General features: G+C 38.4%; 1 protein-coding gene across 1 annotated transcript; it reads right to left on the minus strand.

Moving 5' to 3' along the window:
- Window positions 1-16,911: 16,911 nt before the first annotated feature.
- LG02H10orf67 (linkage group 02 C10orf67 homolog) lies at window positions 16,912-111,512 on the minus strand. Its single transcript, XM_074324840.1, is given in 15 exon segments — window positions 16,912-17,031; window positions 19,739-19,826; window positions 28,079-28,144; window positions 28,219-28,298; window positions 29,023-29,073; window positions 51,137-51,184; window positions 62,389-62,454; window positions 69,841-69,899; window positions 71,023-71,170; window positions 77,149-77,304; window positions 97,124-97,198; window positions 98,903-99,046; window positions 102,434-102,554; window positions 110,849-111,042; window positions 111,276-111,512. Coding segments are annotated over 15 exon segments (1,653 nt in total).
- Between the last annotated feature and the right edge of the window lie 32,667 nt (window positions 111,513-144,179).

Raw genomic sequence — 144,179 nt, forward strand, 5'->3', positions numbered from 1 at the left:
ATGATTTCAGACTTACTATTAGAAATCAGCAGACAAGGTATTTACTAACAAATGAAAGTCCTTTGTAATCTGAGAAAGATAATTAGGAAGCTTCTGTTAATGCAACTGATTAGCAAAGACTATCTTACAGAATTAATAAATGGGAATGATAACAAATTATGTTTATCCTAAGAACTCAGACACACTGTATTCCTTAAATTCTGCAATTAAAGCCAACATACAAATTACAAAATCATAATGTAATGAAATTCTGGTTTTCCTTAGTTGAAATAAGTCTCCTAAATAATTTTTTTAAAGAAAAGATGTAAATATCCTTAAAAGACTAATGACATTTCACAGGTAATGCAATTTAGAAAGAAACACTTCCATGTTTTCTTTTCCAACAATGTGCATTTTTGTAAACTGCTATAAATTGCAATTCAAAAGCACTGATCTCGCCATCCCCAATCATTTTTTATACTGATCAAATGAATGCAGATACTCCCATTTGGGAGGGGCGACATGACATTTCACTTGGCAGTTCTAAACAGGTCACAGACCTTTCACAGACCCTAAGGCAGTGGGAGGGAGCTCTTTACTAAACCGTGTAACCAAATCAAACCAATGGTTACCCCTTTTCAAAACCATTGGAATGGTTTGCACAATGCTATTCACATAGCAGCACAGAAACTGAAAGGATGGTCATCCAATGGAAATTTCTTTCCTTTTGTTTAAACTTACAGAGCTCAAAAAGTAATACTCGAAGGAAAAAAATTACATTTGCTATGATAAAAATCATTAACAATAAACGTGTGTTTTTATTGGCACCACATGGCATAGCTGTAGCCATCCATTGGTATGTATATATATGCACACGTATGTATGCATATGTCCGTCTATTTATTGGAGATGTTGCTTTGTTTGAAACCTTATGCACAAAGACACAACATGGCTGCCCTGGAGATGACCTATTGCTTTCAAGTTGCTTGAACACATCAGAATTTCCATTGTTAAGGTTGATTAATTGAAACTGATAAGTTACCATGAATAAAGATTGTTTTTCTGTTTAATGTGGTGGGCCTGATTTGGTAAATGCCTCATTCATGTAGCTTTGCAGTGCAGCATATGGGCAAGAGTCATTCAGTATCACAAACATATACAATTTATTATGCTTGTATGGGCACAACCAAAAGGCCTTTCTACTTTAATGACAAAGTTTCAATGAAAAATTCCATTTAAAGAGTCACTAGTAGTACATGAAGTGTGATTTTGTAATTTATTCTTAGAGTTTCTATCTCTGTGTTCCTATGAATAATTTAAAAGATATAATATTTAAACACAATAAGGAAAGGTGCATATATCTAAATTATACCTTAGCATTAGTCACTGGGGATGCAGCAGACTTTGTCTTAAATGTTAGCAGATGTAGGAAGAGAAAGCACTTTATTATCTGATGCTACCTTGCGTGTGTGCCATACTGTTGATAAAGTTACCACAATGATAGCTCACACTGCCCAATTTACAAAGAAATGTAATGGAGATTGGTGAATAACATGTCAACTTCCTGACATCTTTTTTCCCCTTTAATTAATTAAACCAGAAGGTAATATTTAAAAATAATTTAGGGACTATCACATGAAAACACAGTGGATTTATTAATTTTTCCATAATTTAATCATGTTTAGGTTCTTTTACCTGAAAATTGATGTCGCTTTTTAAAGATTGCACTACATAAAAACTGTCATGAATATTTACCAAGAAAGGTAAATGTTCATAATTTTTCATAATGATGTACAGAATTTTTTTTCCTTTTTTATTTAAGCTGTTCATGTAATCATCAGAATAGTAATAACAACAAAAAATGAAAGACATGCTAATGAGGTAAAGAAATGACTGTATCAAACCATCAAAGAGATAGTTACCATATTCAGCCTTTAATGTTGTATCAAATAAATTCTCTGGTCATTCATGTCCATGAAACAGTTCAAGTTCACCCAACATTTCTCAATTAAATTAGATGGGTAATCTCAGTTCAGCTCTTCTGGAGAGTAATAAACCACATTGGTCACAGCTGACCACAGCTAGTATGTGTTTCATAAAGGACTGGATGTCCATTGGAAAGCTAATCAGTGCACCGTCACTTGTAAAATTCCCTCCTGCATTTTGAAGTGATAATCTGTATCTAATTTTTAAAGAAAAATTTACTCTCCTTTCACTCTTCTGAGGCCAATTTCTTTTCTGGACCTGAATAGAGATCATTGGTGAAACAGTACCAAATAGCTTTGGTATGTGTATAACAAAAACCCACCTCTTTGTAGAACATAACAAATTATGCAATGTTCACAGATGCGTTTCACATTGTGCCTTTTGTGAGAAAATGCAGGCCCAACTCTATTCCCCATCCCTGTCTTAATGAAAGACTGGGTTCCCAATGCAATCTGTTTTAATTCTAGGGAAAAATAAATATACTTAATATGGAAGCTTCAGATAGTTGTTTTTAAAAGGAATTTCATTTGGACTTCTAGTTTATGTAATTTTCACAAGTATGAATTTGAAGTTACAGCAGCTATACAATCCTATAAGCAAGCAAAAAACTTGCATCCTAAGGATAAAATGTTAACTGCTCCTATAACCCACCTTTGACTTGGGATATTTTGCAAAAATGCTATTTTTACTTAATTTCATGCTTGATATTTATAGGTTACCAAAGAAATACAGTAATTTTTCAATGATAATTTTTAAAATGTACACACTGAAAATATTTTAAATTTTGTTTCTATATTTTGATTTTTGATTATTCTCTCCTCCCCACCCCCGCACCAAGTTTTATTGAGCTATAACTGACAAATAGCACTGTGTAAGTTTAAGGGGTACAGCAAATGACATGATTATCCCAATAAATTTAGTTAACATCCATCATCTCACATAGATACAAATAAAAAAAAACAATTTTTTCCATGTGATGAGAACTCAGTATCTACTCTCTTTTTTTTTTTTAATTTTATTTTATTAAATTTATTGGGGTGAAAATTGTTAGTAAAATTACATAGATTTCAGGTGTACAATTCTGTATTACATCATCTATAAATCCCATTGTGTGTTCATCACCCAGAGTCAGTTCTCCTTCCATCACCATATATTCGATCTCCCTTACCCTCATCTCCCACCCCTCACCCCCCATTATCTACTCTCTTAATATCTTCAAATATATAGCATTATTAACTATTGTCATCATAGTGTACATTATATTACTTATTTATCTTATAACTGGAAATTTGTACCTTTGACCACATTCATCCAGTTCCCCCATCCTCAGAGGGAAGAGGCTTCTAACAGACAACCCTGGGTAATGAGGTAGCAATTTCTGCACCAATGGTGAAGAATGCAAAGAGGCCTTCTGAGGCCCACCTTACCTGGTGGGACCTCTGGTATATCCTAGTATTAGTTTCACTGAATGTGATAGTCTTTGAATGTCAGTCTTAGAATATAAATTCTAAGCACTGAGAAGACTCTCTACATCCTTAGTGTCTAGCCCAGGGCTTTGCTTCTAGTAGATGTTCATAAAGTCCTTGGAATGAATGAATGGATGGATGGCTTAATAAGGAGAAGGTGAAACCTAAAAGGTTATGTAGTGTGGCCCCCCATGGTATCCACAGCCTTCCCCTCCCACAGTAACTCTGGTCTTGGTCATGAGACTTGGTTTGGCTAATGCGACAGGAGCACATGTGGTGCCAGCAGATACTTGGACAGTTCTTATGCATTGGAGCTTGCTCTCTTTTGCTGAGAAACCTGAGACCACTGTGAAAGCAAGACTGGGTTAGCCTGCTCAGAGATGAGAACTACCAGATCTGATTATCCCTGTCACCCCAGCAGACAGACAGCCTGAGGCCACTGGTGGCCAGCTAACCACAGAATATGAATGAGACCAGCAGGACTAGGCAGAAGACCCACCTTGGTGAAGGCTTGTAGAAAGGCAGAGAAGCATGGAATAGCATGAAATAGCAGGGAACAGCAAGTAATTTTTTTACGACTAGATTAGAGAACTCATGTAGGAGAGAGGCTAAACTGAAGAACTTGATTTTATACTGAAAACCATAGATACCTATTGAAGGATTAAACAGGGGAATAACAAAGTGTATAAAGCTGAACCAAAGAATGAAATCCTTAGTGACCCCAACACTTAATACTCAGAGCAGGGTCAGAATTGAATAACCAGGAGAGACTGAGAAAGATGCTCTGAGAAGTAGGAGAACTAGAATAGGCTGGTGTCTTGGAAGTCAAGAGAAGAGCACTTCAAGAATTAAGGAAAGCTTATTAGTAACAACATGCAAGGCTGAGGTCAAGTGAGAAAAGGCCTGGAAACTGTATTTGGCATTTGAAGGATTCTAATGACTTAGGGAACAGCAGTGTCAGCAAAATGTGAAGCCAGAAGGCAAGTGGAGTAACCTGGAGCCAGAGAAGGGAGAAAGCAGGTTCCAGTTGCTCTCTGCAGGGCTAACACAAAAGGTAAGGAGGACCACAGGGCACTTGCTTGAAAAGGAAGGGAAGAAAGAGTAAGAAAAGGAGGCGTGGATGTGTTTCTAGGAAGAGGAAACTGGGCAGGATGGGCCTCATTAGTCTGAGAACAAAGAGATTTGCTATGAGGTAAGAACCTAAGTTCCTAAGAACCTAAATTATGAGTCTCAGTGGAGTGAACTTCAGATTCAGTTTTATTTAACATTTTTTGACCATTTACTAACTGCCAGGGAAGAGGCAGGCACAGCTATACACAAGCCTTATCATATTTGATTCTTTAATACTACAATGTATTTTGAAGCTTAGAAGTAGTAGTTTTCTAATCAATCAACAGGAAATGGCTCCTGTATGGTGGGAAGTAAGTGGCAAAACTCCTTACCTTAAGATGTAATGCAAACTGGAAACATAAGGTCACTGAACTCATTTGGGCCAGTGGCTGTGTCCATTTAATGGGGATGTCATGGAAGCTCTTATATTACCATCCTGTAATTTATTAGCTCCCTAGGGCTGTTGTAACAAAGTAACATAAGCTGGATGGCTTAAAATAACACGCATTTGCTCCCTCACAGTTCTGGAGGCTGAAAGTCCCAAATCAAGGTGTTGGCAGGACCATGCTCCCTCTCAGACTCTGGGTAAAATCCTTCCTTGCTTCTTCCTGACTTCTGGTGGTGGCCATAGATCCTTGATGTTCCTTGGGTTGCAGCTGCACCATTCCCATCTCTGTCTTTGTGTCACATAGTGTTCTCCCTGTGTATCTCTGTGTCCTAATTCCCACTTCTTATAAGGACATCAGTAATATTGGAATAGGACCCACTCTAATGAGCTCATTTTAACTTGATTACATCAACAAAGACCCTATGTTACAAATAAGGTCACATTCACAGGAACTGGGGGTTAACATGTCAACATCACTTTTTGGGGGTAAGAGACACAGTTCAGCACATAACACATCCTTTTCTGGCAATGGTAACTGATTGCCTATTTCACAGATGAAACACTGGTGGAGAAGACTTTTACTATGATGCAACAGACTTTTAAAATGTTCTTTTAAAAAATGGCAGATATTTAATGCATGCTTTTGATGCATAAGATAATAACTGTAGCCACTGTTCACAATGTAAAATATTCTTAGAGTAGATCATATATGTAAGTAAGGCTGAAATCAAGTGAAAGATCTTTGGTTAAGAAACACGAAGAAAACTGGTGTGAATGCACAGGACTTTTTTGGTGGGGGAAGGAGGGAGTACAATGGCATCATGAATTCACAATTTAGTTTACCACATGGACGTGATAAATACAGTTTAAGAAGAAAAAATACAAAGACATACTGGGCAAAACAAGATAAATATTTCTCTGGTAAAGAAATGTAAAGCAATGAACCAGGATATTGGGCACTGAATTGTGTCCCCTAAAAGATGTTGAAGTCCTGGCTCTTATACCTGTGAATATGACCTGATTTGGAAATAGGGTCCTTGCAGATGATAAAGTTAAAATGAGGTCATTAAGGTGGGCCTTAATCTAATGTGTCTTTGTCCTCAGAAAAGGGGGAAATTTGTATACAGATACAGATACACACAGAGAAAACACGATGTGAAGACACGGGGAGAACATCATCGACAAGCGGAACACTCAAGGCTACCAGAAGCTTGGAGAGAGGCATAGAACCAATTCTCCCTCACAACTGTCAGAAGGAAACAACCCTGCCAACACTTTAATTTCAAAGTTCTAGCCTCCAGAGCTGTGAGACAATACATTTCTGTGGTTTAAGTCAGCCAATTTGCTGTACTTTGTTATATTAATATCAGCCATAGGAAACTAATACACAGGATGATACCACTAGCCTGTTTGGTTCCAGCTGCAGAAATGCATACTGACTTAAAGCTCCTTTTTTTGGTAACAGAGGCTAAATGTGCATCATGTTAGGTAAAGAACAAATTCACTCCTTGAAGCCAGAAGCTTGAATTAAAGGAAATTGAGGTGGTGGGAGGGAACAAAAGCAGTTTATAACACAGGGCTGTGGTTTATAGAAAGCTATGGCCTGGGAAGGCTCAAGAGTAAAAACTTACTTTGCACATAGGAAATGAGCCAAGCCACCTTATGGCTTGGGGGCTTCAATACCCTCATGTCACAGCAGAACAGGCTCCCTCAAGCTTATAAGAACTGCTTGTGAATTGAGAGTGAGGCTGGAACAAATGGAAGTAGTCACAGAACTATATTCAAGTGGAAAGAGAGAGGGAAAGAGGGAATGAGAAAAAAATGAGCCTGTAAACCAATGTTTTGATATAAATAAAATAGTAGGATGCTTGGAAAGACAACAGCAAGATAAACCATTAGAACAAGAATTCACTCCAAATAAATTTCAGTTGATGAAATAGTCTGACAAAGATTTTAAAATGTGTGTGTTTAGTATGCTCAAAGAAATAATTGATAGCATCCATTAAAAAAAATAAGTGATGATACAAAACAGAACAGAATAAAATAGAACTTGTGACTATGAAAAAAGAACTAAAAACGTCACTAAAAAGAAACATTAAAACATGGGATAGTTGGGACCAGCTAAAAAAAGACTCAGAAAGTTGAAAGGTAGTATTGAGGAATCCACCCATATGCACAATAACGAAATAAATATAAATATTAGAAAATTTCAATTAGAGGCATGGAGAAGAGACAGAGAGATGCTTCAGAAGAAAATAATGTAGAGATGTTGTATAAGCAATATCTGAAAAGATAGTAGCTGAGAAATTTCTAGAAGTAAAGGAAGATATGAATCATCAGGTGCAAATTATATTCTGAATATTAATAAAGATAAACAAACCATTGAATACATTATAATAAAACTACAGACCATTCAGAATAAAGACTAAACTACTACTACCATAAAAGCTACCATAAAGGGAACATAAAATGACCACAAATTATTGACAAATTTACAACAGACTTCATATAACCCTGTGCAGAGGCTGAAAGGTAATGATACAACAACAAAATATGAAGGAAAAAATAACCGCCAACTTAGAATTTCACATCTTACTAAACTACTACCAAAAGTGAGGTAAAAATTAAGACAAACAGAATTTACCATCAATTGACCCTCACTAAACAAATTATCAAAGTAATAATACTTTTTAACATATTTATGTACTAAAACATGCACATATATTTACACATATACACTAAAAGAAAAGAAACAGAACTTGTTGCATTCAAACCAGCAGAGGGGAAAACACAGGAATATAGAAAATATCAATCCAAAGGAAAGCATGAAAGTAAACAATAGGAAGTAGAGCAAAATATCAGAAAATACAAAAGTAAGATGGTAGAAATAAGTTTAAATTTACCAATAATTGTAGTTATTGTAAATAGAATAAATTCATCTGTTAAAAAGTAGATATTACCAGAGAGCTAAAAAGAAAAAGGTCTAGTTTTAAGTTGCTCAAAAGAGAAAAATCTAATATAGTCATAAAGAGATTAGAAATAAAAGGATGAAAAAGAGATATAGTAATGCGAATATTAATAAAAAAGAAAGCTACTATAGTGTTGTTTATATAAGACCCAAAAGAATTTAAGGCATCAAGGAATTACTAGAAATAAAGAGGAACAATGGATGCGACGATCCACGAAAAAAAAAAATTATAAGTTAGGATACATTTAATATAGCCTTGAAATATGTAAAACAAAAATTGACAGTTACTAAGAAACATTGATAAATTCTTAGACATAGTGAGACATTTTTATATTCTTTCAGAAAAATAAGAAATTAAGCATAGATTAGAAACACTAGAAAATACTCAAATTAATAAGATGACCTCATAGATACGGAAATCTGCACTCAAAACAGGAGAAAATAAAAATCATTTTCAAGGTCATATGAAATACAGAGTACTTCACAAAGGAAATCTGTACAAATTTTCAAGGATCAATGTCTTACAAATCACAATCTCTGACTTAAACGGAATTAAATTTGAAGTCATTAATTAAAAGTAAAGCAATCTCAACAAAGCATGTGTGAAAGCTCACATGTTAAAAAGGCAATCATGAAGTTAATAAAATATTTAGAACTAAGCAACAATTGAAGTACTATATGTCAAAATTTATGTGATGCAACTAAATACTTTTTAGAGTCATAACTGCATTAAAATATAGTAAAAATGAAAAGAAATGAGTAAGCTAGAGAAAAAACAGAAATTTTTTTTTAAAAATAGAAGGAAACAATAGAGAAAGTACATAAATTAAATCAGATAATCAAAAAAAGTAGAGAAAATTAACAAACAAAAAATTAGTTTTAGAAAAGACTAAAATTTATAAAATACTTTAGCAGGATGAAGAACAAACAAATGGCAAATATATAAAATAATGTTAGGGACAGAAAGGGGGACATAATTGCAGAGATTGTAGAATTCATAAGAGAATACAGTGGACAAATTTACCTCAATATATTTGAAAACCTAGATAAAATGGATTAATTATCTAGAAAAAAAATGTTGCTGAAATTGACTCAATAAAAAATAGAAAGCTAATAACCATTAAAGAAACTAAACTAGTATTCAAAAATCTCTCCTACCTTCATAAAAGACAAAGGCCATTTTGACAGGTATATTTTTTTGTATCGTCAAAGAACAGATAATGCTATTTTATACAAACTTATCCAGTCTCAAAGAAGAGGCAGAACTAGCCAATTCTTTCTATAAGTCTAATAAAACTTTTATACCCAAACTAAGATAAGGGTAGTTAAAGTGAAAAATTTATAGACGAAACTCAGAAGAAAAATCCTAAGTAAAATACTGTAAAATTAAAGTTATCTATGTCCTCAAAAAAATTAGTAAATGTAAGTATGATTCAACATGAGAAAATTAACATATTTTAACATTAGCAGATTAAAAAGAGATAAATATTAGCTCAATAGGTAGAGATAAAAATTAGCCATCAATTTGTTATAAACTCTTAGCATCTACAAATAGAAGATACCTTTACTGACTTGACAAAGAATAGCTATGACAAACCTATATCACACTTAGTGGTGACACTTTAGTAACTGTCTTATTAAGAGAGAAACAATACAAGGGTGCCATTCACTACTGCTCTATTCAGCATTATACTGACAACCCTAGCAAGTGCAATAAGAAAAGAAAAAATAAGTAGTACATAAAGATTGGAAAACACAGACTTTTAAATTATAAATGATGTAGTTGTCTAAATAAAAATGATAAGAGACTTTTCAGACAAACTATTAGAACCAATAGAGTTCAGCAAGTTTGGAATCAAGATCAAAATACAAAATACAAAATAGGGGCCGGCCCGGTGGCTCAGGTGGTTGGAGCGCCCTGCTTCTAATGCCAAACCACATGGCCAAGTGAGCTGCGCCCTCTACAGCTACGATTGTGAACAACGATTCTCCCTGGAGCTGGGCTGCCATGAGCAGCCGGAGGTGGGGGCGGCGATGGGGGTGGGGTGGGGTGGCGCGCACAAGGCTCATAATACCAGCATGGGCCAGGGAGCTGTCCTACACAACTAGACTGAGAAACAACAGCTTGAACCGAAGTGTGGGGGGGAGGCAGAAGAAGAGGGGAAAAGTACAAAATCCAACATTCAACAGTAATAATGGGAAGAGGGCTCAACACAGGGACAATGGCGCTGTCCCTCCAGCCCTTGCTCTGAAATGAAGCATTTGAAATCTTGCTCCTCGGCGTATGTTATCAGTTTGGCTCACATAAACTCTTATAAAAATTCTCTAAAAAAAGAAAGCATTCTTGTCTCATGCTTCATGGTTTGGAGAGCTCTAAGTACCAATTTGGGACATAATTAGAAATGTTCTTAGTGGCATTTATTAAATGAAACATTGTCTACGTATACTTAAAAGCATCATTAGACTGAATTAATACAAAACAGCCCATCAAATTAATAAAGTATATTATTAATGTCTATTAGTCTTGACCTTTTTTCTACTAAATGTTTATGATCTTATAAAGTCAAAGTAATTTGCCTGCTTACTTATTTCAGATTAACACCAAATTTTCAAAGCATGGATTACCTTTCATTCTCATTTTTTCCTTTTTTCAATCCCTTATCTGATGTATTGACAGAACTTCAGTTAGATAGAGAACTTCCGATTTTTGTGATTAATTCTCAAATCCATTTGGTAGAGAAAGAATCATGACTCTTTCTTATGCCATTGAGAATTCCCTGTATTTGGAAAGATATACTAAGTAATATGTGGCTGAACTTCCAGTTTTTAATTTATTCTCTAATATTATAAATCCCATGCCTCAAGTAGAAAACATCTTTAGAAATATAGGTACACCAATGTTCATTGCAGTATCATTCATGGTAGCCAAGACGTGGAAACAACCTAAGTGTGCTCTGATGGATGATTGGATAGAGAAGATATGATACATGTATACAATGGAATACTACTCAGCCATAAGAAAGGATAAAATGCTGCTATTTGCAACAACATGGATGGATCTTGAGAGTATCATGCTAAGTGAAATAAGTCAGATGGAAAAGGACAAGAACCATATGATTTCACTCATATGTGGGATATAAAACAGAAAGCAACAAACAAACAATCTCATAGACACAGACAACAGTATGATGGTTACCAGAAAGGAAGTGGGGTAGGAGGAGGTTGAGGAGGGAAAAGGGTTGGTCAAATATATTGTGATGGAAGGACACTGGACCTCCAGTGGAAAGTACACAATGCAATATACAGATGATGTATTATAGAATTTTATATCTGAAACTTATGTAATGTTATTAACCAATGTCACCCCAATAAATTTAATTTTAAAAATTCATGATTAAATGTTGAAAAATATAAAAAAGAAAATATTTTAGAATACAAGTATAAAGAACAAGGAAAATTTCTAAGAAAAGATAATTGAGAATCAGCCCAATTCTCAAAGACAAGGATGACATACATAACTTAAAAATATACCATTTGAATAATAGGTAATTGGCGACAATAAGGAAAATAGAAGAAAAACTGATGGCAGTGATATCAGTAACATTTACAGACCCTTTAATACATTATGTTTAGTAAATCAGGTTAGTCCTGGTACTTAACTCATATTTCATTGATTAATTCCTTCTTCCAACATTTTTATAGCCATCAGTTGCATGCTAAACTATGACATATATTATTTACATATACATGTAGTAATGTTATAAAATATGTATTTAGATATGAATTTTAAAAGCTTACTAAATTATATTAATTATAGTTGAAGTCTAGAAACTATATATAAAACAATGCCTAAATTTTCTTTTTATCTTTTATCTAAGTTCTAATTTCTTGTGTGACTTTTACAATATTTTTGTGTTGGAAACAAAAACAGAAGCAACTGAAATCATTTAATTAATATTTATTGCATAAGTTGGTGGAAACTACACTTGGTAAAAATATACTTTTCACATCCAAAGTTTCAAAGGGTAAAAAAAAGATTTTAAAATTATTTCAAATATATTGCAATTGTTCTACTATTCTTTAAAAGCCTTTAAAATGACCTCTTCAATGTTTCTCCCTAAAACCTCAGAGAATTAACAACACAATGTAATCTAGGTTTGAATTTGTGTTCCTCCTGTGTTTTAGATATTCATGTTTGAGCTTTCTCTTACCGACAAGCCACTTAAAGAGTCACTGTTACTTTGAGGTTTTATCTATGAGATTCATGTCTTTGGGACTCATTAAGGACATTTCCACAGATTACAATGTCAATAGCACCTAATTTCTGGACTGTGAGAAAGGTCTTCTTGAGTACATAAAATCTGTGGCAGTGCACAGTACACAATGGGCAGCTCAGATCCCAAATTTTATCACACTTAAGTAGCAAACAAATTAATAATGTTACCTGGGCTCTCTTGGGATAATTACAAGTAAAAAAAGTGCTTTGAAATTTTGCAGATAGTATTGCACCTCATTTTTTATTCCTTTCTATTAACAAAGATTTGTTTATCACTTTATCTCTTTTCCTATGTTGTATGAGTGACTCTCTGTTGTTCTCTTTAGAATTTTTTGGATTAAAACTTGCAGCATAACAAAAAGTCATTTTCAACCTGCTTAGGAAAGATATATCACCTGATATAGCATTGTTTTAAATTATATTTTTTGTTTTGTTTCACTCTTTGTGAAATATTTAATGTATATTTTAATACTAATGATGGATTTGATTCTTATGCCTGGTACAAAATTAGTTTTAAAGAACTAATGGAGCGACTACTCTTTTAAATCATTAGCCTACTGTTTAGGTTATTATGACTCTAGTGTGGCAGGTTAAAACGTAGGTTTGCCAGACTTTATTTGGGGGACCTGGGGATTATATTATCAACGGCTCAGGAAGAAAGGTAGGGATAGGGGTTAACTAGGTATGTCCCATGTGTTATCTCACTTAACCCTCATCATAAAGCTATGAGGTGGGGTCACCATCTCCATTTGATGTAGCAGAGAAAATTGAAATGAAGTCCCCCAGTGAGTAAGTCGCTGAAACTGAGATGGGAACTGAAGTTTGTATATCTCCAGAGCCTTTCTGTTACATCACATATTTTCCCATTGTGTGTTGCTGAAAATGGGACAACATGTTGTCATGCATGAGTCTTCCAGCAAGTCAATATAACTGAGTGGTGACAAGCCTGGGCTCGGGGGCCATACTCTCTGGGTTTGAATCCAGCCACTCCATTTATTTTCAGTGCAACCCTGGCAGCTTAGTAAACCCCTCTTTGTCCAACTGTCTCCTCTGTAAATTGGGGTAAGCAAAAGTGCCTACCTCATAGAGTTCTGTGAGGACAGGAGTTATAAAATGGAAAGGTGTTTAGAATCGTAGTTACGAGTATGGTAAAAAAATATGTGAATGTTCTGGGCAGCCGGTTTGCCCAGTGGTTAGAGCACAGTGCTCATAACACCAAGGTCGCCGGTTCGATTCCCACATGGGCCAGTGAGCTGCGCCCTCCACTAGATTGCAAACAATGACTTGACCTGGAGCTGAGCAGCGCCCTCCACAACTAGATTGAAAATACCAACTTGACATGGAGCTGATGGGTCTTGGGAAAACACAATGTTCCCCAATAAAAATTTTTTTAAAAATACATGAATGTTTAAATTTAAAAAAAATTATTATAGTAAAAGGCACATTGCCAGTAATCCCCTCAAAATACTCCCCCTCACTTCAAACACACATCCCATCATTCTTGCCACTGTCTGAAGCAGTTCTGGAAGTCCTCTTTCGTGAGTGTCTTTAGTTGCACTGTCATGGCTGCCTCGATGTCCTGAATCCATTCAAACTGTTTACCTTCCATGGTCATTTTGACTTTGGGGAAGAGTTAGAAGTCACACAGTGCCAGATTCGGTGAATAAGGTGGATGAGGACACACTGTAATGTTTTTATTTGACAGAAGTTGCCATACCAGAAGCGATGTGTGACACAGAGCCTTCCCCGTTGTGATAAAAATATATGGTGAATGCTGCTGCTGAGTGCCATCCAAGGGAAAAGTAGGGATCTTCAATATGGGAAGCAGTGTGTCAAACCTTAGTAACAGTGTGTTTCAACTTGTTCAACAAGTTTCAACTTGTTCAGTGCAGTCGGATATGAGCTGCAGTTGAAAGGTGCGTTTTAAAGTGTGCAGGAAATCATCCTCCATCATGACAAGGCTTCGTGTCACACATCACTTCTGGTGTACGGCATTTCTGGTATACGGCATAATGTGTCCTCATCCACCTTATTCAGCGGATCTGGCATTGTGTGACTTCTAGCTCTTCCCCAAAGTCAAAATGATTCAGGACATCGAGGCAACCACGACAGTGCAACTAAAGACATTCACAAAAGAGGACTTCCAGAACCGCTTCAGAAAGTGGCAAGAATGATGGGATAAGAGTGTTCGAAGCACGGGGGAATATTTTGAGGGGGATTAATGGCAATGTGTCTTTTACTGTAATACATATTTTTATTTAAACAGTCACTGCATTGTTTGATCACACCTCGTACATCCACTAAATGTTAGCTATACACAATTTTAATGAGTACCTTGTGATGTGAAAGTACGACTTAAGAACCTGAATCTTTGATGCAAATGAAGATGCTGTAAGAGGCAGGATAAATATTCAACAGGGTATTTAAAATATTAATATTCTATTTACATATTCTAAAATATGGAAGTCAATACACAGTGACTTTAGAAAGTTCAACTTGGCTTTTGTCACCAGATCGGTTACAGTAACTCCTCATGTTATAGAAAGTAATAAAGATATGTCTGTAAGTCAGGTACAGACTAATCATGTAACCAAATACCTCTTTAATAATGTATTTGTGAATTTATGCTTGCAAACACTAATAACGTATTAAACTATTTCTTAGAGTCCTGCAGAAGGGTACTCAACCTTCCAAAATACCTAGGAAGCTTGGAGTGACTTCTTTCAAGAAGACAATTTGGCCGTTTGAACACCTAGTATGAATACCACTCAGTAGTTATAACCATTAAAGACTGTGCTTCCTAATGAAAAGATTAATTTACTCCCCAAATTAGTAAATTTGTAATTGAACTTTGCTCCCAGTATTTATTAATTTGTTTTTATTCATTAAAAAAAGAAAACTTATTTCTAGTAAGCTTTGGATTACTAGAACCCAATTAACCAGAAACTTGTTAACTGGATTATTTCCCCACACTAACTTCAGGGGGAAGAACATGACCTGTCAAAGCTGTATCTTTGACATTTCAGGGTTATGTACAGAGGCATTTTTGGTGTGAACACTGTCCCTTATGACTCCTCTGCAAAGCAGATTCATTTTCAGAATGATGAGCTTTGTGGCATACTACACAATTATGGATCATAGAAAAGCATTTACATTCAATTTTATTAGTAAGGCAAAAAAGTAGACTAATGAAATTTAGAAGAATTTTCTGTAGACAGGGTGGAAATAACTCTACATTTTGCATTTTTAGGACTGAGGAAAAGGAGTGATGTCTGTTTCAGCTGGGGCTGCCTTATGTTCTAGGTGGTCATCAAAGTTTATTTGTACTACTTCAGATGGACCTTTGAAAAAATGGTTTGCTTGGCTGAGGAAAATCAACTTTGGATGCAAACGCCTCAACTGAATTTTTGGGAGATGAAATGCTTCTGTTAATTAAACTTCCTAATTAAAATTTCAGGCCAACTACAGATGACAAATCAATAAGCTATATTTTCATGATAAATCATGAGAGCTTCCCTTCTCCTCATACATTACGATGTTTTAGAAATAATTTGCTATATGGATTGGGATTTTCAACAACTCAACAGACCTAATCACTTATTTAAATACTGATACCTTTTGAAGGTAGTAGCTGCCTGCTGTCTGAGCCGTACTGTAATCTAAATGCAGGCCCAGGAGGCAGCCAACACTGACTGCTGAAAGATTCTTATGTACCCAGGCTGGCACTTCTGAAATAGATACTGCCAATACATAGAAGCACTACAGAAATAGCCTCTCTGCTCTCCCCTGCATGGAGGCTCAGAAGAGAGGTTCCTCTCTGCTGAAGATCGATTTAGCTTTCAAAAAGTAGGGTCCAGGATTTAAACTCATATCACACACCTCCCCCTGCATAAAGATTTTACTATAAGAGTCTACTTTTAAACATCCCCAGACATGAAAAACAGAAATTACTGACACCCTTTGGTTATCATCAATAATAATAATTCAAAGTAATAATGTCATATTTTGTTAATCCAAGTTGTTTAGTAGAGCCCAGTAATAAACTTTAAATGATGAATTTCTTTAATTTTACTTAATCATCCTGCCACTCAACACCCACAGCTATACTGCTTACAACATAGAAAATTAAGGAAAGAGGTGATAAGTAGGGTTTCTATTTTGCTTTCCAAGTTTAAATAAAAGAAGTATGGTTGTATCCCCCAAAGACTTATAGAAACTTACGGACAAAACATACTTTCAGTTTCAAAAGAGTCCAATTTGAAGTCTTGTAAGGACTGATAGGAAATAGTATGCTCGAAATAGTCATATTTTTCTTCTAATTGTTAAATTGGAAAAATAGGAATTTAACAGGAGCGTCAGGTTGGCTGGCAGTTTAACTAATAAAAATGAAACATGATTCTAACTGAGTTTCTAGTTTTGAAGTATGACTAAATTCATTTTTGATTAGCAGCGATCAATATTCAGAAATACATATCAGCATTCTTTTATTCAGCGTATCTATTAGTTTTATAAATTCTCTGAAGAAAGTCATGTGTTTACCTAGAATACCAAACACTTCAGGATAACAAAGAAAAGCAATATTATTCTAGACTAAGTGCCCTTTCATTCTGTGTATGAACCTTTTTTCCAAGAATAAAGATTGTTACCTTTTGATGAAGGCAGAAAGGAGATCTGATTGTTGTCTGTCTGTAGATTAAACCAAAAAGTTTTATTACTGAGGCTGAATAATACTGATTGATTAAATGTTTAATAAGGAAGAAAATAATCTACCTACCGAAGATGTACGACTGTTACTTCCAGAAGATGCCAAATCTGTTACTAAGTTCACTTTAGACTGCACAAATAAAGGTTTTACTTTCTGAAAGACATAAAAGGTACATACTGTGTTAGAAAAAATCCTCAATAATAATTACAAACAGGCAAATTGAGGGAGGGAGAAAGTAGTTGTTGTTTAATGGGTACAGAGTTTCTGTTTTGTAAGAAAAAAGGGATTCTGGTGATTTGTTCCACACCAATGTGAATATTCTTAATATTACTGAACTGTACACTTTAAAATGGTTAAGATGGTAAATTTTGTTATGTGCATTTTACCACAATTAAAAAAAAAGTTTTGAGTAGTCCCTTTACAAAAGAGGATCTAAGAAAGGCCAATAAGCACATGAAAAGATGCTCAACATCATTAATTATCAGGGAAATGCAAGTTAAAACTTCAGTGAGATACTACTTTAGCATAGTTAAAATTAAAAAACTGACAACATCAGATATGGAGCACTAGGAACTCAAACATTACTGGTGGGACGGTGAAATGATTCCATTGCTTTGGAATACTGGTGATTTCTTATAAAGGCAAACATACACATTCCTATGCCCCAGCCTTTCCATTCTTACCCAAGAGTTACAAAACCATATTTCCCCAAAAGACTTGTACAAGAATGATTGTAGCAGTTTTGCCCCCCAAAATAGCCCCTAACTGGAAACAGCTCAGATGTCCATCAAGGGGGGAAGAGATAAACAAATTATGGTCTATTCCATACGATAAAATACTGTGAAGCGACACAAAAAAATAATTGTTTCAGATACACACAATAACATAATGAATCTTAAAAGCACTATGCTGAGTAAAATAAGCCAGACATACAAGAATATATACTGTATGATTCCATCTGCAATAAATTTAAGAACAGGCAAACTAACCTGTACTGACAGAAATCAGAACAATGTTTGTTTGGCATGAGAATCTGGGTAAGCTACTGTCTGGAAATGGATACAAGGAGAATTTTAGGGATGGTGGAAATGTTCTACCCCTTCATTATGTGATGACTACACAGGTCAAAACTCTTCAAATGATATACTTAATATTTGTGCAGTTTACTGTATATAAAATATACCTCAATAATAAGAAATCTTTTCTTTCATAGCATATATTCAAATATGTAAAGTTTTTCCTTATTAATACCTATCTTTCTATACTGTAGCTCAGGCACTATTCTAACCTCTGGGAGTAAAACAGTTTATAAGACCAGTTCATGATGTCATGGAATTTTTAGTCTATAAAGGAAGGAGCCATATTTGCTATGTGCACTGTCTTATTTCCAAGACAGAGCATGGTGCTTGGTACATATTTGTGCTCAATAAATATTTGTGGAGTGGATGAGTGACTAGAGTGTAGGGAACCAAGGGAAAATGTTAGGGTACTCCAAACTCATTCACTTATTCATCACTCTTTCTTTCCCTCTCTCCCCTGTCTATTTTTCTTCAATATATATACTATCCACTCTTATTAGTTTCTTGAGTGTCTATGTACTGTACGGGTGTAGAGATAAGGATTCAGAGCCTGGAACCCCAGATAAGCAGTGGCACATAGATATATTCTAATCTAGATGGAGAACCACCCACCTCCTTAGGAAGATAGATTGCGTGATCATCTGAGGGCAGGGCCAAGATTTTTCTCAAGAAAAAGGCTGGATACCTGCTTGGATGGGTATCATTGTGAGATTTTAGAAGTCTGTTTTATAGAGCCCAGACAATTCAAATTTTACCAGAAAATTTTACCAGATAATCCTAAAACAAGCCTGATTTTAAGTGGCACAGCATTCTCATGGGTCCTCAAATATTTTATTTGTCCAGATGATTAGATATCTAAAATGAGGAGTACTCCACTTGAAATTGTAAGTTTCAGGTGAGAAAAGGAAAACCGGAAGGGGAAGAAAGAGACTATATATATTCCTATCTATTTAGACCAATTTGGGAACATTTCAAGGGAGTTACTTACTAAAATCCTTAGCAAGGTTCAGATTACTATCTAAATTTAGTTTAAAACTAGAATTTATTTAATGTTATCTTACCAATGTCTCTAAGTTCTTTGATCTCTTGTAGCCACATAAGTTTAGAAAGTAGTCTTTAAGTGAAAAATATATGTTGTAAATTTAAAAAGAAAGTGATTTTAGATTGTAAGCCTCTCAAAGCAAGAAACTATACTTTATACTTCTTGTGTCCTTTCCCACAAATTTGACTTGGCAACAGAACACTTAACATCGAAGCAGATGCCCAATAGCATCTATTATAACTCCAAATGGAAACATTAAGTTAACAGGTTAAAAAATAGTCTATTTTGGAATTGGACTTTATCTACAGGTGACTTCTAGTATGAAAATAAATGACATGGTATTAGAAACAGATTCTTTAATCTCCTTTTTCCCTTGGGAAGTGACTGGCTACTTGGGTCTTGAACTTTGATGTTTCCCAACATTTCATCCATGTTCACAAACGTTCATACTGACAGTTACTTCCCAGCTCGAATGAGTCACCCCTCCTCTGAAAATTTCACTTGCCTTTATTATAGCTCAACCATATTGCATTGTAACAGTTTGTTTATACATCTATATCTCACACCAGATTGAGCTGTTTGGGTTCAGGCACTCTGTCTTACGCCCTCAGTATCTAGCAGAGTGACTGCCATGTACTATCTCCAGAGCCCGTAGTGGCAGGGGTTCAATAAATGTTAACTAAGAAAGACGTGCAGATATCAAAAAGACAGATAGCATCTAAATATTATAGATACTTACAATGTAATTGAAAGATGTGTCAGCAAGCACTGCAAACTGACGGTACAATGTGTGCCTCATAAACATCTCATTTTTAAGAACATAAAAGCTGAAATAAAAGCAATCGTGAAAATAAAATGTATGAAAATCATAGGATAAAGCAAATCAGCATTATGTTCATATGGTAGGAACTAGAATTTTCAGTGTAAGAGAAAAGACAAGGAAAAATTTTAAAATATGAATATGCACTTCTTTCATTTTTAAAACCACATATTTTCCAGCCCTGAAAGGCACAGAAGCAGTGGCTATACAGTGGCAACGAGCACCAAAACTGTGGTTTTAAAAACATTTCTCCCTAAAATGAACCAGGGCATCTTTCAGAAATGACTATTTCCAGAACTAAGCCAATAAATGTACAAGATGAGCCTGGGACATTTTATTTTTAAGGGAGTCATCAAAGATTATGTCAAAAGAACACAGTAGTCAAGTTTAAAGGACCCCAATTGCCTTAAGATTGGAGAAATTAAGCATCAAAAATAATGACAATGTATTTAAGCACAAGTATACCAAAAATTTGGGAAATTCTCAGCCTATCTAGATTGCAAATGATGCTAAAATCAGGAGTTTCACTATCAGGAAAGCATGTTCTGCAGAGAAACCTAAGGGTATGGTGGACAACTTTTGCTAGCAGAGAGAAAGGAACAACAACACAAAAAATCATAGTAAATTTTTCTTTCTTATCAGATAGTTCATTATTGGTGTATAAAAGTTCAACCTATTTCTGAATATTAATTTTGTATCCTGATAATATACTGAATTTATTTATCAGTTCTAATAGTTTTTTGGTGGAATCTTTGAGGTTCCTTCTATATAGTATCATGTCATCTGCAAATAATGACAGTGTTATTTCTTCCTTTCCAATTTGGATGTCTTTTAAATATTTTTCTTGTCTGATTGCTGTGGTTAGGAGTTCCAATACGATGCAGAATAAAAGTGGTGAACGTGGGCATCCTTGTCTTGTTGTGATCCTAAGGAGAATGTTTCTAGCTTTTTTCTCGTTGAGTATGATCTTAGCTATGGGTTTGTCATTTATGGCCTTTGAAGAAGATACAAATAAATGGAAATGTATTATGTGTTAATGGAGGGGAAGAATTAGCATCGTTAATATGTCCATACTGCACAATGCAATCTATAAATTCATTGCAATCCCTAGCAAAATACCAATGGCATTTTTCACAGAACTAGACCAAATAATCCTAAAAATTTATGTGGAACCATAAAAGATGCCAAATAGCCATACCAATCTTCAGAAAGAATGAAGTTGGAGTATCATGCTACCTGATATCAAACTTAACTACAAGGCTACAGTAATCAAAACAGCACAGTACTGGTATAAAAACAGACAAATAGATCAATGGAACAGAATAGAGAGCCCAGAAATAAAACCACACCTATACGGTCATTTAATCTTTGACAAAGGAGGCAAGACAATCTATTCAATAAATGGTGTTGGGAAAACTGGACAGATACATGCAAAAAAAAAAAAAAAAAAACCATGAAACTGGATCACCTTTTTACACCATATACAAGAATAAACTCAAAATGAATTAAAGACTTAAAGTATAAGATCCAAAACCATAAAAATCCTAGAAAAAAACATAGGCAGTAAACTCTCTGACATTGCTCTTAGTAATACACTGGAGGTGCCAAAAAAATGTATACAAATAGACACTTTGGTCAATGTTGCTCAAGCAGTAGTTCACCATAATCAGAAGTGCCTGGATGCTGATGGTAACCACTTTGAGCACCTCTTGTAATTGCAGAAGTCAAACGTGACTTGTATTCATCTTTTGTTATTGGTATATATTATTACAATTTTAATAGTTTCTTCCTTTCTTAAAATGTGTATAAATGGGGTGGCCGGTAAGCTCAGTTGGTTAGAGTGCGTGCTTCAATAATAAGGTTGCTGGTTCGATTTCCACATGGGATGGTGGGCTACGCCCCCTGCAACTAAAGATTGAAAACGGCACTGGACTTGGAGCTGAGCTGTGCCCTCCACAACTAGATTGGAGGACAACAATTTGACTTGGAGCTGATGGGTCCTGGAAAAAACACACTGTTACCCTATAAAATTAAAAAACATATATGTATACATTTTTTGGCGCCCTCTGTATATTTTTTGATATGTCTCCTTGGGAAAGGGAAACAAAAGAAAAAATAAACAAATGGAACTACAGCAAACTAAAAAGTGTTTGCACAGCAAAGGAAACCATCAACAAAACGAAAAGATGTCCTACTGAATGGGAGAAGATATTTGCCAATGGTATATCTGATAAGGGGGTAATATCTAAAATTTATACAAAAACTCATACAACTAAACACCAAATAAACAAACAATCCAGTTAACAAGTGGGTAAAGGAACCTGAATGGACATTTCTCCAAAGAGGACATACAGATGGCCAACAGACATATGAAAAGATGCTCAACGTTAGTAATCATCAGAGAAATGCAAATTAAAACCACAAGGAGACATCGCCTCACACCTGTCAGAATGACCATCATCAATAAATCAACAAAAAACAAGTATTGGTGAGGATGCTGAGAAAAGAGAACTCTCATGCACTATTGATGTGATTGGAAATTGATGCAGCCACTATGGAAAATGGTATGGAGGTTCTTCAAAAAATTAAAAATAGAACTACCTTATGACCCAGCAATTCCACTTCTGGATATTTATCCAAAGAAACCCAAAACACTAATTTGAAGAGATATATGCACCACTATGTTTATTGCAGCATTATTTACAGTAGCCAAGATATAAAAGAAACCTTAGTGCCCATCAATAGACAACATAAAGAAGAGGTGGTATAGAATACAGTCAGGATGGTGGAGTGGGTGGATGCTGTGCTTGCCTCCTCTCACGACCATATCAACATTGCAACTGAACTACAGAATAATCATTGCTGAGACTTGCCTGAGGTCTGGCTGAGCTGAAGCCTTACAGCTGGGGACATGTACAGCAGGCCATGCTGAGACTGGTGGGAGTGGAGTAGATGTAGGGCAGGCTGGTCCCATACTTTCGTGTGGCCTTTAAAGGTCAGGAGGGATATCTTGGCTGCAGGGGTCCCCCTGGAAGGAGTGTGTGTGTGTGTGTATGAGGTGGGGGGGGGGTCACAGCCCCACAACAGGCTCCACAGCCCAGGGTTTCAGTGCCAGGGAGAGAAATCCCCATGGCTTCTGGCTGTGAAAATCAGTAGAGATTGTGGCTGAGTGAGACAGAGGGTGGGTGCATTCCCAGGTGCTCCTCTCAAAACACCCGTACACAGACTTGCTCACTGACAGACTCACTTGCTCTGAGATCTAGCACTGGGGAAGCAGCTCGAAAGGCTCCAGGGACATAGGGGGAAGAACTGAATTATCTGGTTCCAGGGTGAGAGCTGGAGGTGCAGATTTCTCCCAGACTGAGATGCTGGCAAAAGCCATTGTTTCTTTGTTGACCCCACTCCCTCCCAAAGTGCAGATGCAAGTGGCTGCCATCTCTGAGACTCCATCAACCTGGCCAACACAATTCATTTGCCCTGATTTCCTGAGACCCTGTACCACCCAAGTTTTGGGCACACTCAGGCAGCTTCCAGTGACTTTTCCATATAGATGGCTTGTCTTGGCTCATGGTTCAAACTATCCTGGAATTTCTTGAAAGTTTACAAAACCCAAGTTGGCGACATCTGGCTTTGGCATGTCCTGTACCTCTGGCTGAAAGGCCCCAGGCTCAGTGCTAGTGGCAGCAGGCCTTGGGTGACAGCTTTGCATCTCTTTGTGGGGCACCTCCAAGCCCAGCGCAGGTGGCAGCCAACTGAAGATTACTTTGTGGCTCATGCCAGGTGGCCCCCGCTGGGCATAGGCTGTGGCTGAACTTGTTTTGCAGGCAGAGAACCCCACTAAAGCAAACCCTGCTCTGTAGGATCAGCACCTGCACAAAACAGCTTCTCTACTGTCGTCACAGCCAGTCTTCACAACCAATCAGCTTGAGGGTCAATCCCTCCCATTGATGGGCAAACAACAACCAAGGCTTAATTACAACAGGAGGGCACATACAACCCACACAAGGGACACACCTGTAGCACCTGGCTCTGATGACCAGGAAGACTGCATTACTGGTCCCCACAAGACAAGTGCTACATAAGGCCACTATAATAAGACCGGGAGACATAGCAGCCCTACTTAATATAATACACAGAAACAAACACAGGGAGGCAGGCAGGATGGGGAGACAGAGAAATGTGTCCCAGGTGGAGGAGCGGAATGAAGCTCCAGAGAAAGAACTGAAGAGAATGGAGACAAGCAATCTACCAGACACAGAGTTCCAGACACTGGTTATGGGGATGCTCAGTAATCTCAGGGAGGGCTTTGGCAGGGAATAGGAAATATAAAAATGGAGATAGAAAGCACAAAAGAATCAGTCAGAAATAAAGAACACAATAACGGAAACGTGAAGGGATTAAGAAATACAAATTGGTAGTTAGAAAATAGTCATGGGGATGTAAAGTACAGCCTAGGGAATATAGTCAATAAAGTTGCAACAACTAGGTATAGTGCCAGGGATGTACTAAACTAATTGGGGAGATCACTGCATAAATTATATAAATTTCTAACCACTATGCTACACAACTGAAACTAATATAAAATAATGAATGTCAGCTGTAACTGAAAAACAAATTAAAATAAAATAAAATGAGTGAGGTATATTTCAGTGGAGAAAGCTTTCCAAAATAGAGTGTTAAAAAGGGCAAGTTGCAGATTAATATGTACAAGATTATTCTAACTTTTGTAAAAATATGTTATATATTGAATAATGCTGCAATGAATATGGGAGGGCAGATTTATCTTCAATATCCTATTTTCATATTCTTTGGATGTATACCCAGAAGTGGTAGTTCTATTTTTTTTTTTTAAGAACTTCCATACTGTTTTCCACAGTGGCTGAATGAGTTTATATTCCCACCAACAGTCCACAAATGTTCCCTTCTCTCCATGTACTTGCCAACACCTATTATCTCTTGTCTTTTGGATGATAGCAATTCTAACAGGTGTGATGTAATATCTCATTGTGGTTCTGATTTGCCTTTCCTTGATGATTAGTGATGTGGAGAACCTTTTTGTGTACTTGTTTGCCATCTATATGTCTTTGGGAAAAAATGCCTATTCAGTTCCTCTGCCCATTTTTTAATTGGATTGTTTGGGGATTTTTGCCTGTTTTTTTTTTTTTTTTTTTTTTTTTTTTGTTGTTTTTTGCTATTGAGTTCTGTGAGTTCTTTATATATTTTGGATATTAACCCCATATTGGACATACGATTTCCAAATTTTTTTCTCCCATTCTGTAGGTTGCCATTTAATTTTGATGATGGTTTCCTTTGCTATGCAGCTTTTTAGTTTAATGGAGTCCCATTTGTTCTTTTTTGTTTTTGTTGCCTTTGCTTTTATTATTATTATTATTATTTTTGCTTTTATTTTCAAATCCAAAAAATCATTGCAAAGACTGATGTCCAGAAGTTTTATTCCTGTGTCTTGTTCTAGAAACTTTACAGTTTCGGGTCTTAAATTTAAGACCTAATCCATTTTGAGTTGACTTTTGTGTATGGTGTAAAGATAGGGTTCCAGTTTCATTCTTTTGTGTGTGGCTGTCCAGTTTTCCCAACTCCATTTGTTAAGGAGACTTGCCTTTCCCCATGGAGTATTCTTGGCTCCTTTGTCATAAATTAATTGACCATATATACGTTTATATCTGGGTTTTCTCTTCCATTCTACTGATCTGTGTATCTGTTTTCATGCCAATACCACATTGTTTTGATTACTGTAGCTTTGTACTATAGTTGGAAATCAGGAAGCATGATGCCTCCAGCTTTGTTCTTTCTCAAGATTGCTTTGACTATTTGCAGTCTTTAGTGATTTTATACAAATTTTAGGATTACTTTCTTCTATTTCTTTGAAAACTTCCTTTGGAATTTTGATAGGGATTGCACTGAAACTATACCTGGCTTTGGGTAGAATGGACATTTAACAATATTAATTTTTTTCAATCTGTGAGCACAGAGTATCTTTCCATTTATTTGTGCCTTCTTCAATTTCATTCATCAATGTCTTATAATTTTCAATGTACAGATCTTTACCTTCTATGGTATATTTATTCCTAAGTGTTTTATTCTTTTTGATGCAATTGTAAATGGGATTGATTTTTAATTTCTCTTTCTGGTAGTTCATTTTTAGTGTATAGAAACACAACTGATTTGTTATGTATTGATTTTATATCCTGGATCAGATGGGTACATATGGATCAAGTCCTGGGGTTGAGGTAGGAGTGGCTGCATCATTGCTGCATCAGGCAAGTAGCGATTTATTCTTGGGCCGATGTGTCACACCTGAGCACCATTTGTGCTGAGAGAAATGACAATGATCACATCAGCAGCTGAGATAGGTATGCCATGCTAAGAGGAAGTACTAGCCCCTGCCCTTCTCAGCATTGCTTAAGTTTAATCTTCCTGGAAATAGAGCCAATTCAGCAGAGATGAAAAAGGGGGTTGGAGATGAAGCTCTGAATTGGACTGGAACTGAATATAAACCATGAACTGGTTGAGAAATAATTGGATTGGACTGTTTCTTTGACCGGCTAAGGTAAAGTTTTTCTTCTACTAAACAAAAATGGTTGCTCCTGATCTAAGATCTGTTATGGTGAAATGAAATTATCATTTTAACACACACAAGTCTGCTACTGTACAATTTATCTCCATACCACACCATGATGCAGCATTCTGGATATATACACTCCCTATGTTATTGCATATATCACCTTGAATTAACACCTGGTGATGCAACCAAACCAGAGACATAATGCACCATGTCCCAACATTATGTTCCCGTCAGTCTTGATTAAATGAGAAAACACATAGAAAGTATGTAATAATACTTCCTGCTGTTCTAAATAATTACGTATCAACATAAATCTGCAGAGAAACAATAAATACAATTGTCAACATCTTGGTTAACAGCAAATCAATTAGAAGAAAAACTGAGACATTCTTGTAAATGGTCATTGAGTACAGGATGAATCCCATAGGGTCAGATACAAGCGAAATCTTAAAGATGAAAGTGAACCCCACAGAAATAAATAAGGGAAAGACATTCTACTCAGTTTCAGAGATAGACCCAAATCCATGTGTGGGAAAATGAAATTCAGTGTGTGTTTAAGTTTTCCTGTGATCTCAGTCTCTTGTTTCACCAATATCTACATGCTAGCCTTATAATAACTGTGTCAGGTAGTCAAGGCAAGTATTGATAGGCACATGTTTTCAGAGCAGAGTAGTTATCAGCACAGATGTGAAATGCAAGCCAGAGTGGAAAGCAGAACATTTTACCACCAGAAGGAGATCCTCCACCCACTGTCTGGTGGTATTTCTGGTACGTGGATGCTCGATATGCCACCTGGAATTTTTTTTCAGTGCAATGTATACAGCAATGTGTAGAATTTTATACGTGCACACATACATAGTGCATGCTCATGAAATGCAGTGCAAATGTGGGGCATTATCACCCCATGAAGTCATGTGGGAGCCTCAGGCTTGACCTCTGACATCAGACACTGAATCCATTCTGCCTTGATGCTTGACTGTGAGAAAATCTTGCAAAGAAACTTCCAACACATGATAAAGAAGAACATCTGGGGGAAATTATGGCAGGAACTAAAAAAATAGAATATAGAGTTTTCATGCTAACATTTTAGGACAAGGAAAAAAATAGGCATTTTCTCTACTTAGCATTGCTTTTAACCTTTTCAGAATTTTGTGGTGTCACTTTCTCCATTTTTAAAAAGACAAAGATGACATAGGGAAGAGAAATTAACATTATTATGTAAATGAAAAATAAATCTGAGAATTAAGGAGTTGGTGTTGTTTTGTCTGGAAAAGGGAAGAGGATCTAGTATATAAAGCAGGTTTACAAAGAAGATATAGGGCAGTTAAATTCCACTATGTGAAAATGAGCAGGAATATTGCCCGATATGGAGGAATCCCTATGGAGGAAGATGACTATATAAGACTGATTAAACCAGGTATCAAGAAAGATTCTCTGTCCTGTTGATCCTTTAAAGTTGAAACACTGAGATTGGGAATGAAACAGTTTTTCATTATTTTTTGTTTGAAGTGACTTTGACTACTTTTCTACTTTAGGCCAATTATTTTGCATTTCTTGTTAAAAGTGTATGAGGGTATTTCATATTAATTAATATATACAGAAAAATTCCTCCCCATTTCCTTAAAAGATTAGTCACATTTTTATAAATAGAATTTGTATATATCACCACACTATACCTGTTCTTGAGAATAAGGAATTTCCTTTCCCAGTTTTTGCTTATCCATTCTGATTCCTTCCTAGACCTGTAATAAATTTATAGATGGTTAACTATTGAATGAGCTACGAATGAACAGTTATAAATCATCATTTCCAGTACCTTTCTCTCTTCTTTCTCTCATTCTCTAACTTAATCTTTAATGTTTCTATTTGCTCCTCCAAAACACGTATGTCTTCAATCTTTCAATAGAAAATAAATCACAAAGTTAATTACGTGAACAGTACACCCTGTTTCTTCTTAAATCTGAAACGTTATTTCAAATACATGGCATGCACATTCTAACTACTATCAAAAATAATTTGAAGGAACAATGAGTTACATTTACTGGTAAGTTCCCATAAATTGGAAGAATTTAAGATCCCACGTCTCCATTTCCTGTAAATGATTCACTTAAAAGCAGCCAGTCCTAGACAATTACAAAGCAACCAAATTTATCTTCATCATCCCTCCCCCTACCGGGTATCCCTTTTTCTAAACCTTGTTTTCCCTCTCTTATTGTGACCTCTCCAGCTCTTCATCATTGGCAGCAGCTGCCCCCAGTTAGTCTATTTCCTCTTTCTATCAAAACTGTTCTCAGGAAAGGATCTGAGCAACCCAAACACATTAGAGCTTTATGTTATTTCTCAGTGTTGTTTATATTTTTAAAGGGGGAAGGGGATTTTTTAGCAAACAGAATGAATCTCTAAGAGTGGAACTGTAGGCATTTCATGAATAAGAGATATTTCTTTGAGTGCAGTAGGAATGTACCCCAGAATCATACTTTTGAGGCAATCAGGTCCTCTCTCTTCATAAGACTAATTCTCAGTGTAGCTTTCCAAGTCATTGTTACTTTCTAAGAACAGCCAGCATCAATATAAACAATAATTAGGTTAATAATAATGGTCATATTAGTCATTATTATACCTTAGCCTCTGGCATTTTCACCTTCTCTTCATCATGCATTACAGGCCTAACCTGCCAAGAAAATAAACCAAGATAAGTACAACATTTCAAATTAATGCATAAAGATGTGTTTTTCTGCCGTTTACAAAAAGACCACTAAGACTCAAAATATGCCAAACATAGTCCCACAGGGATCTTCTCTGCCTTATCTAATTTACAAGACTCAATGTTTATACATTGCATTTGCAACTGAAAAATTACAGGGCAACTTTCTTACTTTTTAAAATATATTGCTCTGTAGTTATATATTGGTCAAATTTTACCATCATACTGTTTTAAAATGAAGTGGGCTGTTTCTATCCTGTGAAGCTACAAGTTTAAAAATACTTTTACTTTGATAAGGGATCAAACTGGTGGCATGAGGTGAGTCTCTGTAAAGCTCCCCTGGAATTTATAACTACTCAAACAATAATAACTTCACAAAGGACTCCCTGCACAGCAGAGAGACAAGACGAAGAGGTCTACTACTAAATTCAGCTAAAGGTTGGTGAATCGTGCGAGCTGGGGAGGAGGGAAGGGAGAAGTGTGGAGACAGCTGCGCAGGCGCAGGATGCAGACCTAGCTCAGTGCTCCGAGCTCGCAGCTTCCCGGAGCTACCACAGCTGCAGGAGAGGGAAGAACTCGGACTGCTAGGGCTCCGCTTATGGCCCACAGGGCTGAAGGGGCAGCATATAACATGGCTGAACCCAACGCTCACGGCAGAGACCTCGGAGAAAAGACTGAGGGAAGAAGGCTGAAAATGGTGGTTTAAGCCCTCACTGCCACAGAGAATGGAAGCCTTAGGCACTGAGACTAGCCGCCCCCTCCCTACCCTCCCAGAGCTCGCCCCACCCCCACCTGCCCAGTGCTAGAAGCAGAACAGTAGCAGTGTCAGATCCAAAGAACAGAATATTTGCTGTTCTGAGAACTGTGGCCCACAGACACAAATTCGCAGCCCAACTAGTTCCGGCAAAGGGGAGGGAGCTGTGGAAGCAGGACCGGCTGTGGTGGTGGTCACTGCCATTGCTCTGGGCCACCTCTCACAACTCACCCCGCCCCTGGCCCCACCTATCTGGGCGGATCCCTGCAGGAGTAAACAGACTGCTGAAACATACAGGCTCTGAATCTGGTGCAGGAAGAGCTTTGGAACATCAAAAGCTCTCCGCATACCCACACAGACACTGCGCCCTGTGACCCAGGTGAACTATTAACAGAGGAGAAGCCCATCTCCCAGGGAATCCCCCCATTGTGTGAGAAGCTGGAATAGTGCAGAAAAAACATAGCACTACTGTGTGAGATAGAAAAAAAAAGGCTGCAGTCGGAGAGAAAATAAAACATTCTACCAACAAGTACTGGAAAACAAAAGAAAGACCTCTTCCTATCAACCTGTTGCAGAAGCCACTCCTGTAGATGTCTAGGAAGAGAAATAATAAATCAGAAATTGCCATGAATAACCAAGCCAACAGGATAGCTCAGAAAGAAAGTGAAACGTCTCCAGAAAAGGAACTTAAAGATATGGAAATATGTGACTTAAATGACAGAGAATTCAAGATTGCAGTTCTGAAAAAACTCAACGAGATGCAAGAAAACACAGAAAGGCAGTTTAATGAACTCAGAAACACAATCAAAGAACAACATGAGCATTTTATGAAAGAGATTGAAATTTTTAAAAAGAACCAAATAGAATTTCTGGAGATTAAGAACTCAATAGAAGAAATTAAGAATGAAATAACCAGCTTAGGTAGTAGAATTGACCAGATGGAGGAAAGAATCAGTGACATCAAAGATAGAAACCTGAAAATTACACAGATGGAAGAAGAAAGAGACTTGAGACTTAAAAGAAATGAAAGAACTCTACAAGAACTTTCAGACTCCATCAGAAAGAGCAATATAAGAATAATGGGCATACCAGAAGGAAAAGAAAGAGAGAAGGAAACAGAGAATATATTCAAACAAATTGTTGATGAGAACTTCCCAAACTTGTGGACAGAACTGGATCCTTGAATCCAAGAAGCAAATAGAACACCTAATTACCTCAATCCCACCAGGCCTTCTCCAAGGCACATTGTATTGAAGCTGTCTAAAATCAATGACAAAGAAAGAATCCTCAAGGAAGCCAGGGAAAAGAAGACCGTAACCTACAAAGGAAAGCCCATTAGATTATCATCAGATTTTTCAGCAGAAACTCTATACAAGCCAGGAGGGAGTGGAACCAAATATCCAAACTACTGAAACAGAGAAATTATGAGCCAAGAATAATATATCCAGCAAAGACACCCTTTAGATATGAAGGAGAAATAAAGACCTTTCTAGACATACAGAAGCTGAGGGGATTTTCTAACATACAACCTTCACTACAAGAAATACTAAAGGAGGCTATTCGACCACCATCAACAAGGACAATTTGTGGCAACCAAAGCATAAAAAGGGGGAGAGTAAAGGCCTGAACCAGAATATGGGAATGGAGAAAGTAAGTGTGCTGAAGAAAATGGAATATTCTAAATATCAAACTTTCTTTATATAAACTTAAGGGTAACCACTCAAAAAAAAATCCTGAACTGAAATATATACTGTAATAAAAGAAGAAACAGAGGGAAACATCATAGAATACCACCGCACAGAAATAATAGACAACAACAAAAAGGCAAAGAAACAATGGAGACACAGTCTTACCAGAAAACTAAAGATAGAATGACAGGAAATCCTCACATATCAATAATCACCCTAATGTAAATGGACTGAACTCACCAATAAAAGGCACAGAGTAGCAGATTGGATTAGAAAACTAAACCCAACCATATGCTGTCTCTGAGAGACACATCTCAGCTACAAGGATAAGCATAGACTCAAAGTGAAAGGGTAGAAATTGACACTCCAAACAAATGGTACCCAGAGAAAATCAGGTGTAGCCATAATGATATCAGATGAAACAGACTTCAGGGTGAAAAAGATAACAAGAGACAAAGATGGACATCTCATAATGGTGAAGGGGACTATACAACAAGAAGACATAACAGTCATCAATATTTATGCACCCAATCAGGGAGCACCGAAATACACCAAGCAACTACTAACAGAACTAAAGGGAGAAATTGACCAAAACACAATTATACTAGGGGACTTAAATACATCATTGACAGCTATGGATAGATCATCCAAACAGAAAATAAATAACGAAATAGCAGCCCTAAATGACACATTAGATGAAATGGACATAATTGACATATATAGAGCACTTCATCCTAAAACATCAGACTATACATTCTTTTCTAGTGTACATGGAACATTCTCAAGGATAGACCATATATTGGGACATAAAATCAGCCTCAACAAATTTAAGAAGATTGAAATCATACCATGCATATTCTCTGATCACAAGGCTTTGAAATTGGATATCAACTGCAAAAAGAAAGCAAGAAAAAACACAAATACATGGAGATTAAACAACATACTTTTAAAGAACGACTGGGTCAAAGAACAAATTAGAGGAGAGATCAAAAGATGCATAGAAACAAATGACAATGAAAATACATCCTACCAAAATTCTTGGGATGCAGCGAAAGCAGTTTTAAGAGGGAAGTTTATATCATTACAGGCCTATCTCAAGAAACAAGAAAACTCCCAAATAAATAACCTCATGTTACACCTTAAAGAACTAGAAAAAGAAGAACAAGTGAAACCCAAGGTCAGCAGAAGAAAGGAAATAACAAAAATCAGAGCAGAACTAAATGAAAGAGAGAACAAAAGACAATAGAAAAAATTAATGTGACAAAGAGCTGGTTCTTTGAAAAGATTAACAAAATTGACAAACCCTTGGCTAGACTTACTAAGATAAAAAGAGAAGACACTAATTAACAAAATCAGAAATGAAAAAGGGAAGTTATCACGGACACCACAGAAATACAAAGGATCATCCAAGAATACTATGAAGGACTATATGCCACCAAAGTCAAAAACTGAGAAGAAATGGACAAGTTCTTAGAAACATAGCCTTCCAAGGCTGAGCCATGAAGAACTGGAAAATCTAAACAGACCGATCACCAGTAATGAAATTGAATCGGTCATCCAAAACCTTCCCAAAAGCAAAAGCCCGGGACCAGATGGCTTCATTAGTGAATTCTACCAAACCTTCAAAGAGGATCTAATACCAATCCTGCTCAAACTCTTCCAAAAAATTGAACAAGAGACAGTGCTCCGTAACTCATTTTATGAGACCAACATTACCCTGATACCAAAACCTGGTAAGGATAACACAAAAAAAGAAAACTACAGACCAATATCTCTGATGAATACAGATGCAAAAATCCTAAACAAAATTCTAGCAAACTAAATACACCAATGCATTAAAAAGATTATTCATCACAACCAAGTGGGATTCATCCCCGGGGCACAAGGATGGTTCAACATCTGCAAATCCATCAATGTGATACATCACATAAACAAAATAAAGGACAAAAATCATATGATTATATCAATTGATGCAGAAAAAGCATTTGACAAGATACAACATCCATTTATAATTAAAACACTTAATAAAATAGGTGTAGAAGGAAAACACCTTAACATAATAAAGGCCATATATGACAAGCCCTCAGCTAATCTCATAATTAACGGTGAAAAACTGAAGCCCTTTGCTCTACTACGTTCAGGAACACGACAGGGCTGCCCCCTATCACCTCTGCTTTTCAACATAGTGTTGGAAGTCCTTGCCAGAGCACTCAGGCAAGAGAAAGAAATAAAAGGCATCCAAATTGAGAATGAAGAAGTTAAATTATCACTCTTTGCAGATGACATGATGCTATATATAGAAAACCCTAAAGACTCCACCAAAAAGCTATTAGAAACAATCCACGAATGCAGTGAAGTTGCCGGCTACAAAATCAACATACAAAAATCCATTGCATTCCTATATAGTAACAATGAAATCTCAGAAAAAGAAATACAAAACAACAATTCCTTTTGCAATTGCAGCAAAAAGAATAAAATACCTAGAAATAAACTTAACCAAGGATGTGAAAGACCTATATGCTGAAAACTATAAGACATTTTTGAAAGAAATTGAAGAAGACACAAAGAAATGGAAAGACATTCCGTGCTCATGGATTGGAAGAATCAACATAGTTAAAATGGCCATATAACCCAAAGCAATATACAGATTTAATGCAATCCCCATCAAAATCCCAATGGCATTTTTTAAAGAAATAGAACAAAACATCATCAGATGTGTGTGGAACCGCAAAAGACCCCAAATAGCCAAAGCAATCTTAAGAAAAAAGAACAATACTGGAGGTATCACATTCCCTGACTTTAACTTGTACTACAGGGCTACAATAATCAAAACAGCATGGTATTGGCAGAGAAACAGACACATAGACCAATGGAATAGAATTGAGAACTCAGAAATAAAACCACATAAATATGGACGGATAATTTTTGACAAAGAAGCTAAAAACATACAGTGGAGGAAAGACAGCCTCTTCAATAAATGGTGCTGGGAGAATTGGATAGCCACGTGCAAAAGAATGAAACTGGACTGCTATCTGTCACCATGTACCAAAATTAATTCAAAATGGATCAAAGACTTAAGCATAAGACCTGACACAATAAACTGCATAGAAGAAAACCCACAGGTACTAAACTTATGGACCTTGGGTTCAAAGAGTATTTTATGAATTTGACTCCAAAGGCAATGGAAATAAAAGCTAAAATAAATGAATGGGACTATATGAAACTTAAAAGCTTCTGCACAGCAAAAGAAACCATCAACAAAATAAAGAGGCAACCAACTGAATGGGAGAAGATTTTTGCAAACAGTGCCTCCGATAAGCGGCTAATATCCAAAATATACAAGGAACTTATGAAACTCAACAACAAAAAAACAAACAACCCAATTGAAAAGTGGGCAGAGGACCTGAAGAGACATTTCTCCAAAGAGGACATACAAATGGCAAATAGACATATGAAAAAATGCTCAACATCACCAATCATCAGAGAAATGCAAATCAAAACCACAATGAAATATCACCTCACATCAGTTAGAATGGCTATCATCAACAAGGCAAATAGTAACAAGTGTTGGAGAGGCTGTGGAGAAAAAGGAACCCTCATACACTGTTGGTGGGAATGCAGATTGGTGCAGCTGCTATGGAAGGCAGTGTGGAGGTTCCTCAAAAACTTACGAATAGATTACCATATGACCCAGCAATCCCTCCCCTGGGTATCTGCCCAAAAAATCTGAAAACATTTACACATAAAGACATGTGTGCTCCAATGTTCACTGCAACTTTGTTTACGGTGGCCAAGACATGGAAACAACCAAAATGTCCTTTGATAGATGAATGGATAAAGAAGTTGTGGTATATATACACAATGGAATATTATTTGGCGGTAAGAAAAGATGATATAGGAACATTTGTGACAACATGGATGGATCTTGAGAGTATGATGCTAAGCGAAATAAGTCAGACAGAAAAAGCAGAGAACCATATAATTTCACTGATATGTGGTATATAAACCAAAAACAACAAAAGAACAAGACAAATGAGAAACAAAAACTCATAGACACAGACAATAGTTCAGTGGTTACCAGAGGGTAAAGGGAGTGGGGGGTGGGAGATGAGGGTAAAGGGGGATCAAATATATGGTGATAGAAGGAGAACTGACTCTGGGTGGTGAACACACAATGGGATTTATAGATGATGTAATACAGAATTGTACACCTGAAAACTATGTAATTTTACTAACAATTGTCACCCCAATAAATTAAAAAAAATACTTTTATTTTAAATGATATTCAAGGTAAATTTTAACTACTATGCCTCTCTGATGATGAGGAGAGCAGATGGCACTGAGAAAGTAAACTGAGTATAAAAATCTGCTTGGTTAGCTATTGCTATATTCCTACACAGTAGACATAAAAGGTGCTCCTTCTTACCACCACTATGCTCTCTAGTGGGTTCTATGACCCAAAAGGCCTTTGATTTGTTGGGCATCTTCGTGGGGTGGGCTCTGCCAAGGAGGTCTGAAGCTAGGTCTGGGAGTATGAGTCAGAGGATTCTGCAGAATAAAATGAAATTGAGTTCCCCCAAGCAATCATAAGTGAGGGCTGAGAAGAGAGATGCAGAAGGAGGGAATGGCCAGTCAAGACAACAAGGCTGGAGGTGCCAGAGTGAGGTAAAGTCGTAGCTGACCAGTGGCCAGGAGTGATGTCCAATATTCAATTTGAAATGGCATCTTGATGATGTAAACTGTCCCTGTCACTTAACCTTCTTCAACCTCCTCAAACTTACAAATGCAAAGGTGTCATGTGAGTGGGTGTTTTTAGAAATGCAGAACTAGATTGAATTCAATATCTGACCAAAGAAAATGTGAACTGGGATGGGAAATAGAGCACAATGAGACTCAGAAACTGATTTAGTTCAGTAGAAGAAGGAGCCCAGACACAGTGTCAACCACCAGAAGATGCCATGGGCATCAGCAGAAACCATGGGACATGCTCCAGGCTGCCACAAAGCACAAAATGTGGGTTTGAGCCAATTTTACTTATATCGGAAAGGGCAAGAGAAAATCCAGTTGACATCAGTTACCATAAATAAAAATAACAATATTTGTTATAACAGCCATAACAACTATAATTTATTGAGTGCTTACTCTGTGCCAGGTTCTTTACCTATATTACTATTTATTTCTATATACTAACTTATTGACTTCTTCATTCATATTACTTTATATTTTTAATGAGATAATACATGCACAATATTTAAAAAATTATCTGCAAACAGTATACATGAATATAAAACTCACTTTTCAGAATTTAAGGGATTTTTGTGTGTGTGATTTTGTTTTTTATTTGTTCTCGTTGTTATCATTATAAATAAATAATAGCCTTTATTGATTTGGGCTCTCCACACATAAAGATTAAGATTTTAGAGCACTCACACACTACTTTCCACCTTTTCTCTCTCCCCCTCACATACCCAATATTTTATTTGCAAATGTTTAGCTTTTATCATGGTTGCCTTTATTGTGATTTCAATATATGTAAACATCTATATCCTGATTTATTAACTCCCCGCTGTGAAAGATGGGAAGTTGATTTTTTTTATTTTTTCCAACATCTTAGCTCCCCCACCTTCCCAGTGTTTATAAGGAATGTTATTTTTACTCTGTTGATGTCTGTAGGAGCGTTCTCTCATTATAATTAAGTCCTCCATGCTTTATCTACACATTGACTCTGAAAACTGAAATCTAATAAATAACACTAACAATGTGTTTATGTAAATATTATTTACTATGGGAACAAGTATTGTAACTATTCATAAAGAAGAAAATATAAACCAGTTAACTAAACTTTGTCACTGAAAGAAGTCTCTGCCAAATATTAAATGTTTCAACTTTTAATTTTTTTCTAGCTCCCCTCACTTCCAAGTCATAACTAGTTTCTCCTTTTTATTGTGTCCATATCATCTTGCATAGCTTTATTATGTTTTTCCATATTCAATTGAGACTTCAGCTGGATATAAGAATTAGGGTTCAAACATTTTTTTTTTCCTTTTGAACACTTTGCAACCATTGTTCCCGATGAGAAAATTAATGTTTCCTTTTTTGTTCCATTATAAAAATTTTTTTTCTTTTTAATTCTTAGAGACCTAAAATTTTACCAAGATGTACATACTGTTTTCATCAATTCTAAGAGATATACTCCCTATCCCATCAGCATTTTAACATCTTTGAAATTGAGATGTCTTACAATTGGTGTGTATGTCATAATTTAATTGGCAGCAGTTTTTCCTTGCTAGTGGTACATAAAATAATGGTGTTTCTTACAACCAGGGGCATCTGAAATTTGACAAAATACAGTAGATGTTCATTTCTTATTAATCCTGTTTAACACTTGGTGGCCTTTCCATCTGAGTATTAGAGCTTTCCCCCCATTGCTCATGGAGATTTTTGTTCTGTTTCTTTTATTACTGTCTTACTTCCACTGTTATCTATTTTGCTTTCTGAAAATTCTATTAGAAAGGTATTAGACCTCTTCAATCTATCCTCCATAGTTTAACTTTTCTCATAATTTCTGTTTACCATTTTCCACTGTTCTAAGAAACTTTATTTCACTTTATCTTCCAGATTATCAATTAGCTCTTCAGCTGTGTCAATTTTATTACTCAGCCTGCCCATTGCCATCTTTTTTTTTTTTTTTTAAAACGTTACTTACAAGAAATTGTTCTTTTCTTCAGACTTCCTTTTTCATAGCAGCTTACCCTCGCTTAGTGGAGAAGATTCTCTTGAATGTTCCCCCCAAAATATTTATTTTGAAAATGTCTCTTAAGGTCTTGTCTTTTTCCTGAATTAAGTGTTTCTATCAGGGCCAATGGCTTTCTTTGTTCTTTTACTCACTAAATATTTGCTAAATTCCTATTATGTACCAGGAGACATTCTAAGCACTCAAGATACAACAGAAAAAAAACCGGGCTAAAATAGAGGAGATATATTTGAGAGAAATTATGAAAGGTAGAATTTAGGGCACTTTTTGAATGAGAAGAGAACTGCCTATAATTTCTTATTTGGGCAACCTAATACAGAATGATACCATTCACTATGATAAGAAAAAATAATAGAAATAGGGACAATTTTGTAGGCTAGTTTTCTTTGTTTTTTGTTTGTCTGTTTTTTAATAAGGAAGAATTTGGTAAATGCAGATTCAGACACTGAGTTTGAGGTACCCATGGCACATTCAAAGGAAGACATATAATAGGCAACTGGGACAAAGGCCTGGAATTTGAGAGTGGGGTCAATTCTGGACATATAATTCAGAGTCATCAGTACATTAGTTGAAACTAAAGACTTGAATAAGGCCATTCACGAAATTTATAGAAATAGAAAAGCATAAGGTAGGGGTAGAAGCTTGTACACAGGCATGGCTGATCTGTAATTCTGATTTATCCCTGGCTGATGAGAGAATTCTCAGGACCAACTTAATCCTGAATGTGGGCTCTAATCTATTACTCTTACTTAGTTCTCTAAACTATAACTTCTATTCCATCAGTCCACACAGTCTTGGAGAGCCCTTTGGTGGTCCAAGAACCACCCAAATAATTGTTTCCTCAGTTGCCTACAAAATGTCTCAAACTTCTTAGCAGAAACTGCCACCTACCCCTCCCAGCATAGTGACTGGCTGTCATGCAGCATCTCTGGTCCTGCTCCCTGCACAAGAACGCAGGACATGGTGAGGCCAAAAAGGAACACCCACGGAGCCATGGATAGGGGATTCATACCACTATATTCTCACTGGCGGCTGGGTTGGAGACACAGGAAGCAAGGAGCCACATGATCTGCAGCCTGCCATCCTCTTCTCTGACAACAAACCAACCCTTTGCTAACTGCAATCCATGCTTGCTAGCTCAGCCACAGCAGTTATATTAGTGGCCAATGGGTAACTGGTTACAGCTGATGGCCAACTAGTTACAGCTGATGGCCATCTACACCCGAGCCAGCACCTTTCCACATGAGACAGAGAGCCTGGAAATTGCTCTCTGGGACTCTGTCCCTACACTTGGTCTTCCCAAGGCTCACATGACAGGAAGCTAGCTAAAAAGAAAGCCTAGGCACAACACCACCAATTTAACAAAAACAATGAAAAGTTGTTGTTATCATGGCTTCAAAACAGTTGGGGTCACCAAGGTGACTGCAGGCATGCACTTTTTAGGATCCTGCCACCCATTTGTTCTCAAACAAAGGTCACAAGCTCCTCGGAACTGCCTCTCTGGCCAGGGCACAAGGAATACAGAGTGAGTTCTGTGCTATTTGGTTAACAATGGACCAAGGACATCATTGAAGTAAGGGCCCCAAGCTTTGGAGGGCACTTGCCAGTATGCTAACTGGAAAAAAGTAGCCTGAATTAAAAAAGTTAATCCATAGAAAGTTAGAAAAACAAATTGGTAAAACAAAATAAGTTTCCATATAGATAGACATTTATATTTATGTCACTACATCCAAAGTCATGCTAGTAATTGAAAATTTATAAAAAAGACTGTTTAAATTCACATACAGTAAAAAAATTAATTCTAATTTTTAAGTCTCCCTTTTCCTGACTCTCCCATAGTGATTGACTCTGTAATAACTAGAGATAAGACTGTGCTGAAGCATATCTTCTGTAAAGCAAATAATTATTCAATTTCTCCAAAAGACAATACTCTTACAATGACAAAGATAGTGTTTTTTTTTCGTTTTTTGTGTGTTTTTTTAAAGCACTACATGTAGACTAGAGTGTTTGCTCTCCAGTTTGAGTTGAACTTTCAACTTTGCTTCAGCACGTTATATTGAATCCTGGCTATGTCCACATTAAACTGTCATTTTGTTTTGTCAGCTGCTGACATTCCAGTTTCTCTGGAATACACATGCTGGTCTTTATGTGGCTACTTCATTGACAGGTGTAAATATTGGACTGCTAAACAATAGATAGAGGTGAAAATGAATGGTAATATTAAGATAAAATTAGATAACTTCCTAAGTAGGAAAATGTAAATTAAGTAATTATAGGATAATAAAAAATTGTGATTAGAAATAATTTCTTATATTTCACATTTTCTTTTGAATTTGTATGTATATTTATAACTAAAAATTCATAAAATTAAGAAATAAAGTTCATTTATAACAGAAGTTATAATGCTTAAATATGCTTCCCATTTTTAAGCACTTAAAAGATGTTAAAAAAACCAACATTTAATAAATATAATCTAAATTAGGAATCGACAGCCAAGGTTTGTAATAGCAAAAGTGCAGTTATGTTTATTAACTGCCATAAGAGCAACCACATTCCTTATTGTCTTCTTTCTCTTTTTTCTTGTCATTGAAGGAATTATTACATTCTTTCATTTCTCCTAATTTTCACAAACATACCTCTTCTGAAACTTTGCTCATTCTTTCTGGGCTTAATGCCTCCTTGCCTCTTTCTCCTTTAAACTGTCAACTATATTATTATCAAAACAAGCTTTCTAACGCATTATGAGGAAAGATGATCTTCTGTCCATAAAAATTCATTAATCTTGACTTTTAAAATTAACAAGTTTTTCTTTTTACCCTCTAAGCAAACAACTCTTTTTGAACACCAGTAACATGCTAGTGGGGGGTGGAGGGTGGGAGGACGGAGTGACAAAACCACATGAAGAGAGGAGAACCAGCCTAATGTGCCTATAATTTGGAGAGGAGACTTGAGAATTAAGAACATTGAGACTGAAATATGAGACTGTATGCAATCAAGCACTAATCATTGTGTAGGCCAAAAGTCAAGACAAAACATTTATCTACATATAGCACTAGGGAATTTGCTTTTAACAAAATCATTAAGCTAGGAAATTCTTCCAAAAATAGGGTAAGACTTTCCTCATCGGCTGGGCCCCAAGGATGCTACTCCCCATCTGCCCAGGGCCTCCGAAGCGTCTTGGCCGATGACTGGACTATGAAGCCCTGCAGAGTCCAGGCTGATCCAGGCCACATACAAATCTCAAGCACGTCTCCTCAGAGGCCTGGAAGCCCACGGAAGTCTCTGTGGCTTGGCCTCTTCACCTGGCTCCAGAGCATCCTAGACTTCATGTTCACGGCAGGAAGTCAGGGATGGAGAAGCAGCATACACATCTTCTATCAAACTGCCCAATCTAAAAAAATGTGTAATCAAAATTCTTCCTCGATGGAAATGTTTCTATTAAAGATGATGAAGCTATTGATTTCAGGAAGGCACTAGTAAATTTATAGAAAGTGGTTAAAAAAATTGTGCTACTTTTGTAGAGTGAAATACTGCACATAATTGATTTTATATATGTTCAGTGACATTGAACAATATTTCCTATATCTGGTGTGTGCATAGCTGCATAAAGATTGTCTGAAAGGATGGTCACAGGGGTTTTCAATGATTATCGCTGGGGGGGGGGCAGGATTCTTCTTTACTTTTTTCTTTTGACATTTCTTTATTGAGCAAATTTTGTATAAGTATGAGTCTGTTTTATAAAAGAATTTCAGAATTCTGTCTCCTGCATAGGATGCAAACAATGCCTCTCCCACACTAACAACAAGAAAAATCCAGATACACTAAAAAGTGGCAATTTTTCTTGAACCCATCAGAGAACTGAAGTCACAACCAGGTAACCAGAATTCCAAAGAGGAGTGAATGCCTCCACGGAGAGATGTGACACATGAACAGCCTCACCTACAGCAGAAGCAGCACAAGCTGTTGAAACACAAGCAGGTAAGAAAAACAAACTAACATACAAAGAACTGCTGAAGGCAAGTAGGGGTTAGCAGAGCAGTCTAAAGTAGCTGGGGGCACATGTGAAAGGGGAATTCACACTCACAGCTCCCCCCACCCCGGTAAATGCTCATAGATGCTCATGAGAAAAACTAAGGGCAGTGCAGGAGACTTATTAAGGTGCAGGCTTGGGGAGAGGATCAGCTTCTGCTAAGTGAAAAGTACCTTTCCCTTCTATCCTAGGAAGAAAAGTTTTATGCCCCTGGGAGATGGGAAGCAAACGCTCCGGCCAATCAGACTCAAAAAAGGTGATCAGGGGAAAAGTGTTAGATACCAAGCCCTACCCACTTCTCCAAGGGCTGGGGTGGGCAGCAAAGCTCTTGCTCACAGAGCATAGATGAAGACATATTATGGCAAGGGGAAAATAAAATAAACATTCTCTTCCCCTGAGTGAGGGGTCGGTAATTGTCTTGGGCCTTAGAGACTGTACTATACCAAGTGGAGTTTCGTACTTTGCAGGAGGGACAGGAAACACCTGGCCAAGGTCAACTTCAGATACAAGGTAGAGGTAGACTGCCACAGGGAGGAGGGGCAGAAATCCTGAGAAAGACCACCTTGGAGAGCGAGGCACACAGCACTTCCCAAAGACTGAATTTGGATTAGAACCATCTCTGCCGTCAGTTATGAATGACTAAACAATAGCATTCTATTACCGAGGGAGGGATAGATGTAGAAACAGAGACCTACTCTGTGGCACAGGTGGACAGGTTCTGCTGAAAATTGAGGGTGGAGCACCACATAGAGAAAGTGCTCTGTTAGTCTCACTCCCAGTCGAAGTACATCTATCACAAAAGGAATATCAAGGCTGTGGTCCACTAAGGAACCATAGCAACAACCAAACTCAACTCAAATCACCTCTGGTCCTATTGGCTCAACCCCTTAGAGTACCAGTCTGATATAAGAAGAGGCATGTCATTTCTATGTACATTTACTTCCATCTCTACTAGTCTACACATGGTATCTGGCAAAAATTATGACACAGACAAAAGGGCAAGGAGAAGAGAACCTACTGTCAGGAGTCTAAGCAATCAACAGAGCCAGGTTCAAAGATGACCCAAATCTTGAAGCTATCAGATGGGGACTTTAAAATTACCATAATTAAAATGTTAAAGAACCTAGGACAAAAGGTAAACAACATACATGATACAGAATAGATAGGGAATTTCAGCATAGAGATAGAAAAATTTTAGAGTCAAATGGAAATACTGGAAATGAAAAAGACAACATTAAAGATGAAGAATGTCTTTGATCAACTCATCACTAGATTCAATACAGCTGAAGAAAACAATCAGTGAATTTTTTTTTAATTTTTATTTTATTTTATTAGTTTCAGGTGCACAAGACAAAGCAAAACTTAGACGTTTATCATTTATATCCCTCACACTGTGTGAACCCCCCTCCCCCCATCCACTATCCCTCTGTACATTCCCCAAATTAATTTTCAAACCCCCATGACCATCTTGTGGTTACCGACTGTTTTTCAAAACCTCTCACCTTCCCCTTATCCCCACCCCCCCCGCCCCTCTAGCAACCCTCAGTTTTTCCTCCATGTTTCCAAAACTGTCTCTGAACAATCAGTGAATTTTAAGGTAGATAAAAATAAATCCCCCAAACTGAAACACATAGAGAAAAAAGTAGTCCAAAATTCATGAGCAGGACATATGGAAAGAGATTAGGGCAAAAGAGATAATTGATGACAATGGTCAAAGCTAATAAAAGACATCAAATTCCAGAAGCTCAATGGGGGGAGGGAAGGATAGGGAGCAGAGAGAGAGAGAGAGAGAGAGAGAGAGAGAGAGAGAGAGAGAATACACACCAAAAGACACACTATAGTCTAACTGTTGAAAAGCAAAGACAAACTCTTGAAGGCATTCCAAAGTAAAAGACATATTCTAGAAAAACAAAGTTAAAATTCACAGCAGTCTTTTTGTCAGAAACCGTGCAAGACAAAACAAAAGCTGAGACAATTCATTGCCAGCAGACATGCACTATTAAGAACTGAAAAAAACAACAACAGTGTTTCAGGAAGAGGGAATGAATATACCAGACAGAAATTTAGATCTACATAAAAAAATAAAAGCTCCAGAAATGGTATAAATGAAAGTGTCAAATGCAAATCTCAGCGTGACAAATTATATCAGTTTTTGTCACATATCTATCTTAAACTTTAAAATTTTTGAAGGATACATGTGATGAATTCCAAAGAACTGTACTTTTGATGGAAACACTGGAAAACATTTTCCAAAGCCATTTGAAGTAAGATGAACGAACAGATACTTGTGTATGAGTTTCATAGTGCATTTAAGAAACACTTTCTTTACTGCTGAGACTAAGCTATTTGGTGCGAGATTTCCAAAGATTCCTACAAACTGCAATGACTTCTCATTGATCTCTTATCAACCAGCTGCTTGGGTGCTTGAGTCTGAAATCTTTTTTTGTTGTTGTTGCTTTCCTAATACTTACTCTCCTAGCTCTTCCAATAGCTATATAAGAATCTAAAACTGTTTATTGAAATCTTTCTAACAGTAACATAAATAATTACCTTTAAAAATATGCTTGTGCCTTATTTAATGTAAACCAGATGGAAACGCTATATTATCTTAATTACAATCCACTTGCATATTCTCAGCTAGAGAAACAGACCACCAGAATTACAATCTAGGTTGCTTAGACACATATGCTTAGGAAATATGGAAAGAGATTAGAGCAAAAGAGATATTGACGACAATGGTCAAAGCTAATAAAAGACATTAAATTCCAGAAGCTCAATGGGTGGGGGGGGGGAAGTATAGGGAGGAGAGAGAGAGAGAGAGAGAGAGAGAGAGAGAGAAAATACACAATGGGGGGAGGGAAGTATAGGGAGCAGAGAGAGAGAGAGAAATTATGTCCACTAATTCTGGTGGTATGAAATCAAATATACTTTCAGCCATTAGATTAACTGGACTCCATAACACTTCATGGCATTGGTTGTAGGTAAGTTGTTTTTCTATTCCTGATATTTGCATATACTCATATATTCAACAAAGGAATGGATACCACATTGAGATTGGTGAAGGAGACCCTCGAGCTATTTTCAAGATTTTTAAAAGCCTAAATAAAAGTGTAACTTGTAACTTGATTAACTAACAAAACTTCAGAACTCTTTGGATGTGGCTAGCATTAAATCAATTCAGTGAGATATCACTAGTTATCTAAGTTTGATCAGATATGCAAGTTAGGAGTAATAAGTAATAGATGAATACATATGGGAAAACAATTTTTCTTTAAAAGTTGAGGTTTTCGTGAAGAATAAGCAGAGATTATATTGAGGAAAAGAAAACAAAGGGGTATCAAATGAAGAAAACTACCACCTTCCAGGAAAATGCATTCCTAAAAAAAAACACTGATATGTGTTGTAACATATAAGCTTATCCCCAGAATTTGAGGAGAAAGCTGGAGAGACTAGGCCTGAACAGATCAGGGCTGGAGAAACTGCCAAGCTTCTCCCTTTAAAGCTGGATCCAACGAGAGTGGCTAATAGTCCAGTGCTAGTGTCCAAAGGCTGTAGCAACCTCAGGCTTGATTCTGGCCTTGAGCATTAATATCGAAGCAATTCTATAATAGAACTCATAGCACTAAGCAGCAGAATTGACATATGCCATAATGACAATTAGGATGAGTGACAGCATGTCAAATTGTTCAGTCTTCTGGGGGTAAGATGCAAAACTGGGCAGTGTCAGGACTCTGGCCAAATGACCTGGTGTTCAAGACTGGCCTTGACTCCCAGTGGGAACGGAAAGATACCCACAGCTGAAACCCAGACAGAGAGAATAGAGCAACACCGTACCATGAGGGGTAAGATGGCTGCTCTGTGTGCTCCTGAATGTCAAGGGTGACCCTTGTGTTATCACCAAGGTGATAATATATGTGGTCAGGATCTAGCATCTGCCCCCAGGACTGAGAGCATCTACGGAAGAACAGAAATTGATACAAATCTCTAACTTATCTTTTCCTGATTTCCACGGTAATATCTTAGGTCCTTAAGTTAAATTATATTAAACTATCATAAACTTTACAAATAAAATAATTGTCTGCCAACAAAACAAACAAGAAGAGACAAAACATAAAACCCCTCAAGTGATTTTAACAAACAACATTTTTCATCTGTGCAACAAGTATTAAATATTATTTTCAGTAAAATATTTTCAGTTCCAAATATACTGAAAGTATTTATTTAATTTGCCATCAAACTACTCAGAATAAAAAAATGTAGAAAGTGAAAGCCACCTTTCAGTTGAATTTTAAATATAACTCATATTTTCAATTTTTAATTTCAATTCTCTGGGAGCAGAATCTAAAGATGAATTCATTTTAGGGGTCAATGAAAATTTTGATTTTAAAATAAAACAAGTAATTGCAGTGTGTGATTTCAATTATCTCTACATTTTAGTTATTCGTATTCTGAGATGAAGATCCAGTATAAGGGAAATTCTTTTGTGTCAATGTAATCTATCAAAATATGGTAAATATTCTTTGACAACCGCTGAAGACCATGCACATGCCCAGACTTGTCCTATCTCTGTATTACAGCCCCACCCGGGATGGCCAGATCAACAATGAGAAAAATGCTGGCTTTCCCGCAATGCTCTGCCAGCTTTATCAAACCAAGCCAAGGGGAAAAAAAAGATTGAAATAATCAACAGATTATATTATTTTCTTTTCTGGTGGCATTTAAACTTTACATGCAATTTAATCAAATAAATGGCTGTAGAGGAGAGGAATGGGAAATTTCAGAAGGAAATTTTTCTTTCACCCAAATAGACTATAATACTATATACCTATAATAGTAATCCTATATGCTATAATAATAATTTTTTTAAAAAAACTTACAAGCTTGCAGGATAACTATGGTCATAATTGCAAAACTATCACAAAGAAATTTCACCTAACAATGTCAAATGAATAATGTTCTTGAGTTTTTATTAATGTCTTCTGTGATGTACAAATTGCTTTGTATTGCGTGCACTTTAAGAATGGGAACACGGATGACTTCGTCCCATATCCCACTTCCCACATAGAGGGTTCCTGATGCTTTCTGCAGATCTAAGCACGCACCATATGTTCCATCAGCATAGGCCAGGTTACCCCGTGGAAGCTCAGAAATCTTCCAGGGAAAGCATTCACTGGGTGCAACCTTAATTAACGAATTACCCTGGCTGGGGGTGGGGGAGGGGGAACCTGAGAATCCAATTTAACCTTGTTATGTGCAATCTTAGTATTTGAAATGTTTTACAGATATCAAAAAATAAACTTTACACAAAAATACTGTACAAATATACATTTTATGTTGTGAAATCGTTCATAAGTAGAAATCAGACAGCAATGTTCCTATCGCGTTTTTCAGACTGGCTAAACACTCATTTTATCACTGTGTACTCCACTGTGTGAAGCATGTGTGCTGTTCCCACCAAATGACACAGATTTCAAAAAATAAGTATGATTAATTGGATAAGTTAAATGACTGATGTAAAAGTTCCTGCAGCCAGCTCTCCGTTTGGTCATTTACACGTGGTAAGTATTAGAAAACCCTTTCAAGTCAATTTTTAAGAAGTCCAGCACCCTCAATATAATAAAATATGTGAAAGAGAGAAACAGAAAAATTATAACCAGAGTGCATATACATAGAGATAATCTCCAATGAAGAACAGACCACATGGGAAGGTGAGATAAGGGAGCATTTATAATAACAGGATTATTATTAACAATGAAAGTGTATATGCTAGTAATAACGGTGACCTAGAAAACTACATTATACTTTAAAATCAAGTCAATTAAATATAAAGATGTAAACACCAGCTTATGTCATCTCCTCCCTCTGCCCTCACCGGTCCAATTTTTACTTATCGTTATACATTAACTTCAGAGTCTCTCTGGCTGACAAAATGTACTGTTATGCTTTAGAAACAGCAAGATAAGCATCATTACAGTCAGAAGGAAAAAGAACTGTTACACTAAAAGAAAATCTTGTTGAAATGATACCTTCTCAGAGATCCTGTCTGCCTTTGTCTCTCCTTTGTTGTGCATTTTCCATGGGTGAGAACAGGCAGTGTTTCTGCCCCTCGGGGCTGTGATTTTGGAAGCTCAATTTCGATCTATAAATTGAGGACACTGGAGTTTCTAATCTGGAATTGTAGGATTTAGTTGTAGCCGTGGGCTAGCTGGAGAGACAGGGGCAGCTCCCCACTGCTGCTGCTATGTCGGGCTGGGAGGCCCCTCGCTCTGTCTCAACCACTAACCCTGCTCTGTAACCCTGGCCATGTTCATCTCAGACCCTCGGACCACAGAACCTGCCACTTAACCTGGTTTTATGGCACCTGTTGGAGGCTTTTGGAACAGGACACCAGCTCGGCCAGACTTGCTAAGTCCAAGGCTTGGACTAGAGCCCCTCACCCAGTATGGCTGGTGTCCTGCCTGGGTCAGCAGGCAGCACTGCATACTCTGGCCAGTGTTTTTTGTTTTTTGTTCTTTTGGGGGTGAGGGTGGGGGTTGGGAGATTAAAAAAAGAATAAAAACCTTCCCAAGACCTGGATTCTAAACCCAGGGTTCTTACTTCTAGAACTCAGGCACTGGACAGTCACGTGCCAAATTTCCTCCCAAATGTCATTCTCCTTCTTGAGAAATTACATTGGTTTCCAGTTGTCTATACTTCCTAACTTTCTGCAAAGTGGAAATGCTTTTCGAGGAGAGTGCTTTTTCTCAACTCCTGGAGAAAGACTTCCACTAATATAACACCCTCGCTTCTCTGCACCTGCGCTCTCATTCTTCCTCTGGGTGCGGGCACTGAGCCATCTGTCTGGTGCATCAGTATGACAGGGCTGTATCTTTCCTTGTCCCCTTTTGGAGTAAGGAGGACAAAGGAAGTATGGTCCTGTTCTGCTTCTCCATAACGTGAGTGTACAGAGGTAGATTCCACCCCCTCTGGGAGAAGGAGAAAGAGAATGGAAACATGTGGAAACAAGACAAAAGAGCATGCAAAAATCAAAATGTGCAAATAGAGACGCTCTTTCTATGAAGTGCTATGCATTGGTTAGATGTGTCACTAATGGGCGTCTAGGCTTTCTATGAATCAACAGGGAAAAGGAGCTTTGATTAGTTACACAACTCACAGCACCCACAGGAAAGAGCAATTGCTCAGAGAAATATGACTATTCCCATAACTAAGGGCAGAAGAAAGTTTCCCAGAGGACCATTACAGGGAGGTATCATGCAATGCCGTGAGCACTGTGTCAGCAAAACCCACACAACAAGCCAACGTTGAACTGAATATCACAGAGCTACTTCTTGACATGCCCTCTTTGTAGACCCATAGTTGCATTGTAGGTCCAGCAAAAGCAATTCTGATTGTTTGGGGTGGGTGAAAAGGGGTAGGGAGAGTAATAGCAGATAATTCCTGCCTGAGAGTCTCTGATAGTGTGAGTTCATCCAGGTGCCAATTTAGAATACTATGAGCAAATGTATATACAGATATACATGGTATACCTGTGTGTCCTTCAGGGAATCTTCAGTAAGCTTCTGATAGCTATTAGGCCGTAATGAGTTTGAAATTCTACACCCTAGAAAGTGCTCGGAATGTGGCTTCTCCACCTCACTAATTTAGTAGAGATCCACTAAGGCTTAGTGACTAAACTAAAGTAAACCACCAAGCTGGAGGTAATGGTGGCATCCTCTTGGACAAGTTAAGGGACCTTACAAGGACACACTGGTGCCGAGAAGAGCAGCCAGAGCTCCCTGCCCAGATGCATGCAGAGAATAGAGAGAATCACATGTGTTGACACAGTTGATCTCGCTGATGCTGGACATGAGGTGTGACATGCAGTGTCAATACTGCTAACAGAACAGGGTCCCTGTGCAGACGAAAGTGTCACAGGGCATGGGTATGTGAGCAGTTCTTACCACAGGGAGCTCTTGCTTTAAAGATTTTCCTGGAGTCTTATCTCTTGTGGTCTTAAGAGACGCTGTACTGATGGAGATAGAAGGTTGCCTCGAAGCAGTTCCAGTCCTGGATAGAATCCCAGGTTGTGGGGGCATCAAAGTATCCTCTTTCCCCTTGACTGGTTTTGGGCTCTGTCACACAAAAAGAACCAACCTTGTTATTCTCACTTCATTCTTCAGATTCGTGTCCCTTTCTTTTCCTTCCTTGCCCTCCGTGAGTTGGAGTTGCAGATTTAAAGTTTACAGTCCCAAAGGGCCTGGACCTGTTCTGGCTCCCAATCCCACCATCCCCCCGGCTTGACTTAATTTGTCAGTTGGGCTTTTTTTCCCCACTCCTCTCACTGCTGATAGAGCACTAAGGAAACCATACCATCAGATGAATGTTTTCTGGAAGGACCTGTTGAGGTAGGGTCCTTGTGGAGTAGGGTGAGGTGGTAACTTGAGGTTTGTATCTTATTTGTAAGAATACAGAGAAATAGAAGGTAGGAGTGATGGGACAGGAATCCTGGGACAAGGCACTGGGACTAAGGATCAATACATGGAGATGACACCTTTCATTCCCCTTATTTATGCCAGGCTTGCTTTCTTGTCTGCTTACTCCTTCACTCTCTCCTTCTCCCTGCTCTTAGCCATCAGTTTCCTGGTCTCCCATTCATGCTTCTTGCATCACTGTTAGGTATTTCCTCTTTTAAACTCAAGTGTTGGAAAGTGAAAAGCCTCCGTGTGCTACGTATAGATCCTTCAACCCTAACGCCCAAACAAGAGAAGCACAGAATAAAAGAAAAAGAAAGAAAGAACTTAAAGCAAACCTTGATGCTTACTTACACTGTCAAGCTTTTTTCTCATTTCCATTTCCTCTTTGTGCTTATTAACCTGCGAAATTGAAGGCTTATGTCATTTGTTATCATTTGCAAAGATTAAAAAGGAGAATTTTCCATAAAGTTCCCTTAAGCAATAAAAGAGTAGCATTTTAAACCATTTGACTGCCAAAACTATTGTGTGAATACATGTTATAATGTTGAATATGAATTAGAAGAGAACATAAATTTGTACCCAGAAAAAAAGCATTTAAAAATAAGTAAACAGAAATAGATAAAACTGTAAATATTTAGTCATTAGCATTTGTTCATAGCTTTAAGCCTAATAGAGATTATAGAGAAATATGCATGGCTTGCTAATGTGATAGTTTGTTTCATGTTATTATAATAGCTATAAATCCCAGGCCTTATAAGATTTTTTAAAAGAAATTTCAGATTATTTAATAGTCAAACTTTAATAATGTAATGAATGAAATTTTAATTTAAAAAGTCAATTTCCAGGCAAAAAAGACATTTTATCAAAAATACATATATTTAAAAAAATGAGATATAATTGATGTATAACACTGTATTAATTCCAGGTGTACAACATAATGATTTAATATTTGTATATAATGCAAAATGATCACCACAAAAAGTCTAGCTAATATCCATCACAGTTACAATTTGTTTCTTGTTTTTTTTAAGATCTACTCTCTTAGCAACTTTCAGATGTGTAATACAGTATTGTCATCTTGCTGTACTTTACATCCCTATGACTTATTTAGCTTGTAACTGGAAGTTCATATCTTTGACCACCTTCACCCATTTCGCCCACCCCTCACACCCCACCTCTGGCAACCACCAATCTTTTCTCTGTATTTATGAGTTTGGTTTTGTTTCAGATTCCACCTAAAGTGAGGTATAACAGTTATTTGTCTTTCTCTGTCTGACTTATTTCACTTTGTATAATTTCTTCAAAGTCCATCCATGTTGTCACAAATGGCAAAAAATATATTATTAATGCATGTTTCAATAATATTAAGATTTTTAATAATATGAATTTATAAGTAATGCCAGTGATTCTAAATCTGGCTAATCTTATTACAAAATTAAACAATGATGGGAAATACGTCTAACTAGTCATCTCATTGGTATCTGAACATCAACTCTGATGTATTTTCAAAAATATGTCTCACTTACTGATAGATTAGAATTCAATAGAACACAGGTCTGTCTCATGAAATCTTGGGATCTGGGAGGATAGTAACTGATGCCCATGAAGGATTATACTTAGGTGGTCTTAGTGGGTTTAAACTCAAGGCTAATGTTATAATTAACCTCCATTATAATGGTTTACAATTAATTTTCTCAAACTTTAATTAAAAGTAATATTTTTTCCACTCCACTATAAAAAATTACTAGAAGCATTAAATAAATCATCCCTCATCACTAAAAAAATATGCATTGAGTGCATACTGTATGTCAGACACTATCTAGGTGCTGAGTGTACAGTGATAAGCAAAATAGACAATGAAGTAAGACTTATACTGGTGGTCAGGATAAAACACCCCTGAGGAAGTAACATTTTAGCTGAGATCAAAACAATGAAAGGGCGTAACCATATGATAAGTGGGAAGAAGTAGGGGCAGGAGGAATATGGGAAATCTCTACACCTTCCCCTTGATTTTGCTGTGAACATAAAACTGCTCTAAAAAATAAAGTCTATTTTTCAAAAAGTGGAAATAAGAGCATTGCAAGCAGAACAAAGAGCATATATCATGACCCCAGAAGAGGGAAGAGCTAGGAGGGTGTGCTAAGACCAAGGAGCAAGTGCAAAGTTTGGATTTTATATTAAATGCAATAGGATATCATGGAATAATTTTAAGTGTGGTGGGGGTGGCATGATAATATTTATATTATGAAGACATCATTTGGGGGGAGTTATGCTTCTGGTCATGGTCAAGTAGCTTCTATCAAGCCAACCCTTCCACAGATGACAACTACAAACTTTGGAAAAATATTTTTAAAAACTATCTGAGGACAATGGAAGGAGATCAAAAGCAGACAGATTTTGGAGGGCAGTCAGCACTTCAAAGAGCGGAACAACATAGGATGAATTTCCCATTTTTATGGCTTTTAACCTGACAGCAGTGCCCAGTCTGTGCTAGGCAGAGAACCTAAAACTATGCTGGAAAACCTTCAGCATTTCAGAACTGCTGGGGACAGAGTTCAGGGCAACCATAGCCAGTGAAAGTGATGCAAGGAAACCCCAAGGAGATCCAGATGGGGAGCCTGAGATTCTGTGAATACACTCTGCCCAAATCTCTGGCTGGTGCCTGAACCAAGCTTACAGCCAAGCTAAGGCTCAAAGACTGAACTGAGATTTAAGCTGCCACCCACTGCAGGGGAGACAGAGCTTGCAGCTGGAGCCCAATCAAATTAATTACCTGTTTCGAAAAAACAATGCATAACATTCATAAGCCCATAAAATCCAAAAATACTCAACATAAAAGTATATAAGAATATGTGACCTAGTCTTGAGTTAAAAGACTATTAATAGACTGACACTGAGATGACAGCTCAAAGATAGTAAAATAAGATCTCTAAAGTGCTGAAAGAAAGAAACACTATTTTTTAAAAAAAGAAACACTATTAACTCAGAATTCCATACTGAAGGAAAATATCTTTCAATATCAAAGGCAAAAGAAAGATATTTTCAGATAAAGAAAAAATAGAGGGATTACATCAGCAGCAGACCTGGCCTACAAGAAAAGTGAAAGGAAGCTCTTCAGACTGAAAGAAAATGATCCTACATAGAAACTGCAATATTTAGAAAGAAATACTGATATGTGGTATATAAACCAAAAACAAGAACAAGACAAACAAGTGAGAAACAAAAACTCATAGACAAAGACAACAGTTTAGTGATTACCAGAGGGTAAGGGGGGTGGGGGGTGGGAGATGAGGGTAATGGGGATCAAATATATGGTGATGGAAGGAGCACTGATTCTGGGTGATGAACACACAATGGTATTTATAGATGATGTAATACAGAATTGTACACCTGAAAACTATGTAATTTTACTAACAATTGTCACCCCAATAAATTTTTAAAAATGTTAATATAAAAAAAAAAGAAATAAAAAGCATCAGAAGTGGTAAGTATATGACTATTTTGCCTAATTTCTTTCAAATACATAAGACTGTTTAAAGCAAGAATTTTAATCTTGATGTAAATATAATACATAGGACAACTCTAACTTTAAGAATGGAGCAATAAATCTGTATTAACAAACTGATATACTTTCAAGGTTTTGTACATTTTTCATAAAATTGCCCAGCATTAACTCTAAGTGGATTGTAAAAAGTTAAGGATACAAATTATAATTGTTAGAGCAACCACTAAAAGATAGGCAAAAGGCCAAAATAATAATAGAAAAATTAAAACAGAATTCTAAAATATATTTTAAAAGGCAAAAAAAAAAAAAAGGAACAGAGAAACAAACAAACAAATAACCCAGAGGGGACATATAGAAAACAAACAGTGAAATGGTAGACCTAAATTCAACCCTATTAATAATAACATTGAATGTTGATGGACTAAACAATCTAGTTAAAATGCAGAAATAACCAGAATGTATAAAACAGCAAGACCCAACTATTTATTGTCTATAACAGCAGCACTTTAAATATAAATATACAGAGACATTGAAAATAAGTGCATTGAAAAAGATATGCAATGCAAAATGTAAGAAGGCTGAAGGGGCTACATTTATACCTAATATGCACAGTAGATTTCAGAATTAAAGAATTGCTAGAGATAAAGAGGGACATTTTATAATGATAAAAGGATCAATTCACAGGAAGACAGAAGAATCATAAATGTAAATGTGCCTAAAAACAGAGCCTTAAAATACATGAAATAAAAAATGGCAAAATTATATAGAGAAAAAATTAACACCTCTTCTTAGCAATTGATAGAAATAGACAAAAAAATTAGACATATAGGTTACCTGAAAAACACTATGACTACCTTAATCTAATTGATAACACCCAATAACTGCAGAATACAAATTATTTTCAAGTATATACAGTATAGTCCCATGATAGACTATATATTGTTTGGCCATATAATAACTGTCAATAAATTTTAAAAGAATAAAATCATACAGAGAATGTTCTCTGATCACAATAGAATTAAATGAAATAAATAACAAAAATACATCTAGAACATTCACTAATATTTATAAATTAAACAAAACAGTTATAAATCACAAGGAAAATCAGAATTTAGAAAATACTCCAAACTGAATGAAAATACAGGATATCAAAATTTGTGTGATACACGTGATAGTGCTGAAAAAGAAATTAATAGCTTACAGTGCTCATATTAAAAATAATAAAAAGTCTGAAATCAATAACCAGATTAAGGTTACACACTAAGAAAGTAGAAAAAAAAAAGCAAAGTAAACAAAAAGTAATTAGAAGGGGAAACAGGATAAATATCAGAGCAGATATCAATGAAATAAAAAATAGTGAAAGTACGGCCAAAACTAATTTTTTAAATTAATTTCAGGTATACAAAACAACATAATGATTAGACATTTATATATCTCTCAATGTGATAACACCAATAAGTCTATTACCCATCTGACACTGTAGTTATTAGAATATTATTGACTATATTCCCTATGCTGTACTATACATTCTTGAGACTATTCTTTTTAAATTATAGTTGACATGCAATATTGCTTTATATTAGTTCCAGGTGTACAGCATAGTGTTTAGAAATTTATTTAACTTATGAAATGATCCCACAATAAGTCTAATACCCATCTGACATTATACATAGTTTTTACAGTATTATTCTTCTTCTCCATACTATACTTTACATCCCTGTGAGTCTTATTACTACCAATTTGTACTTCTTAATCCCCTCACCTTTCTTACCCAGTACCCCAAACTCCCTCCCATCTAGTAACCATCAGTTTATTTTATGTATCTATGGTTCTGTTTCTGTTTTCTTTGTTCATTTGTGTTGTCCTTTAGATTCCACATATAAGTGACATCATATGGTATTTCTCTTTCTCTGTCTTATTTTACTTAATAATACCCCCTGTGTCTATCTATGTTGTCACAAATGGTAACATTTCATTCTTTTTTATCGCCAAGTACTACTGTATTATATATATGTACCACCTCTTCTTTGTCTATTGATGGGCACTAAGGTTGATTCCATAGCTTGGCTATTGTAAACAACACTACAATGAACATAAGGGTCCATATATCTTTTTGAATTAGTGTATTGGATTTCTTTGGATAAATACCCAGGAGTGGAATTGCTGGGTCATAAGGTAGTTCTATTTTTAATGTTTTGAGGAACCTCCATACTGTTTTCCATAGCAGCTGCACCAGTTTGCAATTCTATCAACAATGCACAAGAGTTCTGTTTTCAGGCTGGCCTGGTGGCTCAGGCAGTTGGAGCTCCATGCTCCTAACTCCGAAGGCTGCCGGTTCGATTCCCACATGGGCCAGTGGGCTCTCAAACACAAGGTTGCCAGTTCAATTCCTCGAGTCCTGCAAGGGATGGTGGACAGCGTCCCCTGCAACTAAAATTGAACATGGTACCTTGAGCTGAGCTGCCGCTGTGCTCCTAGATGGCTTAGTTGGTTGGAGTCCTCTCAACCACAAGGTTGCCGGTTTGACTCCCACAAGGGATGGTGGGCTGAGCCCCCTGCAACTAGCAACGGCAACTGGACCTGGAGCTGAGCTGCGCCCTCCACGACTAAGATTGAAAGGACAACAACTGGACTTGGGAAAAAGTCCTGGAAGTACACACTGTTCCCCAATAAAGTCCTGTTCCCCTTCCCCAATAAAAAATTTTAAAAAAAAATAGAGTTCTGTTTTCTCAGCATTCTCACCAACACTTGTTGTTTGTTGATTTATTGACGATAGCCATTCTGACAGGTGTGAGGTGATATCTCATTGTGGCTTTTATTTGCATTTCTCTGATGATTAATGATGTTGAGCATCTTTTCATGTGTCTATTGGCCATCTGCATGTCCTCTTTGGAGAAATGTCTATTCAGGTCCTTTGCCCAAAATTAATTTCTTGAAAAGATCAGCAAAATTGATAACCCCCCAACTAGACTGATCAAGAACATAATTTACAAAAATCAGGAATGAAAGAGGGTTTATTATTTCAGATCCTAAAGATATCAGAAGGATAATAAGAGAATATTATGGAAAACCTCATAGCAACAAATTCATAATTAAATCAATGGAGAAATTGAATAGTACAACCTAACAAAACTGATGTAAAATGAAATAGAAAATATGAATAGCTCTGTAGCTATTAAAGAAAATAAATCCATTATTAAAAAGCTTTTCATGAAGAAAACTCTAGGCCCAGATAGTTTCAGTGGTGAAATCTATCAAACACTTAAGAAAGAAATAACATCAGTCTTTTTAATAAACCACTGAAACATTAATAGATAATTTTCCTAACAATTGTCAAAATTAGTTCTACTAACTTTTACTCCAACCACCACATGAAAGTTCCCATTTCTTCACAACTTTGCCAACACTCAGTATTGTAAGACTTAATTTTTTTTAACCAATCTGGTGTGGGTGATAATATTTCTTTATGGCTTTGATTTGTGTCACTGAATATTAATGAGGTTAGATATATTTTTCTACATTCCTCATCTGAATTACTACTTGTCAACTCTGCCTATTTTTCTATTGGATTGGATGTCTTTTACTAAATTGATTTTTGGGAGGTATTTATATTTTTTTGGATACACAGACTTTGTCAACTTTGAGACTTGTGAAGTCATGACTAAAATCAAGATAATGAACATATCTGCCACTCCCAAAAGTTTCCGTATGCCGCTTTGTAAGACAACCTCCCACACTCTCCTATCCCATCACCAGGCAACCACTGATCTGCTTGCTGTCAGTAAATATTAGTTTGCATTTTCAAGAATGTCAAATAAATTGGACTGTACAAATGTATTTTGTATTGTGTCTGGCTTCTTTCACTCAACATAATCATTTTGAAATTCATCCCTGTTGCTGTGTATAGGAATAATCCATTCCTTTTACTGCTGAACAGTATTCTCCTGGGTAGATAAAACTTATTCATCCATTCATCTAGTAATAGACATTAGGGCTGTTTCTAGCTTTTGTATTTTTATAAATAAAACTGGTGTGAACATTTATGTGCAAGTCTTTGATGAAGGAAACTGAATAAGACATAAATGGAAAAATACCATGTTCATGGATTGGAGTAATTAATGTTGTTAAAATGTCCATACTGCTCAAAGCCATTTTTAGTAGAGTGTATGTAGATCTACTGTAATCCTTATCAAGAGTCCAATGGCACCTTTTACAGAAGTAGAAAGAAAATACTAAACTTTACATGGAACCATAAAAGACCCCCCAAAGCCAAATCAATCTTGAGCAAGAACAGCAAAGTAGGATATCAAACCATATTATAAAGCCATAGTAAACAAAACAGTATGGAACTAGCATAAAAGCCGACATATAGACCAATGTAACAGAATAAAAACCTATAAATATAAGCATATATGGTCAACTAATAATACCTGACAAGGCAGCCAAGAATAGTTAATGGAGAAAAGACAGTCTCTTGAATAAATGGTGCTGGGAAAACTGGATATTCACATGTAAAAGAGTAAAATTACACTCTATCTTGCACCACTCATGAGATGAACTCAAAATGAATCAAAGACCTGAAACCATAAAACTCCTAGAAGAAAACATAGGGGAAAGCTTCTTGACTGGGTCTTATCAATGATTTTTTCTTCTTTTTTTTTGGATATGATATCTAAAGCTCACGTAACAAAATAAAAAACAAGTGGGAGTACATCAAACTAAAAAGCTTCTACACAGCAAAAGAAACAACAAAATGAAAAGGCAGCCTACTGAATAGGAGAAAATGTTTGAAAATCTTGGCATGAGAAAGGTGTGTGCATAAATGGTCGCAAAGGAACTCACTGCTGAACAAAAGCAAAGGAAGTCGAAGTTTGCCAAGACCTTTTCGAGAGGCAAGACAATGTTTTGGGCAGTGTTATCACTGGTGATGAAACATGGGTGCACCAATACGACCCTGCAACAAAGTATCAAAATGCATAATGGAAGTCAGCCAATTCTCTATGACCAAAAAAGTTTCGTTAGTCCAAATCAAAAGTCAAAACGATGTTGCCAACCTTTTTTATTATCAGAGGGATTATTCATTTTGAATTTGTACCAACTGAACAAAAGTTAACCAAGTTTACTATTTGGAAGTGCTGAAAAGGCTGCCTGAAAAAGTTAGATAAAAATGACCTGAACTTTTCACCAACGATTCATGGCTCTTGCATCACGACAATGCACCAGCTCACATGCACTGTCTGTGAGGGAGTTTTTAGCCAGTAAACAAATAACTGCATTGGAACACCCTCCCTACTCACCTGATATGGCCCCCAATGACTTCTTTTTTTACTGGAAGATAAAGGAAATATTGAAAGCAACATTTTGATGACATTCAGGACCTCAAGGGTAATACGATGACAGCTCTGATGGCCTTTCCAGAAAAAGATTTCCAAAATTGCTTTGAAGGGTGAACTAGGCGCTGGCGTCAGTGCATAGCTTACCAAGGGGAGTACTTTGAAGATGACCGTAGTGATATTCAGTAATGAGTTATGTAGCACTTTTTCTATGATGAGTTTGCAAACTTAATTGTCATTACACACACACACACACAGACACACACACAATGGAGTACTATTTAGCCATAAGAAAATAAGGAAATCTTGCCATTTGGGACAATATAGATGGACCTAGAGGGTATTGGGCTAAGTGAAATAAGTCAGACAGAGGAAGACAAATACAGTATGATCTTATTTATATGTGGAATCTTAAAAAGAAGAAAAACAAAAACAAAAACCAAACAACAACAAAAAACTAACTCATAGGACAGACTGGTGGTTGCCAGAGGCAGAGGATGGGGAGGTGGGCGAAATAAGTGATGGTCAAAAGGTACAAACTTCCAGTTATAGAACAAATAAGTCCAGGAGATGTAAAGTACAGTGTGATGACTATAGTTAATAATATTGTATTGTATATTTGAAAGTTGCTAGTAGAGTAAATCTTAAAAGTTCTTATGATGAGAAACAAAATTTTGTAACTTTATGTGGTGATGTTAACTCAAGTTATCGTGATAATCATTTCACAATATATACAAATGCCAAATCATAATCATTTTGTTGCACACGTAAAATTAATACAACATTATATGGCAATTATACTTCAATTAAAAAAGAGAAATGATAAATAAGCACAGGAATCACAGGAAGATGTAAAATTATTTCACATGCTTCCTCTAAAGGCAATCTAAGGATACAACCGTTCTCTATTTCATTGCTTACCTATACGTATTGATCATGCCTTTTTACTACGGGCTCTTTGAATTAAACTAGGCTCTTAATAGGTCAGAAAATAAACTGTATTGGAAAACAGTAATAGGCAAGCATGGAACAAAAACCCTTCAGTGAGAAAGTTTTTTAAGTTTTACAAAATGACTCTGGTCACTCATCCTTCTCCCACTTCTCCATCTAGGCAAAATCACAAATCTTCATTCCTGGAAAAAAGCACTCTGGCAAGAAACAAAGGAAGCCCAAATAACCACAAAGCCAACCTCCCTCCCAGTGAATAACAGAATGCCTTGGTGGGGGGTAGGGGGCGCCAAATAGTGACCTTGCTGGGCCCAAAGGTATGCCATGGAAACCTTGGTTATAAGAAGAACCTTAAGCTTACTCTCTCCCGCCACTGAAAACGTGGACCCCCACCCCCCAAACTAGTTCTGAGGTACTGCGGCTCTTGTGCTGCCATAGGGTTTGTGATGCAAGATCTTGCTGCTTGGCAACCAGCGTGCTGCTCAACAAACTTCTAAACAACAAAATAAAACGTGATTGGTTCCCCTGTGGGCAATATAATAGCACCGGTTAACTGCTTACAGTTCAAATAAAGAGGCAAAGTGATTCAAAAACTATGGGGTCTGTTTGTTCATAGTATAGGCACAAACTTCCTGATTAAGTAGTTTAAGTTCTTCTCTAACACTGCTGATAATCTGACAATATAACATTTGCTGCCCACTCTATAAAAGCACTTTACATTTTAATGAGAATGTGCACATGTAGTTGCTTATTTTCAGAAGCAACTCCTGGACTTTGGGGTAATGACAGAAGAGGGTGGGGGTGGGGCAGAAGAGATCCACCAAGTATACTCGAATAATGGAGACGATTTTTATATGCCAGGTATTTAAAAGTAAAGGGTTCGAAATAACGTATTTGGTAATGCATGGTTTCTGTGACTAGCTAACCATCATTTTTTTTCCTTGCCTGCATTCACAAGTTGGTTTCATAGAAGGCTTTATTGTAGTCCCAGAGCATTGTTTCGCATTAATTTCTATGACAAGGAACCCAAAACACATGGTGCCGAGAGTAACAAAACAGAGTTAGGGAAACAGTCATGACTTGGCACAAAGTGTGACAAGCTGTAAAAAAGGGAATGTTTCAATATCTGAAGTGGTGTTGATTTCCTATGAACAACCTTTTCTCTTCTAAACAGTATCATATTCTTTTCAAGCACATTTAGAACGCAAGTCAAGCTGTGTTTTATTTTTGATTATAATAAACACAGTCAGTTTACTGTAACAAAGACATACTAGTGGTGATCAGTTGAAAGCCAAAGTACAACCCCATAAGCTGGGCGGGGGGTGCAGTGGGGGGAGTCTGGGGGGCCGGTAGTCAACTGATAAAATAAAAGACCAGCCGTCTGGAAACTTCTCTTAAAAGAACATAAAAAGGCAGTGTTTTCTTATGAGACTAACACAGAATGCCAAAATATCTAGCTGGGCTCTTTTTTTGTTGTCACTTATAGCAATTTGTAACTAAAAATAGCAAATCCTTCAAAATATTGGGCTCCCATATTTGTTTTTTTCATCTCCATGATAAAATTTAAAAATTCTGTACACTGCTTTAAATTGTAATACTATTTCTTACATAGACTCTTCTACATAGTAAGTATATTTGTTATAGTAATACTGAAACTATCATTTTTAAATGTTTGTAATTATGCATGCACTTAGATTATTGATAAAGGTAAAATGAATAGTTCATAAAAAACAAGTTACAAATAGTTAATAAAATTTTTGTGATTAAATTATATTCCTGAATTCAAAATTATTAGGAAATAATATAAATAAACTTACCATTTCTTGAACTAATGATTTTTCAGTTTCAAGCTCAGCCCTTAATCTGTCTCTACCCTCAGTTAACTGAAAGAGAAGGACATTACATTTTGATTAAAAAACAGACCAACTGATGGGGATGGCCTGATGGCTCAGTTGGTTCGAGCACGAGCTCTGAACAACACGGATGTTGGTTCAATTCCCACATAGGCCAGTAAGCTGCGCCCAGACAATGAGCTGTCGCTGAGCTTCCGTGGGGCAGCAGGATGGCTCAGTTGGTTAGAGCTTGAGCTCTCAACAACAAGGTTGCCGGTTCAATTCCCCCATGGGATGGTAGGCTGCGCCCCCTGCAACTAAAGACTGCAAATGGCAACTAGACCTGGAACTGAGCTGTGCCCTCTACAACTAGATTGAAGGACAACAACTTGGAGCTGATGGGCCCTGGAGAAACACACTGTCCCCCAATATTCCCCAATAAAATTTATTTAAAAACACACAAAAAAACATACCACCTGAAATTCCTCCTCAATAGAACTTAGTGAAATATATTTTGATTCTGAATGAGAAAAATGGATCTCAATATGATCAAAGAAAAAATGAAATGTCTACAGATCACCATGTAATAATAATAAATTATCATATAATTATTATATTTTTATTATATAAGCAAGCAAAATATACACAGAAAATGCCAATGTATTGACAACTTTCCTCATTTCAGCCCCCAAAAATGTGACATCAATAGGTAATAACGCAAGTCCTAGGTTATCAAAAAGAGCAATTTTGCTTTTCTCTTTATATAACCCATTTCTCTTATTTTAGTTTTTTTGTGCCATAAACATATGCTTATCAAGCCATATTCATACCAATTGAAAATAGCCATCAAAGCATATATTGCAGGGCCACTGTACTCATGACTTGCGTCAGTATTTTAAATTTGCGTGTGATATATGCATTAATAAAATTCAACCCTTGGTTTTGACATATATTCAATTCAATTAATTCATATATTTATTAATTTAATAAATATGTGTGGAACACCATTTAGATGCCAGGCATTTTGTTCAACTATAGAAGTTCAAAAATGAACTAGAATAGATCCCTTCCCCTGCAGCATCTACAGCATGATGGGAGAGCAATGTGAAAATAACAACTATAAAACATAAGAAAAAATGTTAATAAATCAAATCTTTGGGTAGTCAAAAAACGTAAGAATCCACATAACATGGCAACCATAATTATAATCAGACATGCTTATTCCTGGTGTTAACTTTACAGGGAAAGTTCCATTTGACAAGGGTTTTGAAGAATACCTTATGTAGAAATTCAACAAGCTGGAGAATGAGGAAGGCATAGAAAATGGCCAACAAAACTGCAGTGGAAAAGCATGGAGTAATGGAGGAACTGGGAAAAGTTTGATGTTATGGGATCCAGGGTGCATACACTCAGGAATGGCAGGAAGTGAGGGGGGAAGGAGATCCAGCGTGTACTGTGAGGGGCCTTGCTGACCACAATTAGGAGGGAAAGGCAGAATGACGTAACGAGAACAGCAGTTGGTTCAAATCAAAGCTCTGCTCCTTACTAGCTGTGTAGCTAAGTTAATTCTATGCTTCAAGACTTAGTTTTCTCATCTGTAAAATCCAGATCAAAAAGCCTACTGCAAAGAGTTATTGTGGGAAGAATTTGAGTAGCAAATATGAAGGTGCTTAGTCGTTCGCGGCATTTAAAAATCGCTCAGTACATCTTTGGGTGGCCTGGTTTTATACTGAAGGCAATGAGAAGCCATTGAAGGTTTTAGTTTTAGCACATTAGATTAGGATATTAGATTACTATAGCAGCAGTGTGGAAGTTAGATCTGAAAAAGAAAGCAAATGGAGACAGGAAAATGAAGAATCTATGGAAATGATGAGGGCCTCTACTAAGTCTGCAGCAGTGTTTTTACAGAGAAAGAGGATTTGAGATAAATTTGGAAGGCAAGTCGACAGGCCTAGTGACCAACTACATATGAGGTATGAAGGAGACAACAGAGAATGACCCTAGATTTGTCATTTGGTCCTCTGGACAGATGACAATTTCATTAATTTAAATGAGGAGCACAGCGCAGTCCAAATTCGAGGGGTAATGAGTTCAAGTTTTGACATTGGGTTGATGAACATGTACAGCATTCTTCAACAAATATTTTTGAAGGCTCATTGGAATATAAAGATAAGACATAATTCCTAACCTGAAGGGAGCAAATAGTCCCAGGGATGTGGGGACACTCAACGATGTCTTCCCAGTGCATGTATCATTGAAAGTGAGGATGAGGACAGAGTTGAAATTAAGGATGTGGTGTTCAGGGAAAACCTGAAGCAGAAAGGAAAGGTATAGAAGTCACTGGTAAAGATGTATGCCAGTTATGGGAGAGTCTCAGGTCAGCTGGAGAGAAAACAATAAGACCAAAGGTAAATAGAATCCTCAGAAATACTATTTCAGTGCAAGATGGAGGAGAAGCCACTGACAGACATTGCTTAGGAAGAGACGAAGAAGTGTGGGAAAAATCAGAAGCAAGCATTGCTGCAGAAGGCATCTGTGACAAGGGGTATAGTTCTGTCATGCACAGCAGAAAATTCAAGAAGGAAAAAGACTGGAAAGGATGAAGGGCAATATGAATCTCACTGTGACCTGATCAATAGGAAAAACTAGCAGCAGGGGAGTGAAGAAGGGGCTGGTTTTCTCTTAAATGATATTTGAAGAACTGTGGGCTTTGATTATGTCGGTAGGCTAGAGCGAAATTTTAAAAGCACAAGAAAAAGGCTGATGAAGAACAGTCCCAGAACAGGAAGAAGGAAGAGATGGAGTCAGGCAAATATGTGGAAGGAAGAGTGAGGGCAAAGAAGAATGTCGCCTCTTCTGATGACAAGGAGTAAAGGTAACGCTAAGTAAGCTAAGTGACAGAGTAAGAGAGTGCCAAGGAGAAAAAAAATCCAAGTATCTGCTATGTTCTCTGTGAATTACGAAATAGTGTAGAGGTGGATATGGGAATTGAGAAAAAGTAGTGAAGATTGGAAGAGCTGTAGTGGGTAGTAAGAAAAGGTGCTAATTAGATCCAAGTGGAATGATAGGCAGAGGGAGGGCACAGCTATTCTGGGTTAAAACCCCATCCTCTTGTGATGTCACCAGAAGGGAAGGATTGGATTGTCTCCAGCAGCGCAGGGCAGTACCTGAGTGGGGCTGGAGGATACTGGGGACTGGCCAGATGAACGGGGTGAAAGGTGTAGTTGAAGATGTGAGAGGTTGAACAGCAGATTTAGAGAAAGAAAAGGAATGAGAGAGGTGGAAGGAAAGGAAAATATTTTGTGTTGAGTCATCATACCTTGGTCTGAAAAGAAGTGTCACCAAGTTTCTAAAGGGTGTCAGCTACCAGGAAACATCAGGCCATTAGCCCGACCCTACCTCCCTAGATCTGTCTTCATCAGTGATGTCTCTCTCTGTTGTGTTTTTACCATCTCATTATTCTTTCCATCGATATCATTTAAAAATCCTCTAGCTTCACCTTTTAAAAAACTTCCTCCGTCAGCCCCATAACCCTTCCAAATACTCCCCTCGTCTCCCTGGCCATCCACTGCCAAATGTCTAGAGACCAACCATGCTCACTGCCTCCACTTCTGCATTCACTCTACTTCTCAACTGCTCCCACCGTTCCAGGGAAATGACTCTCATTAATATGACCAGGGTTATTTTGTTGCCAAAGCTAAACTGTCCAATCTTCCCTTTTAGCCGTTAGCACACCTGGCCTCTGGGCAGCATTTGACACACTAAAGTGATTCCTTCCTTTCTGAGACTCTTGCTTGGCTTCCGTGATACCCACTCTCCTGCTCAGCACCCTGCAACCACCTCAGTTCATTTTCATCTGCATGCTATCCAGCCTTCACTACTCTGTCTTTTATCTCTCCACTCTCCAAGCTTATCAATGACCATAGCTTTTGCTGCCTAATCATCTCTTGAATTCATCCCTCCCCTTCATCCCCAGTGTCACTACCCTCCTTCTGTTTCAGGACTTTATAGTTTCCATAGCTTATCCAAGTAAACACTTAACTAACTGGTCCGTCCTCCCTCCCCCCCCTCATTCCCTCCCTTCTTTCCTTAAACTGGTCTTTCTAGCTCCAGATTTCCCTCCCTCTCATTCGGTTTCTTTCTGAAACACAAATCCAATCCTGCCTCGATGTTCAGAGCTCCCCAGTGCACTCAGAATGTTGTTCAATCCCCTCAGCATGAAAAATAATCCTTTGCCATGTGCCCTGCTTCTCGCCACCCATTATTCTCACGTACTCAGCTAGAGCAAATCACAGGCACTTCCCTTTCACCTGTTTCTGACCCTTTCTACCTCCCCACATCCTTTCCCAAAACTCTAACCTCTCTTCTGGAAGTCAGCTCATTGTCTTTCCTCCAACCTTCCCTGACTCCTTACAACCCAAGCTGGGCGTGTGCCCATGTGCCCCGATGATAATCTGTGCCACCCTGAATACTGATGCTGGTCAGACCATGGACTGTAATCTCTCACTGCTGGCTTGTCTTCCTCCCAGAAGGAAATTTTTATTGTGGCCACATCTGGAATTAGATTAATGGGATTAAAACATAAAAACTGCTGAATCCCATAACTGATAGTGCTTAGCCCAGAAAGATGGCAAGAGGGTCCACCTCCTCAAATTTAGTCCCAATCTCAACTTGTTTTTAATTGCATCCATGGCTAACAAAGGGAACACGTGACTTACCCAGCGGCTTCTGAGCTGCCCCTTTCCATTCTTCCATTTCCTGCTTACCTCTTCCCCACACCCCAGATTTCCCCTCTTCCTGCCCCAACACAATTTCTCACCACATGGTCTCAACAGATTCCTGCCTCATACTCCAGCCATATCAAATCACAAACAGGTCCACAAACATATTTCACGCCTTATGCATTCCCACTCTGTACCCAGCTCTCCCATCCTCTTATCTACCTGGAAAATTCAGCTCTAGTGATAGGTGCAGAACAGAAGCCTTTCAGAAGCTTCCAGGTAAAGCCAGGCATCTTTTCTCTATGTGCATACTTCTCCCTATCACATCACCCTATCGTTTTGTCTCTCCCTCTAGACTTGATTTCCTCCACAGCAGGGCTGTGTGTGTGTGTGTGTGTGTGTGTGTGTGTGTGTGTGTGTGATTTTTTTTTTTTTTTGGTGTCTCAGCAGTAGTGCAGCCAGCACCTGGCACCAAAAGACACCTGCTAAACATAGCTGAATTAATTGATTTTGTGAAGGATTTTGGAAATAAACCAGTAAATATCGGCTCTCATTTGCTCAACAAACTCTTGATATGCTTTCCAGTTGACAAAGCACTTTCATGTACATTATCACATTCTATCCACACAGTAAAGGGAGACACAGAACGAAGGAGGTTAAGGGACTGGCCCAAGGGGCTGTAGTGGCAGAAATGGAACAGGAACCTAGAGTTCTAGATTCTTTCTGCTCAACAGTAATTTTTACCTATATTCAATGTGTCTATGTGGAATTCCTGTGTATATTAAAGAAAAAAGAAGATAAAAAAATAATCAAACAGATTAGGGATCTGCTATATTTGTCTAGAATAGAGATGTTGCATAAAAATATAATCTGAGTCATATATAATTTTGAACTTTACAGTAGCCTGTTAAAAAGGTAAAAGAAACAGGTGAAATTAATTTTAATAATATAGTTTATTTATCCCAATATATATCCCAAACTATTATCATTTCAATGTATAATAATTGATATTAAAAATCATTAGTGATACACTTCACATTTCTTACACTAAGTCTTTGAACTCCAGTGTGTATTTTTCACTGACAGCACGTTTCAATTTGGGGGCTAAATTTGCACTGGAAACACCTTTTTTCCTTTTGCTGTTTTTTTTTTTTTTGGGGGGTTGTTTTTGTTCTTTTTCTTTTTGTCTCCTTTTTGTTGTTTTGGGTTTTTTTGTTTGTTTGTGTGTCTGTTTCTCTTTTCATCAGAAAGAGAAAAGTTTTCATTGATCTATATCTAGAATTCATACAACTTACAGATGAAAAAGTAGACTCTCGTACTCAACTTATTCAAAATATACATCAAGATTTTCCAATAAGTGAAACAAGTATCAGTTTTTAAATGTAAATTTCAAAAAAGAAAATTACATATAATTAAAAATTCATTTCCTCCGTTTCCTCCGTTGCACTAGACACAGTTCAGATGGTTAGTAGCCACATGTGGTTAGTAGCTACCACTGGGCGTGCAGACCTCGAAAGCTGAGGCAGCATTTAACTGAAATGTTTAAGCTCACACAGCGCTACTCATAGGCCATGTTTCTTTCTAACTGGTGGCTTACTGGTGAGATTGGTTTTTTGCTTTAATTCCTTGTACTCCTCACAGGGAACAGTAAGATGACACACAACTTATCTCTACTAGTGACGGTATGGAGTGAATAACCTGAGAAACTTTTAAATAAACTGTGAGGTGTCCTTGTAGGTTATTAAGTGAAACTAGAAAGCTGAGATTTCATTTTTAACCTTAGCGGTTGATGCCAACAAGGTTAAACTTGTCTGTTCACAGACTCCGTTGTTATCTCTGTAAGAAGGGAATTTGCTCTATTACCGCTGCAAATAGGGTGAAGCAGAAGAAAATGAAATCACTTTGTGAAAACCTGTGGTGGATTCAGTTATCATAGAATACATCTCCCAACTCCGACCCACAAGGATAACCATGTCTTTAAAGCACAGTTCTTGGAGGTAATTTTGTCTAAAACCTAAGAATATCCTGAATTACAAAATCAGGTTGAAATCTGAACCTAAACTTAGGCCCATGGTGCAACTGAGCTCTGGAAATGTGGCTAGTGCGACTGAAGAACTGAATTTGTAATTTTATCTAATTTTAATTAATTTGTATTTAAAAATTGCTACTTGATTCCATTTGTGGAAAGCATGTACGTTTATTTGGAATAATTCAAGGAAGTAAATACACTTTTTCATCTGTAAATTCTGCCAGATTTTATGGACTTTAAATACATCCTCATTCTCTGAATGACTCAAAGAGTATTTTTAAGTGTGCCAGGCACTGAGCTCAGCAAAGGCAATGCCAAAGACTGAGATAGCACAGTTTCCGGCCTCGTGGGGCTTACGGGACGGCAGGGAGGACTTGACCCTCACAGAAAAGTGTTGGGAGAGCTACAATGGGGGTGGTACACGGAGCTAAGAAAGCACAAAGCAGGAGCCTCTGGCCTGTGTGCGCAGGACAGGAACTGCTGGCTCCGGCTGCATGGAATGCTCTAAGAAATTTCAAGGCAGAATCCTTATTCATTACTAGGGACCCTATCCAAATAATGGGAGAGATTAAATATAGAAATCGACTTTTCTTTACATCAGAGGACAAGTGGGACCCAGTGTTATTTCACCAATTGGGCTATTTCAATTTACAAGAGTCATTTATCAATGTAAAAAAAATACAGTACCTTTTGAATGGTTTTATGATTCTTTTCTGCCATCTCTTTCAAACTTATAATTTCATATTCTATAAACAAAAGGAGAAAGAGACCAACCATGAAATTACAAGCTTATGCCCTGTATTCAAACTGTACACCGCTGGCAGGCATGGTGGACGCAAGTCCTAGCAGGACTGTGACCTTCACAACTGCCCTTGACATTCACAGCCTTCCTCCTGCTGTTCAGACGGCTGGTCAGATAGGGATTGAGAGCTAAGTTCAAGATTCAAGTGTGGCCAAGGGCTGAAAGCTTTTCATTAGTACTTGCAATGGACCTTTTTGCTGTTAGTCACAGCTCATATATAGTGCTTTAGCAGGTGGCACTGTCTGACTCAGTAAGAACTACCAAAACCTAAAAAAGCATTATTGTACATTATTATACCATATCAGAAGAGAAATAAAACTACATTGGCATGGTATAATTTTATATTAAAAAGATATTGTAATACAAATTATTTTATTAATATTTTGCTATGTTTTTTATTGTTAGTTGTTGCTTTTCATACTAAAGACTACAGGCAACATTATATAATTAACATAAGTACAAAGATAACAATAAGTGAAGAAATACTTTCAAGCAATCTAAGTCTGTTGACTTAAATGCAACTTTTACCAATTTTTATGGTACGTCAAAAAGGGGGTATAAGTATACACATGAAAATTTGTACTCAAAAATCTGTACCCAAAATGGAAGATAATTAAGTAGCAAATTATAGTATATTTTCATGAAGAACTGACTCTGTTCCTCCACAAAGCATACCCCAATAAGTATTCCTAAGTATTTAAATGTTATAAATTTTATGTAATCTATTAAGCATATGATAAAGAAACCGGCAAAAGTTTCTGTTTATAGTATTTTTAAGCGAACTAGAGAGTTGATTGGCACATTTTTCAGAGGCGAATGCTTGGTTTGAAAAAAATGACCCTAAGTTAAAATGGCATAGCTCAGGAGTATTAATTATAATGTTTATATATAAAAACTATCCTCTGTCCCAAGCAAGGAATGTCATCTTAAATAAAAGTCAAAGATAGCTATCAAAATGAAATGTAAATAACCAAACAAATGTGTGTTTGGAAAAGACAAACACAGTTATGAATTTTATGAAGTGCCCAATGTACAGATTTTTCTTAGAAATGACTTTAAAGTGTTACCTAATACTGAATTTTCTTTTAGATTGAGTTGGATTTCCTCTTCAAGTTCTGAAATGATTTGAAGCAGTCTCTCATTTTCTAGTTTGTACTCCAAAGTATCCTTTTCTATAAATGATTTTGCAGGGCTGCTCTCTTCAGCCAAAAAGTCCTGAAAGATGGGGAATTCCATATTTCAAAGCAGGGAGCCAAGGATTTAAATATGCAACACAAAACAATACAGATACAGAGGAGCTATCATATAATTTTCTGAATTCTATTACACACTTATAATATGAATAGTAAAAAGGAAGGGGATTAAATAGAGCTTTCTGGAAGAAAGGCTGCAGTACATTCTGTACAAAGACCACAGCACATGGGGACATTTTATTGACAGGAATAATGCATATCATACTGTTTGTGTGCCCTCATCATTCAGGTCAATTCATTATGGAGGCTGTGTCCGGGGAGGCAGCTGGGGCCCCTCCACCCACACTTCCCTCTGTGTGTGTCTGAAGTGCTGTCCTCTGGTAACTAGGCAGGCTGGGGAGACCATGGACCAGCAGCGCCAGGGGGTGGCAAAGTGCACAGTTAAGGAGGGGGCTTGTTGCCTTTGTGGCATTTCCCAGTGTCAGTGCTGCCAGTGTCATGAGGAGCACATCACATGTCAAAGTGGTGACGTTTTCAGGCTGGGAGCCGCATGGAGTCCATCAGGCACACGGATATCCACACAGTTGGTTTTCTGCTTGGTGAAGGAGCCACCCAGAGGCAATTCATATTCTGAACATTAACGTGGCTTTGCATGCCTGTCACACTGGGGCTGTGCAGGCGTTTAATGCTATTGAAGACTTCGGTTTAAATCTCTATGCAAACAGTGATTACCTTGTAAGAAGGTTTCAGGATAACTTACAACAAAAGACTTTAAAGTTATAGTTTAGTAAAGCAAACTCATTTACATTTTTATTATGTGTGTCTTTTGTTTAAATCTTGCCATGTCCATTATGGGAGAGGCTTTTTCTTATGCCATAGAAGCTTATTGGGACAGCTACTCTTCTTTTCTTCTTCCTCTTCTTGTCTGTTTCAAAGCTATTGAAAACATCTGAATATACTCGCTTATGGCTGTCTAGATTTTACTGCCACACATTATTAAAAAAATTAAGATGTAATGGGTTGGAGAAGCTGGTGCAGAACTTTATGCTTCATAATGGTAAAGTATTAAACTGATTATGCTGTCTCAAAATATTAAAGAGTATGCTTAAAAGTCATTGTATTCTGCTAAAAGAGATAGAAAGGTCCACATGCCTTGCTTCAAAATAATAGACACTAGAAATACTTTTGAATTTTAAAGTGACTTTTAAATGAATTATAGCCTGCTCTTTCTGCAGCAATGTCATGGCTGCAAATATGCAAGAATAAAATCTCTCCTCAAAAACAAAATCATTCCTCCCAATATGCTGCTTTCCTTTTGGAATTGTACTTTTATTTAAATTTGGAGATAGCTAGAGATAAATTATTAAAATATTTTCCTCTGTGATCATAATGGTTTAAAAGAAAAATAAGTGGCTACAATGTTTGTAATACATTAATATATCCTTTAAAAACAACAAGCAATTTAGTAATGAAGTTAGTTATATCAGTTAATATTTAAAATAATGTTCTTAAATTTTGCACTAAGCCCAATTACAAATCTCCACAATTCTAATTCACCATTTCATTTAAATTATTTAAGCTCGGTTCATTCCTAACTAACAAGAACTAACTAACAAATCTAACAGATAATAAACAACACTGTTTTCTTACTAGAGGAGGAATCCCAGTCATTAATTTCTTGTCCCACATGGTTCAATTTGAGATTATCATAGAGTGTCTTTGTAGACAAAAAGGGCTTTTAAGTAACAAACAAGTAATATTTGTTTTAATAGGCAAGTTTATGCATATATTTCCTAACAGTGGCAGAATATGAACATCCACAGTGGATTACATGAGCACCCATTATTAAAAACTAAATAAGAACGATTTGAATGAATCACATGAAGTGAAAAATTTATAACTGGTAGCAGCTAATACCTGAATGCATTTCCTAAAAAATTTCATATAAAAGTAGGAAACAAGGAAAACACATTCAACTCAAAGATTTCTTTCTCCATTGCCATCTACAACCCCTACCTCCCAACCCCCCTCCCTCGCTGTTCTTGTAAGGTTAACCTTTAGCTCTGTCCCCACCATCTGTCAGCTGTAGGAACTGCAAGTAATTAACTATTCAGACTCCCACAGCAATGAGGACACTCATTAGCAAAATGAACAAAGGGACAGTTCTGGGCTGCTACGGTCATCTGTTACACTCTGAGTGGCAGGTTTTGTGGTGGGGTTCCTGCTACCATCTGCCCACACTACTAGTTTTGATTTACTTAAATCATGAGACTTCTTTAAAATATACTAGGTTAATAAACCAAGGTTAGGAAGGATAGGATCGTTAAAAGGTGGTTAACGAGATGTAGCTATTTAAAGAAAGATTGTGTGTGATTCATGATCAAACTGGAATGTTTAATTCATAAAAGAGCTTGCCAATTTCAAGTTTTTCTATTATGCTGTGAAAACTAGGACTTCAGGTAGTGGCTTATGCGCTATTTATCTTGTGAAAAGTAACAAAATGTGCAGAATCTCTGTTTCGATGTTTCAAAACTGAAAACTGATCTTGAAAGATTCTGAAAACTGGTATACTCTATAGCCTTGCTACTCAATGTATGGTCCATGGACCAGGAGCCTCAGCATCACCTGGGAGCTTATTGGAAACGAAGAATCTCAGGCCCCAGCCCAGACCAACTATCAGAGTCTGTATCTTAACAAGTGCTGCAGGTGACTTATACGAACAACAAAGCCTGAGAAGTACTGTAGAGAGCACTGCATGTGCCTTCTTAGCCATCTCCCTTCTGCCATATTGGCATCTCAATTCTGCAGGCTCCACTTACACTCCTTGGATATCTCAATTTGATGCTGGGGGTGGAGTGGGGTTCTGATGCACGCCCAGGCTGCAAGACAGTCACAGAGAAGAGCAGGTGCTTTCCCAATGAGTAACAACCAGGAAGGTGGCATGCTGGGGCAGGAAGCCCTGCAGAGCTGCCCCTCTTGAATGACAGCTCTGTTTCAGAACTGTCAGCAACGAGCAGTTTTGTTCACCCATGCGGGGGTTGCGTGAGTGATGGTTGCACAGCTCACCCATGTTGGGATAAGAAAGGAAAAGTCTTTTCAAAAGGACAACACCGACTTCAATTAAAATACATAGGCGCAGGCGCGCACGCGCACGCACACGCACACATACTCAAGGTAGCCTGCTTTGGCAATTCTCAAGGGGATTTATCAGACAGCATGCCACCCTGATAACTACAGTGGTATGCAGTTAAGTCACAATGGTTTCCAAACGAACTGAAAAGAAGCTCAACCTTTGAACGCAGCTGCTCTCAACATTTAGAATGTTCTGACCTGGAGAGATGAAGCTTCTGTAACTTGAAGATCTTCCTTTTCTGGTTTCCACTTTGTTATAAATATAATGTAAACTACTTGTTTACTAAACTTTCCATTTTCTATCACATTCTTATTAGGTTTGTTTCAAAAACAGTCCTGGAGAGATATTAGAACTGCTTATTAACTATAAAGATATTTATGTAATTTGTTTATTCAATTTGTTTCAAGTTTTGTTTTCTGTTTTTTCAAATTTCCATTGCTACTTGGAAATTTTCTAATTGTTTCTCCAAATTGTTTTCCAAGTCTAATTTCAGATTATTGATAGCTCAAGCTTTTTATACCACTAGAGGGAGCAGTTGTATAAGATGACATTTTAAATTTTTAAAAAAGGAAAAAAAGATGTACTATCTAGAATGTAAATGGCATGGAGTTTTAGGAAAGCCAGTTCTTAGAGGATTAAAAAAATATTTTTTTTCCAGAGTTTTAGTTATATAACCGATGATCTGCTTTTGCGGCGTTCATGTCCATCTTCCTGAAATGCACACTAGTACCGCTGTGCATTGCCCTCGATCAAGGCGGGAGACCAGGGCTATACGTTTTGTTTGGGTCCTAAGAAGCTGGGAGAAATGTATAGACCCAGTTAATCAGGTGTATCTCACTCTCCTCAAATCTTAGGGTATTTACAGAAACATTGATGTGGTCTCCTTGGGGACAAATTACAGTGGGGTAACTGGGGTCTTCAGGATGTCATCCTGAGCCAAAGAACACCTGCTTATACAAGAGCAGGATGGAACCTTCCACTTCCTCTCTTCTCACAAAGCCACCTCCCATCCTCATCCAGGATGTCCAGACAGACCAGTTAATGGGCTGAGAACACTTAGAGGTGTAAACATTCCAAGAAAGACTTCATGTTTTAATGTAAGAAGCTCAATTACTGAATTGGGATTTCTCACCAGGACTATTCAGAGTATTTTGTGGAATTTTAAACCAGATGATTGTAAGGACTTGTGTATTTCCTCATAATGAGAACTAGAATTTATTTACTTATCTTTCTTCAAAGAACTGAAAGCAATTCACATTCAGTACAACAGGTATCTTTTGCATAACTCTCTCTTAGCCAATTTCCATTTCACAAATGGGAAATAAATGGATCAAAATGGCCTTGCCAATCTATGCTGTATATCTTTGGCCAAGCCAGGTTTAAAAGCCAAATCTATTACAGTTTTCTAGGCTTTTCTATTAAATTATTTCCCCCTCAAAATAGGAGTAAATATAGACCCAGGAAAAGATTTTAAAAAGTAAATGCAAAAATTGGATGTGCCTCCTCCTCCAACCACATGTAAAAAGAATTAATATTCAATTTTATTAAATCTGTGCTAATAATACTTAATACTATATCACTTAGAAGATGCTCAGTTGTTTTTAGAACATAAATGATTCTAATAGATTAAACAAAGCAAACATTCCTTCACCAGGTAGTGAACGAAGTCCTTTAGAATGGCACACATTTAATTCCTTATCCCTTCTAACTTCAAAGTTTTAAGTGCGGGATTTAGATAAACCATAGACTGTACTTAAAGGGACCAGCAACCACAAGAGTTTCTTCCTAGTGTTAACAACTTGATTCATAACTTCTCAGACTTTTTCTGTACATATATAAGCATGTATCAATATTTATGTGTATACACACATACTTTAATTATAATAATGTACATAATATAAATATACATTATAATGGTATATATGTGTATATATGTATATATCTTTAATTTTTCCTTTTGTGGGCTGTGGACTCAGCTGGACCTCGGGTTCACATGCCATCTTTACCATTTCCTGGCTGTGTGCCTGGGGGAAGTTACTTAAAGACCCTGTCTCTGCTTCCTCATCTGTAAACTGCTCTGTGAGATGAGAAACCTGCCTGATGCCTAAGAGTTGATATTGACTAGATTGTTATTCCTCCAGCCTCTCTGCAAGCCGCTCTTATTCAAAGATGTTTCTTGCTCTTAGAACCTAAGAATAAAAACCCCTTTATGGCTGTAGATTGTGGTTGGGCTGGGATATCTTGGTAGCTCAGAGCTGACTTGACATGAAAATGAATTCGCCCTTAGGGTCCACACTTTCCAGAGTCCTTAAAATTCTCTTTGACAGGAGTATAGGCTCTCCTTTCTGCTCTCTTTCCATTTTCGTTCCCATCACTCCTTTGAGCAGTAAAGGTCTCCTGGCTCCCATTGCAACAGAGAGAACTGGGGGAAAACCTTCTGAGAAACTTTCTTGACATTTCTCCTTAAGGTCATCCTATTCCAAATTGGTTTCTCCAAAGCCTCTGGCTTGGCGAGATGGTTTTGTGTCTTTCAAACTATCTGGACTGCAAAAAAGGGTGGGAATCTTCAGAATTAAAACAAAAATATACGTGCTCCTCCATAGTGGAAACATTTGTGCAGTGAGAGATAGGTTATTTTATTGCCATTATAAAAACAAAATTGAGAACAATTATATTGCTCCTATTTATAACTATTACGGGTTTTCTAGAGTGTGCCATTGAGCAGGAAAGGGTTGGACTGGCTTATGTTGTGGAGAGATGCCCCAGACACATCACTTGTATTTCCTTTCTTCCTAATCCAAGCTTTTAGATAGTTATAACTTTATTTACATATATTAAAATTAATTATTGTTTGCTTTGAAACTTACATATTTTTGAAATCCAAATTCTTCATAGTGTTCTAATTCTTCTCTTAATTCCTTAATCACCTCGTCTTTCTGCTTCAGTTTTCTTATCAACCTATTTATTTTGATAGTAGGTGAGTCCTGCCCAGAAGCCACCTCTTCGTCCACCATGAAGAATTTCTGGGGGGGTTGGGGGAGGGAAGCAGCATTAAAAATCACTCAGTTCGCACCACCAGAAACTATTTCATGTTCTATTTAAGCTACTGTCTTGTAAGTTATTTTATTTTTGTAATTTGCACAGTTTTTAGTAAATAACTATATTTATATTGAAAGATATGCTGAAGTATCATGGACTATAGCACCGCATTACCCTATAAAACACAAAGCATGATGTCTCACTCTGACTGCATCAGTCCTGCAAATAATAATAGCAAATCTTAATAGTAAATTTACATCATGATTGTGAATGTCCTACTTCAATCTTCCTCCAAAGGAAGGGTGCAAATATTTGAATATGTAAAAAAGGTAGTAAACAAATTTCCTCATTGGCTTGAAATGAAGACGTGGAAAGAAGGAAGTACCATTTCTTTTTCCTTTTTTTCCCCACAGAAAAGGTTTGTCGACCTTTAACGTAGGCACACCATGCTTCATTTGAAAACTTTGGAAACTGAGATTAGAGCAAAGGTCTATGCATTAAAATTGAATTTTTTTTATTTTATTTTATGGAAAGCTGTGGATAATGAATCATTAAAGATAAGAAAATAATCTTCAGGGTCTATGTGCATAATCATCCTAAAATTATATAATTCTAACATATTCACTTCTCTTCTCTCTGCATGGAAAAAAGATGGCTATGTTTGTGCTTTTCCTAAAAATCCAATAAAAACTGCTTTTTGGTAACTCTAATCAAATAGAGATTAAATGAAAAAAATCCACTAGTTTGAAATGAATTCTTACAGTATTAGTTGATACCATATGTCATATATGGCATTTGTCCATATTTTAGTTCATTTGATCTATATCTCAAGCTTTTCCCATATCATTAACATTTTACATAAATGTAATTACTTATGGTTGTGTATCATGCTGCTCTATAGAAATGCCATAATTTATATAATGATTGTAATATGTTTTTTAAGTTTACCATTATACTGAATCTTTATACATATATTTCTGTCCATATTTCTGATTTTCTCTTGGCATAGATTCCAAGAAGTAGAATTCCTGGCCAAAGCATATGAATGTTTTAATGGTCTTGATTCATTTTATAAATTTCTCTTTAAAAAGATTGTCCAATTTATATTCTGCCTTGAGGATGAGGATGTTTGTCTTACTACATTCCCTAAACAATCATATGTTATTTTTAAGTCTTTCCTGTGACAATATATAAATATAGTATTTTATTTTTGTTTTAATCAGCATGTTTTGCTCACCATTCTAGATGAATTTTTTATATGATACTAGCTATTTATGTTTTATGTTCTGAAAGTACTCAATTCTAATTATGTGCTATTTTACTGAGAACTCAAAATATTTTTAGAACTTCCATTGATCTATTTATTAATCAGTTTTATCGATTAGTTGTACTATTTTCATTTGTTAGTGTAGAAGTACTGTTTCTTGACAGCCTGTTTTAAACACTTAGGTGCTTCCTTATTTACTCTGAAGAATTGTATAACAAAACCAAAACAAGTAAGAAATGCTTGGAAATTGGATGCCATTACTTATGGTACTTCTAGCATATAAAAATCTCATTTCCAACACTGATGCAAGAGCATTGTCCATTTTGGACTCTTTGGGGGAATTACAGAAGAATTATTTTGTTTTTTATCATATGTTTATTACTAATACATTTGGGCACATACACCTACAGGAAATAGAGTAAAACCTAATCATATCTACTAATATCTTTAATACTAGATTTCAAAGAGTTAGATTTACAACCTAAAATTGTTCTATATTATATAATGAATATCGGTAGACAGAATAATATATTGAAGTGAAATTAAGAGTCAAGCTAAGAACATAACACTGACATAGTCTACCTGGCACTAACAGAAAAAAAAACCAGTATAGGAATATGCAATAGACAAGAGAGTGAAAATTCAATAATCTATATGATAGTATCAGCCTGTTAAATTTGGGTGATTTTTAAACAACAGTATTGATTATGTAGATCTAGTCTTCACATCTGTTCGTATCTATGTCTACAGCTCAAACACTCTGCAGAGGCCAAGACGCTAGTGCCCTGGGTGTTATCGGGCATCTCAAATTCAATAGGTCCGGAGTTCACCATCTTCACTGTCATCCTTTCTCGCTGTCCCCATTAACAGTAGCACAAGCCAGAAACCCATTTTCTGTCATTTTAAGCCCCTCTACTTACTCACCAACTCACCAAATCTGTTCAATCCACATATAAATCCCTCCTGAACCCATCCTCTTATTCCCTGTCCCACTGCCACCCGCAGTCCTTGCGTGGTTCGTCTGGGCTATTATAATAGCCTGTTAACTTGCCTCTCTGCCTCTCCTTTTGTTAACTTACATCTCTGCCTCTCCTTTTGTTCCATCCAACCAATCTCCACACCGTGGCCAAAATGATCTTTCTAAAATGCAACTCTCCCCATCTCCCACAGGCTGCCAACTCCCTTAGCATGGTGCACAAAATAGCATGCTTCATAATCTGCTGCCCCCTTACCTGGCCACTAACTCATGCTAGTCTTCTCTTCCCTTTCATCCACCCAAACTGGGCATTTTATCACTACTGGTACTCAGCATGCAATGTCTCAGAAACATCATGTTGCCACAGGTCTCTATGCCTTTGCACTTGGAGTTCCTAGCCCACCTAACAAGTTCCTACTTGTCAATCTAGCAGAATGGCATTAGAGTAGGCTAGCCTGGGTCTGCAGATTGGCTCCACAGTCACTTAGCAGATTTGTGACCCTGAATAAGTTTCTTAGACCCCCTATGTCTGTTGTACTATCTATAAAATGGGACAAATAATAATAGTACCTGAATTGTTGTGAGAATTAAAAATGATAATGTATGTAAAGAGTGTCTACAACACACTCAGCTCCGAATTAAGTATTATGTCTTAGCTTTTCTGATTGTTGTTACTGTCCGTCATTCTAACCCAGAACACCTGCTCTGGGAAGCCTTCGCATCTCCTGCTTTCCTGCCTTCCACTGTGTTCTTTCTATACCTGGTCAATACTCTTCTAGGGTTACTTTATTATTTGTTTGTTTGCTTCCTAATTTTTATGTTCTGAATGTGATGGATTTATTTTACTCTTAAAAAACAGCAAAAGATGCTTCTGACAGGCTGGCCAAGTCATCTCCTTTACAACACGGCACAAACCATCCCTGGGAGCTCATTTAAGCTCCTACTAGGAGCTGCACCGAGACGCTGCATGACTCAGCCAGCCCTGAACCAGCCCGCCCATAGGAAGGGCCGGTCTCGCTGGACTTCAGGGCAGGGAGTGTCACAGTTCTGTGGAAAAACAAAAAGTTTCACTTCTGACATTTCATAAAGTAACTGTCAGGCCCAAACACATTGGCTTCATTTCTCGTCCTCTCCAGAATGTTTCTGATGCTTTACTAATGTTTATGGAACTAGATGGATTCAAGACAAGATGAGCAGAAAGCAGTTTTACTTTCAAATCTGGTCTCCTGTTTCTCACCTCTTAAAACTCTCAGGAAAATGCCACGACTTTTTATTTATTTTTTATCTCTTAGCTAACAACAAATTGTATAAAGGAAAGAAAGGTAAGAAGAAAGCAAAAGCATAAAAACAAAACCCCATGTCCAGTCCAGCCTATTCTTACCATCAAAACCCCTGTCCTTCCCCAGCTCTGGCCTCCCTTAGACTTGACAGCCTGCAGAGAAGGAAAGGGACTGAGACTGGCTTCCTTTTCTGGTATCAATAGATTTGGTAAAGTACCAATCAAAAGATTTAACCAAAAGATTTGGTTAAACACTGTGAAAGTATTTTTTATGTGAGAGTAACATTTAAATCAATAGACTTTGAGTAAAGCACATTACCCTTTGTAATATGGGTGGGCCTCATCCAATCAGTTGAAGGCCTTCAGAGAAAGACTGAGGTCCCGGAGGAAGAGGGTATTCTGTCAGCAGAGTCTTCACACTCACATGGTGAAATCAACTCTGCTTTGAGTCCCCAGCCTGCTGTCTTACCGTACAGATTTCAGCCTTACCAGCCCCTAGTCATGTGAACCAATTCCTTAAAATAAATCTCTCTCTCTCTCTCTCTCTCTCTCTCTCTCTCTCTCTCTCTCCTCTCTCTCTGTCTCTCTCCACACATCCTGTTGGTTCTGTTTCTCTGGAGAATCCAAATTAATACAATATCTACATCTGAAGATGCTAAATTCACATCTACACCTTCAGTTCAAATCCAGCACGACAGCATTTATTATGGCCTGTCTCCTTTTCGTAGTATAACCCATTCCTTCTTCTCTGGCAGTAAGAAAACTGGCTCCCATGATGCTCAATGCACTGATGGTTTCTTTGCTTGATCCTCCCTTCATGTAACCAATCTCCTGAGCACACTGTGCCACTGAGAGCTTGGCTCTGATGTAGAGGAAGAGGAAGAGGAAGGAGGCAGGAGCATGTCTTTGGCTTTTTAATTCACAATGGCAAGAACATTTATTTTTTACTTTAACTCCTTTGGTCCTACAAGAAGAAACAATATTTGTATCTTACCTTCACCTTGGGCATTTGAAAGTGAGAAGGAGTTAATATTAAAATCTGGGGCATAACTGTTGGCTTTTAATTATTAGAATCATTTTGTGATGTCATTTAATATCATGGGCAAAACTTCTTGACAAACAATATCAGACAACATAGCTGGATAATGTTGGATGAGAAATAGACTAAAAAGTAAATTCTCAGTATTGGACACAAAGTGACCTTGGAGTTAAGTGTAATAATGCACTCTTTTAACCAGATGCCGAGTCTTCTGGGGCACCGGCAATCCCATGATCCCCAGAGGAGCAGCAGTTGGTATTGGGGGGCTGCATCATGAAGGTGGGGGCAGGGCTTTCCTTTAACCCAGGGTTCAGACACACATCTAGTTGATCATAGGCTACATGTTTAAGTTCAATGTGTTAAGAGAAGAAGAAAAATCCAGGGACGCTGTTTCCTTCAATGTGGAGTGACATCCTCTGCTCAACTATCTGATTATGACCTTGGAAGAAGAAAGTTGGTCACATGTTGGCCAACCCTTCCTCCTCCCTTTCTCTCTGGGGTAAGCACTGCAGGAGCACGTGCTCTGCCTTGGCAGGAAGAGACCTGCCCTGCTCACTGCTGCCCATAATGAGAGTCAAGTCTGCCTAATTCTGGGGTTTGGCACTGGGTAGCTGGTTTTATCAGTAAAATAGATGATCTCCATCTGCTGGCTCCCTGACTTTATTTCTCATCTGGCCCAGAACCTGGTTGGGAAAACAGTATATTATTTATCAAGTCTCATAAACACTCTAAAACTATTTATCTTTCAAGGTTGCAAATCTGAGCATGTCATGAAAACTACTTAGGATTCTACAGTGATTCTTTGATGCCTTGGACATAAAATATTAATTCCTTAGCTTCACTTTCCGGTGTCACTTTCTCCAGCCCTCTCATCTTGCAGCCATACCATGACTTGCAGCTCCCTGACTGCTCCTTGTACATTAATGCCTCCATGCTGTCAAGTAGGCCACGTCCTTGGCTTCCTCCCATCTTCCCTCAGCTCAGCAAATATTCATCATCCTTCAAGGCTTAACTCAAGAATCACTTCCTCTTGAAAGTCTTCCTTAACTATTCTCCCAAACCCCCAGAAAGACTTAGGCACCCATTATGTGAAAACCTCTCTTATAGACGGTAATTATCGAGATTCTCATCTCTTGTGACCACTAGATTATGAACAACTTGGGTGCAAGGATTGCTTTTGTCTCTGCTACACAATCAGATGATGGATGGATGAATCAACAATTGAAGGAAAGAACAGTTAAAAGCCCTCAGCCTTATGCATTGCCTTTGTTCTAGGAAGTTTTTGCTAGAAACTCATGATCTATTTCCAGTACCAGGGTGTAGGTCAAGCTCTCTTGGCACATTTCTTGGTTATATTCAGCCCTTTATTCAACAAACATTTGCTAAATACCTATTTATATCAAGTTCTCTGCAAGGAGCAGAGTATGAAGATGAATAAAACTCAGTCCCTGGTCCACAAGATCAAAAGTGTCGTGTAAAGACCAATCCATAAATGGGTGATTGTGATACAATTCAGTGTGTCAGTGATCCAGGACAGAAAGCATTCCAGCAAGAAGGGACATTATGTGAAAATTCCAGGGTAGTGACTAGTAACTTGAGGTGTGCAAAGGGAGGCAGGTGATTGCATGTAGTTCATATTGCTGGAGGGTGAAGTTTTTGCCAAGAAGTGGAAAGATATAAGTATGAAGAGATAGAAGGGCCTCTGGGCCATGCTAAGGGTTTAGATGTCATCTGATAGGTATGGAGGAGATGCTGAAGGGTTTTAAACAAGATCAGGATGTAATGGGATTTGTTTTGGAAAAATACTCACTTGACTGGGCAGACAATGGACTTAACGAGACCAGACTGGACAGGAAGGTAACAGCTGTAGGCCAGGTAAGTAGTGCTGACAGCATGTGCTAGTTCAGTAGCAAGATAAAGAGGATGGATTTCAGCAGTCCAAAACTGGCAGGAAATGATGGCTCACCAAAAAATGAGGACGTATTTGTTACCAATACTGTGTCACACTTTTACCACAATTTTAGTGCTTCAAAACACATATGTGTGTTATCTCAGTTTTTGTAGGTGAGGAGCCCAAGCAGGGCTTAAGGGTCACAAGGCTGCATTCAAAGTGTTGTTCAGGGCGATAGTCTCAATGGAGGCTCAACTAAGAAAGAATCTGCTTCCTCACTCACTCAGGTTGTTGGAAGAATTTACAACCTTGTAGGTAACACAGAGGGCTTCAGTTTCTTACTGTCAGTCAGAGGCTGTACACAGTTCTTTGCCCCTCAAATGTTGGGGCTCCCTGACGTGGCCTCTTGCTTCCTCCACACCAAGAAAGGAGAAAGGGACTCTGCAAGACTGCAGCTACACTCTTACCTCACATAACCATTGCAGCACCTTTGCTGTATTTTATTGGTTAGAAACAAGTCCTATATCCCACCACACTCCAGGAGCCAAGGAGGGTGATCACATAAGGGTGTGACTACTTGGAGGTGGGACTGTGGTGTCCAGCACAGGGAGAGACTCCTAGCATCCCAGCTGGAGAGTCTGACTGGGTGGTTGTGCCACCAACTGAGACCAGGAGACCAGGTGAAAAGACAGAGTTAAGGGGAAAGATGCTTTGTACATGTACAGTTGGGTAATGGTGAGTTTGAGGTAACTTATTTTATAATTCTTTTCTTTCATAGACTTTAGTTTTTTGCCATTTCATCTAGCCACTTTTCTTTTTCACCCTCTTTTCAACATAAAACCATTTATAGGGCTCACAATCCAAGGAGATGCCCAGTGCCCTTGGCAGAAGCCCATCTTGGTTTCATAAGTCAGAGTCCAAAAACTGTAATCCACTCCAAATACCAAAATGTTGTGCTTAGGAGTAACTTAACTCTATGAAAAAGATGTACAACCTACATAAATAAAATTATAAAACTTTATTGAGATACATGAAATAAGATTCACTTATGTGAATCAAAAAATATTCTTGCATAGGAAAACTGAATATTATAAATAATACAAGTTCTTCCAAAATTTATGAATAAATTTCTAATCTGTTCAATTTTTTTAAAATACCAAGGAAGGCTTTTTTGGAGTGGAACTAAGAAAAAATTATTTAAGTTTATCTGAAAGAACAAAAAAGCAAAGGCATTTTTGAGAGACAATGAAAAAAGACATAAACTTACCAGATATTAAAACATATTATAATTCTAAAAATATTAAATACAAAAAAACAATGAAGGACCACAATACTACATAGATAATCTTAACATAGAGCCACCAATTACCATAAGTATCCTTGAGATAAACCTTGATATTATTGATATATAATGAGTGTTAAACAAGGAAGCCATTAGACTGAGGTGGTTCTAATACCTTAACCTAATCAAACTAAACCAAAAAGAGTAAACACCTCAGGGTTAAAGAATCAGAACCTAAGTACAACAATCACAAACAGCCAACTGGACTTTTCCAAATAAGGCAAATGCTTAAGTTATAGCCAATTAAATAGTTTCCTTGGGAACTATAGTTTCCTTAGGCGTTCCAGTCAAGTTGGCAGAGTAGATAAACACTATGCTTACTTTCTCTCCTAACCACATCAAATTTACAACTAAACTACAAAACAACCATCATTGAGAATTGCCTGAAATCTTGCTGAATTAAAGCCCTACAACTAAGGGCATACAGAAGAAACCACCTTGAGACTGGTAAGTGGGGCAGAGATGAGGAACAGGTTAGTCCCACACCCACGTGTGACCATTAAAAATTGGGAGAGATATATCCCTTGCAGAAGTCCCCTGTGAAGGAGCAAGGAGTCCCAGCACCACACCAGGCTGCCCAGCCCAGGCTTCCAGTGTCAGGGAGAGAAGTCTCCATAATTTCTGGTTGTGAAAACCATGGAGATTGTGGCTGAGTGAGACAGAGGGCAGCTGAAGTCCCAGGTGCTCCTCTTAAAGAAACTCGCTGATGGACTCACCTACTCTGAGCTTCCGCACTGGGGCAGCAGCTTGAGAAGTGACAAGGACATACAGGAGGGAACTGAGTTGTCTGGTTTCAGGAAGAGGGCTGGAGGGGCAGCTTTCTCCCAAAGAAAGGAGCTGGTAGAAGCCATTGTTTCTTTGTTGAGCCCTCCCCCTACCCAGCATGCAGACATAGGCAGCTGCCATATCTGAGTCTCCTTCAAGCTCACTGACACCATTCATTTGCCACAGCTGGTGATTCTGAGACCCTGCCCCACCCAACTTTCTGGCACACCCAAACTGCTTCCAGTGGCTTTTCCACATGAACCACCTGTTTTGGCTCGTGTCGCAGACTTTACTAGGGTCTCTCAAAGGTTCGTGGAACCCAGATGAGCACAATCTGGCTTGAGCATGTCCTGTACCTCTGGCTGAGCAGCCCTGAGCCCAGCACTAGTGGCAGCTGGCCTTGGTTCTTGGCTTGGCCTCAGGAGGCACTTACAGGCACGGCATGAACAGTGGTCATCTGTGAATTGCCTTGTGTCTCCTACTAGGTGGTCCTGGGGTGGGGCACAGGTTGCAACTGAACTTGACCTGCAGCAGGTGACCTCCTGGATGGCTCTGGGGCTGTGCACCCAGTGACCAGCTTTGAAACAAGATGGAGCATCACCCAGATGCCTCTAGGACAACACATCCAAGGAGTAGACTAGGCAGGCACCAGAGTCCTGCTGAGACAGATCCTGCTCTGTAGGGTCAACCCCTGTATCAAAACTCCTCCACTATAGTCATGACCAGTCCCCTCAACAAATGAGCCTGAGTATCAATACCTCCCACTGATGTGCAAACAGCAATCAAGGCTCAACTATAAGAGAAGGAGACACACAACCCACACAAGGGATACACCTGGAGCACCCAGCTAAAGGGACCAGGAAGACTGAGCCCTACAGCACACCTACTACATAAGGCTACTCTACTAAGACTGGGAGACATAGAGCCCTACCTAATACATAGAAACAAACACAGGGAGGTGGCCAAAATGGGGAGACAAAGAAACATGTCCCAATAGAAGAGAAAAAGAACTAAAGAGAAAGGAGACAAACAATCTACCAGATGCAGAGTTGCAAACACTGGTTATAAGGATGCTCAGTGATCTCAGGGAGAACTTCAACAAAGAGATAAGAAACATAAAAGTGGAGATAGAAAACATAAAAAAGACCCAGTCAGAAATAAAGAATACAATAACAGAAATTAAGAATACATTACAGGGAATCAACAGTAGATTAGATGAAGCAGAGGATCAAATCAGAGATTTAGAAGATAAAGTCACAGAAAACACCCAATCAGAACAGCAAAAAGAAAAAGGAATTCTCAAAAAAATGAGGAGAATTTAAGGGGCCACTTGGACAACCTCAAGAGTACCAATATTCACATTATAGGGGTAGCAGAATGAGAAGAGAGAGAGCAAGAAATTAAAAACCTCTTTGAAGAAATAATAATGGAAAACTTCCCTAACCTGGTGAAGGAAACAGATATCCAAGCTCAGAAAGCACAGAGTCCCAAACACGATGAACCCAAAGAGGCCAACGCCAAGACATATTGTAATTAAAATGTCAAAGGTTAAAGACAAAGAGAGACTGTTAAAAGCAGCAAGAGAAAAGCAATTAGTTACCTACAAGGGAGCTCCCATAAGACTGTCAGCTGATTTCTCAACAGAAATTTTGCAGGCCAGAGGGGATTGGCAGGAAATATTCCAAATGATGAAAAGCATGATCCTACAACCAACACTATTCTACCCAGCAAAGCTATCATTTAGAATAGAGGGACAGATAAAGAGCTTTCCAGACAAGAAAAAGCTAAAGGAGTTCATCACCACCAAACCAGTGTTACAAGGAATCTTAGAGGGACTTCTCTAAGATGAGAAAAAAAAAATCAAAATTATGAATAATAAAATGGCAATAACTACATGCCTATCAACAATTACGTTCTATGTAAATGTATTAAATTCTCCAATCAAAAGATAGAGTAGTTGAATGGATAAGAAAATAAGAACCTTAAATATGCTGCCTACAAGAGACTCACTTCAGATTGAAAGACACACACAGACTGAAAGTAAAGGGATGGAAAAAGTTACTTCATGAAAATGGAAACAAATAAACAAAAAGCTAAGGTAGCAATACTTAAACGTGACAAAATAGACTTTAAAACAAAGGCTATAACAAGAGAAAAAGAAGGACCCAGTAATCCCACTTCCAGGTAATTATCTGAAGAAACCCAAAATGCTACTTTGAGGGGATGTGCTCATCCATGCAGCATTATTTGTAATGGTCAAGATATGAAGGCAGCCTAGGAGTCCCTGAATGGATGAATGGATAAAGAAGAGGAGGTACCTATATACAATGGAATATTACTCAGCCATAAAAAATGAAATCTTGCCATTTGTGACAACATAGATGGACCTAGAGGTTATTGTACTGAATGTGGTAAGTCAGACAGCAAAAAAACAAATATATGGTTTCACTTATAAGTGGAATCTAAAGAACAAAATAAACAGACAAAACAGAAACAAACTCATAGTTATAGAGAACATTTTGATAGTTGCCAGATGGAGGTGGTTTGGAGGTGGGTGAAAAAGGGGTAGGCATGAAGAAGCACAAATTGGTTGTTACACAGTAGTCATGGGAATGTAGGGTATAGCATAAGGAATACAGTGAATGAATAGCATTGCAATAACTATGTATGGTGTCAGATGGGTACTAGATCTCTCGGCTGATAGACAGGAGGGGGTTGGGGGCAGGGTGAAAAAGGTGAAGGAGCTAAGAAATACAAATTGCTAGTTACAAAATAGTTATGGGGATGTAAAGCACAAGGAACATAGTCAATAATATGTATAGTGCATATAACTATGTATAATGCAAGGTGGATATTAGACTAGTCAGGGGATCACTTCTTAAATTATACAAATGTCTAACTACTATGCTGTACACCTGAAATTAATATAAAATAATATTGAATGTCAACTGTAATTGAAAAATTTAACAAGGGGGGGGAGATAAAGGGGAATAAGAGGTTCAAAGTTCCAGATATAAGAATAAGTCTTGGCAATGTAATATACAGCATAGGCAATATAGTCAATAATATTGTGATAGCTTGGTGTGGTGTTAGATGGTTGCTGGACTTGTCATGATGCTCACTTCTTTAGCATAGAGAATATAATCAAAATATAGTAATAACTATGTATAGTGCCAGGTTGGTATTGTTGAATAACTATGATGTACACCTGAAACTAATATAATATTGTATGTTACCTATATTTTAATAAAAATATTTTATAAAAATAGTTTCCTTGCTTTGCCTCTACCTTTTTCCCTATATAAGTTCTTCCCATAGCTCCTATTGGCAGAGCACTCCTAACCACTTCCGCTTTAACACTGCCTGATTCGAACAGATTTTTGTTCAACATACTCTTAACATTTTTAATATGCCTCACTCAGTTTATCTTTAAACACAAGAAAAACATTACAAATAAATGGAAAAAGAAAAGATATTCAATGAATGATGTTGGAAACATTTCTTATTGATTTGAAAGCTACGGACATTCTCCCTGACTGTACTACTCCAGTCTTTCCAAGAGCTTTTTATAAGCTCTTAAATCCCTTTAGTAAATCCTTGTGTTTAAAATACCTAGAGTAGTTCCTGTTTTCTTATCTGAAACTGAACTGATACATTTCTAAAACCAAAAATAGCTAAATTAGGTGTGTTTTATAAAAATGTTTTCTTTTATCTGTAAATGCGGTACTATAATATCCCACAAGACATTATTTTAAATGTTAAATGGAGTTAAAAACTTGCTCCATAGCTGTAAATTTCTTGTGTCTGTATCCCTAACTGATCTGCAGGGGGCAGCAGAGAGTAATTTACACTTAAACAAAAGTTACCTCTTAACCAAAAGTGCACACTTGGTTTTTTCAAACTCTACCTGTCCTTTCTTATAACTAGGCCTTAACAAATTGGGTGGATTAGGAAGGCTGTCTGAGGTCATGCCAAAAAGCCAAAGTGAAGATTCAAATAATCATTTTGTATCATAAAAACACTTCTTAAATTAGATAAACCAACTAATCACAATAAATATACTGTTGGCTAAGCATATTTAACCAGTGCATGTTTATGAACAACCGATGACTAGAAAGTGAGACAGGTTAGTTAGCATGTTGTTAGATAAACAGGGAGGTCCCTGGTGGAATAAATAAAAGGCAGCCATATCCTAAAACTCCAGGTTCTGGAATGTCTCCTTCACTCCAGGACAAAGATATGAGGTTAATAAATTATCTCACAAATCCCTTTTGGCTAAAGGAGCAGATCTGATAAATAGGAGTGTGTTTGTTAATCCCTGTAGGGTGGGCAAACAGGACAAACCTGATAGACGAATCCCATTAGAAGGTGCCAGTCCCCTTCTCCAAGCTGGCAAGGGACGGCATAAAAGTAAGAACTTTTGCCTCAGTCACTGGGCAATCTGGTTAGAACCCCCTCTCGCTTCAAGAGTTGCGGCTCTTTACTCTTTAATATCCTCTTCTTAAAACTCTTTGCCTATCCTTGGTCCGTGTTTCCATTCTTTTGTCTCACGAGCCACGATCCTGGCACTCACAAAGAAAATATCTTACATCAAAAGCACTTAATCATGTAAAGATTTTATAGGGTATCTGATGGACACTTGTCCCATTAGGGAGACCCCCTCAGGGATGATGTAGATGCCTGATCACTGCATTGTACACCTGAAGCTGAAGCTGAACAATAATGAATGTCAACTACAATTTTACATATATATATGGATGATGGAGAAACTGACCTTAAAATGGTTCCCTGCCACGTGGACCTGACCTAAAATGGTGGCCCGAGCAGACAGAGAAGTCCCCAGCCTAAGCCCCAGCCCACTTCCGCATAACCCACTCCAAGCAACAGCCCAAGCCAATCACTAGACGACACCTACTCCTTCCCCAACTCAAGGAAGTCCCCAACCCACACTGCTCAAAACCTTGCTAGGGACTCAGTATTTTGGGTAAGGTCCCGCTGAGCCTGCTGGCATAATAAAGCTGACTCTCCTAACTCTCTGAGTGCCGCTTGGGTTCTTTCCAGTCCTGGTATCCATAACATGGGTAGTTACAAGAAGTGGAGTTCAGCATTAGGAATAGAGACAGTGGAAATGCAATGGCTCTGTGCGATGTCAGAGGGGTAGTGGATGGAGGAAGGGGGGTTATCACTGTATGACGGATATAAACGATAAATGTTTATTACTCTGTTTTGTACACCTGAAACTAATTTTTAAAAAAAATTTTTTAAAGTACTTAATCATTTTAGGACTTTCTACTCCTAGAAGTATGAAAAGTATATATAAAGAGTCATAGTCACTTATTATTAGTGTCCCAAAAATTGCTGAAGACAAAAAGGACTATGAAAGCATGTTAAAAAAAATTCATGGAATTCTGACTTGCCCTGCCACTGTAAACAACACAAATTCTGGATAAGAAAGGTAAAATGCACCTATAGCTGACAACATAAGGGATACTTAGGCCAAAATTAAGCGAATGCAGAAACCCAGAGAAGTATGCACAACACTGAAGTATGCAGACTGACGGTAGCCTTCCGTCTGGCACATTGCTAAACCAGGTAAGTTTGAACTTGGGTTTACACCTCCTCACAGGGCACAGAGAAGAGACATCACCCAGGTCCTCCTCAAAGTGGCAATTCTAAAAGGTTGAGACATCCCTTCAGTGTAAGAACAAACTAGAAGTAACTGTCCCCCCAACCTCACTGAAAGTGAAATTGCTTCTCTCTGGAAACTTGGCTCTAAGTACAGGGAGGGGAAAAAAAAAGCTCTTCTGAGTGTTATAAGTACAAGATGGCCCACACAGTTTTGTGGCCCAAATTCATATATCTGGGTGGTCTAAAATACCTCAAGCTGAGAATTTGATTAAAATGGTCACAGCTCCAGGAGTCTCACAGAAACAAACAAAGATCTTCTCTATAGAAATTCACTTCTATTCCAGGCCTCAATGAATTTCCACAGAAATATGAGTTCATAAAAATCATGAAACCCAAAAGTAAATGACATATCATGAGTGACAGCCAGTACTTATCAGACGCTCAAAGATGGAAATTATGGAAATTGTGAAACATAGACCATAAATCAAGAATATGTAAATATGTTTATAGAAATAACCAGACTGAAATTATGAGCGAAGAGCAAGAGCCATAAAAACAAAAAAACATAACCAAGCATAGAGTGTCAAATAGAATTCCTAGTCATAAAAAAACATTATGTGATATTTAACAACTCAATGAAAATGGACAAAATAGTAATAAAAATATGCAGTAGAGTTAAGAATATAGGTTTAAAACAAAGGACAGTAATAAGGCATATATTATTAAGCCTTTATTCCAACAAATATTTTAGTTTAAATGAAATTAGACAAGGCCCTGGACAAATATTTCACTATATCTGACTTTAAAAAAAATAGAAAACCCATAAATAAATAAATAAATAACCCAAATAGCCTTATAATCTTTAAGGAAATTGAATGAGTCCAAAATGTGTCAACCGATCAATCCTCCAGTCCCAGCTAGCTTCCCTGGCAGTTCTATACATTTAAGGAAGAACAGTTTCTAATCTTACGCAAATGCTCCTAGGGAACAAAATGGGTATAACACTCCCCAACTCATTCTGTGAAGCTGGCATAACCCTGATACCAAACCCAACAAGGACAGAAAAAAAAAGAAGGAAGAAAATACAGGTCATCTTACTGATAAATGTAGATTTAAAATATCCTAAGCAAAATACTGGCACACTAAATTTAACAATTAAAAAGAAAAACACATATCATGACCAAGTTGGCTTATACAAAGAAAAGTTCATTTAACATTTAAAAATCAATTAAATTGGGTGGTGAACACACAACGCAATATGCAGATAATGGATTATAGAATTGTACACTTGAAACCTATATAATCTTATTAACCAATGTCACACCAATAAATTTAATTAAACAAAGAAAAAATCGATTGATTATTTTCATCACATTATTAATAGGTTAAGGGAAAAATCATATGGCCTCTCAGTAGATGCATAAAACTTGCATTTTATAAAACTGAAATGCATTCATGATTTTTAAAAAAGTCTCTTAGCAAAAGAATTAGCCATATAGTATCAACAGCAAGTATTATGTATAATGTTGAAACACTGTATTTATGCCCTGTAAGTATAATTAGATATGATGTAAGTATGTTTGCTATTATCGCTTCTATGAAATAGCTGAGATTTGACCTTTTTAGCTCCACAAATGTCAACTTCATATGGTTCAACATAATAAAAATTGATAATGATTACAGATATCTTAAGGGCACTTTATCATCTCTGAAATCTGCAGTCAGTAGACAGAAAGCTACACACCTAAATATTGAGAAAGAATAATAAAGGGACAGAAAAAGACTCCAACACCAAGGAGTGCCATGAATATATGACAGTGTTTGTTTAAGAAATGCTTAGATTGCACATATCATGGGCCAGGTACTATTCTAAGAGGTCCATTCACAGAGGTCCATTCATTTCATCCTCATAACAAGTCTGTGCGGTGGATACTCTTAAGATACTCATTTGACAGACGAGGAAACTGAGGCAGAGAGGTTCAGTACTTTGCCTAAGGTCACAAAGAAATTAAGTGACAGGGCCAGGATTCAAATCCAAGTAGTCTGACCCTGGAGACCTTTTTCTAGAACATTCACTATGCTAACTCTCAACCACAATAATATACTGTGCTGGCAGAACCAGTAGAGAAGTAATCTATCCAACAAATATATTTGAGAAATTGCTTATTGATGTAAGTAGAGAGATACTGTTCCAGCTATCTGTTTATTGCTGTATAACATATCTCCCCAAACCCAGTCACAAAACAACTATTTATCATGCTCATGAGACAGGCACAGAGGGATAGCTTGTCTGTGCTCCGTAATGCCTGGGACCTCCGATGGAAAGACTGAGTGGTTGGGGGCTGGATGACTTCAAGGCTGGGCTCAGCCAACTGTGGACCCTTCACCCACATGTAGACACTGCAAATGGCGCTGTTCTGTGACAGTATGGCAGCTGGATTTAGAGAGGAGTATCCAGAGGCCAAACATTCCACGAGCATAAGGATTTAGTTGCAAGGCTGATTTTGACCTGGTCTCAGAAGTCGTGCAGCGTCATTTCCTCCACGTTCTATGCTTATGAGCAAGTTACTGAGGCCAGCCCGGATTCAGGGTAGGGGAATTATGCTCCACCTCTGGTGGGGGAGGAGCACGATAACAGCAGAGGAGCAAGTGAGTGGGAGATAGTGACGAAACCATCTTTGGAAACACGGTTGGGCACAGAACTCACAGACACTGTTGACAGAGCAATTGGTCCTGGGATAGATATTTTCAGCTGCAAGTAACTTAACCACTCAGTGAGTTATTATCTCATGAAATAAAAGGGCCAGGGGCAGGGCAAGTCCAGAGTTATTTCAGTTGCTCCATGATGCCATCAATGACCCCACTGCTTTGTACCTTTCCACTCTGCCACCATTAGCACATCCGAAGTGTCTCAGTCCTTGGCTTTTGGTTGGCTGCAGCAATTCCAAGCATCAGAAGGAGACATAACGAGGTCAAGCAAACAAAAAGGGTATTTCTTCCCACGAGTCTCTTTTAACCAAAAAGAATAACCTCATCCCCAAGCAGCCAACATACCATCAGGTCCCACTGGTCAGGGACCTGACCTTGCCCATACTCATGACATAGCTGGAAAGGAAGCTGGGAAAGAAAGGATCTAGCATTTTGGCTTCTATAATAAGAAGAGCTTCTGCTAACAATGAAGGAGGTGGGAGAATGACTGCTGAGTGACAAATATCTGCAACAAATAACAGACAATTGTCCATTCATTTTGCAATTCTTTGCTGATTGCTAATTACGTATCAGGCACAGTGCTAAGAGACAGGGCATGCAGTGAATAAGGCAAGCAACATGCCCTCATAAGGCTTACAGTCTGACACGGAGCAGAGACATGTAACAAGCAATTACATAATTCAACACAAATGAGTTACATGCTATGAAAAGAAGCAATCAATGCACAATTTGCTGTAAATAAAAAATGCTTCTTTATGGAGGCATATTGAAATGAAAAACAAGATTATAGTTATAACTACTGAAAGAAGCACAAGGTTTTTACTAAGCCTAAAAAAATAATCATAGAAAACAATGAAGTTTCCCAGTATGTAGGGAAATGAAGTACCAGTCTGACAGAAGTGTCTTCGTCATTAGAAAAATTACTCCATCGAAAGTCAGAGATTGTTCACTGGGATTTGCTACAGATCTGATGAACTCAAGTTAAGACTATTTGACCTTCTTCTGTCCAACTGCATGCTCACCAAGCAAACTGGATTACTTCATCACCTGCCCAGGCACTTTGGGTACCAGACTGGAATTCTCCAGCCTCTGGTAACTTATATCTGCCACCATAAAGTGTTATTTTTGTTCAATTAAGTGTGAGTGTGAACAACCTTAGGTCTGATCCCTCTTCAGGGATCTGAAAATTAAGACGACAGATCTTCAAAGGTAAAAACTATGGATGAGAAAAGGGGTTCTATGGAAAAGTAACCTCTAAGGGTGATCTGATCATATGTTCCTAACTGGGCAGGTCATGGGGGGTAATCATGCTGAGACAGGTTAGTTAGTATGTTGCTGGGGGGGGGGGGGGGGTCCCTGGTGGAATAAACAAAAAAGCAGCCATATCCTGAAACTCCAGGTTCTGGAATGTCTCCTTCACTCCAGGACAAAGATATGAGAATACGCCTTAAGGTTAATAAATTATCTCAGATCCCTTTTGGCCAGACAAAGTAGCAGATCTGATACATAGGAATGGGTTATTTCATTAATCCCTTCAGGATGGGCAAACAGGACAAACCTGATAGATGAATTCCATTAGAAGGCTCCAACCCCCTTCCCCAAACAGACAAAAGAGCTTTTGCCTCAGTCACTGGGCTTCCCAGTTTCGGGTACCCCCTCCTACTCAGGAGCTCCAACCTCTTCTCCTGCCTCTAATAAACTATCTTCCTTTACAATTCCTTGCCTCTCCCTGGTCCGTGTGTCCATTCTTCAGCTTTGTGAGACACGATCCGGCCCACACCCAGATCCAACATCATTTACATCAATGCTCCAGGCACATAATTGTTTTAGTAAAAGGTTAATCTTTGCCTTAAGCAAGTCCTGTCCATTGTTTCTGTGCGTCTAGGTTAACTCACCTTTTTTTTTTTTTAGTTTCAGGTGCACAAGACAAAGCAAAACTTAGACGTTTATCATTTATATCTCTCACACTGTGTGAACCCCCTCCCCCCATCCACTATCCCTCTGTACGTTCCACAAATTAATTTTCAAAACCCCGTGGCCATCTTGTGGTTACCGACTATTTTCTAAACCTCTCACCTTCCCCTTATCCCCACCCCCCCGCCCCTCTAGCAACCCTCTGTTTTTCCTCCATGTTTCCAAAACTGTCTCTGATTAGTTCATTCACTTATTCTTTTCTTTAGATTCCACATATAAGTGAGATCATACGGTATTTGTCTTTCTCTGTCTGACTTATTTCACTTAACATAATGTTCTCTAGGTCCATCCATGTTGCTGCAAATGGTAAGATTTCTTTCTTCTTTATGGCTGCATAACACTCCCTTGTATAAATCTACTGAATGGGAAAAGATACTTGCCAATGATATATCTGATAAGTGGTTAATATCACAAATTTATAAAAAACTCACTCAACTCAACTCCAAAAAAACAAACAACCCAATTAAAAAATGGGCAGAGGACATGAAGAGACATTTTTCTAAAAAGGACATACAGATGGCAAACAGACATATGAAGAAATGCTCAACCTCACTATCCATCAGAGAAATGCAAATAGGTTAACTCACCTTGGAAATAAGCCTTAACCACCCTCATGAGAGCACATAATCTTGTTAACTCTCCTGTAATCTGATCCCCACCTTGCTTTCTCCTACCTCCGTATAATCTTCCTCACAGTTCCCTCCTTATTTTCAAAGGTATAAAAGAAGTTGCAAAACTGTTATTCTTCGGAGCATTTGAGATCTTGCTCACGGACACGTCATCAGTTTTGCTCAAATAAACTCTTATAAAAATTATCTACAGATTTGGACATTTTTTACATCAATAAAACAGACTGGGAAGCCATGGTGAGCCCCTTTTGTGTACTCCCAAGATATAAAGCTGATCTTGCCCAGGACAGCATTAAAAACCCACCTTGTACATTCCTCTGATAACAGCTATGGCATCGGCCAACTGCTGATTACAGCATTTTCTTATGTTATCCTCATTCTGCAAATCAAAAATAAGTACAATGAGTAGTACCATAATGTATTTCCAAATACAACTCACACCTACTACGGAGGAACTCAGTATAAAACCATCATTCAAATCATCACAATCTCTTAACAACTTCATTTTATAATCACTTCTCCTATGCTACAGCTATTATGACACATTACAGTTTTACTTAACACTTAACCAAAAGCAATAGAGAGCTCACATGAATAAAATAAATACAGATAATTTGAACACTTTATTTCATTTTACATTATCAAAGTTTTTTTAGTGTCTTCTTAGAACTGCTTTTAAAAGAGGTAAAATCTATTGCAATTCATACCCTCTCCTGGTCCTTGTACTTTTTGAATGGGATGTGCTCATGTAAAGAAATCTAGAGCCGCTAATCCATAGTCTAGTCATTTTCTGAATAACCAAACCATTTGACCATATCTGTTTAGTATAACAATGAAGGATAGCACATTTTAAAAAATACCCTTGATTCTGATACCAAGTCTGATTCCAGTATGGGGTATAAACAGCAATAGGGTTTAGAGTTAGGCAGAATTGGATTTCAATGTCATTGTGACATTTACTATCTGTCTGATCTTAAGCAAGTTACTTAACCTTGACAGCTAAGTTTCCTTATTTGTAGATCAGGAATGATAGCATTTCCATTTTAGGATTCTTAAGGAACTTAAAGAGGAAATGCATTTAAAAAGCTTAGCATGGTACTTAGAATGGTGTGGTCAACAACAGATGGGTTCTTTGTTTTATAACAGAGAACGAACACTGATGCCTATGCCTAATGACAGATATATATGCTAATCTGACCAAAGACTTTAAGAAATTCCTTGAAGCAGCAGAATTTTCATGTTGTTTGCTCCTGAAGAGCCATTAAAGCACAAATAAGATCATATAAAATTGTGGCTAAGAGCCAGATTTCAACCATCAAACCATCTGGCCTGGAAACCTAAACTCTGAGTTTTTTGTTTTTTTTAAACTGGTGACCTTGAGCAAGTTAATTAACCTTTCTGTGCCTCCATTTCCTCATCTGTAAAAGAGGAATAATCATTGTACGCACATCATAAGGTTAGTGTGAGGATTAAATAAATTCATATACAGAGTACTTAAAAAATCCCTGACACATAGTAAAGCTACATGCATTATATAGCCCTATGTAGCTCTATGTAGTTATTACATGGGATACCACATATACAAATTAAGTTGCCCTCAAAACTTGCTAAATTCTGTAGACAAGAAAAGGGGCTCTACAGAAAGTAACCTCACAGGGAGATCTCATTATAAATTCCTAACTGGGCAGGTCATGGTGGGTAGTCCCGCCTCAGGCCTATAACTTCTTAAGCCAACCCTGTCCATTCTTGTGCATCTAGGTTAACACACCTTTGAAATAAGCCTTAATCATCCTCAAGAAAGCATATAATCTTGTTAATCTAATCCCCGTGCTTTGCTTCCTCCTACCTTCGTGTAATCTTCCTTAATTTCAAATGCATAAAAGAAACTGCACAATTGTTATTCTTAGGAGCAGTTGAGATTTTGCTCTCAGCATATATTATCAGTTTGGCTCAAATAAACTCCTATAAAAATTATCTCCAGGTTTGGACATTTCCTGTGTCGATGGTTCATAACTGTGGTACCTACACATCTAAGTACAAGACAAACCCACACACAAAATGAAGGACATGAGAGAACTTCTACCTGTTGATAATGTTTTTCGATTGTTAGGATCCTGTCATATAGAGCAGTGAACAGATTGAAAGACTCTTCTTTAAGACGGTCCTCAAACTTCAATTGAAGCAATTGTCTAAGGAACCCAAAATCAACCTGAAGGGATTTAATAATCTAAAAATAGAAAAAAACATACATTATTGTAGAGTAAGGGCCCTCTGTAGAAGACTGCAGTACCTCTTCTGGTTCTGGGCAGGTAACCTGGTCAGAGGCCTGTCCTGCCTTTCAAGATTACCTCTCAAATACTGTGTAGATTGGGAATTCCAGTTACTCTGTAAGTGAATGTATGCTAATGGAGTAGGGAGAGGAGGTTCCTAGCAGTTTACTCTCATACAGCATAAAATACCTGTGTTAACAATAATCCTTTGTCATACCTCAAAAGGTATATTTTTCAAGATGTGAATTTCGGATCAGAAAAGATGGACAAAATTGACATTTGCTATGAATCTGGCAGCCAACCACTTAAATATATATAACTATATAGCATGTTGACTAATTACCATTTGTGATCATCAAAACACAATGTATTTTTGTCTCTCACCATCTGTTTAAAATAGATTACATATATTGCCCTGGCCTGAATGGAAACTTCAGGCAATTCCATGACTTTCTTTTCATTTTGGGAACAGAAAGTCCTACAGTCACTCAAATCACAGCCTCAAAGTAGCATTTGAAATATGACCACTGTTGAGCTAAACACTTCCAATCCACAGGTAAGACTTTTCCCTATACTCCAAGCTAAAGGCAGTAGATGGCAACTGCCTATCTTTAGGAAAAGAGTGTGATTCACTCTTGAGCTCAATCCTTCTCTCTCACCTCCCCTCCCACACTCCAGCTGCTATGTCTCCAACATGGACAAGACAGAAGGGATAAGGAAGAATGGCCCCTTCTACCTGGTGGGGTGGGTTCACCCAGGGCAAGAGAACTAACTCTTCTTCCCTTGGGTGCTGACATAGCTTCTTTAGAGATTTCCACTGCTGGGACCCTCTCTCCTGTGGATGCATGTTCACCCAAGCAGATGACTCTCTACTCTGGTGATCACTGCTCCTTCGTCCTCAGCCCCTATAAATCTAGAGTGCTCCTTTCTCCTCTCCCTGCTGTTGGGGGTCCTCTGTCCTTCTAGACCACTCTACTGAATGATCCCACATTGGCTAGCTTCCCCTCCGCCCCACCACATATGGTCCATGGGGAACAATCACACAAAGCTCACCTCAAACACTCTGCAGTGTAGACTGATCCTAACTTAGCCACTCCATCTGTTTGTCACTCCCACTTTAGCTTCCTTCCGCACCAGTCCTGTGTCTTCCAATAGCAGCACACATTTCAAGTTCCAGAGGCCTGCCTTCTTAGCTTTCAGTTGAGGAAGATCGCTTCTGCTGCCCCCTCTCCCACAAAGAACATGGCAATAGTGCTTTCTAAAGAAACTGCTCTAGCAATTTTTCCTCGTTACCACCGATCCCCCTTTTTTTGACTATCCTTGATCTGATTTAAGAGCTAAGAGTCACTGATTTGATGTGCAATATTCCCTTTGCAAATTAATGGGACCCAAATCACACTTACTTTGGAATTTGATACTGTTAGGTCAGCTACGGGCATGGTCAAAGCGGCCAGGAGCCAAGTCATAGCCTTCTGCCAAGTCAGACCCCTCCTCACATGACAGACACTGGGGCCCCTGGCGTTTCCCAGAAAAGGCAGCAGATCGCTAGTGCGATAAACAACTCTGGATGCAGCCGCTTGTGCCCGATCAGCGCTGGGGGGGCCTGCTCATCTGCCACCTCACTCAACCAACCCCACCCCAAAAATCGCATATATGCCTCCCTGGCTCTGCCCTGGGTGCGACTTCACAGCCCCATCTGCAGACCGGTGAACCTCGCCTGGAAACACAGAATAAGGCACTCACTTTTCTCAACCCGCCTGATTCTCTTAGCCTCATTATCTCGCTGCAAGCCTTACAGATACCTGGTGTACTAGCATCCTGGGAAGAATCTTCATACTACATGGAAGGTTTCATTTTGCAGGTGAGGATATCAAGACTTCGAGAAGTTAGGTGACTAACTAGCCTAACATTATGTGGTCAGTAAGTAAAAGGCCCAGATTTGAACAGAGTTATGACTGACGATAATCCTTTCTCTTTGTATCATGCTGTCAACTTACAAAGGGTAGTATATTGAGAAATCATTAAAAAATATCTCCTAGAGAAAGTGAAGGCTTAAGGAAGTCCTTAAATTCCAGCAACAAGCAGAGAAGACTTTCCTTTTGAAAGGAGTAGCCCTATGTGGACTACTTGTTCTGAAGAAGGGGGAGACACAGGGATCCTGGTGTGGTCAAACGAAGTCCTGGTGGACCACAGACAACATAGATACTATCAACTCTAGATATAGTATGATCAAAACACAATCAACAACTCATATGCTGGAGAAAAGGAAAGAATTGAGGAAGGGAGAGAGGAGGGAGGGAGGGGAAGAGGAATAAGTAAAGTGGCATTTGAAGTGTATCTTCTAGAAGGTTCCCAGAGACTGCCAATAACATTTCCATCTAAATTCTACTGACCAGAACTTAGTCATCTGTACATGCCTAGTTGCAAGGGAATAAAGTTATAAAACTTTCCTGACAGCATTAAAAAAAAAGACAAGAAATTTGGCAAGTGTGTAGGAAAAGAGCCTCAAAAGTTACAAGTGGAAGTGAAAATGGGTACAAACTCAATGCAGGACAGTTTGGCAATATTCTTCAAAATGACTAATGCGTACGTCTTCTGACTCAGGAATTCCACTTTTAAGAATTGACACCACAGATTTATGGCATATGAGTATGTACAGAATTATTCATCACAGTAAAAGATTTAAAATGACCAAAACGTCCATCAATGGGGGAGAGCTAAATATATCATGCACATTTTGTGATATGACATACTTAAATAGATGAGGAAACTCTATGTACCAATATGGAATGATTTTTAAGTTCTATTGTTGAGTGAAAATACAGAAACAAAGTACACAGGAGTATTTATAGTAGTATGCTACCCCATGAGACAGTTTTATTGATTAGGGATTTTAATTATAACTCTTGATATCTGGTAATATGAAATATTCTGTTTCTTTATCATCAAAAAATGGCCCAAAGGAAACATGGTAGAATGTCAAGATTTGACAAAGCTGTATGATGGGTAACACAGTTATTTGTTACATTATGCTCAACATTCTTCTGCATTTCAAAAAATATCATACATAGAAAATGTTCACAGATGTCAAAAGAATTCCAAAAAGAGTTACAAAACACTTCACTAAACAAGTTAATATATATAAGCAAGACATAAATATGACATAAATATAAGTAATGGTTTACATTAATAATTTTTAAAAGCACAACTCTCCAATTCAGTTTGTAAAAGATGCTAATATTTAAATTTTTTTAACCATTTCAATTCTGTCAAGGAAACAGATGTAAAGGCAAATAATACTTTAAAAAGTTATCTCAGAAGTGTCAAAATAAATCCAGATTTACCTGCACTAGCTTTCCTGTAGATGAGCTCAAATCTTTCAATGGCAAAATTTCACTGGAATCCGTTTGAGTAGCATGGTCTGTGCTGAAAAAGCCAACTTTCAAATCATCTGAAATGTTAAGTCTGGGGAAAAAAAAAGACAATAAAAGTGCTTTATAGAATAGATAGTTCCTTAAAAATATATGTTAGTGAGCATATTTTTGTGTAAATCATATTACAGTGGTACCTCGGTTTTTCAATGTCTCCGTTGACGAACACTTTGGTTTATGAACGCTGTAAATTTTATGAATCTATGGTATCATTAGATAGTAAAATTCATGCTAAATTTGCAGTTGTGGGGTTGATTTAAAGGTGTGGAATGGATTAATCCATTTTGCATTACTTTTTATGAGGAAACCGTGTCTTGGTTTTCGAACGTTTCAGAACTCGAATGGTCTTCCAGAATGGATTATGTTTGAAAACCGAGGTACCACTGTATTTTTTAAAGGTTCAAAGGGATTGGTGAAGTGAAGAAACCTGAATTATCTACTCATATAATATGGGGTTTTCACCAGGACTCTGCTGGGTTATCTAATACCTGGACTGTGGCATTTTGCTCCACTGATACTTATTTCCATTTTCTGAGGTATGACCAATTTACAAGCCTCCTTTAATATCATCTATTGTTTTATGTGTGCTACCTTTTGAAGACATTATAAATTATGCACAGTCATATCAAGCAAAAATAATTTAAGATAGTCGTTCTCAAAGTGTGGCCTGTGGGCTCCTGGGGCTCCAAGACTCTCAGGGAATCCATGTGGTCAGTTATTTTCTTTTTTTTTTTTTTCTCCCTTTCTTCTGCCTCTCGCCCCCCCACTCCAGTTCAAGCTGTTGTTTCTCAGTCTAGTTGTGTAGGACAGCTCCCTGGCCTATGCTGGTATTATGAGCCTTGCGCTATCTTCCTTTAAGCCAGGCATTGAAAAGATTTGCAAAAATGTAAAAAATGCCCCTAGACTCATCAAAGCTTTTGTTCTGAAAAATAGTTTTTCTTTAAAATGTGTTATTTATATTAACACAGAATTTGTTTACTATTATTTTAAATGAATTTCTCCTTTTAGATTTCTAATATAGTAACTACAAATAGATATAACGTAAACTAAAGCTCTTTGAGGTCCCCATTAAGTTTTAAGACTATAAAGAGGTCCTGAAAACAAAACCTTGAGAAGTGCTTCTTTACCACTGAACTGTATCTCATTTTCAAACTTGAGTCCTAAAAAATCTGAGCAAGCCAGGAGCAAGTATTTGTGAACGCCTTCTACAGGCCTTTGATGACAGGCATCTCCAACAACAACAAAAAGGCCGATATTCTGGATGCAGCCTCTCTTTTTAAGGCTGATCAAACTTACCACAACTATCACTTTCTAAAATGTCAGCCAGAAAAGAAAGCCATAAAAGCCCAAGTAGAATTACTAGACTTTTCAGGGCCACCTCCGAAGACAGAGTGTCTGTGTTTCTCTCCTCCCTTGTCTGCCGACCAGCTAGAGCAGGCCCTGATGTGGGGCACGCTATGGAAACACCCCTATTTTTTACTTCCTGGCAGAGCCTCAGATTTATCTCCCACAGAACTCAGGGGAGGGTGATCATATTCCCAGTGCCTTGGGGAACTCCTGTGTGGTCTCACACCATCCTGGTGATCCCATTCTTCTGGGCAGATGTCTTAGGGGTGGGCATGGAACTTGGTTCTGGTGAGTAGCACCTGAGGAAAGGTCTGTTGGGGACTGTGGGAGTTTTTTACACTACTTCACGGGGCACGAGGGGCGAGGTTTCCTCTGTGACTCTGGATATTGCCATGTGTGGAAGTGGTGAGAACTGTCACAGACATCTGGTGACCACAAGAGGGGCCAACCAGAGGGGCAAGGCCAGGACATAGATGATGAGTTTTTTAAAAGATGGAAGTAATTTTGAATGATGACTTTGTTTAGCCATTGACTCAACCACCTCTGAAACCTGTCATGCCTCTGGTCTACCTGTATCATCATATAATTAATGCACCATATAATTGGTGAGAGTTTCTGTCAACCATAGTTGAAAGCATCCTAACTGATATTCTAGCTATGTGATGTTTCATAAATTCCTTAACCTTTCTGTGCCTTAGTTTCCTCTTATGCAAAATAAAAGCTCCTATTTCATAGGATTAGTGTGTTAATACTTAGAAGTACTTTGAATTGTGCATGTCACATAGTAAGCCTTCAAGAAATGTTACCTGTTACCGGTGCTATGACACCAGTGGTAGTTACAGATTATCAGCACCATGTTTTAAAATATCACAATTTTTTCATGTTTGGAGAAAACTATTAAAGCATAGCAATATTCAACTAAGAAAGGCTATGTTTAAATTTTGAAAACTTTTTACTATTCAAAATAATGATTTGTAATTAATTCCACTAAATTTTCAACTAATCTTTCCCATATTCATCAAATATACTGATGACAGACCTCATTAACAGTACTATCTGGGTGGTGAGGGAGCATAAATAATGTATTATACTCCTCAATTTCATTAAAATTTCTGGTGTTTCCCACAGAAAATTGTATTTTAGATTTGGTCTAATTCATTGCAGAAGGCTATCTTTTCTCACTAACACAATATTGTTGGGAGAGACAATCCCTGCACATTCTTTCTGGACATGCCAACAATGTAAAGCCCTGAGCATGCTCTCCGCAGGCCATGCTTCAGATTTGTGTTTAATGAGCACCCTTGAAAGATGAGGTAACATTTTCTACCTGCCAAAACAAAATGGCTGTTGTGGCCGTGGTCTTCCCTTTACCAAGGCTGGCCTGGCTGCAGCAAGCACTGAGCACCTAATCAGTGCACAGCAGAGATCAATACCGAATCCCTAATACAGCAGTATTAACCAGCGGGGATAGCCAGCCCCCCAGTGGCATATTGATAACATTGACAGTTTGAGACAGACATATATTCTGGATGCAGATTTGCATCCCCCGACCACAATGCATCTGCCAGAACCACCATCCATTGATTTACAGAATGCCTTACCCAACATTAAGACATTGTGCACAGCATGACTCCTGATCGAGGTACTCACTTCACAGCAAAAGCAGTGTAGCCACGGGCTCATGCCCATGGAAATGACTGGTCTTACCACATGGCCCATCATCAAGTAGTGGCCGGCCTAATGGACCAGTAAAATAGCTTAGTGAAGATTTAGTTATAGCAGTTGAGAAACAAATCCGTGCAGGGATGCAGTCCTGTCTTATGGGATGCAGTGTGTGCTTTGAATCAGTAGTCGTGCTCTCTCTACCACAGCTATAGGCCGGGGAATCAAGGATAGGAGTAGAGCGGCTCCTCTGGTGATTACATCTAATGACCCACTCCTGAAATGACTGCTTCCTGCCCCAACACCTTTATAATCTGCTGGTTTGGGGGTGTTAGTGCCCAACGGGAGAATGCTTCCTCCCAGAAACACTGAACCAAAGGCTGAGAAAGGAGTCATTCTACTGGTGAGGTGATTGTTTCTGATCCCCAAGGGGAAAGTGGGTTGTTGGTATACAATGGAGTCAGGGAAACTATGTTTGGAACCCAGGAGAGTCTTGGAAGGGGGGCTCTTAGCATTTCCATGCTAAAGGAGAGCCGAGTTTGCCAGCCCAAAATATGCCTCTTGGGAAGAAATGGCCATTTGTAAGGGTGTCTCCCTCTCTGTACCAGGAAGAGAAGGGTGACTCAGTCTCATCAATAGAGAAGGCTCAGGCTTGAATCTGTGTAACAATCATACTGTGCTTTGTCTGATAACCTCCTATAGGTGGCTTTCCCCCCACCTCCCAATATCTTTTCTCTTTAGCTGGATATGGTATTTAAGGTGGTGGCTTGGGCCATTTCGAGGGTTACTCAGTTTTCCTGGGTATCTCCCATGTATACAGGAGGTGTATGTGTTATTGAACTTGTTTTCCTCCTGTTAATCTGTCTTTTATTACAGGGGACCCTCAGCCAAGAACCCAGAATGCTAAAGGGAAAATTATGTTTCCTCCCCTACAATGGTGAAGATTGATAGAAAAATATAGCAACCAAAAAAAAAAAAAAAATTTAAATAAGTAAATAAATAAAAGCATGACTTTTGAGGACTCAGGACCTTCTGGAATGACTTGGATCTCCAAGCTAGGTAAAGAACCTATATGCATCTTTCAGCATTTCTTGGCCACTTGACAGCCATCCCCATGGACCAGCTCTGGCCAGCACCCCGTGGCAAGTTTCTCTGCCACCAAACAAATCCTCTCTTAAGAGGTTTTAATTTCAGCTTTTGGTGGGGTAGGGGTTTCTAAATTCTTAGGTCCTTCCTTCTTTACTCTTTTATTGCCCTTGGGTGATGGGGTCACAGCTACATTCTTCATTTGCTCTTACAATACTGCTTAAGTCTTCTTACTGCCTTTTACTGGTTAAAAATCTGTGTTAATGTTTAACAAGCAACAGGAAATATTCCCTGTTTAAATACTGATAAGGTTTCTGCCTCCTGTCTGGACCCTCAGTGCTGCTACATCAATATAATAAATACAAACAGCCACCTAAACTTAACCTGTTTCTTTATACCTATAATACAGCACATTTTACAGCCCTCAGTGATTCACCCTTCCAATCTAGAAATGCAATCCTTTACCTCCCCAGTACCAAGGGGTTCCTTTTTATAATTCAACTTCATTTTTCATTAAGAACATGTATGTTCTTTCTTTTCTTTCCATATTAAGCAAAAAAAGTCTATTGTGGGTGGTAGGTTTGTGGAATGTGGATAGTTCATACTACAAATATATCATGTTATATGTCAATTATATCTCAATAAAACTTGAAAACAATACATTAAAAAGTGCAAAAAACAATACCACCCAAAACATATTTTCAGGATATGCTCTTAAAACATGGAATAATATTTTCAGTTATTCTTTCTGGTGCCATAATATTATAATATTACAATATAATATTTTTAAATCAGGTTCAAAAATTTTATAGCTAGCTCCTTTAAAGTGGCTGAAAATAATATTAGTGCCTATTGAGTGCTTAACTTGTCCCATGTGCTTTGTTAAGATATATGCATCAACACACACATTTTCCCCTCAGGTTATTCTCCCAATTATCTCATAAAAAAGATACTAGCTTTCTTGTTGTGAAGATGGGGAAACTGAGGTTCAAAGAGAGTAAATAACTCATCTAACATCATATGCCTGAAGTGAGTTTCTTATTCTCCATCCCTGGGGAGAACAAGCCCATGACTTTAAGGTCCTTTGAGTCCTAACTTACTGTACGACTGATTTGGAAAGATATGGCTTATTTAGAATATAAGTGAAACATGAAGGTTCATTCTTCAGTTTCCCATCAAATCCCAATGTCTCTAATTTTAGATGAAAACCCCACTGCCTAGAATGGAAACCCACATCACAAACAAATTTAGCTAAGTGGTTCCTACACAGTCCTTATTTATAGTCTCTAAATAATAGCATGGTTGTTATGCATAAAATAGTCTTGGAAAGATAACAATTATGGTTTTTACTAAACTAGATACAAAACTAATGTGTTATTTATTCTAGAAAACAGATCAATGAAGATTTACTAATAGAATGCAATGACATTTCTTGCTGAACCCTAGAATAGCCTATCCTAATAAGTGTTCATTAATGAATGAGTCAAAGAAAATGACATTAGGTATGCTAAGTTTTCACTATGGTATACTGCTCAATTTTAAATAGGGAAACCATTGCTTCCCATTTCCCTCTTCAAAGAACACACACAACTTCCATATGCACCAAGTCTCAAAGAGACTTTTCTTCGTACACTCATTTCCTTAGGTGATCTCACCAAGTCTCCCAGCTCTAGATCCATCTTTGTACCAATTACTGCCAAGTTGATATAGCCAGCCTAGACCTCCCTTTTGAACTCCAGACTTAAAGGGTAGCAGAATATGGCACCCCAAAATATGCCTCTTTGGCATAAGGATTATTTTGAGAAACTGCAGACACAAGAGAAGCTCTGAAAACAGAGTAGAAGTTTTCCTTTTGTACGAGAAATTTATATTTATAAAGAAAATTTCCATTTGTAAAGGTCTCCTCTGTACCCAAAAGATGACTAAATCACAGGATAAACTGACTTAAATCTGCAATAACAAACCTTATCCTTGTTTACTCTGCTTTTCTTTGTAGCCTTCCACAACTGGTTTCCCCCGACACCCACCCCCACACCCTTCTTTTGTTGTTAGCTGGATATGGTATTTAAAGTGGTGGATGCAGCCATTTCAGAGAGAGAGAGTTTTCCTGGGTACCTCCCATGTATACAGGAGGTATACATGTTATTAAACTTCTGTTTTTCTCCTGTTAATCTGTCCTTTATTAAGGGGGCAGGGGTTTTAGGGTCTCAGCCAAGAACCTAGAACAGTTAAGGGAAAATTATTTTCCTCCCCTATATCCCCTAACTTGTTTCCCTGTTTCAGCCCTGATCCTCATTATAATCTACTATTAAAACATCAGCCAGAGACATCCTGTTGAATGATGAATCAGATCATGTCATTCCTCTCCTCCAGTCCCTTTGTGACTTCCCATCTGTGCTAATGTGATTTATAATAAGAAATATACATTTTGGTCTTCCCATTTCACAGCTTGGGAAAACTTTTGAGCCCTTATCCTACGGGATCTGACGTTATCTCCTGGTAGATAGTGTCAGAATTGAGTTAAATTGTAGGACACCCAGTCAGTGTCTACTAAGAATTTGGAGAATTGCTCAGTAGTGTTAAAAAAACATGTCATCTATCGAAGTCAAAGCTGAAGTCCGTACAGTGATCTAGGTCTCATACCACCTGGCACCATCCCCTTACCTCTGATCTCATCTCCACTGCTCTTCCCTCTCATTCTGCTCCAGACACACTGGTCTCCTTCCTGGTCCTGGGACACCCAGGCCCACTCCTTTCCGTTTCTTGTTCTCTGCCTGGAACACTCTCTGTCCCCTGATATATCCACATGACTCCCTTTCAAGCCAGTGGTCTTCACCCCAATGTCATCTTGGCCAAGCCTTCCTTGATCACAGTATCTAACATTACACTCCATACATGATTCCCGCTGCTCCCTCCTACTCTGTTTATTTCTTTAGCACTTACTACTATCTAACTTACTTACTATATAGTTTGCCTGTTTGTCATTGGTTTCCTGACTGGAATGTAGACTTCACAAAGGTGAGACTTTTGTCCATTGGTACACTGCTGCCTCCCCAATGCCTACCTCTGCCTTAATGCCAGGATTGCAGTCAGTACTCTAGTCTCTCCTACTCAAACACTCGTACCAGGGCACCAACACAGTCCCCCTAGCACTGTGGGTGAAAAGAAATGCACATGTGCATCAGTGGTTCCTTTGCTCAGGCACCATGTGCTCACTGAGCACCTGGTACTGTCAGTCTGTTCACTGAGCCCAGCGGGTGAGTTTTGTTGGAGAACTAACTACCTGCCACAGAATGCCAAGGAATCCAGGGCAGGAAGTCATTCCTATCAGTAAACAACTAGAACAGGTTAGACACTGTGTGTCTATGGTGCTTACCACGCTCCTGCCAATATGTGCCTTTCATAACTGCCAATAAACCAGGTCCTGTGTGTACACTGATGCATTTTAACAAACGCACCCACTTAATACAGTTGAGCTGGGGAGATTGAGCTCAGTGGGCAGCACAGTCTCACTGGGTCAGCCCCCACCGCTGGGCTAGGACAGCTGTGGTCCCTTCTCTCTCTGGAGCTGCCTCAGTGACAGGGGCTTGCCTTTACACCAGGCCACCTGGCACATGAGGCCCCTCGTCTTAGAGAATTGCAAGTGCTCTCATAGAAGCTAACCTACTGCTGGTCACCTACCGATTTTAAAAAGGTTTTCAAAAAGACAAATTTATTTTTCGAGAAACATCAGGTCTACATTATCCAAATAAAATTGAGGCAGAGGGGACACAGAATTAGTACAAAAGGTAGAAACTGTAAAAAAGGATCAAGGAATAACAAATGGTACCATGTACTATATAGGTGGGTACGGCACTCTTCTAAACATGTTAACCAGAATACCTCATTAAATATTCACTCTGAGGTAGGCACTATTCATCATCATCATCATGGCTGTTTTCCAGTGAGGTAACTGAGACTCAGAGAAGTTAAGTAACTTGCCCAACTCATGGATGGGCCCTGTAAGAGGGTCGTCAGGATTTGAACCCAGGCAGTCTGGCTCCAGAGTCCGTGTTCTTGATGTACAGTAATACATTTAAGAAATCAAAACAGCAGCACTGTGGCTGGGAGCGCGGGGCCGGAAAGCGGTGGAGAGGGGCCTGGTGGCGCAGGAAAGGGGCGCAGGGAGCCGCGGGCGGAACCCAGCGGGAGGGAAGGCGACGCCACGCGGGGCGCTGCAGCTCGCGTGGTCACCTGGGGCAGGTCTGGAATTGTTCAATAGCGGACTCGAGATTCTCGAGGATCTTCCGGCATTCCTCGCTCTGGAGCTCGTTGTCCGAGCTCTCCATCGGAGCCCCGGACATGGCCGCGCGGCCGTGCACCTCAGTGGAGATTTGGGCTGGAAGGAATCGGAGTCCAGAAGCCAGCGTCCGTTGCCATGGCGACTCCTAGGAAACCAGCGGGGCGGGAGAATCCAAGGGTTGGCGGCGCTGCCAGGAGCTAGGGGACCGCTGGGCGGGCTCTAGAATCCCGAGTGAGGTTTCCACTGCACGCCCCACTCAGGGCTTCTCGACAAGGCGCTCTCTTCCCTGCATGTCCACCAGCCAGACTGCGGTTGAAATGTCCCCATAAAGCTGGACCCCTGTACATATCTGCAGCCTCCCGCCACGCCCCAATTTACCTTCTCTTCTCCTAAAGGTCTGCTCTCAGCTTCACCAGAGGCCCGCACACTTGGGGGGCGTGAATTCCTGAGCTGCTTTCTTTCTACAATACCCGTGGCTCTGTGGCCCTCGCTTTCTGTGCTCGTGGCCTTCCACCCTATGCTAAAGGTCACTCTCAAGGAGGACAAGAAATAGTGCACCCATCCAGTAACCATGCTCACGATGTCATGAGCCCAAAGCTCTCAGAGCAATGCCATAATAAGAAGGAAGCAGGCAACCTGATGAATTGCTAACATCTGCCGCTTGACCACAGATACAGGCGTTTGTGGACAAAAAAATTCTTTGCAGAGATTACACTGGCCTAGATACCTATTTAACATGAACTAAGGTCCAAACTAAGGTGTTAGGTTTTAAGCTATACTGTGCAGTGTGGAATTCATTTTTACTAAGTTTCTACAATAATAAGAGAAATTTTTGTTTTAAATATCTTTTTTTTTTTTAAGGGAAACAGGACTTTATTGGGGAACAGTGTGTACTTCCAGGCCTTTTTTCCAAGTCAAGTTGTTGTCCTTTCAGTCTTAGTTGTGGAGGGTGCAGCTCAGCTCCAAGTCCGGTTGCCATTTCTTGTTGCAGGGGGCGGAGCCCACCATCCCTTGTGGGACTCCAGGAATCGAACTGGCAACTTTGTGGTTGAGAGCCCACTGGCCCATGTGGGGATCGAACTGGCAGCCTTCGGAGTTAGGAGCATGGAGCTCTAACCACTTGAGCCACCGGCGGCCCAAGAGATTTCTTAATCATTGTGTGGGAGACCCTGCTTGCTGCGCCATTTGTCCTGCGAGGCCTCTAGTCCTGCTCCCCAAATAAGAACGCAGGATATGGCTAGACCAAAAAAGAACACCCACGGAGCCATAGAGAGGGGAGTCATACGACTATAGTCTCACTGGTGGCACTAGTCTCTGGAGTCACACGACCTGCAACCTGCTGTCTGCTTCTCTGTCTGCCAACCGACCGACTCACTGGACTCAACTCTCTCCCCTCGACTCACCAGCCAGTGTAGCCAGGGCAGTTATATCAGTGGCTAATTGGCTAACTGGTTACAGCTGACGGTCAATTACCCACAGCTGACGGCCATCTGCTACCCGAGTCAGCACCTCTCCACGTGAGGCCGAGAGCCTGGAAACTGCTCTCTGGGACTCTGTCCCCACACTCCACCCCTACAGGGTCTCACCTCACAATTTACGTGACAAGCATCTTCCACGAGGGTCCCTGCGCCATATTAGCCTACAGGCAACTATGGACGGAAAGAAACAGTAGTCTTGGGAACCAACAAATGGCAAATCCCTTCCATCTGGGAGGATACATGCTAGCTTTTTGTCCTGGGAAAGGAGGGTCGCTGCCACTGGCACCTTTCCTGGTTTGTGGTACCAGATCTTTATGGCATTGCTTGGGGTTCCTTGCGTAGTTTCAACATGTAACAGAACAGGGGACCCCATAATAGGCCATAGTGAGCGCACATAGGTTCCTCACAAAATCATCCCTGCATCGGGACCTCCGTATACTACAGTCACTTGCGGTGGCCACTCAGCCATCACCCCTGGTGTCACTTGCAAATCATGAGTCAAACCAGCCCCCCATGGGGCTATCAGGCCCAACCACCGACAGTGGGGGCTTTTAACCTGCCAGGGCCAAGTCCACTACATAGTGATATGTCCCCAGGAGGACAGTCAGACAATCCATTAAATCATGAATTGAAGGCACTGCTGCGTGCAAGGGTGGCATCACCTTATTTAACTACCTATAGTTCACGGTCATTCGCCAGGTCCCATCTGGCTTCTTGACAGGCCATACTGGGCAGTTAAAGGGACTGTGCATTGGCCTCACAATATGTGCCTTCTCCAATTCCAATATTGTACGACCAATCTCCTCCTGCCCTCCTGGCAGGCGGTACTGTCGCACTTTAACCACACGCCAGGGCTGTGGCAACACTTGAGGAGGGTGGTGAGCATGCCCGCGTGTCACCGCTTTCACCACCTGGATCCAGAGACGGAACTCTCCTACCGACGTCTGTAAGCTGAGGCCATGCAGCACGTCCACCCCTAGAATATACTCCAGAACGGGGGAGACATAAACCCTGTAGGTATGAGGGGGAAGCCTTCCTATACCCAGTGGTAACGAGACAGCTTTTACTGTCACAGTCTTTCCCCTGTAGCCATCAATGAAGATTGCTGGTCCGGGGAACAGTTCTGGGTTCCCATAAACAAGACTGCAGTCTGCTCCAGTGTCAACTAGGGCCAAAACCCTCTGCACATTAGAAGGGGACCAATGTATGGACAGTTCCACATGGGGCCTCCGGTCCCTGCTCGTCCCCTCTGACCGGGTACCTTGGCCCCACCCCTAATCAAACTGAAACGAGTAGGCCTCAGGTGGCCGCATGAAGTCCTGGAGGGACACAGGTCACGCTTTCCCAGACTTCTCCTTTAAACTTCTCCGGAATTGCTGTTCCAGATGCAACTGTTTCCAAAGTTCCAACAAGAGTGCAATGGGTTGTCAGTCTATTTTTTCCCGATCGACCCCTGCTTCCATGAGATCACGCCACATCTGTGCGCGTGTTACTCTCTGAGGCCCGCGACCTCGCCCCTTTACTTTTGATTTGGGCTTCCAGGTCTAGACTGCGTGGACCTCCTGTCTTAACTTCCTTCGCCTCCGGCTTTCAAAATCCCCTAGGGTGGCCATGGCAGTTGTAACTTCATGGATCTGTCGCCCCACATAGGGTGTAAGAATGGCAACCAAGGATCCAAAAGCACTCACAGGTGCAGTATCCAAAACCAGATCTCTCATACTGGCTGTAAAAAGCTCGTCATCTGGGCCCTGCATGTTAAAGTTAAAAATAGCATGTCTCATCCATTTCACGGATTATTTGCGTAAGTTCTGTATATGACTGCCATTGACTCACAGCGTCTGGCAGCTCGCCAGCCTGTCCCCATACGGTGCGTACCGCAGCAGTGAGCCACTCCATTAGAGTGTGGTTGCCCTGGTCGTGGGCCAACCTATGGCAGTTCTGTAACCTTTGTTGCAGGGACGGATGCACTGTCACAAAGGCTAGCTTTTCCATCTCGCCTGGGGAGCAGAGAATGCTGTCTGCTCCCTCATCCCATAAACGTAACAGCCAAGCCGAGACTGGCTCTCCAGGGCGCTGTCTGTATCGCCTCCCCAGCTCCTGCAACTCAGTAGGAGCGTAAGGGGTGTAGGTTGTGAACTCAGTCACAGCTGGGTTGCCGGCAGCAACGCCCCCGCCCCCCCCCCAGGGGCCCAAAGGTTGCTCACGTTTTACCCTTTGCTTCAAGATTGGCCGGGCTTGGGGGTTGGGAGCTACATTGTCTCCACTCGCTTCCTCCGTCTCTGCGTCAGAGTCTCCACTGTGGGGCCCCTCTTCTAACAGGCGGACCCGGGCTTCCAGTGCCTCCAACCAGGACACCTGGTCTGGCACCTGGTTGGAATCTTGTTTGCCGTGCCAGGCGTCCGATTGGGTGGAAGCCTCGTTGTAAGATGTCCGCAACCCTCGGAGCCTACAGCAGTAGCCTACCAAAGATGCCTGCTATGGCCAACAGGGCGGCATGCCATCCAGAGGCTCTAGAGAACCACCAATTCACTGAGGGGTCACGTCTCTCCCAGGCAGACTGCGCTCCCCGTCTCTGGCGCTGCTCCTCATGGGCTTCCCGAGACTGAGTTTTCACATGCACAGACTGCTCCACCATCCTTCGGAGAGTTTTGGCTGGCGCCATACCCTGCTCGCTGCGCCATTTGTCGTGCTGGAGACCCTGCTTGCTGCGCCATTTGTCGTGCAAGGCGGCCTTCGGGGCCTCTAGTCCCACTCCCCACATGAGAACACAGAGCCATAGGTAGGGGAGTCATACCACTATATTCTCACTGGCGGCTGGGTTGGAGACACAGGAAGCAGGAGCCACACTATCTACAACCTGCCATCCACTTCTCTGCCAAACAACCAACCCCACTTGCTAGGTGCAATCTGCCTCTCTGCAATCCGCGCTTGCTAGCTCAGCGACCACCTTCTTGCTAGCCCCCATTTTGCTGCTAACGTAGCCACAGCAGTTACACTAGTGGCCAATGGCTCACTGGTTACAGCTGACGGCCAGCTAGTCACAGCTGATGGCCATCCAATCACAGTTGATGGCCATTTACTACCTGAGACAGCACCTTTCCATGTGAGGCCGAGAGTCTGGAAACTGCACTCCTGGCTCTGTCCCCACAAGACCCAAATACCAAACAGAAATCATAACCAACCAAAACAATCTTCTCTGAAGTCTTGTTTTCCTTTGGAGAAATGAACAGAGGAGAAAAAGAGCTGCATTTACTCTATGGAGGTTTTTATTTTTAAAATCTACCTTTTAAGTCTACTTGGGAACATATTATTATGTAATAAAAACATATTTTAAGAAAGAAATGTATATATTTGTAATAAATTCTTAACTTAAAAGACTTTTTTTAAACCACAATGGATATAAAAATTTAAATATAAAGAGTAAAATTCCAAGTTAAAATAAAAAAAATCTGATCTGTTTAGGACCAGGCCAAGATAGTGAAAGCCTGTGAAAAGCTGTTGGCTATTTTACTAATGCAATTCTAAATGAATATTTTGAAACTGAAGAGGTAGACCTGTGGGGATAGAGTCCCAGAGAGCAGTTTCCAGGCTTTCAGCCTCACGTAGAAAGGTGCTGGCTCAGGTGGTGGATGGCTGTTGGCTGTGGCAAGTTGACCCTCAGCTGTTACCAGTTAGCCAGTTGGCCCCTGATGTGGCTGCCGCGGCTGCGTTGGTTGGAGGAGTCGAGAGTGAGTCAGTGGGTTCGCAGGCAGAGAAGTGGACAGCAGGTTGCAGATCGTGTGACTCCAGCCTCCAGTGAGACTATAGTGCCACCAGTGAGACTACAGTGGTATGACTCCCCTCCCTATGGCTCCGTGGGTGTTCTTTTTTGGCCTAGCCATATCCTGCATTCTTATGTGGGGAGCGGGAGCTGAGACCCCGCAGGCCGCCTTGCAGGACAAATGGCACAGCAAGGAGGGTCTCCCACAGGACAGACCTCATTGTAGATTTCATGAGTCATTAGTCAGCTCTGTGCAGCATTTATTGGCGATATGGACTGTGTAGTTACGCCATCCCACAAAAACAGGTACGGAACAAAACCTCTTTGTTTGAAACCTTACTATAGCATATCAAGAAGTTTCATATTTCAGTGTCTAGGAGACCACATTATGATGATAATTGTTTTTGAAACTGTTAACTCCATAACACTTCTCTTCTTGTCAGTTACCTACATTTATCTCTCAGGTGTTCTGCCTTATAAAATTGTTCACTTCAGATCATATTCTCACCTGTGAGAACTGGGGTTGGCACTGTCAAAGCACTTGTCAGAGTAAATCCAGGCTTTTTGTATACATGTTGAATTCATCGATGGTTTTTAGTGGAACGCTCATGAGCTCTGGAGTAAACATTAAAAAAGAAACAAAAAACAGAAAAAACTCTCTCTGAAACATCCTTTAGAACATTGGGCAAACATCTCTGAGCCTCTCTTTTCTCATTAGTAAAAACTGGATAATGAACCTTTCAGGGTGGTTGGGAAGAATAATCTATAAAGTGAGAAAAGCATGCAGTACACTGCAAGACAAATACTAACTAGCCCTTCATAGACTGTGTTGTTTCCTTCTAAACCTCAATTGAGGAATACATTGTTTAAAGTTTTCCAATTTTAAAAATTTGAATATTTCAGAAGGTAAAATCAGTTTTACTTGTTAATGAATAGGACTTACGGTACAATTTTAAAATTTCAAATGCTCCTCTGAAACACACACATGTATAAATATAATGTGTATTTATATGAAAATATCACCTACCAATTATTACAAGTGATAATATCTCAGATGAAATAGCATGAGGATTTGATTAAGGATCAAGTGCTGACTCTAAACATAGCCAGTTGGCTACTATCAGTTCTACAGTCTAATAAAAGCCAAGAGGTTTCAGCTTAGGTTTGTAATTTAAATTCTTTCTAGAGAGTCATCACATGTAAAGTGATTATTTTTCTTTTATCACCAACCATAATCTATGATTATGTGGTGCAGTCTCTGTTATGTAAACTTGTTTTATGTCGTGCTTCATCCATAACCAAAGTTCTTAAATAAAAGGTTGGGAAACGCGATAGCAAGGCCCTAAGCCAGGACATTACGCTACTAAATCCTTTATGGAAAAACTCCTGAGACTAGATCATTTTAATGTCTTAAATTTTACTGCAATGAGAGAACATATACACTCTTGTAAAAAAAAAAAAAAAAAGTCCATTAATAAGTGTTTGTGTTTGTCACTTGGCTAAAACTGAAAACCAAGATGAGAAGCATGATACGGAGTTTGGGAGGAGCAACATGGATATGGAATTTGGATCTTACTGCCAAATGTCCTTGAATACTGTAGTAAAGGGTTTCCTCTATTTGGAGCTAAATTTAGATCTTTAAAAGGGAGGTTAGTAAAGATTTGAAGAAAATGATACAGCTTAGCCATATGCAGAAGTGAGCCCACCTGAGAGATTCGTAAACCTGCTGCTGAGGAAAATTTGGAAAATTTCTAGGTGTGGTCATGTGACTAGAGTGGCTCTTCACGTGTGGAATGTAGCCTAGGAAATCTGTAACATGTATAATGCAATGTGTTGTGAGATGGTTCAGGAGAAGTAGAAATCTGAATGGAGAGTTATAAACTGGTAATTACTGTATTTCATGCAACCTGAGATTTCATTCAAAGATGTTAAATATGTGAATCTTAGCATCAGTGAAGGTAGATCGTTTATCAGACAAAGACTTTTTCAGGTGGGCTCCATGTCATCAAACCATAGAGAGATCTGCTCTCCTGAGAAGTGGAACATTCATTAGGCGTTTTGGATGGGCCTCGTCCAATCAGTTAAATGCTATCCAAACCTTTAACACCTGGGACACATTCTGAGAAAAGCATCCTTAGGTGATTTCATCATTGTGCAACTATCATGGCGTTCACTTACACAAACCTAGATGGTCTAGCTTGCCACACACCCAGGCTCTATGGTATAGCCTATTGTTCCTAGGCTACAAACCTGTACAGCCTGTTACTGTGCTGAATTCTGTAGACATTTGTAACATAATGGTAGGTATTTGTGAGTCTAACCATATCTAAACATAGAAAAGGTAGTAAAATACAGTATGAAAGATAAAATATGGTACACCTGTGGAAGGCACTTACCATGAATGGAGCTTGTAGGACTGGATGTTGCCCTGGGTGAGTCAGTGGGTGAGCAGTGAGTGAGTGTGATGGCCTGGGACGTTACTGTTCACTACTGGAGACTTTATAGACACTGTACACTCAGGCTACACTACGTTTATAAAAAAAATTTTCTTTCTTCTATAATAAATTGACCTTAGCTTGCTGTAACTTTTTTACCTTACAATCTTTTTATAACTTTTTGACTCTTTTGTAATAACAGCTTAAAACAAACACATTGTACAGCTGTACAAAAATATTTTCTTTATGTCCTTATTCTATAAACTTTTTTTCTATTCTTTTTTTTTTTTTTTTTTTTTTTTACTTTTAAAACTTTCATTAAAAACTAAGACATGAACACACACCCTAGCCTAGGTCTACACAAGGTCAGGAGCATCAGTGTCACCGTATTCCACATCCCATCCCACTGGAAGGTCTTCAAGGGACAGTAACACACATGGAGCTGTCTGCTCCTATGAAAACAATGCCTTCTTCAGGAACACATTCTGAAGGACCTGCCTGAGGCTCTTCTAGAGGAAGTGTCACTCTTTTCAGAAATATGTCCATGGTGGTTTGCTTGGTTAGTTTGTTTGTTTTTTGCATCATTGATGTGCTTAGAAGCAGATAGTGCACCATGAACATTCCTCTCTATTAATGAAAATTGGTTGGCATTGGGATCTATGTTTTTAAACTTCTTAAGGAGCTTGTTGAGGTGTGTAAATGTTTCTGCTAAACCCTTCACTGTGAATATTCTTGAGGGTTCTTCGTTTTCTTTTCCTGCAGTTTCCTTTTCTCTTCAGCTATGTGTTCTTGTTCCAGTTCCAAGAACTCTTCATTAGTCATTTCCTCAGGAACCACCTCTAAGGGCTCCTCAATGTCATCCTCACCCACACTCAGGTTCAAGTTGTTTGCCATCTCAACCACAGCCATTGATTTTTGCAACCTTTGTGTTATGGTGTTACAACAGCTACAATGTCACTAGGCAATAGGAATTTTTTAGCTCCATTATAATAACCGTATGGACCACCTTCATAGATGGGCATCATTATGCAATACATGACTGTAACTCATTGGTTGTGCTATAACGAAGGTGCTGCTTAGGAATTAAAGGCTGTCCTCACCCAAGCAAGAGGGAATTGTGCAACAGATGGCCTTCAGACTTGAACTGCAACTTCGGCTCTCTCCTGGGTCTTCAGCCTGATGACCTTCAGATTAGAACTGCAGAATCAGCTCTCCCCTTGGTCTCCAGCCTGCCCACCCACCATGCAGATTTTGGACTCCCTAGCCCCATAGTCATCAGACTCAATTCCTTAAAATAAATCTATCCACCTCTCATCTATCAATCCAGAATCATCCTGTTGGCTCTATTTCTCTGGAGAAGGCCGACTAACACAGAGACCAATGGAAAATTCCAAAATTAATTAGAAGATACCATTATTGTTTTGCTACTCTTGTAATCTTATGAATAATAGTAAACGTGATGGTTAACCTTATAGGTCACCTTCACTGGGCGAAGTGATGCCCAGGTACCTGGTAAAACATTTTCTACGTGTTTCTGTGAGGTTATTTCCAGAAGAGATTAGCATTTGAATGGGTAAACTGAATAAAGAATATCCTCCTCACCAACATAGGTGGGTATCATCCAATTTGTTGAGGGCCTGTATAAAACAAAAAGGTGGAGGAAGGGTGAATTTCCTGGGCCTCCAGCTGGCAGATAGCAGATTGTGGGACTTGTCAGCCTTCATTATCACATGAGTCAATCTCTCATAATAAATCTTTCTTTGTATCTTATTGGTTCTATTTCTCAATACAATAAATATGTTAAAAGGACTGAGAAAAATAATTATTACAAGTCTAATATTGTTTATTGAATGCTAACTATGTGCCAGGAACTTTTCTAAGCACTTAACACATTACTCACTTAGCTGATTACCCACAACTTAAAAATGAGAAAATACAGATACCAAGAGTTTGACTTACTTGTGCAAGTTCACACAGTTGGCAATGGGTAAAACTGGGTTCTGAGCACAATCTTGCTCCAGAGTCTACACACTTAATCTATTAATCAATTATACCATGTTGCCTCACCAAACTGTCATAAGAAACAAACTGTTTCAGTTCTTCCCACAATGTTAGTTTTGGCAATGGCCTAAGAATTATTTCTAAAGTTGTTAGGTACATATTAGCAACTTAATTATGAATCTATGTTGCTGGGTTGCTGTAGAGAATCAAATACATTAGCATGCTGTCTAACTAGAGCCCAATTACCAGGGAAATCAGCCTTTGTACAACATTCATGAAAACAAGAAATTAAGCAAAAAGATATGTACCCATAGAAGCTACAAAGTTCACAGCTAAGACCTATTTGCTTTACTCAAGGAAAGTTTCTTGACCTCTTACACAGACTCTATATATGCTAACCATTATGTATAGTTCTAACAGAGTTTGAAATCTGCTTTCTGTCTCTACAGTCAATACAAGTGGGGAGATGGACTTCTGAAGATGATCAGTAACTTGACAGGAATGAAAAGTTGGCACAAAGGCACAGAAAGACAAAAAAATCCAAAACAAAAAATTAAATCCCATGGGAGGTTTAGGCCACTGGGAGGAGCAAATAGGCCTACGCTCATCACTGGCCCTGAGGACATCACTGTAAAATAACTAAGTTTCATAATAATTACCGTGAATCATCAATTTGTTTAATGTAACTGTGTTCAACACATTCTTTTTAAAAGGCGGGTGTGTGTATAAAACAATTTAAAAATATTGTCTTGATTCTAAAAGTTATTCTAGCTTGATTCATTCTCTACAGTGGCTTAATGTAGTTGGGACTTTATTTTACCTCTTAAACAAGAGGTAATACTGGTTTGTAACTTGCGTGGGATTGCTTTGTGTTGTTGTAACATAAGAGTTTTCAGAACTAAAGTGACCTTAGAGATGGCATACTTTTAGTTCACTCACTCAAGGGAATATAGGTAGTTAGGCCATAGCTAAATTTAGGATTTCTTTATCCTTTGGTCCATCCATCACAGTGTATTAGTCATGTTAGGCTATGTTATGCTGCAGTAACAATCCCAAATATCAGTGAGTCAATACAACAAAAGTTAATTTCTCCCTCACACTACAAGTCATACGGAGTTGGCAGGGAGCGCTATTCCACACAAGTACTTAGGGATCCAGCTGATAGATGCTTTGTATTGTGACAGCAGCAAAAGGCCTCTTGAGTTACTTTACCAGGAGGAGGGAGGAGAAAGAACTAGTACCAATTAAATATGTTAGCTCCTTCCACCTATTCCATGGATCTGAAAGAGTCACATGGCTTCTACAATTGCAAAGGAAGCTGGAAATCTTCTTCCAAGTGCTCAGGAAATAGAGGGGAACTAATATTGGTGCACCGTGTTTATTATTATGTATTATGTATTATTATTATGTATTATTATTGTGTATTATTAATATTATGTACCAGTGTTCTTTATTTTATATCATCCTAATGTTATAGGTGTTGGGGTTCTTGGGCTTCCCAAAACAGAAAATGAGAGTAAATCTCAGAAAAACTTCCAAATTTTATTAAGCTTACGCTCAAGCACAAGGGAGGCAGCACAGAGGAAGGGAAGGTTCTCGGAACTGGCAGGGGCTGTTGGCTCTGCTTGGTTGATTTTGTAAGCTGGGGATAAAGTGGGCTTGCACAAAAAGACAAGCTTTTTGCAAATGGCGAGCTTTTAGAAAAGGTGGGCTTTCTCCACCAGCTAGTTGCCTGGTAACTATGTTCGCGCCTGGGCTGTGGGGGCAAGATACTGGACTGCTCGGTTAACATCACCCCAGGAAGGTTGTTTAGCTGTCAAACCTTGATCAACTGTGCATGCGGGACAGTGGTTTCCACATCTGCCAGGGAGTAAGTGGTTAGAAGGGAGATAACAATGAGCTACTTCTGCAATTTTGTTGAGGGAGGGGCAGGGTTGATTGCATTCTTGTGGTCAGCTAATCCGGTGTTCCTCCTGGCCATCCGGCATTCCTCCACCCCTGGCCAAAGTCCCTACGCTGTCTCATTTAAAAACTTCGTAAATGGCAAGATAATGATGGAGATAATAACAGTGATGATGGTGATGATATATGACATCGGCACAGGTCCTTAAAGTCCAGAAAATGCTTCTCTCATATAGATTAACTCAATCTTGTAGAATAATATTATATTCCTTTTTCACATGAGAAAATTCAGCTGGGGAAAATTCATTTGAGTGGAATGATTTACTTAGGATCACACAAATGAATCTCTGTAAGCCTGACTGCCTGCATTCTCAGGGGCAGTACTAGAGATGCCAACACTTACTTAGGCTTTCACGCAATCTCCTTTTTATTTTTTTTTTAAACAGGAATCACTACCAACGGACATGTTCTCTTCCACTTTCCCCAAGAATAAATCTCATACTTCTGACAAAGTGTGGAAGTGCCAATGTCCCATTTGTATGGACTAGACGAGACAATCTGGAGGTCTAACTGCCTCTGAAATGAACTTTCAATATTGTCCTCTTCACTCCCACTTCCAGAAGTACCTTGCTTTGCAAATTCCTGAGCTTTTGAAGGCTCTGCATTTGCAAACATTTGTTTCTTGGGTTTTCACAGTGGTTTGAGATGTAGCTTTTTCATGTCTTCTAAGTCAATTGCCACTCATCCTTCTGCTAGGAGATGGGATACCGACTCTAGTCAGAGCTAAAGACGACCTGGGGAGAAAAGTGGGATAGGAATCTAATCCAGAGACCAACATGAGAAAGCCATTCTCAGAAATCACTGCAAAACTGCTTTGAAGCACAAGGGTTAATAAAAGTAAAGAAAATAGTAGAACTAGTTTCTAATTATGATTCCTTGCTATAACCAAATACACCCTTTATTTTACAATTAAGCATGCTTGGTGTGTAAGTATAGATACTTAAATTTATTGCACTGTGGTCGGACTAAAAGGGTTCAATGGAAAGTAAGCTCACAGGGTGATCTGACCATAAATTCCTCTCTAGGCAAATCCTGGTGAGTAGTCACACCTCAGGCATATAATTTTTTTTAGTAAAATGTTTATCTTTGCCTTAAGCCCTGTCCATTGCTTCGGTGCATTCATCTTAACATGCCTTTGAAATAAGCCATAACCACCCTCAAGAGACCACGTAATCTTATTAACCATCCTATAATCTAATCCCTGCCTTGCTTTCTCCCACCTTCATGTAATCCCTCCTTAATTTCAAATGCATGAAAGAAGCTGCAAAACTTATTCTATGGAGCATTGAGATCTTGCTCCCCAGCATTTGTCATCAGTTTGGCTCAAATAAACTCAAATACAAATTCTCTACAGGTTTGGGCATTTCTTATGTCAACAGTGTTAATGTGAAAAACAATGTAAAAAACGCATGTTCCTAATAGAATGTGTTAGGTATTATGTAATGATACTATTAGATTTGAAATATTATATCTGGGCTAGAAATTTAAGGCATCAATTCATTGACTCTAGATGTGACAAAATAAATTATAAATGTGAGATAAATTGATCCTGTTTGATCTATGGGAGAACTTAACAATTAGGAATTTTGAAGCAAAGGCAACCAAGTGAGAATGGCAAACCCAATCACACAACAAGTGGTTAGCATTAAATTAGGCACAGAACAGAATAGAGAGGAAAGGTTTGTTCTTCTGGAAACATACATTAATCGAGAAGACAGAACGAATACATGTAAGATGATACAGGTTCTTACAAAACAGTCTATCATAAAGTATTATTTTGTGTAGTGAAAACTCCAAATGATGTAGGAAATGTGAAGAAAGAAAAGGGCAGACAACTGAAGGAGGACTACTCACTGAATATTTCATGCCAAAGCTGAAGTAGAGTGTGACGAGAAAGGGGCCACACACTAAACCTGACAAGCTCAGGAGAGGCCTGCATTGAAGGCCCTGCAAACTCAGACACTGAAAGTAACCACATAGAATAGTCTGAAAATAAAAATTCCTAACTAAAATGGGGTCATGGCAGGTAGTCACATCCTGGGCCTGTAGCTTCCTTGACAAAGGTCAATCTTTAACTTAAAGTTATTTAAGTTATTAACTTTGTCTATTGTCTTTTTGCATCTAAGATAACATACCCTTGGAATGTCAGAGAAATCCCGTTTTTCCAGACCCCTTCGAGTACAATCTCGAATCACAACATGAGACCACAGAACCCCTCATTGTTATCTTGTTCCCCAAATACCATGTCTATGTGCTGTAAAATGTTAATTATTAACTATCCTACACTGACCAATGTAAAAGAGGTATTGTCTCTCCATTTTGCTTTTTATCCAATCCCAGAGATTCCCCCCCCCCCCCACTTTACTTTCTCTGTGCCCTTAGTCTACCACCAATGGATTTCATGTAACCCTCTTTATGTATCATTGTCGTGCCAGGCAGCTTGCGGGGTCTCTAGTCCCACTCCCCACAAAGGAACGCAGGATACGGTTAGGCCAAAAAGGAACACCCACGGAGTCATACCACTATAATGTCACTGGAGGCTGGAGCCACACGACCTGCAACCTGCTGTCCACTTTTCTACCTGCCAACCAACCGACTCCCCAACCAGTGCAGCCGCGGCAGTTATATCAGTGGCCAATTGGCCAACCGGCCACAGCCGATGGCCGATCAGCCGCAGCTGATGGCCATCCACCACCCGAAGCAGCACTCCCCTACGTGAGGCCGAGAGCCTGGAAACTTCTCTCTGGGGCTCTGTCCCCACAATCATGCTTTGATTCTAATGTATAAAATAATCTGCAAAACTGCCATTTTCTGGAGCATTTTCTCAATCTGTTGAGATTCTGCTTCCCAGCAGTTGTCAGTTTGGCTCAAATAAACTCATAAAAAATTCTCTACAGGTTTGGATGTTTCTTATGTCTACAAGAGCCAGGACTGGAAGCCTGAAAATAGTCTGAATAGGTGAAGAGGAAAAGGGAGTCAATTCTAGAAACAGCATGAACAAAGACTGGAGGTGTTGTATTCCTGGGCAAGTGTCCCCCCAACTATCCCTCCCAACCCCGTTGTGGCACCCCAGGTTGCCGGTATCTTTAGTTGTGCCTGTGTTTCTCTATCCCAGCAGATTATAATCGTCTCGAGGAAAGGGCCTTATTTTGCTTTGTGTAAGTGGAACAGGAATTGAATTTGACACATAAAAGATGCTCAAAACAGTTTAATTAATATGGTTTAAAATTTTTGCTTATAGTAGAAAAAATGATTCACATGGGTGCCACACTTTTCTTGAACCTGTTTTTTATTAATTCATTTTAAAATGGAAGATCACATTCTTAATTTTCTTTTTCCTTGGTGATTATGTAAGATTCAGACTATAATAGGACTAATTAATGTCCAGCTGGTTTGTACTGAGTGCAAGTACTCAAATAACAAACGAACATGCTTCTTTGTTACTTTTTGTTATGCTATTACCTGGGGAGAAAGTTTGAACTAAGTCTGAACTATTGGCAAGCCAAGAGAAGATTCCCTTATTCAGCTCATTTCTCCTTGAATAATTCATTGGCAAAGTCCCTTTTTACCTGTAACAAGCCTAGACTAGTTTCTCATTGTGTTTCAATGAATTTTAATTGTACCCTTCCCTATCTTGATGTCACACTGCCTTATTTATTGCTATGTTTTGATTTCTTCTAATAATTCTTCAGCCTCCAAAGCTTGAAACAGTTTGTAATTGTTGTTGTCGTTCTGTTTTTTGTCTTCTCAGACTGCTTAGCTCAGTGAAGAAGCTAATGAGAACAATGTGTCCAACCAAGATTGTGGGTTTGGCTTGTGAGACCTTCTCTCTTCCTCGGCCACAGATGGCCCCTCTGCCCACCGCGAATTGTCACTTACAATAAGAAATATATGTTTTGGCCTTCATTTCTTTTTTGTCACCAAGTTCCTAAAACCCTTGGAATTTCCTAAGTGATAAGAGTAATGAAGGTGTCTTCTTGGCTCCATAACAAACCCCTTTCAACCACACCAGAGTTTGGCAATGAGGTGATTTTGGAAAGCCCCAAGGATAGGGGCTGGTTGTCAGGAGAACTGGTCAGGATTAGAGTGCTGGAACTTTCAGTCCCACTCCCCAACTTCCAGGGAGGGGGAGGGACTGGAGATCAAATCAATCACCAAGGCCAATGATTTAATCTATCATGCCTATGTAATAAAGCCTTCATAAGAACCCAGAAAAGAAAGGTTTGTAGAGCTTCTGGGTTGGTGAACACGTGGTGGTGCTGGGAGGATGATGCCCCTGAAGAGGGCATGGCAGCTCCACGCCCTTGCCCCATACCCTGTCCTATGCATCCTGTCCATCTGGCTGTTATATCCTTTTATAATATAAATCAGTACTCTAGTAAGTAAACTGTTTTACTGAGTTCTGTGAACTGCTTTAGCAAATTAGTTGGGTGTGGTGGGAACCTCCAATTTATAGCTGTTGGTCAGACTTACAGGTGACAACCTGGTCTTGCAACTGGCATCTGAAAAAGGAGGAGTCTTGTGGGACTGAACCCTTACCCTGTGGGTTTTGATGCTATTTCCAGGTAGGGGGTATCAGAATTGAGTTAAATTGTGGGACACTCTACTGGTGGTGCAGAATGTTCTCACATCTGGTGGCAGAAGTGAAGTGGTGGTATGTTAGAGCATTGGGAGTAGAGACACATAGATGTGTGTTTTTCCTGTAGACTTCCTAGTCCCCACCTCTAAAATGTATGTATGTAATCCTGTGGCTGAAGTGCTGGATTAGTGGAGGGGATGGAGTGCAACTACTAAATTCTCCACTCCAAGGACTTCCTTTCTGACAAAGGGCCATTAGCCTTTATAGTAATGCCTTGCTTACCATCAGGGACACATTCTGAGAAAAGCATTGTTAGGTGATTTCATCATGCAAACATCACAGGTGCACTTACACAAACCTGGAATGGTGTAGCCTACGATTCACATAGGCTATACAGGTAACTTATTGCTCCCAGGCTACAAACCTGTACAGCATGTTACTGTACTGAACACTGTAGGTAATTGCAGCACAATGTAAGTATTTGTGTATCTAAACATATCCAAGCACAGAAAAGGTACAGTAAAATACAGTATAAAAGATAAAAATGGTAGACCTATAAAGGCACTTACCATGAGTGGAGCTTGCAGGACTGGAAGTCGCTCTGGGTGAGTCAGTGATTGAGTGAGGAATGGATATGAAGGACGTTCCGTACACGGCCGTAGACTGTATACACACTGTCCCACAAGTCGTCCCCCTGCTTCCCTCCAACAGGGTCAGAAATAAAACATTGAAGCTGTCAGTGCTGCTCCATGAACGGGCATGTGGGCTGGACTGATTGGAAATATCAAGAAGAAACTGCCTGGGTAAGGAGTAGGTCACCATAATAGTGACTGTCAGGAGGTGGTGAAAGTGGCCTGAGGATCAGTAGGAATAAGAAATCAAGATGGAGAGATCAAGGAACATAAAGGATTGTCATGGCAATGTGTTTTTGGCTCTTACATATTGGAGCAGTGGTCAGATTAAGGAAATTTGTGATTTCATAAAATAAAAAACAAGAGGGTGTTCAGCAAGGAGAGGGTATAAACTGAGGACTCAATATTTTGACTTTGGAAATTCATTTTTGGTTCCATTGACCCTAGCTGTTACAAAAGGCTCCCTCTGGCATTGAACTGATGGAGCCTGAAAATATTCCCAATGGACATAGACAGGGTGGCTCTGCGCTACCACAGAAAGCTTTTACTAAAGTGACAGTGGCACCTAATTCTTGTTAAGGTAGCTCCTGTGCACCTGTGTCCTTGTATAAGATTTTAGGTCAACAAAGAATTTCCAGCGATATACTCTGAAGGCCAGCAAGCTGGGAGGGTGATAGCATCCTCTGAATATGTACTAGTGCTGGGGGGACAGGCTCTGTGCTGAAATCGGTCAGTGGATAACTGATTGGTGCTGTGAGTAAGGAAATCTATTGCCAAGCCCCACAGATACTGCTCCTGTCAGAGGAAAAAAAAAATCCTTCCGAACCACATAGTCTTCCCGTTTTTACAGGAAATTCAGCTCCATCATAATCTTATGAGACTACTGTCATATATGCGCTCTGTCATTGACTAAAACATTGTCACGTGAGGCATGACTATAATTTGTTGAGAACAGCAATCAGTAAGATTGTAAGCCTCAATTTTTCTCCTTAGAAACAGAGGATAATGATTAATATACACAATTACAAAGACTGTGTACCACCACATAAAAACAAGATATAACATTATTTGTGCCCTATTTATGCTTACAATCATTTATGCCTGCAGTTATAATAGCATGAGAATAAAAGGGAAAACAGGAAACAAAAACAAAAAGGAAAAACAATTATGGTTTACGGAGGTGGGATTATGAATGAACTTATTCTTTCCTCTAAATCCTCTCTGAACATTGTTATTATAAGTAAACCAGATGTTCAAAAGGCCTGGCTTTCCTTTTATGTCCAAATAAAATGGCTTAATTATACGTCCCCATATTTTCCTATGATTTAAACAACAATTCCCCACATAGATGTGGGGGGTGGACTCTTTATTGTCCTGTCCCTTTCTGTTCACCCACGTGCTTATGGCGTAAGTCCCTTTTCAGCCTACCTTTTCCTCAAGCAGAGACCAGCCTCTTCTCCTTCAATGCAAAATCACTGTTAACTCACAGCTATTAACTCATTCTTTTTTTTTTTTTTAACTCATTCTTATTGATTCTTTGAAGAAAAAGAGGAGGTTATAGAACAGCATATAACACAAAACAAGTCGAAACTGGATGTTATATCCCTTCTCATCACACTTACTTAACATCCCCCAGAAATCTTTCTCTTCCATCTCTGACCAGATCAAATGCCCTTCTAAATAAACTCTGCCTTATCACTTCTTAACATTAAAGACAGTTTTAATTCTACATTCATTTGTGTGGTTATGTGGATGAATAACTTTCTCTCCCACTATATTATTATAAGCGCCATGATGGCAGGATCCATTATTTGGTTTTGTTCACCACTGTATTTCCAGCACCTAGCACAGCACCTGGCCTGTAGTAAGCATTCAATAAATATTTGCTCAATGAACATTTATTGAGCACATGAGATTTTATAGACATTGAGCTTATGTGCTATGTGTTTCTGGACGTTGTTCTCAGTGCTTTATGTGTAACATCTCATTTCCTACTCATAACAACTTTGTGAGATGTATATTGTTATTATTCCTCTTATGCTAATTATACAACTGAAGCACAGAGAGGTTGTGTTGATTGCCCAAGGTCACACAGCTTGTAAGTGGAAAAACTTGGATTCAGGTAGTCTGTGTCCCGAGCCCCAGCTCCTAACCTGTATGCATGCTGCTTTAAACAGATGAATCAGTGAATAAAGAGTAAGATTCATTGAATTATTTATCCTATAAAAAATTTATTGTCCATCTATCTTTCTAGGCATTTGGAATAAGGTACAGATGAAACAATTCCCATCTCTCATGTAGCTTATATAATATTATTGTGTGTGACACACGTGTGTGCCTGCACATGGCATACACAATCAATAAACGAATACATAATATGTCAGGTGATAAGAAGTGCTATGACTAAGAATAAAGCAGGTTAGGGAAATGGAGAATGGCAGTGAGTTGCCACTCTTTCTAGCATGGTCACGGTCAGGGAGACTTCTCTAGAAAAGCAACTTCCAACACCTGAGGATTAAGTCAAACAGAAGAGTTATAGATGATTTGAGAAATGTTCTCCCATGAATAAGTTATTCAATTAAAAGGATATTGTTGCAGAATCCAAGACCAGAAAGAACCCAAGTGGCACTCAGAGAGTTAGGAGAGTCAGCTTTATTACGCCGGTGGGCACAGCGGGATCCTTCCCAATAGACTGAGCCCCTAGCAAGGTTTTGAGCAGGTTTTTATGGGTTGGGGATTTCCTTGAATTAGGAAATGGGGTAGGTGTCATCTGGTGATTGGCTCGGGGTGTGGCTTGGAGGGGGTTATGTGGAAGTGGGCTGGGGCTTAGGCTGGGGACTTTCTCCACTTGGGCCATTATTTTAGCTCAGTTCCACGTGGCAAGGAACCATTTTAAGGTCAGTTTCCCCATCAATATGAGCAGATACAATTCAAAGTAAGCACTTATTTAAGCTTTTTAAAAGCCCAGGCCTAGAGAAGGCAGCAAAACACTCTGGAAGTTCATTTGACACAGCATCGTGGTGGTTGTGCTGAACTCCAGGCTCGCAGAGGGACGGAAGCCTGGAAGTGCCCCTGATCTATCTTTGGCCAGTTTGCTGGGGTGCCCCCTGCTGCGTGGTCCTGGGCAGGCTCCTAGTTGGGAGCAGCACTAACCAAAGTACACAATATCACGGTCTCAATGCATCTCTGATTCATTAAAAAAATTAAAATACAGTATAATCTGTGCACCCCCAGATCCACCCATGTGCTTGCTACCCCGTGACTTTGCAAGAAATGAGCTCTTTGTTAGTGTCTGACGCTGGGCCTGCTGAGCAGGCACCTTGCCTGAAGTATCCGTGCATTTCCCTTCAAGGTTCCTTTGAGGGTAGGGTAAGCACTTAGGCCACCTGACTCAACATTGTCTAAGAGGAAAGTCTTGGGAACAGGATACCTAACCTGAACTTTTGTTACTAAATCTTTGTGAGAAAATGAACTGAGAGAGAGCCACAGAACAAAGTCTTGGTGAGACCAATTAGGTGTTTTGATTCCTAAAGCAAAAGAGTTCTCTTTTAAGATAAAAAAAAAACCCCACAAAGATCAAGTAGGTGTTGAGTGGCCTCTGCTATCACTAGAATTTCTAAATAAGAATGAAATACACCCATTGGTGTTTTGGATCTCTTTACTATGCTCACTTCTCTCCACGCCTTGCCTTTTTATAGTTTCTCTTTCTTTCTTTTTTTCTTTTGTAATTCATTCAGTAGCAGTACACAAACCAGCAAAGCCACATTCAGGAAGGCTGGTTAACTGATACACCTTGAGTTTTTTGAAAACAAAACAGCTGAACATTTCCTTTGTGCCAAAGGAGAGGAAGTAGAGATTGGCTAGGACTCTGTGCTTTATTAAGAAGCCCATTTAATCAGAATGATTTCCTGACTGGGGAGGTAAATTACCCATTCAGTCTTTCCCCTATTGATCTGCCCAAAGACCATTAAAATATAGATTATATCTCTGAAAACTGGATGTAGAGATAAAAGTTTATTAAACTAACACTTAATTAGCAAGGCAACAGTAACATCTAAAACCACTACTTCTGAGAAGACATCTTCATTTGTTTTCCTGTCTTTGAGGTGATACTACTCACAACTCTTGTAATGTTTGGATAAACTCCCAGATGTCGCTGTTAATACTGTTGAAGGTCAGTTCTTGAACCCTATAGTTTGATTGGAACAGAAGGAAATGGTGAAGACTTTCTCTCCCAGAAGCTGCATTTGGTACCTGTATCACTTAGGAAGCTTTCAGCAGCAGGTAACTGAACATCACAATGAATAAATGTACTGGCTCGTTTATTTGGGAGCTGAGAGATAAGATAAAAAGTTCTCCTAAGGATCAGCTCCAACTCTATGTACAATCTTCTATGCCTCCCAGATCAGCCCATGTGTTTGCTTCCCTGTGACTTTGCAAGAAATGTGCTCTTTTTAGTGTCTGATGCTGGGGCCCGCTGAGCAGGCACCATTGGTGCATTGGATCTCTTTACTATGATTGCTTTTCTTCACGCCTTGCCTTTTTTTGGCATTCTCTTTCTTTCTTTTTTTCTTTTTTTTTTTTTGTAATTCACTAGCTCCAACTCCATGTCTTTGCAGTTCTCTTGGCTCATTCTTAGGTGTGGCTCATTCTTAGGCCAGTGGCAAGATGGCCACAGTTACACCAACATACATACAGAGGGCCAAGGGGATCACATTCACAAGTTCTCTCAAAAGAGCACAAACAGACCACCCACAGAAGAGGGGGGGTATTCGCAAATCATATATCTGATTAAGGTCTAGTATCCAGAACATATGAAGAACTCTTACAACTCAATTATTAGAAGACAAATAGTCCAATTTAAAAGTGGACAAAGGATTTGAATAGACATTTATCCAAAGAAGATATACAAATAACCAATAAACACATAAAAAGACGATCAACACCATTAGTCATTAGGGAAATGAAAATTAAAACCACCTTTTCCCAGCAGCTGGTGGAATGAGTCCCTCAGTCTTGAAATGGCAGGATATAAGCAGGGTACCATAGCATCTACTATACTCCAGTGTTTGGAAATGATACACTTTCCAAACTGGGATTCTTTTTTTAGGAACTGAATGGTCCTAGTAATAACGGAGAAGAAACACTGTTGTAGTAATTATCTGGAGGTGCTCTAGGAACTTGATGAATTACTTTTATATGTGAAATGTTGGCCTGTGAGTCCATGAAGTTAGTGACAGGTATTATTAAAAAAATAATAATACAATTTTAAAGTGTATCAGGTTACTTGAGAAGGTTTTCATGGATTGTCTGGGGCCAGTAATTGTGAGACTCTTTGGGGACACAGGAAAAGGTCTCTTGAAAAATCACATGGGGGTGGAGGAACAGGTGGGAAAAGGAGGAAGAAGCTCCTTGGTCATTTACCTCTTTTTTCTGGAAGCATCCCTGAACTCCACAAGGAAACTAGGCAGAGGGGTCAGGCCTGACACTAGCAAAACCGCTCAGGACCAGGGGGCCTGAGTTGGTGGCCATGCCTTTAGCAGGTTGTTGTCTTAGAAATCCAGCTCAGTTTTTCAAAATATAGTTTAGAAATATGATTAAGTAGAAAACAACCCATTTTTAAGAATGTAAATAAAAAAATATTTCTTCCAGAGGCCTTCCAGTGGGCCCAAGAGGATTACAAGTTGAGTCACTTCTCAGCATTTCCTGCAGCCTCAGAAATTCAGTACACAACTACTTCCAGAGTACAGAGCTCAAAAGTGAAGGGATCAAGAGAAAAAAGAGGAATTGCACTTGGTCGTAAATAATCTGAATGAAATGAAATGCGCTATCAGAATGGGGTACCAGAATGATAGCATCCGATTCCATCTTTGTCTCAGCTGTCCAGGCAACAAATTTTACTTGGAATTTAACTGTCCTTTACTCCCATTCCTTCTCCTCCCAATTAATTAATAATTGCTAAACATTTATTCGGGCATTTCTAAATACAAGGTGGTATATAAGATCCTCTGATAAAGACAATATTGAATAAAACTGGACAAGGGGATGTACATTCTATTTGGGAAAGTACGTTTATTGTTGACTCCTTTTCAGTTGTTCTCGATGGCCTACTGTCAAAATGACCCATGGTATGATAGTTATGTTCAATGAAAGACCCAATTCTCTGCAACCTTTTAGTGCTATACCCTATGTGGGCAAGAGTGGACCTTTCTGAACACATTTCTATGCAAAATTGTTATTCCTCAGATCTGATCTATACCCTACTATGTAACAAATAATTAGCTACAAATATATCCATGGCACAAATCTTGATTTTTTCCAGAAAAAAAGTACATCTTGATTGCTAGGTTTTTCAGTGGTGATTAATCAGAGAACTTTGAACTTGCCTTTCAGAAAACGTAAAGGAACACTCCCATGCCACTGTAAAATATTTCATTCACCTCTCTTTGCAAGAATGGGTTGCATGCTCCCTTAAATAATTTAATGGCCTCCAACTCTCCCAAATTGTTTACTATTTGTATGATAATACAAAAGAATTTGAGTATTGTTTCAATAATAAATGCTTCAGAAGAAATCTTGTAACATGAGTATTATAAGGAGAAAATCAGCAGACTGCTGATTGAACCTGATGTGAAATAAGCACACTACAGTTGCTTCATACCTCAAGCCTGTTCTACTTAAGCAGGCTCTCAAGATCCAACAAGTCATTTGGTGAGTCAGGCAACTGCTGAGCAGAAAACAGAATACTGTCCAACCTGTGTTTCTGAGGCGTTTATTGGGTGTAGCCTTTTATGATCCAGCTGAATCCTTTTTTTTTGCAAGACAGGCAACAAAGAATTTAATCAACAAAGTAAAACAAGTCTGTAGCATTCCAGAAGGATTCCCTAATCTAAATATCAAATACACAAGTTACAACTAATCTGGCAGACCACAAATGAACATGGGAGTGTTGTGATAGACAAAGGTAATAAAAAGGCGAATGCTGGCAAATTGAGTTGCATTTGGTACAGTTTCATCAGTTGTTTACCCTTGACAAAATTGGAACATAAAAATATGTTTAAATTGTGACAGTTTGGGTTAATGGAATCACCTCAATGGACAATCTGCTTAAATAAACTCCATGCACTGTTAAAGTTATTAAGAAAACGATCGCCTATGGTCTATAGTTCGACATCTTAAAGGATAGGAGCTCAAAGCATTTTCATAATTATACCCTTAACTTTGATTCACTTTTTTCACTATTAGATATGATTACAAAGGCAAATACAAATGGGATTTCTGAAAACTTGGGGACAAAGAGAATTGTGAATCATAAAAAAATGGCTATACATTTTAATTTCTATAGTACTTACTTTCCCCCCCAGTTTTATTAAGATATAATTGACCCACAGTTCTGTATAAGTTTAAGATATACCACATAAGGACAATGTACTTATATTGTTAAATGACTTATTCTTGTTTAAATAATAATTGCTTAGCTTTGGAAGTTTTTGTATCTAAAGCAAATACTTCTTGAATGGCAATTATCAAATTGAGAGTAAGAGAGGCTGCAAGAAAATAGTGATCACCAAAAGAAGTTCACTTCTCTTGTTATTCCAAATACTATTATGTAGTTCTTCATTATATATTGGGGTTTGTTAACTACACTGTTTTGAAGCAATTCCATACCTCTCCCCTCATTTATATTTTGAAAATTAAAGAAAAAAAAATTAACTACAGGAAAGTTGAAAGAATAATGCAATGAACATACATATTCTTTACTTAAATTCACAATTTTTTAATATTTTGTCACATTTGCTTCATTTACCTTTCTATCTATGCACATATATACACAAATATATATCTGGAATGTGTTTGATGTGTTTTGTTAATTAAATTCTTTGTTCTATGTTTAGCAAAAAAAGAATTCAGGTGGCTATTGATACATATACATACATATACATATATAGGGGGAAAAGAGGAAGAAAGAATTGAATAAGAATAAGGACACCTTTTAAATAATGAATCACAGTATAGTGATCACATTTAATAAAATTAACATTAATTGTATAATGCTATTCAACATACAGTTTATATTTGAATTTCCTCAATTGTTCCAAGAAATGTCTTATAGCTGGGTTTTTTTGTTTTCCTAATATGGGTTTCAACCAAGATTTGTACACTGCTTTTCGTTATTCTTTGTTAGTTCTTAATGTAGAACAATTCCTCTGCCTTAAAAAAATTATTCTATACTAAGGACTTTCTCCCCAAGAATCTTAAACAATGCCCCATATTCTGGATTGCTCTATTTGTTTCTTTATTATTAGATTTAGGTTAATCAAGTTTGGCAAAATACTTAAGTTGCTGTCAAAACAAAATTTAAAATCAAATCTTGAATTTTCTTAGCTTGATATTATGGCTTCCCCAAAATTCTGGTGTATCAATACTTTCAACTAGTTTGGTTTAAAAATCATTCTATGTAATACATAGCACGGTCCTACTAACAAATACAACATATGTTTATTTAGTATGTTTTGTTTTTGTGACGATAGGGGATGTGTCTTGCAAACTTTCGTTTTGAACCTTCCTAATACCAACCAAATGCTCAGTATACATAGTTCCTAACTCTCATGGGCATGTTTACACAGCTTATCATCTGTACCTCAGTCAGTCTACAAAGTGCCTGAGAGTGCCTGTGGTCAAAATAAATATCTAGTAAAGAACTCTATAAATAGAGCTACATGTTAGCTTATGACATTCTGATCTTAAACATTTTTTCTCTATTATTAAAATTGACATGTAAGTGCATTTGAATTATTAGTCTTTACAATTAAATCTATAGAATAAGCATAATTCCCTGTGATTCCCCCCCGCCACGCCCAACTTTCTAGAGTTATTAATGAAGCAAGGCTGCCATTGGAGAAATTAAATCTTCTAATAATTAATGAATTGGCCTAAACATCAACGGAATTCTTGGCTTCATCAATGTTGCCCTTATCATTATTGAGTCACATTTACTGGATTGGGACAAGGTTTATTATCCTCTAGTTCATCAGGGTCTGATTGAGGTCTTAAACAACATTGAGGTTGGGGTCTCACCATTTGTAACTTAACGCTAGCTATTCACTTACAGATACAGAAATGACCCTAGGATAATGAGACTGAAAGAAATCTCAAAAGGACATTGTTTACATTGCTTATCATCAGGTAGGCCCAAACTCTCCTGTCTGGCAATTGAAAATCTACCCTATTTGTAATAATCCTTTGCACAGGGGTTTTCTATGGCCTTTTGAATAAAATGCTATTGTCAGGTTATTTCACATTTAACAGAAATTCTTTCTATATGGTAGATTAGAGACAATAGCTATTCTTCACTTGAAATCTTTTCTCATGTTTGGGCTTAAGCTCTGTGCTGCAGGCAGAATAAGCAACGTCTCTTTAGTCTTTCCTCATGGGTCTTGTTTCCCAAACCTTTAATCATTTTTATGGCTTTCCTTTAAACTCTCTCCAAGTTTTCTGTCTTCTTTTAGATACAAAGCCCTGGATTAAATATAATATTTGAAAGGATATGACAAGTACCAAATTTAGAGGACAATTACTGCACAGTTCCTACATTCTGTGCTCGAAGATTTAATAGTTTTTTAAAAAATATCCTTTTCCAAAAAAACATAATAATAATAATAATTCTGAGTAGTCTTGAATATGATTATTGTCACGTTTTAAAACTTTGACTATGGTCCAGTTGAGTGGCATAAAAGACCTCAAAGCCCACCTAGTCTCACTTTTGGTGGAAAAAGTTACCCAAAACTGCAGAAATAATTAAGAAAGACGTATAAGGATAATTTATATTTGAACCACAAATGCATTCATGTTTTAAGATTTAGTTATTGCAAAATTACGTCTAAAAATTTCTGATGCAAATTTACATTACTGCTTACTCTAGAGTTACCCACAACAGCAGTCCTCATTCTGATGAAGCAACACTGAAGTATTTTATATTTAAAAGGAAGAGAACCAGAAATTAAACATCACAATAACTCCAAACTCTGTTGATCAACAAAGTCATCTCCTGGAAAATTGTGGAAATTCGAATCATCTGCAAGCGAATATTTACAGTGGGAAGTTTGCATCATTGTGGACAACTGAGGACTTTGATGGACAACTGAGGACTTTTCTTGGTAAACTCTAACAATATTTTAATTTTCCTTTATAATAATATTAGCCAAGCTATCATTTATTGAGTGCTTACTATGTGCTGGTCAGTCTATTACATACTCTGTACATATTTTCTCCTTTGGTTTGTATCAACTTTGTGAGGGATATATTGTTATTATAGCCAATTTATAGATGAGAAAACTGAGGTCCCAAGTCATGTGGTTAGTGAGTGACAGAGTATGGATTCATACCCAAGTATTTCTGACCCAGTATAACTACCACGTTATACTGACTTATAAATATTACATTTCAGTAATCTTATAGTTTACTAAAAGTAGACCTCATCCTCACTTTAAAATGAAGTTCTTCAAAGACATACAGAATTCACAGGTAAAATCAGAAGAAAGAACCAGCTTTTAAAGATGGGTTCTTGGCCCAGGAGAACCCTTTAAAAACCACTGCTCTGCAGCATTCAGAAAGAATGACACAGAACACTGCATAATGACATAGCAGAGCAGAGACATAGAGTGACCAAATCTCTCCTCCCTTTTTTCCTAGGCTTGCATTCAGCAACATTTTTTTTACAGTTAGCTCAGGCTATGTGACTAAGTTCCCATGCGTAGCATGGGGGCTGAAGTGCCATTTGTCCTACAACAGCCCATGCACAGACCTCCAAGCTCTTCTCTTTTCTGGCTGACTAAGACAGCTATAACCCAGTAACCTTGGAATTCAATTGTTGGAACCAACATCAGCCTAAGTCCTTAAATGACTCCATGAAGACTGTAGCTGAATCATTACTCCCCTCCCCCCAAACCTGGAACTCTAATGTGAGTAAGAATAAAACAAATTCTTTAAGCCACTGTACAGTAGACCCTCCTTATATTCAGGGGATATGTTCCAAGACTCCCCGTAGATGCCCGAAACCATGGATATAATCCTATATTTAACATGTTTTCTTCTGTACATACATACCTATGATAAAGTTTAAGTTATAAATTAGGCTCAGTAAGAGATTAATAACAATAACCAATACTGAAATAGAACAATTACAATAATATACTGCAATAAAAGTTATGCAAATGCTGTCTTGTCTCTCAAAATAGCTTATTGTACTGTACTCACCCTTCCACTCTCCTCAATGTTATATACGAGTAGTTAGTAATACGTCCATTGGGTTGCCCAGGTTGTGTATTCTGAAGAATCAGGGGTATATCTGGCTTTTACAAATGATTTTTTCTGACATTATTTTAAAAAGTAAACAAACACACAAAAACACGCAGCAGGCAAGAAATCAAATTGGGCGATAAAAAAATAATATTACCTGAAAGTCATCATACATATTTAATGATCTCCCTGAATTTTAATGCTGTAAATTAGATTTTCAGTGTACACATTAGGGGCTTTCCCCAAAGAAAATATAAAATATATTCAATTTATTTTAAGCCTACCTGGGCCTCATTTTCAGATTTCTTTTTAGGTCCCAGCCAAGGAAGTTGGTCTTTCCATATCAACTCTCAGCCTCACTCAACCTCTCCACCCAGGGAATCCACTCTTTGTTCACTCACTTTCACACCCCATCCCCACTCCCACCTCCAAGTGGTCCTCTCTATCTGGGTTAAAAACAACTGTGATGCAAAATCTGAGAATGAGTGGAATCTGAGCTGATGAGGAGGAAGAAATTTTTCTTTAGGAAAGCTAAATGAGTTTACATAATAAAGAGTTGGAATAAAAAGTGAAATGAGAAAGAAAAAAGAATGCCTGGGAGGGAAGAGGGGAGGAAAGAAAGAAGGGTAGACAGGAGGCCAGAGGAATACAGCTGGGTGTTGGGAGGAGGTGTCTTTCTCTCTTTATTGGGAGGATGGGCTTTAGCACAGTGTGAGATGGTAGAAAATTGTGAAGACGAGAAAAGAAGGTTAAAGAATTATTGCTGGGATTTATGCACAGGACGACCTTTAATGCTTTACTATCCAGGCAAAGTTAAAAGACTGGAATTCATTTCAAAAGGAACTGTTTGAAGTATACCTCTTTGAAAGTGGCTCTGAGAACCGCTAGCAGTTCCTTCTGCCCATAAACCCCAGCAGGAGGGATCCTACACATGGGGGGCCTTACTCCGATCTCCAGCTGTTGTGTCTGGGTGAAGAGATGGGGCCAAAGAGACGTGCCCATTCAACACTCATGTCTCCTCCTAGGTCATCATCCAGAGTGCTAGGGACCCCAGATTTTTCTGCCCAAACAGCCCCAGGTTGATTTATAGGGCTTGACCCATCTTTGGGTCCCATTTTCCAGGTATTCACCCAGGGCCCTGGTGGGTGAAGGCACAGAGCTCCACAGAACGAGTGAAATGGACTAGAAGCACAGTACAAGGCCCTTCACTGTGTAGGAAGAGAAGGGCAAGTGTGGGCCCTGTACACTCACCCTCTGGCTTGTAATGCCAAGGAATCTGAAATTGAAACCTGGCCTTCCAGATCATCATAAATTCATCTAGGTAGAAACATTGAACACGATTTGTTTAACAATGTGGTAGCTTGGCTTATATTTAAACAGTTAGTCATAGGGTATGTGGGCCTCTTTTTGGACTCATATCCTGGACCCACAAATAACAGGGGCACCACAGGCTTGACTGCAGAGAACCATGGCTCTCCAAGATTGATCAGGATCACACTTTAACAAAGGCACAAAAGTTAGTGCTGCTTTTCTTATGTACGTCATCTACATAAACATCCATGTTTAGAAGCAACACAGTTTGGAGACAGACTGACAGATCCAGTTCAAACCCCATGGCCACAGCTCTGACCTGCTTGCTCTTGGGCAAACTTTTCAACCTGTTTAAGTTTCATCGGGAAACTGGTTGATGCAGGATTACATGGGAACATCCATGAAGAGTGTTTGGTGTCTTGCCTGGTACATAACAGGTGCTCAATGAAAGCAGTGGGACAAGTGGTTTGTAAATCCACAACTCTTGTCTTTGACTTATTTTCAAATTACCATTCACATTTTGGGCCAAAGACTGTAGAATAATCGAGCTGAAAGAATATGTAGTAGTTTTGTAGGGTATAATATTCAGAACAACCTTTGGAGTCAAACAGACCTGAGTTCTGATCTCATCTCCTGCCATGTGTGAAATTGAAAGTGAGTCACTGAACCCCTTTGACACTCAGTGTCCTTAATTATAAAATGGCAATAATAATAGTAACTAATTCATTACATCATGATAAGGATTAAATGAGAAAAATATGAAAAAAATGTTTGTCACATAGGAAGCTGATTATCTTCTTCAAGTGTTATACTTCAAGCTTATATTGATTTCATTCAGTATAATATTATTCTATTGAATTTCACTCAATAGGCAATTTCTCTAATTTACTGAAATACTTTGAATGCCATGAGGTCTGCCAAATGAAAATAAAATTTGACCAGAGGATAAGGGGGGTCAAACATATGGTGATGGAAGAAGAACTGACTTTGGCTAGTGAACACACAGATGATGTATTATAGAATTGTACACTTGAAACCTGTATAATTTTATTAACCAATGTCATCCCAACAAATTTAATACAAATTAAAATAAAGAAATAAAATCAAATTTTTGTGCAATTATTTGGCACATTTAGGAGTTACTTTTTCAAAATTTGTGGTTGTTATGTGATTGGTTTTATTTTTACTGGAGAGTGGTATTAACTTCTGTTTCAATTCCACTTATGCTGCTGACAGATGCTTACCTTTCATACTTGGGCCTTCAAATGTAAGATAACCATCGCCCAAGCAAAATCATAAAACAGCGTGTCATTTCTGGTGCTTTTGAAAAGTCTGAGAAGATAGCAATCATGGTTGAAAAGCAGTGACCCTGAGTTCCGTAAAAGGGACACATAGACTCATGGAGCTCGACTCAACCCGTAAGAATTCTGCCCAAGCAGCGCACATGCAGAGACCAAGAACCAGAGCTATTGCAGATACCGGTGGACACAGCATGTGGATCCTGACTAGTAGTACAGTTTAAAGAGAGAAAAGGCCAGGAACTCAGATTCAGTTTTCCTTTCCTTCTTCCCCTTCCAAGGAATTATTTAGTAGTCTATTTAGACATCTAACACTTGCTTGCTCTAATAATAGCCCAGGGGCCTGAATCATCCTGCGTCACTTCGTGTCACATAGAGTCCTCAGCTGTTTCCAGGACTTGTGTCGTTGGCTTTCCACACTATCTGGAAACCTCTAAGAATGTGCAGGGTAATCAGTGACTTTAATTTTAACCATGCATGACGTGAAGGATCTTCTATTTAAATCTACTGACCTGTCTTTAAAATACATAGTGTAACCATGAAGGAAATTCAGGAGAAAACTTTAGTATGAAACCCTGTACAATAATATATATAGGGACATTCAAATGTATTTTAAATATATTAATACAAAAAGCATATTACTACTATTACTACTATACGTACCATCAATTTGCTGACATAATTGGGACAAATACCTATATAGATGAAAACTGTTATTTGATAGGCTTTTGGAGTTGCTGATAGTGTTTGCTTTCTTGATCTGGATGTGTTATATGAGTGTATACAGTTTGTGAAAAGCCATTAAACCAACGATTTACAAAATGTGCATTTTTCTGTAGTATATTATATTTCAATAAACAATTTTAAATGCATTTTTCTTTATTATATTTCAATAAACAGTTTTAAATATTTACTATTTAATATTAATTTTTTTGAGGAAAAAATTGAGCAATTGCAATAGCATGCCATATACTACATATTTGAACTGTATCAAAGGTCAAATAAAGTGTAGAAATTTTATAAAGTCCAATAGACCTAAATATGTCATTTAAAGGGGACTCTATTTTATCTTTTAAAAATTTCCCCCCAAAACCAAATTTCTCCTCTCCTCACAATTATAGAGATGAAATAAATTGAGTTTTAAAATAACTCCTCTCTTTGGTCTTATGTATTTTTGTTGTAAAAAATATATATATTTATATTTTTTTGGAAAATGTGGCATAATTGTTTCTCTCATTCTCTATTGAAGGAAGTGTGAAATGGTACAAACATTTTGCGAGGCAATTTGACAATATTTGTAAAAATACAAAAGGTTTATGAATTTGATCAAGCAACTCTGCTTTAAGAAGTATCCCAGAAACACAGTGAGAAGCCTGCGATAGTTTTGCTATTTAGTCATTCATACACTCACTATTCAATTGACATATATTTATTATCTGCTTTGTAGTAGGTGCAGGGCTGGGTGCAGGGTGAACAAGAGAGCTGTAGTCCCAGTTTTGGTGTGCTTTTTTTCAATTACAGTTGACATTTAATATTATTTTATATTAGTTTCAGGTGTACAACATAGTGATCTGACATTTATATACCTTACGAAGTGATTCCCTGACAAGTCCAGTGACCACTTGACACCATACATACGTAGTTACTACAATATCATTGACTATATTCCCTATACTTTACTTTAGGTCCCCGTGACTGTTCTGTAATTTTTGTAATTACAAAAATTGTTTTGTAAATTTTGGAGGACTCTCAGAAAATTTATATACCAGAAGGGACCCTAGATATTAAATAAGAAGTCACCTAATTCATAATTTTGTTACACTTTAATTTAAAATTGCAAAAAAATCCTCCCCAATGACAAATTATTCAATTTATTTATTTATTTATTATTTATTTTTTTTAGGAATTTGTTTCATGATTTTTTTAAATTTTTTTTATTTTATTACATTTATTGGGGTGACAATTGTTAGTAAAATTACATAGATTTCAGGTGTACAATTCTGTATTAAATATTATTTAATCTCAAACAAAGGAGAAGTACAGGCCACTATAAGAGCATTCAATTAAAGGATGTGGACTAGTCTGGAGAGTGAAATAGAAAAAAATTTGGAACAACATAAAGTTCATGGTAGGTTAAAAGTTTAGAGATTAGTTAGTACATTATGGCAAATCTGTATATAGAATCGTATATAGCTGTCATAAAGGATTAGGTAGCTGAAAAGCATGTAAATATGCCAAGATAAATTATAAATTTGAAAAAATAAATTGCAAAATAGCACGTGCTGTAATATTACCCTATTTTTGTAAATGAAAATAATTATAACATACAGTTATATATATATATAAAATAAAAAATATGAAATATGAATATGTGTTTGTGTATGGCTGGCTGTTCATCATAACCTATTTTTACCTTTTTCTTGGGCATCTGCGTAGACATTTCCCAGATATCCTTGCAGTTAGGTGTGGTTAAGTGACTAAATTTTTAAAATAGAATATGGCTTGGAGTAGTGTGTAGGTCTAGGTTC

The sequence above is a fragment of the Rhinolophus sinicus genome, linkage group LG02, assembly GCF_036562045.2.
Source record: "Rhinolophus sinicus isolate RSC01 linkage group LG02, ASM3656204v1, whole genome shotgun sequence".
Taxonomy (NCBI): Eukaryota; Metazoa; Chordata; class Mammalia; order Chiroptera; family Rhinolophidae; genus Rhinolophus; species Rhinolophus sinicus.